Raw genomic sequence first — 110,402 nt, forward strand, 5'->3', positions numbered from 1 at the left:
AGAAATGATTTCTATCACTCCTGTCCCCATAGAGTCTGATCTGTGTACAACAACAAACACATTTAAGCAGCTTGACATTCAATTAGACTCGGCTCAGATGAGACAGACACTCTGTCAACGGTCTAGACATTTTGTCTATTCAACCCTGCATGACACTGATACTGAGGGCTGTCTGTCATGCATGCACATCAACAAATAAATATGGCTGAACGGGTGATTTACGATGCTAGAACATACTGTTGAGTTTTGCTGTTATGGGCCAAATTCAATGAAACCTTGATGGGTCAGGTTTGATGTCCCAGATCAGTCATTGTCATCCTTTTTTTTTTTTTTAGATTTTTTGGATCTTGCATCTTGCTGTTTACCTGAAATGGCTCCAAGGACACCACTGTGTCAGAAGAGAAGATTTAAAAAAGATTTTCTTAGGGCTATAGGATTAAAATTGAATAGGAAGTGTAGAGGCCCTTGCTTTGAATGACTTCAGCACATCTGCACCCACAGGATATCACTAGTTTCTCACACTGCTCTGGTTTGATCTTGGTCCATTCTTCTTCAGTCTCTTCCACAGTTCACTAACTGTAGTGGGTTTCTTAGACATTACTTCGTTGCCAAGGATTTCTAGAGATCTCTATGGGTTCAGATCTGGACTCTGGGCTGGCCAAGAAGCCCAACTCCTGCTGCATAAAACATCCCCCAAACCATGACATGACTTTGCTGAAGTTTAGATATATGGGTCTGATGGGAAACAATATGTTTGGCGTCGGACTGGGAACGACTGAACCCAAAGTGTCTAAAGAAGTCAGTTAAAGTTGGAGGACGAAGTAGCCAGATCTAAACCCCATAGAGAATCTATGGAAAATCAAAAGTACATTCTAAGAAACCCACTACAGTTACTGAACTGTGGAAGAGACTGCAAGAAGAATGGACCAAGACCAAACCAGAGCAGCGTGAGAAACTAGTGATGTCCTGTGGCGAAGATGTGCTGAAGTCATTCAAAGAAAGGACCTCTACACTTCCTATTCATTTTCAAATCCTATAGCCCTGAGAAAACACTGTTTAATTATTCTCTTCTGACACAATACTGTTCTCTAATTTTGCTCACTGCTTTTTATTCTCATAAAATAAAGGTTTTTGTTGAAGTGCCTTGGTTATTTAAAAAATAAAATTCAAATATTTATAATTTGTTCTCTAATTTTGATCTCCAGTGTATATATTAGAAATAGACAGAGATAAAATATCAGCCAATATTAGCTTTTTGCATTTTATCCTTGTAAAGTTGCCTTTGTCATAATTGAATAATCTAATGGAGAAATTTAAGGAATCCTTATCAAAAAAGTTTATGTGAAATTAAAATATCACTTGATGTATCAGATGATCATATTCTTAAACTCTTGTGAATCTAAAAAATCAACTACCAGTTGGTGTCTAGTATACTCAAACATATGAATATCTAAATATTTTTGAACTTAACAAAAACAAGCAAACAACAAAACAACTTCTTCTGTAGGTTAAATGTTGTATAGTGCACATGTGTTTCTCTGGCTTACCTGCTTTTTCCATCTCATCCTTCACCCAGTTATCTGTATCCAAGTTGAATGATTTCAAGGAAACAGACATTTTTTGTTCATCATAGGAAGTGTACCCATGCAGCTTTTCATCAATTAACTGCATTACTGAACATAACTATTTTTGGAATGACAACAAATTAACTAAGTAGCATTATACCTGTGCTTGTTTGCCTGTTTCATCAGTGTAGGACATTTTTAAAATACTAAAAAATGGGAATTAACGTTGCTGCTTTTAATGTAAAATGAGCAGATTAATATGCCAGCATGAGTGAAAAGTAAATAGCATAGCCTATTATTATCATCAGCATATGCAACAGTGCTGTTTGTGTGAGTTTATGTTAAAGCCAGAAATGTATATTAAATGAATCTAATTATATATTTTCTTCTTCCTAAATCTAAAGTTTTGATCCTCATGTTTTTTAGGTGCATTCTGACATTGCTTTTGCATGTTTGCCCTTTACCCCCCTAATTGTTGATACTGTTAAAGGTTGAATATTGAGAATGAGCAGAACACCGCCATCTAGTGTCTCAAGATCATAGTCGCAACAACAGAAAATAATTCCAGCACTCAGGTTGCCATGTCGGTCAGACCCGGCCCAGTAGCCTACAGGAGACCAGAGTCTGTTTGGGCCTGTTTGAACCCGTCCCCTCCAGCAAATCACACCATAAAAACAAGTATTACAGAGGAGTTTGACTGACAGTTACGCTAGCCATTACCATTAGCCGTTACAGCTAAGTAAACATGAAAGTTAGCTTACCGATCAAGGAGAAACGTAGCCATTTGGGCGTGCGTTTTAATGCTGTTGAACTCCTTTATCTCAGTCCATCGAGTGAATGCTTGGCCTATGTTGACTCTGGTTTTCGTCCATCTCTGGTCACTCAGCTGCTAGGACAAACAACGCAGCTGCAGGATTGACAAACTCCATTTCACCCATGGCCAACCTACAGTAGCTGCACCCAACAACAGACAACCCTGGCAACCCTGCAATGCCGGCAGCTATTGGCTGGTACAATGTAAACAGAACGTGAAGAAAAGTCATTGTCAAACCTGTCAATTAAAAAATATATATATATTAATTCAAACTAATCATATTTTTTATGGAAAAGCAATACTTTCATTCTGTACAGGTGTATTGTTTAATATATATATATATATATAATCTTTTAATGAAGATTCCCCATATTCAACCTTTAATATGCAAACATAAGAGAAAAGTAAATAGCATAGCCTATTATAATCAGCATTTGTATGCAACAGTGCTGTTTGTGTGAGTGTATGACAGACAGAGATACATTGTAGGTGCATTCTGACATTTCTTTTGCATTGTTGCCCTTTACCCCCCTATTTGCTGTCACTGTTAAGATATGTGTACTTTTCCACGCTGCTGACCATTTCCAAAAAATAGTGTTACTACACAACAGTGAGTGACAGGGGGTGTGCACACATTTCCTGTGTGAAAGCCATCCGCTGTCTCTACCTGAGCTGTCTGAGAGCCGCATCTATCCTCCCTCTTGCTGACGTCACAGCAGCCAGCAGTTTGTCCTGGCAGCGCGAGCTCGGAGCGACTGCTGGAGTTATCTGCGCGGAGGAGGAGCTGTCAAAGTTTTCTTCCCAGTCAAGGAAAAGTATTTCACTTCCAGAGAAAAATTAAACTAAAGATTTTTTTCTAGTTTTTCTTTGATAAAGCGGGATATCGCCTGCTGCTGCCATGGAATGACACCTTTCACACCGGGAGCTTCAAAAACACGATGGCGACCCGTTTAGTGAAGTGGATCAGTCTCACCTCTCTGCTCTGCCTCGGCTGCTGTGTTCTCGCGGAAAAGAAAGGTACGTACGAGGAGCTATTACAACATGTACGTGGCTGCCGGGGCTCTAAGGCTAAGCAGCGGGCTTTCGCTTTCTACCTCTAGCTTGTTGTCCGTCATATTCATAAATCTCGCAGAAAATCACAGAGCGCTTCAAAAAAAAAAAAAAATCCGCAGAGAAACTAGAGCCAGCGTGGGAGAAAAAAAAGTTTTCTCCCCGTGTCTGTGCTCAGTCTGTGACCTGGGGAAAAGTTACAGACAGGCTGTGGCAAAAGTTTAGCGTTCAGTGTTTAACGCTGGATACTTAGCTTATTGATGAGGAATACAGTTTGCGTAAAAAAGAGTAGTGATTTATTGGCCAATTAGAAAAGTGCGCACATCACTGACACATCCCCTGGGACATAAGTGCGCAAATTGGCACCACGTTGATAATGATGATGCAGGGAGATGATGTTTTGTGCAATTTACTGGCGTGCTTTACTCTTTGGTCTTTAAAAAAACATTATTTTCCCTTTTATTTGCAGTATGTTTGGATCTTTTGTGAGCAGTGAAGGCCTACTGTGAGCATTGTTCTCTTGATGCAGTCTTTGGCCTTTTTGTAGGTAAAAATAGAATAAAAATGGATGCTGTCACCTTAAAATACACACTTTAAGCTCTTTGATGCATCCAGATGAGACAGAAAACCTTGCCATATTTTCCCAGTTGCTTTTTCTCTCTGTTGCCCACTCACACGCATTATTGTTTAACTGTTTCCACGTTGCATCTGATCCTCAAAGAAAATTATGAACAAAATGTAAAGAGACCTTATAGTTGCACAGATGATATAAAACATAGAGAGTTTGAAAGTTCTGGTATATTGAGCGAGACTGATGAAAGATAACAAGTGCTGCTGATGTAGCAGGAACAGGTTTCTCTTGTTCTGCTTATATTATTAGTGCTTTCTTTTGACCCTGAAGTTAAGGTCACAGAAATCTTATTTTTGAAATGTCATGTCCGTGTTTTGACTGTTACTTCAACGTTTTTTGTTTTCTTACAATAACTGCAATTTCAATCTCTAAATGAACATCTCACTCATAGGCCGAGGATATCTTTGACACGGATTTGGCTGGAACATAAGCAAAGGAGATATCCATCATCTGAGTGGTTAAATTAAATGTTAACAAAAAATTTAAAACCTTAAAAAATATTTGAATATAATCCACATGTAGTCCGGATGAGTCAGACATCACGAAGCCCAGATGTCAGGGGAGAAAGTGAGCAGAAGTATCGCTTTACTGCCTAATGACTTTAAACTTCCTATTCTCATGAATCATCATTGTCCACTCTCATCGGACCGTTGTTCCTCCTTATAAGCAGATAAGCACACAGCGGGTTGGATGCCAGCAGCGCACGTGCAAGTTGCATCTTTCTCGTCTGCTCCAACAAGTAACAACCAGTGCCGGTTTTTCAGAGAACCATAACAAATCAAAGATGTTTGTGAGCCAAAAAGACAGAGTCCCTAAATATTTCTGGGCTTCTAAACAAATTAGACAGTGCACATTTCACGCTGCAGCAAGTCTTCCACAGTAAATAAGGATTTTAGAATTTTATTAAGAGCAGAGACGATCAGAAATGAGCAGCTGTAATGATAGTTATGATATGCACTGCTGTACAAAGTGGTGGGATGCAGCCTCGCCTTATGGTCTGACAGTTTTAGTTTTTATGTTTTTGGCCAGGGGCTTAGACAGATGTTTCTATGTGGCACACCGTGTTGTCTTAGCATGCAGTGTCCATAACAGTCAAAACTCGATTTGAACAAGATGTCAAACTCCAATTAAGTCCAAATGGCGTCAAAGCTCCAGACTGAAAACAAGCCAAATAACAAATGCTTGGATTGTTTTACATCTTGATAAGCACAAATAACACAAACAGTTACGTTTTGTGATTGATTACAGAAAGAGTAGCTAGAAGCTTCAACGGTTTGTTCATGGGATTGTCCCATCCATTTTTCAGTTGGCTTATCCATTAACTCAAAATACAAGCCAGTATGGAAGAGTTTATTCCTTAACAGCTACAAGCTGCATAACATACTGCTGAGAGAGTATCTCTTGCAAGGTTGATTTTTGTAATCGTTTATTAATATTGTTGTTATTATTATTGTATTATGATTATTATTATTATTATTATTATTATTATTATAATTATTGTTATTATTCTTACACATGTCAATGGGGTTTAAAATTAGGTATTCTTACTTCTGTAAGCCGGAAATTGCGTTTTCACTTTATTGGATGTTAATGTTACTGGTGGGCTGATGTCTTATAGAGATTTGGATCCATATCTGTATGTCTGTATGTCTAAGTAAATTAAGAATGGATGCGGAAAGTAGACAACTTTTATTATGAAAATCGGAGGTGATATTTTTCTATCTGGCCGGATAGTGTGTGTGTGTGTGTGCGCAAGTGTGCCTAAATTAAAAAAATATACATACAATTTCCTGACCTTTTTAAAGTAATTAATATGATGCAGTACTGTGCTATAAAATGTCAAATCAAAAAGTAAAAAAACAGTCTTGTTATGCTTAGTAACAATGCATTTCTGAGATAATCCAAAGGGGTTTGAAAGGGTTTTCTAAGCCTTAAGAAGAAGGATAATTTTCTCAGTCCACAAAGGAGCATGTAATCCTTACAACATTTTCTAATATCACCAAACTAGGAGGTACAAGGTTTTCAGGGATGGACGAATGTTTGATCTGAAAGTGTTTGTGTTGCTAAGAAGCAAGTGAGAACATCTGGTCAGCTGTTTACACTTAGAAGTCACAAAAGAGGCTCAAGTTGTGAAAAACGTGAAATTGATGGAGATCATGAGTTAAAAATAAACCACTGGCTCATATTGTTGTGTGTTCGGGGGTTCTCTTGGGAGTTTTGAGTAGTAAATCTGCCGGGGTTATCACTGTTAACTGCATGAGGGCTGTGTGAGGACAGGAAACTGGACAGGTGTAGCAACAGAGGGTTGTTTTTGCAGTAATTTTTAGCAGTTGACAAAGTGTCAAAAATAGTGATGATATCAAATTTGTTTTGTTTTTACAATCCAAGACGAATGTCCAATCATAAACAGATTCTTTACCACAAGGTCGTTTAGCCCACTCCTACTCTCAGTCCTGTTATGGGAATTACATTAAGGTCTTTTTTGAAATAAATTTGAGACTTGCTAATGCACATGACAGCGAGCTGCCTGTCCCACAGGAAGCCCACCTGTCAGTCCTCCGCTGAGCGACAGCCTGCCAGAGCGTGATGTCTTCTGTGGGAGTCAGACAGGACTTGCTGAATAACGGAAAAAGATCCTCGTCCTGCACGCTGGCATGCTCAGTTTATTAACTGTCATCATCTGTGGGGAGGTTATAAATAATGCCCACAGCTTCACCCAGCAGCCAACCATAAGTAATAACTGTGGTTATTTATTTCCCAGATGAAATGCTAAATGGTCTGGGAATCAATTGTACTCCTGTTTATGACTGGAGTTGTACTGAAGAGGTGATGATTCAATTTTTTAATACACGCTATTTTCTCTACCTTTCCATGTTTAATGTTGCTTTCCCGAGCTGCCAAAGTACAGATACAGATACGAGGTCAGCCTGCCTAAGAGCCACTCTTAACTGGGCTATGAGTTAACCTGTGAAAGATCAAACTAATCTCAGGGACATGTCTGCGGCTAAATCCTTAATCTTTAATGCGAGACGACCCTGCTCGCTTTGGGCACAGGATAACCCGCTTAATACCAATATGTTTTTTTCAGAGTTAATGGGTTATTCAAGGGTTCGTCAGAATGAGATTGAAGTTAATATATGTAGGTGAAGTCCAGCTCCATCCGTTTCTGCATTTAAATGTGCTTGCACGCCTGCAAAAGTTGAGCTGAATCATGACAAACAATTTCACTCCTGCAATGCATTTCAGCATCCAGAGTGAGTGCTTTTCCCTCTGTGTTGTGTTGGGATCTAACAGGCCAGCTCTTCTCATCAGTCACCTATTTTTTTTTTTTTTCATCACTTTCAGAAAACCATGCCTTTTCTTTTCATTAAAGCCCACTCACTCTCTTGGAGAAGATGGATGTCGGTAGTGAAATATAGGCTATGATCCTGTGTAATCCTAGAAGCTGTAGTCTGCGTTTTAGGGTCCAGAGTGGCCCTGGTCTTACTACTGCTGCTGCGTCTTTGCCGGTCCTCTGATGACCTTCCCAGACTTCCATCTGCTGCAGCCATTGTTGGTTTTGTTGGTTTGGGCCGTGGGAGCTAGAGGATGATTTCTTTCTGCTCTCCCTCCCAGATTTGATAAACTGCACCATGTCGGAGTGGTAGAGATTTTAGAGCTGCTAGTGAGGTGCAGGATCTTGGTTTCACTCTGGGACAATAGCGCCTTTGTCGTGGGCAGGTTATCTGGCAGCACTGATACTTTTGTAGAACGACCAAGATCTGTGCCGTGCAGCAGACGCACCCGAGGGCTAGACGTGTATGTCATCTACAGGGAGCACAGAAGTGAAGCATCTTTTGTTCTTCTTTTTTACTTTTAACTATAAAGACACATCTGAATACTGTACATCTATTGTGTGGCCCTGCAAATCAAGTAGTTACTGGAGTTCTGTTCTCGTTAATTACATGTCTGGTTCCTCAGCTTTTCAGTAGAAACAACCCTCAAACAATAACATTTTGTGTATTGTATCTCAGGTCTAAGAAATGCAACCTGGTCACTGATTTAAATTAATGAAAGCTATCTTTTGCCCTCACCACTGTTTATTGTGCTGTAACTGAAGACACTAAAATCCATTCTGTAGTTTGTATACATCCACTGAGAACCCAGCATGGAATAAGTGAGTGAATGTGGTTACTCATTGAACTGATTTGCGTCCTTTGTTTGTACATGGTAACAAAGTGATCCGCTGCATTTATGGCCTTTCCATGATCCACTTGCTGTGCATGGAGTCAGTGGAAAGAGACCCAGGAATTCAGGTTGGAAACAAAAAGGCCTTCTGCTATCTCCCCATCTCATCAGATGGAGTTTTGTGTCAAGGGAAAAGAGGCCACAGCTCCAAATGAGTTATTAAGCCAGTCTTTATCTGTCCATCGCCTACAGGTTATCTAAGTAAGATGGTGTTTAGGAGTGCTCATAATTCTGTATCTTTTCATCGTTTGCCTTTTGCGGTCATGTTTTAAGACCCTGATGGAAAAAAAGACTGTATCTTTGGAAAAACAAGACTCACTGATAATTCTCATTCTGTTTGATAACAACATAACAACAAATGCTTTTGGAAAAAGAACACAATCTAAAAGTGTGTCGACACAAAAATGAATTCAACTTTTCTTTGTCTTATGTGATACTAAATTTAGGTTTGCGACTGTTGGTTTGACAAAACAAGCTTCTTGAAGACATCCCTGTGGGCTTAAGAATGTATCCTTTTTAACACTGTATTGATCAAACAATTAATCAAGAAACAATCTGCGGATTAATCGATAAGTTAGTTTAGAACAAAACACATACAGCGTATTATGCATCCTCAAAGAAACATATTGATGCATCCCCTCAATTTATTATGTATATATGTCTACATCTGTATAGTAGTGTTAGTTCACAGTGAACTTGTAACCATAAAAAAATAGCTTGGAACAAATGCACAACTTACTTTTAGCTCAACGTAGGGATTAAATAAAGAAAAAAGATGTTCTATTTCAGTTGATTAATCGTCTATCATTAGACACCTTTTACATTTATTCAAGTTGCAGCAACTGAAACATTTCATACCAATACATTTGGTTTGTGAATGAATTTCTTGTTTTCATGTCTTTGACATAGCAGTTTTTGAAAGTGTCCTGGCAGACTGGAACTACTGAACTACTACTACAATAATTCAGCTCTACTATGGAAGGTAATGATGGAAAGTGGGCACCTAACAGGTTTCCATCCTGAAGGCTTGTAGGTCGGATGAAAACCATTGCTCTAACCCGCTGCAAGAGACATTTGTAGCTCAGCTCAGCTCAGGGAGGACAGCGAACAGGCGTATTTAGAGGCAGATAAATAAGGTTTTGTATTTGTATTCAGTACTGAGCTTTATGGATCTTCGCGTCACAATGCAAATGCAGGAGATGTCAATGAGATGGACAGGGGTGGTGCATGGATCAAAGGAAGAATCGCAGCAAGGGGAGAAAAACAGGAAAGTCGAGGATACACAAACAAACATCAATGACGGGGTGAGATCTTTGACTTTTGTATTCATGCCCTCACTTAATCACTAATCAAAACAGGCCTCAGTATGCTCTTTCTAGTTGCTATTGTTGCTTGACTCTGGCATTCAAATTGGAGCGTCTCACCATTATCCCAAAGGCGTCCTGTAGGTGTGGCCTCTTCTCTAATGACCTAAGGGTCATTCTGAGGAGCAACGTTTCAAACAGTGCTCACCCTGAAAGAGGAATCCCCTACAGGGAAGGGAACAATACCTTTACAAACAAATTCCCATCTAAGAATATTTCAGAAGAAAGCATTGATTGAAGGGGTGGTGGCTGATCTCTGAAACTTGCTTCCCTGATAGCATTTAGCCTCTTCCTGTGTGGTCCATTAGCCTACATTCTACACTGTGACTCACGGTTAGTGGTTTGGACCTTATGGCACATTATGATTAAGTATCCAATTTTTGTAAATTAATTCCTTAATTTGTCAAAAGCTTTTGGGATGGAGATCCAGGATGTTTGATATGTAAACCCTGTTGCATTGAAAAAGGGGCGGGGGGGCTTCCTCACATCCTGATTATTAAAAGGATGTGGGAGCTCTTTGGCAGCATTGACCTGAAGGATTAGGCTTTTTTCCAATAGTTCGTATTGGCTCTGGTCTTATTCTGTTGCTTAAAGGTTTAGTTTTTTCCAACGCCAAGTTCTGCTTGACTTGACTTGGATTTACTGCATTGAGAACTTCACTCAGGATTAGGTGAATATATTGACATCAAAACGTCCATTTATAGAATATAATTATTTATGCCTTACAAAGTATCCCTGATTAGGCTTGTCTGTTTTCATCGCTCGACTACTGATGAAAAAGCGTGTTTTCTTTGCCGCCGTTATTAAGGTATTTCATGCTTCATTGCAAGGGTGTGGTAGAGTGTCAATCATGACTTAGGCAACACTATGTGACTTTCCAGTATTGAAATGATAGTAGTGGCGAGTACTAACTAGTCAAGTAGAAACGGAAGCCTTTTTTTTAGTCTTTGTGGACACCGCCGCACACTGTCCTCTGCAAGGACAAAAAAAAACCCAACAACTTCAGTGATCTTTAACATTTTATCTCACATTTAGCAGCGCTTGGATGTCAGCATTAGGAAAAGATGGCTCATTAGCCTGCTGATTTGATATGTACTGTAAGCACATGTGAAAAAAAAAGCAACTTGCTTTCCTTTCCTTTCCCACAAGCAAAGTAAACATCTACAGACATGTACCATCACGTGTTAACTGATACCTGTATTGCCTCCAGGTTTCTTCTAGTCGAGACCCCCTGTCACATATCTGAATGGGCCTGGTATTGACAAGTTGCAGAGTGCAAAGCTAGAAATCTCAACTTACAGTGGACTTATTGTAGTTTAAGCTTCCCTGGGGCTTCCTAACAGGAGTGTCTCCTCCAGAAAATGTTAATAAGGCTGAAAATTAGCCAATATACATAGTGGGTGGGTGGCCAAATACCCCTCATAAACACTCATGACTGAGAAACATACACAAAGATAAAATAGGAAAGTGCATGAGACAAATCAGTTCTCATCCAACCCCTGTAGCCCATGTGTAGACCCAACTTGAATGAATGTCTCCTTCTCAGCATAAACCCCAAGTCTTGGGACAAAAGGTTCTTTATTCAGGACTTTGTTGTCTTCTTTGACACAGGCTTATCTGTCTTCCTTGACCTTAACTTCCCGTGTAGACATGACTTTACAGCCCTGTGTCAACAATGAGGAGAAAGGCATCCCTGTATGCTAAAAGCTATGAAGGCTACAAGGAGAAGAGGCTCCATTTAGCTGTTTTGGAGCTTTATATTTGATCATTGCATCTAATCCAACTCACAAATATCAGTCGCACTAGAGAAAAAACAAAGTGGTATCAAGACTAAGGAGAGTACAGCTATGGTAGCAGATCTGTGAGGCTGCACTTATTGGCACAGCAGTTCTTTGCATTAAATGCTAACATCATCATGCTAAAATGCTCTCAGTGACAATGCTAACATGCTTGCAGGTATAATGTTTACCAAGTTCGTGTTATTTTAGCGTCGTAGCATGTTGACATTTGCTAATTAGCACTAAACACAAAGGACAGCTGAGACCATTGGGGATGCTATACATTTTTTAGGTATTTGTCAATGAACTGAAGTATTTGACAAATGAAATTTTGACCTGATGAAGAACAAAAAATATTTATTCCTAAAGTTACAATTCATCTTGAGGGGAACATGGATGTTTTTACAAATTTTAATAGCAATCCATGCAATAGTTGTGGAGACAAACATAAGGACATCAACGGGTAATCGCCTCATAGACCTGTGAAGAATAATTCTGGCAAGCAAATAACAGACATACCTCCTCATGACATAGCTGAATTACAACATCAGTGATGATGGGGCTGCTGGCAGTGTATTGTGTTGGGATGTGTTAGAAAAGAAGATGTCAGCCCTTATCTCACCCTGGTTCCGGCGTTTTACAAGCCAACATCACCTCTCAGGGATTTCATCAGCGTCGTAAAATCTTTCATCCAAGCCATTTATAGATGAGGTGACAGCGTTGTTCATAATATTGTAGAGGCTACAGAGTTAATCTGTGATTTGTTTACCTCCCTGAGCACTAAAACATTGTGTGCTCTAAACACAAAACGCCTTCTGTAGTACTTTTTCTAATTGCCTAGTAAGTTTCAACAACACAAATGCTTCACTGAGCTCAGAATTAATTTCCTGGCGGGACTTTGAGCAGAACATCTTCATTACCACATGTTTTCATAATTGAAGCCAGAGGCCTGTAAAAAAGCAAGAATTCTGCTTGCTTCACTTGCAATGTATCCCTCCATTAAAAAAAAAAGTGGAACTGACCGTCTCATTGCAAAATTGCCCCAAAAAATCATTAGTGAAAGCCATATATTGCACTGCATCATATTACTGCCCCATGACACTTAAAGCATCGCTGACAGATGGTCAGTATCTGCTACTCTCCTTTCATTTTCATAACAAACCACTTCAGCTTGATAGTTAAAGTATGTAGCTAGGTAGAGAATGGGTTTCCTGGTAGAAATACCCTGGAGTGCATTGTTGGACTAGTGCCAAGCAATAAGGATTATCCCTCTGAACCTGCAGTATATCCACTACATCAATAACCTCCTCCTGAGCTGATTAAAAAGCAGTCTGGGATTTCTTAATATTAATGCACTTGTTTAGTTTTTATCCCAGTATTAATTCAATAATCAGAGACTGATAAGATTTCCAAGTGATTAAAAATACTCAAAATCTAATAAGGTTTTTGGGTCAAAGGACATGTACACTGTAAACAATCCACTGGACTTGATTTTGTTAAACAGTCAAGCAGAAGAAGGTATTTGAAATATGCATGTTAGACTGGCAGGGGAAATTGCCTCTTCCTTTTTCTTATTAGTTTTATTCTAGCCTGGTAAGTCAGCATTTTTGCATACTTTTTATGTGCTTATGTCTTATGCTTCCAGGAAATAAAGTCGTGCAAAATATCCAAGACTTATTTCTGGGTTATTAATGCTTGGCACCTGTTGGTCAATTGAAAAACATCCCAAGTAAAATCCAGGACTTGTAGCTGGAAACATCATCACACCCGTTGAGCTCTTTATAACTGATAAAAACAAAACAATCCCACCTTAAGGTCCATTTAAGAGCTGTTCTGATGCTTTTGATCATTTCACACAATCTTCTTCAGCAAATGGAGTTTGCCACCAATTGTCATGGTGGTTTACATTTCCCATTTCTCATGTTGGCTGAGTTGAGATTGATCGTTTATTTGTGACCATTAAGTAGCTGTTGTGGAGCCTTCAATTGTATCCCTTGCAAATGGAGTTTGCCCATTTGCAGTTTGAGCAATCCCGCACTTCTCTGTTAAAGTTGAGATTGAAACTCTATTCTCGACTTTGGAAACTTTAGTTAACAATCTCACCGCAAGGAGAGGATGATTATGTTCTATGATAAAAGCTCCAGAATGGTGTCATAATGGACCTTGTGATGGGAACTACTGTTTCCGGGGTCAAGTATAAACTTTCAGTCTCAATGTGTTTGTAATGGTTGCACAAGTGTGTTTTTTTTTAGGTTTTCTAAAGTGTGGATACGTCAATACTTTTCAATACCACGTGTCTCAAAAAGATACAATATTCACATTCAGTAGTATCGTGAGTGTGGAAGCTTTAAATAAGCAGATCTACAATCAGATTTTCAATCCCAAGCCTGTTCAAATGAGAAGCACAAAAATCAACTGTATTGGGACGTGTTCAGTGACTTCTTCTATACCAGCACAGTGTGCAGGATGTTAATATAAAAAAAGCCAACAATGATCCTATTTTGTTGACTTATTTTTCTTTTTGTTGTGTTATAGATATACTATAATATTGTATTGAAGTTTCAGATTTTAGTATCATGACAACCTTAAACCAAAATCTTTCACCCCAATATTAAAGTAATGAATTTTCTCCACTATTCAACTGACATCTGGCTGATTTTGCTCATTTTTCCCCTGGTTCGGATAACATTGGACAGTGTTGCAAATGTTTTGTATCCTGGCTCATAAGCTGATTATCCACTCTGGAGCAGTCATGAGAGTTTGTATTGTGTTTCATACGTAGTGATTCTGAGCCAGGGTCCTTGTGTTTAGCAGTGTAGCCGATGGCGAGAAAAGGGTCTAGCCTGCCAAGTCTGATGCCTTTTGATGACTGATGCAAAACAGCCAGGCCTTAGGTTATGCAAAAGCCCCTCTGTGTCTGTGTAGTGAGGGGGCGACACTGAAACAACCGCCCGCCTCAGTCATAATCATTTTAAACAAGCTAACGCATTGTTTCAGAGCTTTGTTAACCATGTGTGATGTCCTTTTATTGTCATGAACAGGATGACGCTCCACATGTTATCAATGGATGAAATCTGAGCTATGGGCTTGTGGGAGAGGTGTTTGATGAAAACCTAGCACCATTCTCTGTCAGTTGTTGCTGCTTGCACTATTTCAGTGGCAATAGAAGTGTTTTGAAAATATTCAGAAGATTACGGAGCACCCTAGAGCCCCAAGTACTTGGCAGCGGCACCCCGTTGCATTTCAAGCATTTCAGCTTGATGTGTCATCAGGAAGACGTACCCGAATTCTTACAAGCTTTCCGAGGCAAATTAAATTGGTCATGCTTTTGGCGAGTACAACGCAAGATGTAACAGAATACCCTTTCAGAGTGTTGAAAATTATGAGAGCTCCTCTGCTGTCCAAACTAATTCCCCGAGCTGCGTTTGTCAGTGACTCTTGCCCTCTGCCAGTGTGGATGAGGAAGAAACTACTCATCAGTGGATTTAAGGGGCTCCTGATGTGTAAACCAGAGGTTGAAATGGTGAGTAAGGGCTGAGCAACAGAGTGAAGTTTACTAATACAAACCTCAGAGTTTTTGTAGAATATTCCTTTTATGGGACCTGTGTGAAGACTCCTGCAGGGCAGAGTTGCTAGAGACATGACTAAGGCAGTAACAGAGTTGTTGGCAGGCAACGCTGTGAAACAGTGCTTAGACCTACAAAGAAAGGAACCTGTCAGCAATGGGGCTAAAAATAAGAAACCCTTAAGGAGAAAGGCTGCCTCAAGGAGTGTCTATCCCCTTTGTTTAGATGAAGTGAGGAGTCCAGTGAGTGAGAGTTATCTGTTCTTTCTGTTGAGAGGTGCTCCAGTATCAGTCTGCTGCTCTGCACTGGGAATGCTGAAACCATCAGGGGATTCCCAAATCACAGCTGCTTTCTCCTGCTGGAATGATGTGTGAAATGTGTGGGTTCCTTCGCTTGTGGTTGTTGTTTTTCTGTCTCTGCTCTTCTTTACCAGGCATGGCTTAGTAACGTTTGGAGGGGGCTGGGGGGGCATTGAGTAGTGAGTTAGCAGCAGTGTGCTTGCCGCCCACTCCCTCTCCAGTCTTCCTCCCTTGCTTCCTGTGGGATTGAAGAGGAGTATGGTTTTAACATGGAAGGAGAAAGAGGAAAAAAAGAGGGGGTGGGGGGGGGTTGGGGTTGTCTTGGCTAGAATGAGCTTCAATAAGGAGAATGTCTGGACGTTAAAGAGGAAGTGGGTTGAATGTTGGAACATTTCACAGGAGAATGGTGGGTGCATTATTGGAATTTAAATGGGGCCTGGCTTACAGAGGTTGTGTGAGTTTTGGGTAACAGGAGTGGGATTGTTTGGTGCCTTTACGGAGGACTAATGGACTTACCAACAGGGCATGGGAGAATTTCCTGACTAATGATATGTATTTCCTGAGTATTTGGGCCATCGTGTTGGGCCCTGGTCACAGGTGGAGAGAAACAGCAGGGCAGCTGTGTTTAAGTAACATCAATAAATCAAGTTGGTTCCCAGTAAGTTATGCCTTTTTCAATGCATCTTCTATCATTTACGATTTATTTATCTCTTCGGTCATTTATATCACTATTGTGTAATGAATGCATCATTGACTATCGAGATAAATGTGCAGCCTGTGGATTATTCACACAGCAGTAGTTCACCTTGTAAGTCAATAACTACAGACATTAAATACAGACAGTACGTAGCCATGAAAACAGTTGCTTTTATATGCCCTGATTTTGAGATATTCTTTATTTAAGATACCTGCTTCCACCCGAATACAATGAATGGAATTTAGTTTGTGGTGCCTACGACATTCTGCTGAGATGGATCAACATTAACAACTGTCTGGAAAAATATAACAGTAATATTTAATCTTTTTATAGCTTTATTGGTTTCCTTTAACATCTGAGAAAAAAGCTGGCTCTTTAGCTGCTAAATGCACCATGTTCACCAGCTTGCTGCTAACTTCTTCTACGTACATTTGTACACAGCACAGCAAGGCAGAATAACGACGCTACATTTCTTGAGCAGGCTGTGTGAAAGTGGCTTAAAAGGTATGAACAGGGAATGGGGGGGTTGCATTTTTCTGCCATTAAACCGACAGTGGAGGTGGAGGTCTGTGTAAAAGAGGCAGCTGGCATTGCAGGACTACTTGCACACACTCTACGCACCAACGCAAGGGAGTACTTTGTTGGTTTAGTATAAAAAAAGCAAAGCTGGCGTAATGGTGGATCTTCTTTCCAGCAGTATTGTGTAATCTGTGTGTAAAAGAGGCTATAGTTATCTGATCAAATGTTCATATAAAGAATAAGAATAAATTCACCTGTCCTTGTCACTACTGGCAGCATGAGGCGAGAACCTGTAGCCTAATCAGGTTGCATGTGTAGTTCAGCTCCTCTAGGATTGCACATCCATATGTTTGGTCGCAAGAAGGTTTGCTCACAGCACAGTTTCGAGAGCATGGAGGAGATACGAGAAGATCGGCAGTTACACGCGGAGAGCTCATGTGGCCAGAGTGTGTAGGCAGTTCCTGGATGACGAAGACACTGATGCCATTTTGACTAGCTCTCTCGTTTTGCTAACCTAAATCCAAATGAGCACCTATGATGTTATGTATTATACCGGCAAGAACAACCACAGGCTGTCCAGGAGCTCACTAATGCCCTGATCCAGGTCTGGGAGGAGATCCCCCAGGACACCATCATCCAACTCATCTAGAGCATGCCCACACATTGTCGGGATTGTAGGCAGGCAGGCGGGGGCCACGACTGAGTCAAATTAGGAATTCACGCGTATTGGATCAGGCTGTGATTTCAATTTTTCCCTTTGATTTTCAGTGTGATTTTGATCATTGAACGTTAGATGATATTTTGCTGTCAACAAATTATACAGTTTTATAGTTTTCAACTTAATAATTTGTTCATCAAGATCTGATTTGTGATTTTAGCGTTCCCTTAAATTCTTTTGAGCAGTTGTAGTATCTATATTCTGTGTATTAATTTAAACCCAAAAAGTCTTCAATTGCCCAAAGGTCTTAACTGGATCCAGCTCTTAAATTAGACATTATAGTGGACTCATGTATACACCTTAAGGTCTTAGAAGTGCTGATCACAGTATGCAGGAGTGTGAGTATACATTATGTATTCCTGTGTTTGTGCAGAACCTAAATCCACGGTTTCCTCACACTGAGGTGGAGAGTAAACATTATGATGAGCCCAGCCGCAGGTATCTGGAGTGTCTCACTGACTGGTAGAGAGTGCTCTTCAGGAGCGCAGAGTAAACATAAGCCTTTTTGGTCTTTATTTGGTCACTTTGCTGAGTGACTAAACTTCACTGACTGTGCTCAGGCAGGGCCAGTGAGCACAGTCACAGGGTCAAACTGTTCAGAGGACATGCAACGTATTTACTGGGATGCTTCATCTGCTTGTGTTCTACAGCTGGCCAGCCCAGTGTTTGTCCCCTTTGTTAGCCTTCATGGAAAGGTCAGCCACGTTCATACATTGAGCGCAAGGCTTTAACACCCCCTTTCCACAGTTTGACCCACAGACGCCTGCTATGTCCCACATCTATATCTAGTTTAGCTAAACCACAAACCACTCCTGACTCAACTTTTTTTTTTATGTTTCTTTTTTTTCCTCTTACTTCCTTTCCATCAGTTCCCTTTCTCCAATAGTACATGAAGTTAGATTTACACTGTCCTCCCCTGGAGACGACAATCAGCTACCATCTGGTTCAGCTTCGAAGGGTAGCCGTCTGGATCTGACCCCGTGTAAAGATCAACTTCCTGTGATGTCAAAGGGACTTGTGTTGCTGCACTCACTAGGGATAGGGAGGGAAAGTGGGGGGGGGGGGTATCCTCTAGTCTGTACTGGCCCTTTTTTTCTTTTTTCTGAGGCCCCAATATGTTTTCTCTAAGGGATTGATGCATCTCCCACGCAAAGGAAGATTGCGTTTCCCCTGTACAGAGAGCAGGATATTAGGAATTTTTATGTCAAACTACAAAGTATGTTTATAGGAATATAGTACACACCAAAGAAAGCACATGTGACTACTTGTGCTGCTGGTTTTGCCTTTTTATGACATTTGATCCCTCATCTCCTCCTGGATCTTAGGAAGTATACGTTGAATACACAGAAAGAAAGAAGGAAGTGGATATTTCCTCAACCTTAATTCACTGAGAGTGGGCTTTGAGAGATTTATGCTTCCCTGAAATCTGGAGGTCTGGAAACTTGAGTCAATGCATCCCCAAGTGAACCCCAACTTTAAACTGAGAAATTTGAGAGGATTGACCATAATTCACCTCTATAGAATAGGATAGGCATTCTATCATAGTCTGTATTATATTCTATGTTTTATTCCATTTTATTCGATAGGGAATGAATCTTGGTATCGATTTATCGCCAGCGGAGGAATACTGCGGATTAAGTTACACAAGCTACTTTGCAATAATGCTGTTCACTTGGAGGGAGAAATAAACAATTCATGTCAGTTAGCCTTGTTAGTTCCCTTTAATTATGTATAAGTTTTCAGATAATGTAATTACCAGACTCTGGACACAGTGTAATTGAATTGCAGGTAGTGAATGAGAGGAAGAGAATGCGTCAGGGCCATTTCTGTTGTCTGTAAAAAGGTCCAAAGTGTGATGATTTAAATGTATAGTCGAATGCTCAGTGTACCAAAGGAAACCATTAGATGGGTTCGAGAAGTTTTTTTCCTGTGTCCTGTGTGGAAAGTTTAGTTTGTATTTGTGAACATCCAGTATTTCCTCTCATGGTCATACAAAGTTTCACTGAAACATGTAAATGAGACCTCAAAATGTGAATTTATGGCAGACTTCTTTTCTTTGGTCAGTTTTGGTACTTAACGTTGTACATTTGATCTTACCATGTTTAGTTAATGTGTCAAATATTTACTGTAACTGTCTATCGTGACTTTGGTTTTTTACCCTGCGTAACTCCTTCCTCCTTTTTCTGTCAAAAGAAGTTTTTCATCTCCAAAGTTGAGAGAAAAGATTTATGTTATGTAAAGTTTTGTGCCAACACTGATTACATAATAAAAGAGATGAGCAGAATAATACAATCACCTAGCTATAGGCTATGTGCAATCCAATAGCCATTAAGTACATTCTACTTTTGGAAAGCTTTTAAAGGAAAAGTTGCACAAGTTTTGGAAAACATGTGTTTTCGCATTCTTACAAAGAGTTAGATAAAAAGATGGATGCCACTTTAATATCTGTCTGTGAATTGTAAGACTAAAGCCAGCAGCCTGTTAGCTTAGCATTAAGACTAGAAACAGAGGGAAACAGCTAGCCTGGTTCATTAATTAGCACATTATACCTGGTTTGTTTAATCTGTACAAAAATGTAGGTGTAAAAACTGCAATTCACCTGTTATACGGACAGAGGCAGACTGTTTCCCACTGGTACCTGTCTTTATGCTTAGGTAGCTAACCGCCTGCTTGCAGTTGCTTCACATTTACAGTAGGCCTACAGACATGAACTTTGCATCAATCGTCTCATTTGTTTGGCCATAGTAACCATTTACTTGCAATACTTGTAGAGATGGGGGCAAAAACAGTACGCTGCTTCACACACAAGTAAGTTGAATAGCGAGTCTGTTGTGTTATCTCTGCCTACCGTCTCTGATTGACCAACCACTGTTGTTTGATGGAAAACTGTCTCTAACTGTTGCGCTGCTTGTGATTTTTTTTTTCCTGGAAATATTACCAGACACCCAGTTTGTTATGCTGCAATTGCAAAGGTTTAATCATAATTGTGTTACTTCCTTGATAGATAGTGACTTACAGGTACTGGACATTCATTATAGTAATAGATAACACTAGGCCTATATTTTAAGGTGATTTCACACTTTACATGCACATTTTACTCTTTAAAAGTAAAGATTAAACACACTTTTAAGCATTATATGATTGAAATACAGATGCAACCTGCATTCTCTGTAACACTATTCTCAATTTCAGTGGTGTACTGTATATTGAGTGTGGACTTAAGCGTAAGTCTCTTTTTCTGTAGTTGCACAGATCCTATAGCCTCAAGAAACAAATATCTACCCACACACCCTTGACTTCCAACACTAGTCCCCAAGTAAACATAAAAAGAGTGATATGCAACCGCACATTTCAACAAGCTTAGATGACTAATGATCAGGTTTATCAAGTCTTTTGTCTAACTCTGACTGGGTGCTGATCAGCTCAGCACAATCCAAGGAATATTATGTACTCCTCACAGTGTTGCACACTTGGAACACATGCCTGTACACACACACCCACACACACATGCATGCAGTACTAAAGCAGAGATATACCAGACCTACCACTCCTTGCTCATAGAGTTAACCTCCTGGACATTTTGTGACGACAATACAGCTGCAGGAAGTGAAGCAATCTCTAATTAATCTTTGTCACAGTATCACTTACGTCAGGCCCCACCCTTGCAGTTAAGCAGACAGTGAGCTGCTTCTAGTAATTTCATGAGTCAAAACTGAATCAGGTGTTGTTGAAAAAGAGGCTTCCCAGTATTTTCTCATCTGCATATTCTTTTACAGTTTGCAAGTTGTGCAACTTTTTTACAACACATCTAATTCAGATACTGTATATGAGAGTCAGCATCAGAAATACTTTAATGATCCCAGGGGGAAATTGTTTAAAAGTCGATTGGTAGGTTGTTAGAAGAAAATCCAAGTCTAGGTAGAACTATGAAGCCATCTTTTAGTAATGACTTCTATGTGGCTTCAACCTGACCTTGTTTCTTTCTCATGGGTTGCAGCCTGATGAGGAAGTCAGTTTATGGTTGTGTAATATCAGGTCATTTACCACCTGCAACTGACTTATGAAACTCATAAGTGCACAGAGGCGAATGTTTACTGTGGCTATACTGCGGCTGGCTATACTGCTGCTTGCTTGAGCAATCAGCTGTTTGTTTTTTTTCTTCCTTTTGCGCCACCCAAGTCTGAACCTCTGTAGGAGGAAGTTTGTCGAACCTTTAGTCACCTGCCTCATGCATCTTTTACTGCTCATCATAAATATTAACTGAACAGAGAATTCAGACAGGAAGCAGGCTGGGAGATATCCAGATCTACTGTTAATAATACAACACGCTAATTAACCATAATCCGCATCCCTATTAGCAAACAGTCATTCACAATGTCCAAATCAGGTTGATTAATATTCACAGCTGCACACTCATGACAACCTTTTTGTTTATTACAGTGTGGTTTCTCATTCGGAGTAATAATTAGGGGGCTAATTACATCTCACATGGCTCCTCTAATTAAAACGGTCAGCTTGCCTTTGGTAGTCTGCCTCTGTTGCCTGGGCGTGAGGCTGTTGGACTGCAGGGTTCATGTCAGGGAGATCCCTCAGGGACAAACTAATGAGGGGGAAGAAGAGAGAGGGCGAGAGACAGATGTTTGTGGCTATTCTCACTGATTCTGTGTGCCATCCCTGTCGGTGTGTATGAATTCAAAACAACAACGTGAGACAAATGCGCAGTGGAGCTGAGAGATGATTTCTCTTTCTTGAATTTGGCGAATCAGAAATGCCGCTCTGCAATTACGTTAACTGTTATGTGCAGCCTCATGAGGTGTGTTTTCAACTTTTGGAGCGCATGTTTTGTCTTTCTTTGCAGTCAAGAGCAGACACGTTGTGGAATGTGACCCAAGAGACATTACACTTCAGCACCATCATTTCTAATAAACAGGAGGAGGAATATTTTTTTTCCCTCAACCTATTGCTCAAGTTAACCCATCAGACATGAAAGTAGAAAGTCAATTATATGTCTTTTAATGTGTGCATGCAAAGTGCTTCAGTGTGTGTCGCAGTGTGAAACACGGCGGACTCTGTCTTCAGTGCCAGTCAGAACCTGTCTGACGAGCTCAGGAGACGACCTGCTATCAAAGGGATAGTCTGGCTTTTTTGAAGTGGGGTTTTATGAGGTACTTATCTACAGTCAGTGTGTTACCTACAGTAGATGACGGTTAGCAACGCCACCAGTTTAGCAAGGCAGACGGGAGACACTGAAGCTGCTGTGGACAGGGCTGCAGTAAAATGTAATTTAGTCACCTTAAAAAAGGTTCACCTAAAAAAAATTCACTATCAGTTTAAGTGTATGCTATATTTAGAATATTTTCACCGCTTTACCTTTCCATAAGACAGCCCTTTCCTTTGGCACTACATTCCATTATCTGTAACCGCTTATCCCAGGTGGGGTTGTGGCAGGCTGGAGCCTATCTCAGCAGAGTGATTATAACAGCAATGGCAAAGTGACATTCACTGTGGAGACAAGAGGATCCCTTTATGAACCTGAGTATACAGAAGAAGAACTTTTGCAGAGGGAGACCGAAGGGCCGAAAGAGAAAGATGGGAAACTTCTGGGGAGGAGAGGGCTGTCTGAAAAAAAGCCAAACGTTATTTTTTAAGACGTGCTCATTCTCCCTTTTTAAAAACAGCATCTTTGATCTCCTGCATTTATCATTTACTGCCTTCCTTATCCAAACACTTTATTGCACATTGTCAGATAGGCTTCATTATCAGCCCACAAGTGTAGTCCTGTGAATCTCTCTATCAATGGCTTTGTTGTTTTTGCCACTGAAAAACTAAAAAAAGTGCATGGATCAGCATTTAATGTAAGCCCTAAGTTGTTTTATAATTGCCAAGAACTTACCCTAAAGTCAAATATGCTCAAACTCGGCTAAAGTTATTGAGAGCATTATCAATTATGAGATTTAGAGAGCTAAAGTTCCCCAAGGAACACACTGACAAATCTCATGGAATCTGTGACACACCAAATCTTTTCTCTGTAATGACACACAACGGGCCCGGAGATGCTGGTTGCGGTGGTTGTTTTAACTAGCCTGCATAGCAGTGGAAAGACTCAGGCCTTGGCCAGTATAAATACAGCTCACTTTGACTCATGAGCCAGAACTCGCTCGGTTATTGAGATTTGATTCCTATTGTAGAAGTAACACAGAATGGTTATTTTCACATGAAGGTTAGCCAAGTTATGACTCTGCATACCAAATTTGCAAACAGAGACACACAGACTGTCAGAAATGGAGCCAGTGTTACATAAGCAGTGGATTTTTCTGACACTGTTGGACTGTTTTTGTGACATTGTAGATGATTTACAATGAGTTTTGTATCTTTTTTTTCATGTAACATTCAAATATATCTAACAAATAGTTTTTTTTTTGTTGTCTTTGCCTGCAGTATGCCAAGGCATCACCAACCGTTTAAACCTTCTGGGTTCCAAAGATGACCACTACCTGAACATGGTGAAGACCTACAGCAACTGCACTGTGGTCCTGGAGAACCTGGAGGTCACCTACATGGAGGAGCACCGGGACCTGTCCTTCCTCGCGGTAAAGACACAAATAACAGATGGGAGAAGTTTCCTATCATCTCCTCTGAATCCAATTTGCCAGACAGTCTATCATGCATCTTCGCAGGCTCTTCACTGCTCTTATCTCTTCATGACAGATAATTAAAATCTGTGGAGAGGGAGTCTGCAGTGACAGATGATTCAATGTGTTTATGATGCGGTTGTGAACACTGGGCAGATGTGACAAGGGGCCACACACACTCACTCACTCACTCACTCACACACACGCATCTTGCCCACACAAACAGAAACACGTACAGTCAGCAGATAGCATTCCGTCAATCCAAGGCTAGTGAGGAGGGAGGCATGACTCCCTCACTTTCAAAATCCTGATACGTTAGGGTCATCTGCACATAATTCAATAAGCGTTACAAGTCATAGCTAGTTATTTTGGGAGTTTGCTTTGGGCTGAGCCCATACATACATTCTGCCCTAACCATCTGATTGGTGGAGGTTGTTTGGGGCTGTATGCAGGGGGAGAAAAAAGTATCAGTTCCATGTCTTTTTTTTTAATTATCAAGGTGCTATATAAATACTGTATAGAAATGCATGCATGTATTCATGAACTGTGCTTATAAACGAGCTGTTAGGACATCTGTACCGTTGTGGGATGTCACAACTATACTATATATAGGCTGCATTCCCCGGCTGAAATGACAGTGCAGAGACCCCAAGGGCGCAGATGAGGTAGAGCCGAAACACTGACCATATTCAGACAGACCGTACGAGAGAATTTCTTTTTTTTTACTTTGCAGTTATGAACCTAACAATGAGCATAATATATCCTCTTTAAGGCTAATGTCCCTCCCTCTTGTACATATTTTTACGTACTTTTGGGCAAAACAAATAGCAATGTATTGTTATACTATTCCTCCCAAAATATTATGAAGGATGGCGCTCTATTCAGTAAAGATGTAAAAACATTATCTGTCATTATCTATCAGCTGCAGTTGCACCAGCTGATACTTTAATAATACAGTATACATTTCAAATTATATTGTCATACCACCATTATTATGGACTACCGGTTATCCACATTGTGTTTGTAATGTTGATATACATTTATATAAATAAAAGAAATAGCATTCACATCACAAGTTTGACCCTATTTTGACTTCATACATTAGCTACCTCACTTTATGACTAGAATTACTCTTCTTTTTCTCCCACAGTCTATTGAAGAAGTGGGCGGTTATGTGCTGGTCGCCCTCAACACGGCATCCAGGATTCCTCTGCAGAACCTGCGCATCATTCGAGGTCATTCTCTCTATGAGGGAATGTTTGGCCTTGCTGTGCTGACCAATTATGACAAATATACAGGTCAGGGCACCAATGAGCTTCTTCTAACCAGCCTGACAGGTCAGTCCACCTCTCCATTTCTTCAATTCTCTGTGACAGAATTTCTCCAAATATCTTGGTATTGTTATACATATGTATGTATATATATATATATGTATATATATATATATATATATATATATATATATATATATATATATATATATATATATATATATATATATATATATATATTTATGTATATGTATATGTATATATATATATATGTATGTATGTATTAGTATATTGTTAAAATTAAATTATTTTAAAATGATGATAATTCCATCGAATTCACGTAACTGTTTTCTCGTGCAGAAATTCTTAAAGGAGGTGTAAAGTTTGGAACCAAGCAGCCGTGCAACGTGGAAACAATACAATGGTATGATATTGTCAACGCTGACACCAAACCCAAAATGGTGCTCCCACTGGCCATCAGCCATCCACGCTGTAAGTAAAACATTTCACAGCAGGAGGCAAAGACTGCACATACGTTCTTTATTTCAGTTGATTTGCACGTTATTTAGAAATTTTAAGGTGCTGAAGTAAACATTTGACCTTTTTTATTTCTCGTGGTCTGCTTCACAGGTAAAAAATGCCACTCAAGCTGCTTCAATGGCTCATGCTGGGCACCTGGTCCTGAAAACTGTCAGACCCGTGAGTTGTCATTGTGTGATAGTTAGTGAGTGAAAACAAACAAAAACTTAATGCTGTATTAAAGCTTCAATCTGTAATCTTTTTAAATGAATATATTATTGTTAGTGTACAGTGTATCCATATTTATAGTGTGGTGAAATACTAAAAACAGTTTGCCATGTTTTGAGATAGTTTGAGAAACAATAAGTCTCTTTTATGTTTTCCTATTACTTAACATTTCCATGGCATACAGACAGCAGCAAAACATTTGCAAACATGCTCCATTGTTTTTGCCATGATGTGAAGATGCAAAATGTTATGATGTACAGCTTTGATTTGGCCTCAAAATACAAGATAAATAGATAGATAGAAAAATACTAGGGTAAGATATTATATACCGTATTTATTTATTTCAACATTTTCTTTTATTTACCAGAAACCATACTATATCATGGCATACATCATTGTTATCAAAATATGAAAAGACCTATATCGGGATAGAAGATTGTGTCCATATTGCCCAGCCCTACTTGCTACAGATCAGTCCATTGACTTTGTCCTGTTTTTATTTCCAGTAACAAAGCTCAACTGTGCACAACAGTGCTCTAAGAGATGCAAAGGGCCTTCACCCAGCGACTGCTGTAATGAGCATTGTGCTGCAGGCTGCACAGGACCGCGGGCCATCGACTGTCTGGTGAGAGAGAGACACTTTCCACGGTGGACAAGAGTAACGATATGATAAAAGACCTGGGGAGGAGATAAGCTGAAACAAAGAAAAACACTTAATATTTCATACATCTGCATCACATCTGGATAAGAAGCCTCCAAACCAAGCAAAGCCCTCAATCAGCAGCATCTGTTTTTATGATCAGAAATATTATCATAGGTTTCAGTACCAATGAGACATAACTGCTGATTAAATCTTTCATGTGACAGCGCCTCAAGTAGCAGCGTCTGCTCTCCCTCTCTGTGCAGCTTTCAGGATTAAGCCGAGACTGCAGAGGAATGCAGTGTTATCATTAGTGTGGGGCTCTGTTATGGTCGCAGTGTACTGAATGACTGTTGTTTGTGCTGCAGGCCTGTCGGGACTTCCAGGACGATGGGGTGTGTAAGGACTCCTGCCCCGGCCTCATGCGCTACGACCCCAACCTGCACCAGCTGGTGCCCAACCCATATGGAAAGTACAACTTCGGGGCCACCTGTGTCAAGAGTTGCCCACGTAAGAACGGATCATTCTCATTCTATTCTAATTTTTTCTGTATTTTAGCCCAGATTGTTACTTAACTTTTCATCTTCCTCGACACAATATATATTTATGTTGTGCACTGTAGCTGTTGGCAGTCAAGATGAATAAAGCAAAACTAAAAGGTTTCACTGGCCAATATGAAACACAGCATGCATGATGAGTTGAGTTTTTTCACATTGTGGTATGCTGAACAAGTGCCCAGGTTGTCCTTCAGGGTTGTTACATATTCAGTAGTTACAGTTTGTCTAAGTTTAATTATAAACTTTAGAAACCCAGAAAGAAAATGATTGAGTTTCAGGGCGTGTTAATGCAACAACTGTTCTTTCTCACTTTAACTTACACAGGTCTGTCCCAGTGTTACTCAGTTTATATTATAAGGCCAGCCGCATTATTATGTACATGTAGTCATACTTTTGGTATAACTCATACAGGTTAATAATGCTTAAAAGCACATTTAGATTGTTTTGTTATCAAATCATATTACAGGATTATGAAGTAAACAGCTTGTGTTTTGGAATCATTCCAGACAACTATGTTGTAACCGATCACGGAGCGTGTGTACGGACATGCAGTGTTAACACATACGAGGTGGATGAGGGAGGAATAAGGAAGTGCGCCAAGTGTGATGGACTGTGCCCAAAAGGTAAGGGTTAAGTTATCACTGTGCAACCTGGGGACATATTTCTGACTCATATATACAGTGTAATTTGCAGTGGTGGAACAAAATTGTGATGTACGTCAATTTTATGCAATCTGAACTTCAGCTTGACAACATTTTTTTAAAAACTTTTTTAACATTTTGGGAAATACGCTTAGTCACTTTCTTGCCGAGAGAAAGAGATGAGAGGATCATTAGCTGAGCACCTATTCCACATAAAACCACAAGTTTTTAATTTTTACACATTGGTTATAGTACGGCTCAAACAAATGAAATATACCATGTTAACTAGTCAGCTTTAGAGAAGCTGGTAAGTGGATTTTTGTTCCCTTTGGACAGAGCCAGGCAGTCTGTTTTCCACTAAAGTCTTATTTTTTGTACATATAAATCCTATCACCAAATTAGATAATAATGCATTGTTATACAGTAAATTCATCTACTTAACAGTATGGGAAAACAGAAGTACTGACACAGAAGCTAAGAGATGTACCGCTGTGGACGGAGGCAGCTGCTAAATGTATTTGAGACACCAAAATAAACAGGCCCACCTAAAAAATGTTTTTATATCATCTTAAGTGTATGCTATATTTAGAATATTTTCACCACTTTACCTTGCCCTTAGGCAGCCATCTCTTACGGGGAACTGAAGCGGTTAAATCCATATATGCTCTCTTCAAAGCCACCAGACTTTTGAGCAGCCTTTTACCTCACAGAGTACAGGAGTTGCTTGTCTGTGTTACTGTGTGTCGTTTGTGTCCAAAGGGTTAGTCAGATACACCAAGAGGAAACATAGTGCTGGTTTAATGAATACTTTTGATACTTTACATTGTGCTGATGATGATAAGTTCTTTACATTAAGGTATTGCTCATTTTGCTGAAGTGTCTGAAAAACACTACTTTTAATTCTCTAATTCTCTAAAATGCCATGCTCAGTTTGGTTTAGCTAAGACCAAAATTAGAGTATTGTCAAGAGCTTCAAAGCATTCTCTGTACTGTTTGTTTTCTTAATTGTTCACAGTGTGTAATGGACTTGGAACTGGAAACCTAACTAACACCCTGTCCATCAATGCCACCAACATTGACTCTTTTAAAAACTGCACGAAAATCAACGGTAACATTGCTATCATCCACACATCGATTTATGGGTGAGTCAAGGATATTAACAGCATTGCAGCCTTCATGCCTATGGCTATCAACTATATCAACCGCAATAGATCATATGCTCTTTACCAGTGGCAGATGACATGTACATTCTTGTTATTTGTAGGGATCCGTATACCAAAACTCCAAAAATGGACCCTACCCAGCTTGATGTGTTTAAGACAGTTAAGGAAATTACTGGTAAGTGTGCATAAGACCTGAGTAATGCATGACACATTTAAATGCACACTACAGTTTCACAATTAACAATCCATGTGTTGCTTCAGGATACTTGTTAATTCAAACGTGGCCAGAGAGCATGAACTCACTCAGTCCTTTTGAGAACCTGGAGATCGTTCGAGGACGAACTAAACGGTATGTTCCTTGTAAAGATCCCCTGGAGATTCACAAGACATGAATTTGCTTTTTAAGAGCTGAGTATTATTCACAGCTGTCATAAAACCTTTGTTTTTTTCCTCTTCTCTACCTGCTCCGCCTTTTTCTCTTTGGTAGTGGTAGCCGCAGCGTGATCATGACTCAGCTTGGTATCAATTTCTTGGGACTACGATCCCTCAAAGAAATCAGCGATGGAGACGTGGTCCTCATTATGAACCGGAACCTGTGCTACACCAGCAAAAGTCACTGGAAGGGGCTCTTCAAATCAGAAAGCCAGAGTGTTACCATCGGGGAAAATGCTGATGCTGCCACATGTGGTAAATTGAATATGGTTTCCATAACCAGTTCAGCCAGATCCTTTTTGTTGTTTTGTAACTTCTGACTATGCAACACACAAGCCAGATTTAATTAATGAAGTCTGATTTTGAAATTGGATAATTACGCGGGAAAGATCTCTTCATGAGATTGTATGTTTATTTTCAGCCCTGTGGAACAACACATGTGACAGGAAGTGTAGCACGGACAGCTGCTGGGGCCCTGGCCCTAACATGTGCTTCGCCTGCCGTGACCACAGCCGTGATGGGAGCTGTGTTGATTCTTGCAACATCCTGGAGGGGTAAGGGAGGATTCTGGCTTTTAATGTCTTTTTGAGCTCTGAAATGCAGTATTCCTGATTTTAGACTTCACTGTTTGCTCTTTAGTTAACTCCTTCAAAGTCTGTTTTCATACCACGAGCATTTCCAGACTAGACATTAGACATTGGGGATTTGTTATTGAATCAATTCAGAGACCAAATATGATCCAAGGTATTTTGAAGTTAAACCTTCCAGTAGATATAAGACAAACATTGTAGCTGAAATGGCATATTGACTCACATCTGTTTATCTTTGCAGATCTCTGTCAAACATTGAATCTCAACATGCTTACAAATTAACTTTCACATGTAACAGTTTGAAATGTTGACGCGCCAGCTCAGTTTTGTTATTGTTTTTTTTTTTGCAGAGACCCGCGAGAGGCTGTCATGAATAAAACCTGCATGGCGTGTCACCCCGAGTGTCAACGCATGAATGGAACCGCAACCTGCAGCGCACCTGTATGTCACAACTAAACTTTTTTTTTTGTTTAAGATTATTTTTGGCAGTTTTCCAAGCCTTTATTATAAAGGACAGACAGGAATTGGGGTGAGAGAGAGGGGGAGACATGCAGGAAAGGGCCGCAGGTCGGAGTCGAACCCGCCGCCGCTGCCTCGACCTTCAGCCTCTTTACATGGGGCGACTGCTCTAACCACTCAGCCACCGGCCGCCCCACAGATTCAGATTACTTTATTGTCCATTAGATTTGCATAGAATGGAAATGTGTTTTTTGGCACAGGCATACAAGACAACACACACACCATACACAACAATAAACAAAATATACAATAGTTGAACAGCTTTGTGAACCTTATGTATGGATCTAAAATGTCAGCAATAAATGTTCTGTCATTTTTGTGTCAGTCACTCACAATCATTTCACACAAATGAGCAATTACGCAGCATGAAATCTGTTGCAGAAGTCTCAGTGCTCCCAATTTCTCCATCAGCAGCAGCCTTATTAGACGGTGATGCAGTGCAACCACAAAATATGTGGTGTTAAGGATGACGGGTGTGGCTGCGTGATCTAGTTGGCGTGCTCTCTACTGTTTTTTTTTTATAAACACTCATAATCTCATCTTGGACTGAAAAGAACCTCCCTTTTTTGGTGGGGGTTTGTTGAAAGTAACAAATATACGGTATCGTTATTGACAGGAGAGGTCGACAGTCTGAAAGAAACTTTTTACAGTCAGAGAACAGAGCTGTAATAACCTAAACTAAACCGCCTAAACATTTCTGGGTGGATTTTCATTGCCAAACATTGCATCTTCATGAGGAAGATGGACACAGCTTACTTTGAGAAATAATTACTATGAGACAGGGCAGTTTACATAGTATTTACTACTCTCCTCAAGAGAGCTGTAAACATCATGACTTTTTTTCTTTTCTTTCAGGGGTCTGGAAACTGTACTAAGTGTGCCAACTTCCAAGATGGCCTGTTCTGCGTGTCTCGATGCCCCCAAGGTGTGCCAGGGGAAGACGACACGCTGGTGTGGAAATACGCAGACGAGATGAAAGTGTGCAGACTGTGCCACAAAAACTGCACTCAAGGGTAAAAGCATTGTTTGGCCGACCTAAGAACCGGTGCTATGTTTTCTCTGTGTTGCAAACATTGGCCTGCCATGATGTTGTAACGGTAACTTAATCCAAGCCTGAAGAGTCAGTTGTGGCTGTGTGTTTCATAATTACATCATAGAGCAAATCAGACCCAAATGGACCCCAGTGATTGATAGAAGTATTTGGCAGAGAACTTGAATGCTTTTTTCGGCAGAAATGGACATCTCAGTGTTCACATAAGATGAGGGACTGAATCATGTCACATCAAATGGATGGATAAAACATGAACAAATACATACCAGGAATGAATGCCATCAAATGTATTCTATAATCTAGTTTGACAGTCAATCATAATGAAAGACTAACATTAAAAAACTACTTTAAAATAGATTTTTTGCGGGGGACCAAATCACGTGGTAGACTCGGATACTCGCTGATACAGATACCAGAATTTTAAGCAGCATTTTTATGATGGCCCCTTTCTGCAAACCTTTCCCTGACTGGATGTGTGAAAGCGATGGTACGTTTACATCGGATTCTTTGCATTTTGTTTGGCCACAGGTGCATGGGGCCAGGTCTTCAAGGCTGCCAGGGTAAAAGGTAAGAAAATACAGTCACACTCATCACTGATGCTGAAGTATACCCGGACAAGTTAGACATTCTAATCTCATCTCTCCTTGTTTATTGAATTCGTAAATGGGCTCTGTTTTCTATCAGAATTCTTAAATTAGCTCCCACCTGTCTTTCAGCCCCTCAGGCCTTTCCATGATTGCAGCCGGTGTAGTCGGTGGGCTGTTGGCGGTTCTAATTGCAGGCCTGTCTGTGTTTGTGTTGCTACGCCGACGCCACATCAAAAGGAAGAGAACCATGCGCAGACTTCTCCAGGAAAGAGAGGTAAGATGAGGGGACTGAGTCACTGTGCTTGTAGGGAGACATCAAGACATCAACATGTTTATAGGATTTATTGTTGAGATGTTGGGATTACAGATACACAAGCCTGCTATATGCAAAGATTCATTCTGCTGGTCTTGAAAGGGAAAGTATGGGCATCAGTTTCATATTATTTTTACATTTTTGATTTCTTTTGTATATTCGTTTTGAATATTGATCTACTGCAGTGCATTTAAAAGATTCACTAGTGCTGTTTATGCGTCAGTATGTAAGACATTCAATCCTTTTCCAGTTGGTTGAACCCCTGACTCCAAGTGGAGAGGCTCCAAACCAGGCTCTGCTGCGGATCCTGAAGGAACCCGAATTTAAGAAAATCAAAGTGCTGGGATCTGGAGCTTTTGGTACAGTTTACAAGGTAATAACATGCTATAGGTTTGTGTCTCAAAACACATTGTTGTCAAAGTTCTACTCCACCTCTAAGCTTTTTTGAAGATGGAGCTCAGGAGTTACTGCACAGGCCAAGTTTACATAACCAGCACCCGTCAGTGTTTCCGCTCATTTACATCTGTTGTCAATTTTTCAATTTAAAGACACATTTTTAACTTGCCAGATCATGCATGAGTGACTCCACTCTCACCCCTGGTAGTGTGTATGTGTGGGTGTGTGTATACTTGTATTAATCTCATTTAAGGAATAGGTGTTTACACAATGCCAATGTGGGGACTTTTTTTTACTTTATATATGGACAAAAGGCTCGTCTCCACAAACCTTTTATTTGAGATTTGCTTTTAGTTTAACTTCAGGGTAAATCTATAAATCTTTAATGAGAGTGAAATGTGATTCAGCACAATCTTCTTACTTGTGCACTTTTAGATGTATATCTTTGTGAGGACCAATTTCAGTTTTAGACCTTAAAAGTGAGAACAAATTGAGGAAGTAAGGACATTCCTTTAAAGGACTGTTTGAGGGTTAAGCCTTCATTATAGGGTTAAAGTTGGAATTAGATTTAAGTTATCGTTAGGGTAAGAGTCGGTGTTAGGCATTTAGTTTTAAAGGTAAATGTTAGGTTTAGTCAGTGGTGGAAGTATCAACATCTATAGATAAGTAGAAGTACAAAAGCTTGTTAATGTGTTAAAAGTAAAAGTATTTATTAGTCTGCTGTCACACTGTTAAAAATATATTTGAGTATGATTATTACTGATACATTAAGCAGAATGTTAGGCTGGATAAGATGGAGTTCATTTAACTACTTGATTTACTGAGTAGTTTAATCTGACAGTGCATCATATTTTTGAACTGCACATATGTTTTGTATGTGAAACACAGTGGTCGACTGGGGGGGGGGGGGTTGGCTAAGGGTCCTCACAAATACAGTAGAGTAGGAGGGGTTGCACTCATGCAGTATCTACCTACATGTCAGCATTTGTAATAACACTGTATTTGTTAACATTTGCATGTATGCACTTGTGTTCACTTGATGATTCAGGTGTAATTAAAGCATGTCAAATAACAAACTTGTGTCAATACAGGGCCTGTGGGTTCCAGAGGGGGAGGATGTGAAGATCCCGGTGGCCATCAAGGTTTTGAGAGAGGCCACATCACCAAAAGCAAACAAAGAGATCTTGGACGTAGGTTTACTGATTTATGTGGTACATTTTTTAACTCTAAAAGCTTACTGTAATACTGAGTCAGAACTAAAAAACAACAACATTCATTTGAAATGTCATTTCCCAAACTTGTAGTGTGTGCTGCTACTGGGAAATAAGTGTGACTAAATAACTCTATGCACATTGTTTTGTGATTATAATAACATTATTGTCTGGATTAGAGAGGGGAAGTCAGAAGTTCCTCAGTGTGTTGCACAAAGTGAGTGACAGTTGTTGATTCCCAGATGTCAATTTGACTGTAAAGTATTCTGTAATTTCTGGCACGTGCACATGCTGATTTTCCTTGTGATAGAGAACAGGCCGTGCTGCTGCACGGTGACCCTCTTACGGGGCTGTAGGATATGGGATAAATTCATTGGAGGGCTGTGTGTGGGCGTTGGTTTGTAATCCAAGGCTGAGGTGTTCTGAAAAGGAATGCAGTCCCGTAGCCGCACTGAGAAAGCAGCCTGTTCAAAAAGCATTATGCAAAAGGCTGAATGTGCAACTTACATCCTGTGATTTTGCGGCCTTGTTGCTCAGTCACTGTACATCTGGGAGTCGTGGTGGACACGCACGTCCTCTGAACTACATGACTTAAGGGCAGAGGCTTGTTGTTTAAATGTGCTTTGAAACCTCTTCTTCCTCATCAGTCTGTCAAAATTACAGAGCTCCCAACAATCAAGTGGTTATTTACTGAACATTGTTGATACTGTAATAGTCATGTAGAACATATTTGGGGTGAAATGAATGTACTCATGACAGGAAATCTACTATATAAAGCTCAGTTTGAAGTGCTGTTTGCACGGGTCTCATTGTCTGAAGTCGTTGTTGGTGGGCAATGCGGATTATCAGCATATTTTTTTCTTGTAAGTCGCTTTTCTGTTATGACAACTGAGAGTTTCCACTCTCAGCTGAGCCACATAAAGTATGCTTGGCTGGGTATGACTGCTGCTAAGAAACGTATCACCCAACAATGGATATTTCCACAAATGTCATGTTTCTTAAGCTATCAGTTTCCAGAATACATAAAGACACTTCTACCAATTCAGTTCAGTGAAAGATGGAATGGGCTCTGAGATGTTCTCCCTCAAACAGACCATTTCTTTTTTGTTTTTGAACCTTTAATCCGTCAATGTGAAAGGCAATTGTATCCTTTTGCCCACGCACTGGATAAGGGGTGTTGTTTTGTTGTCTGTCATCTGACTGCCCCCAAATAATATAAGACATTGAATGACAAAAACACTTTTTTGTATGTCTTCATGCACACTACAGGAGGCTTTTGTGATGGCCAGTGTGGAACACCCCCATGTGTGTCGTCTGCTTGGCATCTGCCTGACCTCCACGGTGCAGCTTGTCACCCAGCTGATGCCCTACGGCTGCCTGCTGGACTATGTCAAAGAAAACAAGGACAATATCGGCTCCCAGTACCTGCTCAACTGGTGTGTGCAGATAGCCAAGGTAAGCGGAAAATCCTTGCAAAGGCATCAAGTTACATAGGGTCTGGTCAATCGCTACTATGAGCTGTACATGCAATAACATTCCTGTTTATTTCATGTTTGTTTTTTGTTTTTTTGTTATTGTATGATAAAAACAAAAGTAACTGAACTTTTCTGCAGAGCAAGTCGAGTTGTTTTGATTTTGCAAATGCTGGAAAGAACACTACATGCTGCCTTTAACTGCTCAGAAATACTGTTGAATGATATTACTTTTTAGGTGATGATGAAAGTCTATCGTGAAAGCACTTTGATCATGTCTGATCAAACAATGTTTCCATGCCATATCAGACAGATTTTGAAAAAGAGCACTGTGCTTACATAATAACTTGTACTTCATCGTTTGTTTGACAAAAGGGTATGAACTATTTGGAGGAGCGCCACTTAGTACACCGTGACTTGGCAGCGAGAAATGTCCTGGTGAAGACTCCTCAACATGTCAAGATCACTGACTTTGGTTTGGCAAAACTCCTCAGCGCAGATGAGAAAGAGTACCACGCAGATGGCGGAAAGGTTGGTTGGAGATAAAAGTAGCATACAGTGTCAGTATAGGGTCAGTCTGCATGTCACAAGTATTTCAAAAAGATGAAATAATTCTAAATTCCAAATTATAAATACAAGTTTTACTGCTCTACAGCTTAAAATTGTATTTTAGTTTGATACTGTTTGATACTGTAGTCCTTGCAGTCCTGCTGCTGTTGCACACAAATATGTAGGCCTAAGAGCAACATTATTTTTGCGTTTACAGCCTGATAGAAATCTGGTGTTTGGTAGAAAAATGACTTCCTGTAGATGAGTGAATTCCCTCTATGTCGTAAAGATATTATTTTTGCATTTGTAGTTTTGCTCTTGTATCGTATGTGAGTATAAATAGTTCTGTCAGAGAGAAAAGAAATGGTAAATCAGATAAGTTCCTTCTCTTATCACTTTTTCTTTGTGCTACTGAAAGCAGTGTTTTCCTCTCAGAAAACTGTGTAGGCAACCTATACACTTATTGCTGTAGTACCCAATAATGTAATCATTTCCCGATTATATGATAATTCCCAAATATTTATATATAAATAAATAGTTATTTTGATTAACTTAGTATAGATCCATAATATGGTAGAATGCCCTTTATATTGTGGTATTGCCCTATTATGTTATCAGAACTTCATTACATACAGTATGTGATTTATTATATTTTTTTAAACTGATATATAAAAATGTAATACAATGTTCAGTTTCCGGGCCAGAGATTTTAATGCTTGTCGTCACCAGACGGGTGAAATTGATCTGGACAGAGCTGGACTGGATCTCAAACACAGACACTTGCTACTGTTGAGATTTTCTTCATTTGCTGTAGTTTATTACATTAAACAACATAGGAAAAATTTCCAGTCAGGGATTAAGGTTAGCGTGGCGTGATTACATACAAAGTCAAATCAAAGACGCGAACTTGGCGATTTTACATCTACATCATTCGTGTATCCACGTCAGGTGAAATATTGCAATGCAAAGATTTGTGGCAGACGGTGGTTCATTTTGTTTTGTTTAAACCCCCGACTGCTAGATCGTAATGTTGAAATGTATCATCAGCCATTAGACTCTTCCCCCTCAGTGTAGCAACATAAGCATACTGTATGGTGCTGTGTTCTTTATACTATGACAGTCTTCCTTTAATTAGATTTTTACATAATAGCAATATATCTCCTTGCTAATAGTATTGCAATATACTGAATTGTAACCCCTGTGTCATGGTATGTATTGTACTGCCAGATTCTTGCCAATACACAACCGTAGTGACTATGACTAGCACATTGTCGTACACTTACAAATTGTATGTGGTAAAGACAGTCATGGCTGTCAATCTAATAATGTGCTAAGAAGCTTAATTTGACTATATGATATCAAGGCACAAATTAAGTTATTACTCATTGTATGAGACATTACAGACATTGCTGTTGAGAGTCCATTGTCAAGTGTACAGTTTAGACTGCTGCTGCTCTAAATGAGCTAATTAAACTTCTTTTCATCCCTCTTTAAAAACACCACCAACATAGGCATGTAAAATGTTGCCAGGAAGAATTGGCAGATTGTGAAAAAAAAAATAAAAATCATCTGTATGTACTGAAAGGACCATTATGATGGTGCATTATTATCATGTTGAGTGCAAATCCATAGGTATACTGCATTTTTTCGGAAGTTACTGCAATAGGAGTAGTTGAAGATTATTACATTACTACTTTTTTATTCCGCAGGTACCAATAAAATGGATGGCTCTTGAATCTATCCTAAACAGAACGTACACACACCAAAGTGACGTATGGAGTTATGGTAAGTCCTGCACAATGTTGTTGTGAATACATGCTCTACCTCTAACCCAGCGAGGCAGGAACCCTGCTTGCGATGCAGTGTGAGCTTGGATCATTGTATGACTTGGGATGTTAAACAGCTGGTCTTATTATTTTCACAGTTTGGTTAGGTTATGTTTAGGTCACAAAACTATTTAATTAGGGTGAGGCAACAAAACTGTGTGCAAATAGCATCGCTGGCTACTGTCACCTGGGTGCAAATAGAATCTGCCAATATTTATTCATTGTCAAATAAAGTGTTTTCACAGCGAGTGAAGCACAGAGAGGACAGATGTTTTTAAGCTTCAGATAGAATGTTGTTTTTGGATCTGTCAACATTTTTAAAACACAAAATGAGAAGAGAGAACATCTTGCTAGCATCTGCGATTTTTAAGGACACAGGTAGCACACACCTACACACCAAAAGTCTCAGATGGACAATGTCATGCTAGAAGAGATCATTGCCACAACCCACATACACAGTTCTTCCAGCACCAGATGCACACACATATGCGCAGATGCCTACAAACAAACCCACAGCACAACTTCCTTGTGTGGGCCAACTTCCAAATCTTCTTTTCCTGAGGGTTTTGATCATGCCTCCCGCTCAATCTGGCAAAAGCATCAGCAGACCCTGGAAGAAGTGATGGACCCCCCCCCCCCCCCCCCCCCCCCTTCAGTTCCTCCAACACAGAGATGCATCCTGCTAACTCCCACTCCCGCAGGCAGAGCCAATTTGTCAACCTTGCTTTTTTGATACTGTGTGATACTTGGGAAGCTTGCATCCTGTCACTCTCATTTCCTCTCTTTTATTGTGAGAAAAACAAACTGAAGGTTGTGACTGATGTCCCAACTGTCCTCCTTCTTATAGGCGTAACAGTTTGGGAGCTGATGACATTTGGGACCAAACCATATGATGGGATTCCAGCCAGTGAAATAGCTGGGGTCCTGGAGAAAGGGGAGCGACTTCCTCAACCTCCAATCTGTACCATAGATGTCTACATGATCATGGTGAAATGTAAGCTTGACGGGCCACGGCTGAAACCTTCTGCTTTTACCAATTTCTTTCTAAAAATCGGCTGCTGCAGCTAATTTCTGGTCAGATAATCTAAAAGTTTCATGTTATATTCGTGTCCTACAATGATATGTCTGATACAGGTTGGATGATTGATGCAGATAGCCGACCTCGTTTCCGGGAACTGATAGCTGAGTTTACAAAAATGGCTCGGGATCCTTCTCGATATCTGGTTATTCAGGTATGATTTTTACCTCTAATCCAACAGTCTAAAATCTTCAGTTTATTGTTGATAAATTGTTGTAACCTATTGGACACACCAAGCTAACAAGGTGAATTTTATTTCTATTCCAGGGCGATGACCGCATGCACCTGCCGAGTCCCACAGACACTAAATTGTACCGCAGCCTGATCAGCGAAGAGGGCATGGAGGACACTGTGGATGCAGACGAGTACCTGGTGCCGCAGCACGGCTTCTTCAGCAGCCCGAGCACCTCCCGGACCCCGTTGCTTCACTCCACGGTAAGCTGCTTCATATATGAAAATACAATCAAAGGTTTTGCGTCAGGACTGTCTGTCCATTTGTGGTACAGCAGTTCGGATTTTGGCAAAAGCTGAGAAAATGATGCATCCTGGCACATAAAAATGAAAACTTTGTGGTGTATTTAAAATAGAAAACGAATGCTATAATTTAAAGAAAAAGGAGAAAGAAAAATCAAACTATAAAAAGCCAGTACTGCAAAACCACTGGTCCGCTTTTAAAAGATTAAGGCCAGAAGTACATTTCCTGGTCATATAATTTATCTAAGGCAGACAATCATGCACAGATTGGCAAAATAATTTATTAACTCATCTGACCTCCGAGTCACGCATGGTGAGGACTGACTACTGCCTACTGACTACTTCCACAAGATGTCATAGTTCTACTGAAAACTCCTTCTACAGTGCTGCACAATATATTATATTTTGCATTATTGTCCACCTACTGCAAGCCTTAACCTACAAAGATTAGTATTAAGAAAAGCAAAGATAAAGATAAAATGCTAGATAACAGTGTTGATAGAATGAGAACATAAACTCACTATACAGATTGGAAAATACTGGGCCATAGTTGGTTGCATTTAAACTATAGCAGCTGTTGAGCTGGTCCACCACATTTACTTCTAATGAAAGGTTTAACCCAAAACTGAGATCCAGAGCCAGAATATCATCACAATAGTTTATATAGTGAACTTACAGCCAATATAGAGTCAAATAAAAGTGAATCTGTACATGTAATAAGACACCAGACTCACTCGCACTGACCTTCTCTATCCTAACAGTGAAGCCGCGCACCACATGCACCAGCAGCGCACAGTTTACCAACATGCAGTCGACCGTTTGAATATTTAATTGAGCTATTTTAACTGTGTTTTTGGGAAATGGGACTTCTGCATAAATCATTACCCTGTGCATCAGAATGGAAATAAGTGCAGAGTCATTTTTCACCTTGTTGAAAGCAATAAGCTCTCACATGAAGCAGAACGCTGACGGTTAAACTAAATGCAGGTGAGTGAACGGCGAGGAGAGTTGAATTGATTGATCTTGACTCCACTCTGTGTGTCCAGTCGTAACCCGGCCTGAGCCCTGCTCACCCCTGCTGCCCTCTGCTTAACTGTCACCAGTGGGACTATTTCTTCACTTCCTGACCCCTACCCACTCGTCCTCATCATTCTCACCTTCTCCCACGTTTCCTCCCAGGTGCCCTTTGATTAATGAGAGCTGAAGGAGGAGAGCTCTTCTACCCCAGGTTCAGTGAGGTCTGGCTCTTGTACCTGGGAACACTGCCGGGCTGTTAGCCCATACGAGCTTTAAAGTGTGATTACTTTTGCAGGCCACAAGAACTTTGTGACTTTGTTCAATAAAAGCTCAGCCTAAGCCTGCTTTTGTAATATCACTGCTGGGGCATGACTCACTATGGGTCGATTTTTTTTTTTATTATTATTATTTTTTTTTTTTTACAGATGGCCACTCCTTCAGCATGTTTAATTTTCTTTTCTTGTTGAAAGTAATTGTGTTGCCACAGCTGTCACTCTGTTCTTTTTATTCCCTTGGTTTCCATGGTTTTAACACCGTTCACAGTCCTTTGACTGGAGAATATGACGGACATAACAAAGCTTGTCAGATTGCCTGAATGAGTATGAATCTGTTCGGTGGATGTTTATATCCGCTTGTACGGAGATGACAGCTTTGGTTCCTCTGGTACATTAAAAAAATTTATTGCTATTCAAAGGGAGCTTACTGTCCCCCGGGAGGCTTTAAAATAAACCACAGCGACCGAAAGAAACACACTCCTCAATGAGGAAAGAAAAACTACAAATGAATGTAGGAAGTCAGAGTAAATGATACTAAGTAAATGATACTAAATATAAAGGATTTACCTAAATAAACTGAGCACTGCAGGCCATCTTTGTGTAGCATCGCACTGAAAATGCCTGTTTTGTTACATTTACACCTTTCTTCACTTAATGTCTGCTTGATGGATAACAGGCTTATTCAAATGTGTTTTAGGTCTATAGAAGACAGCTTCTGGCTATGCATTCAATGTGGTGTCATCATGAGATCTTAACTCAACGTTATCTATTTTGCAGAGCCTCAACAGTAGCATTGGAACGTGTCACAGCAGAAATGGCTTATTGGTGAGAGAAAATCAATCCTTCAAGAAAATGACTTTCCTCTTATTACTACAATTATCTGTATTATGTGCCACAGCTCTAAAAGAAAAAAAAACCTGTCCGTTTTTTTTGCAGAATGGATTCCCGAGCAGAGATGGAAGCATGGTACTCCGATATATTCCCGACCCCACAGACAAACTTTTAGACGAGGCCTTCCTGCCATCTCCAGGCAAGTATCCTCCAGCGTCAGAACCTCTCTCCCTTTTTTATGTCATTCAAGTGAATCTCAAGCACTCCACTTGTCCTTCTGTTTGATGCAGTGAGGGAGAGAGGCATCTAGTGGACAAAAACCACATTGCTGTAATTATTGCACTGCTGCCACAGCCAAAGATCATTTACCATTCGGTGTAGTCTTTGTTTCTTTGTTCCAATGGTTTTATAGTACCATTAGTGCGTAAATCTTGAGTCTTGGTGGCTTCAGAGGAGGATTTAAACTGAGTAGAGGCCGAATTAGGGCTGTACTCAGGACCATAAGAACATCAAAAATGCATTACTGCCGTCTGTGGGTTAGTTATGATAACGATATTACTTGCAATAAATAAAACCGATGTTGTTACCGTTAATTTCAACAAATTGCATATTGAATTTGAAAAAACTGAAGGGACAACATTCTTTTATTGAACAAAACATTGAACTCAACACAAACTGAACACAAAAGAAACCGTAAAAAAAGAATGATAGTTGCATTTTAAAGTATAGTTTTCTACTGATACAAAAGAATGTCTTTTGCAGTGTTTTTCCTTTGTTTATTATATTAATTGTGAAGCTCTACAAGTGTTTTTCTTTTTGTCTCTGTGACACTTCTAAATTGTCATCGTCCCTTTACTTTTCACAGTATCAGGATTTACGTATTGTTTGATTTTAACCCTTTGAAAAACATAGTTCGGAAATCCAATGCTTTTTGATAGCAAATAACTTTTTTGAAAGCACCTTTGGGAACATTTTTTTTTTCAGAACAGCCGTTCCTCACAACTGTGTTGCCGCTCGATGATGATGATAATGAAACTTTGATTTAAAAGTAAATCAAATGAAATGCTCGCTTTGATGGGCCGGTTGTCTGGAAAACGTTTCTGTAAATTGATTTTCACCACCTGCTGCCATGAAATTGGTACTCTGTTGTTTGAATATTGCTCTTCCATAAAGTTGGGGAATTTGTGAGAGACAGAATTCGTAACTATTAGACAAAATCGATGCAGCCAAGAGGTCAACATATCCTGAAGTTTAGTCCCTACGAAGGATGAAGCTCCACAAACACTGGATTCTACATTTTCCATAATGCGTCTTAATAGCTCTTTGTAAACATCCACATTTTTCAACCCCGCTCTAAGCTTCCAGTTTGTAAAACTTTGAACAGAGGGTGTCTGGAAGGTTGAAAATCAATCAATTTAGTTGTTTGAAAATGATCAGCAGTGCAGTGATGTACACTAATGGTTTGCAGTTAATGGGTTGAAACGTACCACCATTATGTTTTGTTCAGTTTTATAAATGTTTAGGCTGTATACTCTTAACGAAAACCTATCTAGTGTCCTCGCTAATGTCAGTAGCTTTCTTACAGACTACATGAACCAGAACGGAGTCTCAGACGTAATGAATCCCATCTACCAGCACCCGGGTCCACCTCGCACCATCCTTCCAACCATCTCCTCAGACGAAACAGAGACAGAGTACCTGAACTGCTTTAAAAACGGGGCCGGCGGACCCGAGTACCTCAACGAGGTCCCCTCCCCCGCCATCCTCCCGCTCACCTCCAACGGCACTGTCCACAGCATTCAGAAATACCAGGCCCAGAATAGCATAGACAACCCTGACTACCAACAGGATTTCACCCCCACCTTCAAGACCCATGCCAACGGACACATCCCGGCTGCAGAGAACGCAGAGTACCTGGGCCCAGACTGACGACTTAGTGTCTTAGTGGACACAGACAATAATATGAGACTGTTTCCTGTTCCATTAAGAAAAGACATTGAGGTCTTGGCTGAGAATGCATCAGTAGCATGCAGGGGTACCATCAATTATCATATATGTCTGACGGAGTCAAGTGACACTGTGTGCAGCTTTCCGTGTTGTCCGCATGCAGTCATACTTGTTACGCAAAAACCCTCTCATTCCAAAGAGTTTTTTTTCTCACCACCAACCTACAAATGACCTTTTTCCTGATGGAAGCTGGATGGAAGCTGACTCCCGCATGACTCAGATGACCTGAGAATTGCTGGACCAGATGTGCTCCGTCCATACATTGTAACCCCTGTCAGAAAGTGAAAATCTCTCTAAAAGTCGTGCAAAAAAGGCTGTATGCGACCCAGATGCGTTAGTGGAGGGACTGCTATTAAAAAAAAAAAGATGTAAACACCTCAATTTTTTTTTAAGGAGGGTGAAGCTCTACTGCAAAGACCACAAAGTGGCAGCTCAACCCAAATAACACGACCTAAGGTACAGTACATGTGTTGCTGAATCCCAAGTTAAATACGTAACAGTAACAGCATTGACATGTTGGAATTTAAAAGGGTTGGCGACACACGGTGGTGCGCTCACTTGGCGCTGATGTGAACATTTCTCTGTGGTGAAGTCAAGACAAATAAAGGGAGTTTTTAAGAATAAAAATACTGGCTCGGCTGTTGGGCTCTGTCGGAGGCCTGACGACACTCATCTTGAAAGGTGAGTCAACGAGGAAACAATGTTGCAATGTAAAGAATGTATAGTCGGAATAAAGGAGAATACTGGTGAATTGTATTGTTTAAATATGTTACTTTTATGCTCTAAGACAGTTCTGTGCGTATTAAAAAACTGGTTGCTTTTCTCTCTTACATAGAAACAAGAGAGTTTTTCCCTAATGTGTGACATCACAGTAACTATGTAGAGAATGTAATGGTGAATATAGCCAATTGGATTGTGGTTGTCCTGTAGCATGAAGCATACTGTATTTGTGTGTGGACGAAGTTAGTAACACTCAGAGCTTAATATCAGTTTGATATTAGCACATTAGTTTGTGTACCTAGGAAGTATTCTCTGGGCCTTTCGCTGATTATTTCACACCATAAATATCCTCAGTTGCAGTTTTTACAGTTACAAAGATTCAATGAATACAGGGGTTCATATCAACACTTCCATTTTTTTTTTTTAATGTTTTTTTCCACTTGTTTGAAAATTGCTGGTAGAACTGCATTAGGTCATGTGAGTAACGTGTTTGAATTTTTAGATTAGAAGTAGTGTTTCCCTGTAAACGTGAGTTGTACACAGACTATTTGAATGGCTCAAGTCAGAAGTCTAATGTATTTATATTATTACCTGGAGACTTTTCCTTGTCAGGTTTTTTTTTTTTTTTTTTTTAAACAAAAGTCTAGACGTTTTTTTCACACAGAGTGTTGACGCCATATCTGTAGTATGAATCTTCTCCTAGCTTTAAGGTCTTGTAGTCTTGCAAGAGCATTAACTTTGCAAATATTGTTCCTAGTTTTAAAGGAATATACTATTGTAGCAGCCTAAAAGCCTACTTTTGCAGATTTTACACAGGTACATGTACAGAAAACAGTGATTATACTGTAATATACCCCAAAGTAGTCACATATAATTTATACTCAGTACACGGTTTTGTCACATCATTTGTGAATATGCACTTATTCCTGAATTGTGATTATTTCATTCTAAAGGGAACATGAATAAATCTTTTTCTATGTAAATGCAGTTCGTTTGTTTGTTTGTTTTCCCCCCCACAGCTTTAACAAGTAAAGGATGAGATACAGGAAAAAGGACTGGGAGCGTGATGATTCACTTATCTTCTCAGTGTTTTTATCTCAATGCCTGCAGAACTTCAAGAAATAATTTGATGAAATGCCTTTAGCGGATAATCAGCTGAACGAGAGCAGCATCTACCCTATTGTCAGTGTGAGCACCAGCCTTTAACCAGAGTGACTTGAAACCAGCTCTGATGAGATAAAAAAAGAGAGCTTGATTGAGTATTAGGGGACAAACTGAATAAAACGATGGCTTTTTATTTTTAATAGAGCAAAGCTGAGATATAGATGTTATTTATTCTCCTAAATGTGCCCTTTCATTGCTAATTATTCAATGTCTGTGTTCATATAGGAGGGAGTGAGTTATTAATTTATACAGGGTTCCTTAAACACCAGGGCAAGATGCTGTCTGCTGTGTTCGGGACATAAGTGTAATTAAGATGTTGACCTGAGGGGAAGTTATAAAATTAAAAACTCCAATTATAAAGAGCTTAATTAATTGCCAACTCTGCACCTTTTGACTTATTCTGAACTCTAGAGTCAAAGATGATTAATCCATAGTTTAAGCAGCCATAGTTACCATTATTGACAGTTTACCAACAAAGTATTTTCATCTTAACACTCACCTATAATCCTCTTAATCATGACTGTTTGGGTGTGCTTTAATCACATTTGATTGACAGTTTCCCTAAGGAACTAATCATTAATGACAGAGCAGGAGGAAGAAGAGCACACATCATCCGTTAACAGCAAAGGAGATTGTGTCAGTGCCCTCTTTGTTTGAGTTGATTGAGTAATCCAAAAAAGGGTTTTGAATTGGCATATATAGACTTGTGGATATGGTATTTTTTTAATTAAATGAATCAAATGAATGCTTTATCTTTCTTCAGTTAGTTATAAATCATATAATATCTCTCCATAAAGACTATGCCACAGTAACAAAACCAGAATTGTTCTAACTTTGGTGTTTCGTATTAGATCATATTGTTACATGGAAGTGCTCACAGCTAGTTTTCCAATTATTTCAAGAAGCCGGGGGAAGTTCATAGTCATAACAGCAGGGTCAGCAAACTTAAATCTTCAAAAGATGCAAGTTTAAATTGGGGAAAACATTACCCAATCTGATTTATAAAATAGGCTTCCAGGGCCTAGGGCAGAGATCCTCAGTTGGGGTTACTTCCTGTGTTACTGCAGGGGGTCTGCCAAATGTTTCCAATGCATGTTTTTCTTCAAAATATGTCTGAAAATATGCTATACATTAATACGTATGCTGTGTATTATTAGCAAAGACAAATCTGTGAAAAGTGTTGGTAGCCACTAAGGTAGCCATGTGCCTTCCAAATGTATGTTTAATATTAACAAATGATTAATAAATATATGAATATCTTCATAATGATCATTGTAATATCTTAGTATTGTATGCACCATATAAAGCTGTGTGTATAGGCTTTGGGCCACCTTAGTTGTTAGGCCCAATTCAATTTGCAACTCAATTTAATACAATGTTTGTAGTAGGGGGTTCCTGCTTTGTGTCTCTTTCAGCTAAGGGGTCCTTGGCCTAAAAAAAACCTGTTCTATTACCACCCTCAAGTATGCATTATGCACTTTGAATGTTTAGTTTTTAATCCTTTTTATAGCCTACTGTTTTTATTATTTTATTATTGTTTTTGTGCTTGTGTATCGCTCTTAAGTACAAGACAAATTCCCCTTGTGGCAATAAAAGTTTATCTTATCTTAACTAGGAATTACAGAGTAGTTACATGGCCTTTAGGTGTAGTGCCGCTCAGCGTCGTTTGGTGGCAGCACTGAGGCAACAGTCAGTCTCCGCCCCACGCAAATAATCCGACAAAGAAGAAACCATCAACAAGAAATGAGAAACTTGTGGACTGTCACTTCGACTCGATCGTTTCAGTAAGAGGAATGGGAGTCCTACCAGGGAGAAGCCTTTTATCTGTACTTTTCTTCATTATCCTGCTGTCAGAGGGACATTTGCGATGGGTGAGTGTTACCGAACCGTCCGTTGTTCTCGTGACTAAAAACATGACTCAGCTCGGTCAGCCGTCGCCAGTGGGATGTTTATTTGAGGCGGCTAGCGAAACTACAATTGAGGTTAGTTTAGCTGGTAAAACGTTAGGGCTTTCTACTCTTGTTTCATCCAAAGCAGAAATAGCCACTAATCGGTTTAACAGTGGCTTAAACAGCACAGCTAACATACATGCTTGTTTGAAAGTGCACCAGCGTCCTAACGTTAGTGAAAACCCGAAAATGGAGACGTTTAGCTCTGACATTCCACAGAAACCAGTACAGGTTGTATCCTGGCGACAGGAGTTTCATGCTGTCATCTCTTTGCAGACATAAACAACGCCAACCCATTTCAGCTTGTTAAAATAAAGGTTATGTAAATGTTGTCCCCCCCCCCCCCCCCTCCCAAGTCATAAATACTCTATAATGTTGACATGACATAACTGCAAATAAATGAAATAACAAAACTGCAATGAAACCCACTGAATGTGCAACGTTAGAGAGTTATCCAGCAAGCAGATAACGTGAGATTCAAGATTCAAGATTCAAGAAGCTTTATTTATCCCGAGGGAAATTATTTTGCAACAGTTTCAATACAAAGGTGGGAAAGGATCGGAGTAACAATAAGCATAAAACATAAATCAAATCAAAATAAAGCTAACGTCAGATAAATCAAGCAATGAACTAAGTGTGACAGAGTGCAACAGACGTCGTGGTTAAGCGTAGGTATATACAATATACAACAATACGCAGCGTGCAGTTTAGCAGCAGATTGAAATAAAATAAGCACAAACTAAATAAGTGAGAAGGAGCGATGAGTTATAACAGTGTTAAAAATGTAGCAGCATTTCCTACAGAACTATGATGGCTTGGAAGCTAGGTAGCTAACTAAAATAATATGACTATCACTATTTGAAGATGTAATGTCCTTTTTTCATGTGTTAAATACTCTTTTTTATGTGGATTCACAAAGTGCACAGTACGCGTAATGTAGTCATTGAAAGAATGATGTTTAACCAGCTGTATTAAATGATACGAAGAATAACTAAAATAGTAATAAATATTGCATGAACAAGTGAGTACATAGACATTACAAAAGAAAAGACAATGATCCTCGGGGTGTACCTTGATAATATGATGATAATTTCAAAAAAGATTTGCGTTAAAGATGTGACATACAAGGTTCCCTCATGAAATCACATGTACATCCAGTCAATTTATGAATGTATATTTCTGGTGATGAAGCAATTTCCAAAACAAACCAGATACAAACACATGTCACATATGTCATTGACCGATCCCTTTGATTAGATTTAATCAGATGAAGATAATCACTCACTCACTCGTCACCAGTAGCCCCTCTGCTCCTTTGACTGCATTGTTTGCACTCTTATTCATGAGGTTATTAGATCAGTCTCCTGCAAAGCATAGAACTACTTAAAACAACTTTGCTAAGACATTAAATCTGAATCTGATTAATCATTACTGGTTCAAGATAAGATATCAGCATCCTGGTAAAAAAGCGATGTGGTATGAGTATTGATTATTTAGAGACTGCGGTGGATAAGCAGAAAGGATTTCACAGAAATATGTGCGTGTCAGGTCCTTTGGGGTTGAACGATAGGCTTCTGTTATGTTCATGAACCGCTTTAAACAGACTTTGCAGGGTTGTGGTTCTTACTCAATATTAACAAGTATCTTATAACTAGTTTTCAGTCATGCAAGTTTACTTTGTTGGTACTGGCCTAGTCTGCAGCTGCATAAAACTCCCAACTGAAGCAATAATGACATGTGAAAGCTGCTCTTTTAACTCAATCCCACAATTCACAAGTACGACAGAGTGTAACATTGGGATAACTCACAAAACAGTTTGTAAATTAAATGAATGACTTCCTTTACTTCCCCTCTCAACAAAACTCACATGAGAGCTCTGATGCTGAATAGACAGATAACGTACAGCTCTGACTGCAGAAGCTATACGTGTATACAAATGTGTTAAACATTCAATTATAACTGTAATAGTATCTTCTTGTATTTTCTCTAACATGTCAGATTTAAAACAAATGTTTCAAGTGCTTACATTGATCTGTATTGTAGCCCTAACAACAGTGGCTGTTGTTATGTTGCCGTAGAATCTGACCACAGTTCTCCTTTCTCTGGCCTTCTTGACGTTAAATGTTGATTAGCCAAGATGACAAGAGTGCATGGTGTGACTAAAAAAAAAAGAAAGACTCTCAATCTGTACAAGGAAACATTTTAGCAGAAGTGAAATATTTATTTTCAGTGCTAGAAAGCACGAGGTATTATAAGCACAAGGAAATGAGACACGATCAAAGGTTTAACCTGGCACAATGCAATACCTAAAAGGTAAAGGTAAAGGGGAACAGCTTAAACCTCAGGTCAGAGTTGCCATGTCCCTTTGAGCAGTTCAGCCTAAATGTGTTCTTGTCCTCACTGGATACAAATAGAAGCAGGTTTCCATCAGTAAAAAGCTACATAAGATTCAACAGACTATGCGAAACAAAATATTCTGAAGGCAGTCCAACACACTGACACAGATTAATTTGCTCTGTGAACAACACTGCACAAATGATCACTGTGTTTTTGTTGTCTTTCTGTCAGGTTGAGGCCCAGCACTGTGTGTGGTACGGTGAGTGTGGGGAGTCTGAAAAGGTGCCTGGAAAAAAGTACAACTGCAACTACACCGGTCCTCCCATCCCGCTACAGTCCGAGGGTTATGACCTTCTCACGGTACATGCAGTATCTTGATGCTTTTGTCCTGTTTTTTGCTGACATTTGATGCTCAAAGCAATCATCTGTAACATGCTTCTGCTTTTCAGCGGTGCTTTATTTCTGCAAGAGTGTATCAAAGTAACGTCATCCGTTTTGTGTTCTCACGCAGGAGCTTTGCCCTGCATATGACTATGGAGACCGAAGCCTCTGCTGTGATGTTAACCAGCTGCACACTCTAAAAGAGAGTCTTCAGCTGCCCCTTCAGTTCCTGTCTCGGTACGCAACGCAGTTATGACATTAACTAATGAAGAACACATGACACGCTTTGAAGGGCATTATTGTTCCCTTTCTGAATTTCTGGAACACAAAGAGTAGGAGTATCTGCCCTGTTGAATCTGTCAGGATATGGGCTGCTTAAAAATGTTGTATGTCGTTGTTCGAACATGCAAACCTAGGTTTGACATGTTCAGAATAATAGGTTAGAGACAGACTTGCTCACATGCCAAATAACAGTTGTCATTCTTTTCTTTGTAAATTTGAATTACTTTCCTGCATTTGTTATTACGTTGTTTTTCTTGCCATGCAACACATAAATGTTATACGCTCTTAAAACTTTAACCTCCTTTATTATTCTGCAAGTTATGCAATGACCCCTTTCTTTTTTTTCTCCTCTCTTTGTCCCTTTGCAGGTGTCCCGCCTGTTTCTTCAACCTGATGAACCTCTTCTGTGTGCTGACATGCAGCCCCCACCAGAGTCTGTTCATGAATGCCACCCAGTTCATGAATACCACCCAGTTCAACGAGACCAATGTAGTGGAAGTGCAATACTATATTGGACAGACGTTTGCTAATGGTGAGTTCGTAGTAGGCTAGATAGTGTTACATCTGTTACACTGTGTTTGGGCATACGTTACCTGCCGACTGCCCTGTACTGTTGTTTAGTTTTTATTACAGAGATACAACCCATATATTTAATTTTGCAATTCAAAGTGGTTTAGATAAAACTATAAAAAGCAATTAAAAACATTTAAAAGATTCATTCATTCATCAAGTTATTAAGGAGAAAATAAATAAATAAAAACAAGCTAAAATACAAGATCCAAGTTACAGTGCATTTTAACTAATTACTTTGATTAACTTTTATTTAATAAAAGGCAAACTTCAAAGTTTTTAGCCTTCATTCAAAATCACTGAGAGTTGCGGCGGACCCGCAGTTTTCTGGGAGTTAGCTCCAGATATTTGGTGCAATAAACCTAAATGCTGCTTCTCCAATGTTTAGTTCTGACTAAAGAACTCTGAGACAGAAAGCAGACCTGTCTCAGATGACCAGAAAGGCTCTGGATAGAAGATCAGAAATGTATTTTGTCTCTAAATAATTTAGTGCTTTATAGACCAACAGTAGTATTTTGAAGGAAGCCAGTGTCTAATCGACATTTTAGTGAAGCCAATGTGATTTCTGGTCACATTCACTCACGGAGTAAATGGACCAACAACTAGATAGCGAGCCGGCTGTGGAGTTATGTGCAACTATGGTCTGAACAACCCTATTGGTTAACATCATATTTTTATACAGTCTGTGGTTATCATGAGTGCTGAATGGCACCTAAGCAAAGGGCGGGTAGTGCTTCGCGGGGCTTACGTTTCCTGGGTTAACCAGCGGCTGCAAAAAGGAGCCACGCAGCAAAAGCTCGACCGGAGAGGCCGTACCGAGCCGTAGCGTAATGGATAAAACGCCAGTGTTGTCACAAGTTTATTAATCAGTGGGAAAATGTCCTCACTGTGGCATCTCTAGTTCACACCCACATGTTGATTTGGGTATGGAAAACAGCTTCATCCTCATTATTTTTATATCTGCTGAATAAATTTCAGCAGTTCCCTATTTAAACATGAAGTCATGCTCTTGGTTGTGTAATTCTGTAGGTGACTATCAGTCGTAAAATGGGGGATGGGCAGTTATTTTTATTTATTTGTTTTTAAGATTTGTAACTAAAGCTTGAATTTTCTCCGAAAAAATTATCAAATTTGACTTCGTCAGCCATGTACAATGCCTGTAAGGACGTTCAGGCACCATCCAGCAACGTGAAGGCCTTATCACTGTTGTGTGGGAGGGATGCACAGGACTGCAATGCTACCAACTGGATCCAGTATATGTTCGATATCAACAATGGACAGACTCCCTTTCCTATCATCCCGACATTCACAGGTAAATCGTTTTCGCACTAATCTATATATTAGGTCACGATCACGCTGCCTGTCGTTCTTTATGTGACTGATTCACCGTGCTGTTTCTGTGCTCTAGACGTCCCACGGTCCGGTTACACTCCAATGAACAACGAGACCTTTGCCTGTACAGAGGGCCTGGAGGACGGGTCGGGTCCCTGCTCCTGTCAGGACTGCGCAAAGGCCTGTGGCCCCAAACCTGTGCCTCCCCCTCTCCCCCCTCCCTGGACGATCCTTGGCATTGACGCCATGACCGTCATCATGTGGATCTCTTACATGGCCTTCCTGCTTATCTTTATCGGAGCTGTACTGGGAACTTGGTGTTACAGGTAAAGACTGACCCATTTTTTTTTCTTTTCTCTTGTGGCATATTCTCCTGGGATTTATGTGTTAAACCTGCAAACTCACCCACTTAAAGTAAAAAAAAAAACATGTTGGTTCTGACACTTGCTTTAGAATTTCCCCTCTGGGATGAATAAAGTTTAATTGAACTGAATTTAATTGAATCAAATTGGCTTGTGTGGTTCTTTGTGCATGCAGAAAAAGGACCATCCTGTCTGAGTATGGCCCCATATTGGACAGCAACAACCCACTCTCTCTTAACAGTGATAATCCTGACCAAGGTATTGTTATACATGAAACAAGTGAAATAGTTTGTCATCTTTCTGCAATCTGTCTGCTATGCCACAAATTGCATTCCTCTTTAGGTCTAATGCACGTAATACCATTGTTGTTCATTGCTGTTTGACGTAAGCTAACTCCCAGTATTTGCCTCTTCTAAGTAAATGCATCATGCTGTGAAACATTGGGTGAACGCTTCGAGAATGCCCTGCGGACCTTCTTCAGCTCCTGGGGTTCCTTCTGTGTGCGGCATCCCTCCGTGGTCATTCTGGGCAGCCTGATACTTGTGGTGGCCGCCTCCGGGGGCCTGGTCTACATGCGCATTACCACAGACCCCGTCGAGCTGTGGTCAGCTCCCACTAGCCAGGCTCGTCAAGAGAAGGACTACTTTGACAGCCACTTTGGGCCCTTTTTTAGAACCGCGCAGCTCATCATAACCACACCACTCAATGACACTTTCCTCTACTCCCCATACTTTGGAGGATCAGATGTGCCATTTGGAGCCATTCTGGGCAAAGAGATCCTCCACCAGGTCGGGTCAATTTGTAATATGGACCATTAGCAATATTTAGTCATTAGATCCGCTGTGTGTTTTGTATATAGAAGTGCTGTTTCTGTCACCAGATTAGATAGAAACTTTACATGTGAGGAGCAGCTGCATCTCTGAAACAGTGGTTTATTGGTTCTCCTTTTTCCCCCCTCCTCATTTTTTTCTAACTTTAACCAACCAGGTGCTGGATCTGCAGCTCGACATCGAAGGCCTGGTAGCCACGTACGAGGGTCAAAATGTCACCTTGGAGGACATCTGCTTGGCTCCACTGGCCCCGTACAATAACAACTGTACCATTTTGAGTGTCCTCAACTACTTCCAGAACAGCCACGCCGTGCTGGACCACACCATAGGGGACGACTTCTATGTCTATGCTGACTTTCACAGCCATTTCCTCTACTGCGTCAGGTGATTTTTTTATTTTGTTGTAGTTGTTTCAACCAATTAGATGGCACTTACATGGTCTTAAACTTAAAAAAAGTTCAAAACCTTCTAGAAAGTACATTGGTGTTGAAATCCAACAACTGCAGCTTACAGGAATCTATTTTCTCCCGACACTGGCATCTGCATCTTCTAAAAGCTGTTGTGTGTGTGTGTGTCTTCTTGAAATGGCACAATCACTTCCTCACTGGTTGTCACACGGTGGTTCTTTAGCTGTTTATTCTTAAGTGCACCACAATGAGGTCAAGTAGTGGCAAAACCTGAACTGATGGCTGAGCTAATCTAATCTGATTTTCAGGCTATTCACTCTGTCTTTTGATCTTTTCTTTCAGTGCACCGGCATCCCTCAATGACACCACTCTCCTCCATGACCCCTGTTTAGGCACCTACGGTGGCCCCGTCTTCCCATGGCTGGCCCTTGGGGGTTATGATGGTGAGCTGAATTAACCGTTATATTCATAATTAAGCTTTTCACTGTTTGTACACAATGCGATCACAGTAGGGTTGCGCGTGCGTGCGTGCGTGCGTGCGTGCGTGCGTGCGTGCGTGCGTGCGTGCGTGCGTGCATGTGCGTGTGTGTGTGTTCTTGGAGACAACCACTGTAGCAGGAACTAGGCAGAGAGGCAGTTTTTGAGTGCTTTGCCAAGTCTATATATGACTTGCTGACTGACAGAGTTTGTTACTGTGATGACCAACCATTCAAGATACAGTAGTACAGTAAAGGCGTGATCTGCACAAAAAGTAGGGAATTAATGCGGTTGATACCTGAAGATTGTTAAAGTGACTTTGACAATAAATGTGTCTTCTTTTTTTCCTGCATTACAGAGACCAACTACAACAATGCCACTGCTCTAGTGATCACCTTCCCACTCAACAACTACCTGAACGACTCAGTCAGTCTGGGCAAAGCCTTGGCTTGGGAGAAAGAGTGAGACAAATATCTGTTTCTAAACCTCCATTAGAGAGAGAGCTCTTTTTCGCTAGCGAAAGTCACTGTTAATGGTTTCTTTGCATTTACTAAATGTAGGATTTTTATATGCATCTCAGATTCATCAAGTTCATGAAGGACTTCAAAAACCCCAACCTGACCATAGCCTTTAGTGCTGAGAGGAGTATTGAAGATGAAATAAACCGAGAGAGCGACAGTGACATCAGCACCATAGTAGTCAGCTATGCCATTATGTTCATCTACATCTCCCTGGCCCTGGGTCACATCCAAAGCTTCAGGAGAGTGTTGGTAAGAGCCGCATTTATTATCGTCATCGTTTTTGGTAAATGTGTCTCTTTTTTTTTTTTTTTTTTTCTTTTTTAAACAATATGTCTGTTACCATGATCCATATCTGAATTAGTTTTACGCAGTGTAATGTAAACTGTCATGTCTGTGACATCAGAGCCACTGTGATTCAACAGAACAAGTAAAACATGCTTGACAACTTCCTGCTACGCAAGCGTAAAAGGGAGCAGCTGAAGAACATGACCGATCCTCTATCTTTTTTTTGCACGTACAGGTGGACTCTAAGATTTCTCTGGGTATAGCGGGTATCCTGATTGTGCTCAGCTCTGTGTCCTCCTCACTGGGGATCTTCAGCTATTTTGGCGTCCCCCTCACCCTCATCGTGATCGAGGTCATTCCTTTCCTGGTGCTAGCTGTTGGAGTGGACAACATCTTTATTATAGTGCAGACATATCAGGTAACCTGTCCGACCCCAGTCCATCAAAACTTTTATGATTACAAATTGATTTGTCATATGGTTTAATGCTTATGTTCATCCTAATTACTAGTGCTTATAGTTTATTCATTTGGAATGCGATTAATTTTGTTATGTTTGTCTTGTCTTGTCTTGTATGCAGATCTCCATTTAAAGGGAGATTGTCCCTCCGTTTGCATGCTGCCAATTAAATCTGTTAAACCTGCTAAATGTGATTTCCATTTGCATTTCTGAACAGAGGGATGAGCGGATGCCCCAGGAGGAACTTCACCAGCAGATTGGTCGTATTCTTGGAGATGTAGCCCCTAGCATGTTCCTCTCTTCCTTCTCAGAGACAGTGGCCTTCTTCCTGGGTAAAATAGATCACCTATTTGAAACATCCTATATGTGCGCAGACAGTGTAAAAGAAACTGTATTCTAAATGATAATGTGGCGCCTTAAATTGGAAAGAAAGGAAATAGTTTTTGTCAGCAGGATCGACACAGTGTCATCGTTTCCTGGTTTAGTCACGTGCAGATAAAACTGTTGACTTTTTTTTTTTCTGTAGGAGCCCTGTCCAACATGCCCGCAGTGAGGACTTTCTCTATGTTTGCTGGCTTGGCTGTTTTTATTGATTTCCTGTTGCAGATCAGTTGCTTTGTCAGCTTGCTCGGCTTGGACGCCAGTCGGCAGGAGGTGAGAGGGAAATGGTTGTGACACAAATAAAAAATACTGGAGGAGAATGGGTGACTGATTGGGAACCTTATGTGAAAAGGATTTCCTACGGAATTAACAGGCCCAATTTAATGTTGTACAAATATGAAAGTGAGTTTCCTTCCTATCAATCTCTGAACTAGCTAATTTAACTGATCTCCTCCTATCTGTTTGACTGTTTGGAGCATTATTATTAGTGATAATATCGATAATTCATTATTAATATAATAAACATTAGAATCAGCCATTGCAGGGATTGTTTGCAGTGAAAATTTGCTCTCGGGCCTCAGTGACACATTCAATCTGATTAAATCTCAAAATTAGTTACAGACTTTATTTACACTCATCACATGCCGCTGTTGTATTTTAAAAAAGGGGAATCGACTCGACATCTGTTGCTGCGTCAAGCTGCCCGAAGGTCAGGAAGCGAATACGGACAGCTTCCTCTTCCGTTTTTTCAAGAAAGTCTTTGCCCCATTCATCCTCAAAGAGTGGGTGCGAGCGATCATAGTAAGTGCCACAGTGACGTTTTTGTCTCTAGACTTTTCACTGGGACAACTCCTGAAAACTGATTATGTTGCTCTTTTATAACGTCCTCTCATCTCACTTTACTTAGGTGGCAGTGTTTGTGGGAATGCTGTCCTTCAGTATCGCTGTGGTGAATAAAGTAGAGATTGGACTGGACCAGAAACTCTCCATGCCTGATGTACGTTTTTGGGGGGATTTTCTATCACAACTCTCCTCATGGATATCTAGTGCTTAAATCTTTCTAATAGATGTGGGCAAAGTAGACCAGTTATACTGTGAATATTTGTAGTAGTAACACTTTTCAGTAATGCTGTTTATTTCACCACTCCTATCATTCAAACATGAAGCTAAATCAATCATTTACATTTCTGTAACATTCTTTTTGCAACAGTCCTATATCCTTGGTTTGCGTTCCTGTACTCATGGAGGTCTATTCTGATGTACTGTCTCTCCGTCTAGGACTCTTACGTGCTCGACTACTTTAAGGACCTGAGCACGTATCTTCACACTGGAGCGCCGGTATATTTTGTGGTAGAGGACGGTCTCAACTACAGTAGTCCAGACGGCCAGAATGCTGTGTGTGGAGGAGTGGGCTGCAACAACAATTCTCTAGTTCAGCAGATCTACTCTGCCTCACTCATAAGCAACTAGTAAGTCTGATTATACCAGTAAGATTATATCACTTTTGGTTTAGTTGCACAAGCCACAGTTGATACTGGAGATAAAAAAAGACTGAAAATTGTTTTATTTTAATTACATTAAAGTCTGGCACCACAACCTAAAAAACCTGGGAGTTCAGTCCAAAATCTGTCTGATCTAACCTATGACTATATGATTTGTTCACTTTCACTTTTGTTTTCACTCCTAGCACAACTATTGCCTATACACCGTCCTCTTGGCTTGACGACTACTTTGACTGGGTAAAGCCGCAGTCCACCTGCTGTCGATACTACAACGCCAGTGGGACTTTCTGCAATGCCTCGGGTACATATTTATCCAGTGTCAACACGCTTTGAACCTTAGTCTCATTGTCCTGGTGTCACAAGCTGCTCTTTGACACAAGTTTAGCCTTTTTACATGCTTTTCATTCACAAAATGCAGTGAAACAAACAGTATTTAAGGACATAATCCATTGCAAAGCAAAACAAAACAAAATTAATGTAATTATTGTTATAGTGATATGTAGCTAGAACTAATGATTATTTACACAGAAAATGGTAAAAAAAAATTCAATCAGTGTTTCCCTAAGCCAAAGATTGATCTCCTCAAAGGTTCTGCTTTTTCCCCAACTCCAGCATATTTAGTTCAGTTTACTATCATAGAGGAGTAAAGATAGCAGAAAATAGTCACATTTAAAAAGCTGGAATCAGAGAATTTAGACTTTTTTTCTTGAATAATGACTAACTCCTTAATCAGTTATCAGAATAGTTGCAGATTAATTTAATAGTTGACCACTAATCAATCAATCTTTGCAGCCCTAGTGATATGTAATGTGTTTTTGCAGAACTAAAACTCCGGTATTGCATTATTCAGGGTTCGGTACAGGTGCTTGAAATCCTTAAAAAAAAAAGCTTGAATTATAATGTTGTGTTTTCAAGGTTTGAAAATGCTTACATTTTCCAGAAAGTGCTTGAAAATGCTTGAAATTATATCCGCATTTCTTTCACAGCACATAACTATAGAATAGACTACTTAACATCCTTCTGGTATTACGGGACACAATTGTAGTTGTTCATAGTGTAATGCAACTCTTTTAACCTGACTTAAAAAAGTGAAATAATATTTTTTAATATGTACGTATTCGTAGAAATATGTATTTTACCACAGCTGTAAGGTGCTGGAAAACCTTGGACCTGGAAAGTGCTTAAAAAGTGCTTAAATTTGACCCTGGAAAAGGGGTACAAACTGGTTATTGAAATTGTATGAGTGACTTATGAAAACTAATTCTATTGAGGTATTCCGTTATTACTAGATGCCTGTTTAATAAACTGACTTGTTACAGTTAAAAATCACATAAATGTCAGCAAGAGCCAGTTTATTTGAGGAAGTGGGAAGCAAATAAAAGAGAAAGGAGGAAATAATCGTTAGACTCCTTTCCCGCATGCAAAAGTGAGTAATTTGCACAATTCTGTGCATGGCTTTTGTCTTAAACATGCAGGCAGTTTCAGGAAAGATATGATATAGATGCCAATCACCAAAATGTTAAGCATTTAATAAAGATATCTACTATACAATTACGGTTGATTTTTAGGCACACATTGAATATCCTTCATTCTATTATTTAAAAGTAATTTTTTTAAAACCTGATTGTGCAACTTTGAGGTCATTTGTTTCTTTTCTGTCCATGGCTTTGTCTCAGAACAAGTTTAAATATTTCCAGTCCTGTTGGTTTGATGGATGAATATATTCCTGTTGTTTTCCAGTGGTAAACCCCACCTGTGTACACTGTCGGCCCATGACTCCCAGTGGGAAGCAGAGGCCAGAAGGAGAGGACTTCATGCGGTTTCTACCCATGTTTCTGTCAGACAATCCAAACATCAAGTGTGGAAAAGGGTAATTTTATAGCTTTGCTGAAATTTGCTGGGTATTTTTATTGAAAACACATGACCTGTCAGTGAATGCTTTCTTTTTAACTTCTGTTTCTTATGTTTTCACCAGTTTCATTGTGAATGTTAATTTTCCCCTCTTCCCTCTCTCTCTCTCTCTCTCTCTCTCTCTCTCTCTCTCACATTAATGCTCCTGCAGCGGCCATGCAGCGTATGCCACAGCAGTTGACCTGTATCCCAACAACATGGGTGTCGGAGCCACTTACTTCATGACTTACCACACTATCCTGAAAGAATCCCCAGACTACATAGACGCTTTAAAGATGGCCCGAATCCTGGCTAACAATATCAGTCAGTCCATGGACCACAAAGTTTTTGCCTACAGGTAAGCCCTGTTTTACTGCATCTTGTGCTCTCACCTTTGCTTTCTATATAGTACTATAATTATGGTTACAATCGTAGCTGTTGTTTTTGTGACAGCAATGAGGCGTTTGAAGTCTCACCCACTGCTTTCATGTTTTCCTGTTTGTCTCCTCTGGAGAGTTTTTCTTTATGATAATTGAAGTTTTGCTTGTTTTTAACTTGTCAAGGTTCAAGGGTACTGAAGGGGGGGCGGGGGGGGGGGTTGTTAAGTAGGTCATAGATAAGCACACGACAAAGAAAACATTATAAACGGCAATAAAGCTGATGTTTGACCTCGAGTCCTGAATTTATCTTCACAACAGAGATAATTTCCACAACAGAGCAAAAATTCCAATAAAAAATGCAGACACAAAATCAGAATTTCCATGTCTATTTAATGTTTGAATAAATTTATTTTCGGGTCTCTATTGAAATGTGCGACAGGATAATAGATTGAAAGAACAGAAAATGAGTCATGGTAAATGGTAGCCACGTCCTGTTCTTAAAGGGTGTCCACTAAAATATATTTTCCCTGTGCAGCGTCTTCTACGTGTTTTACGAGCAGTATCTCACCATTGCGTATGACACGGCTCTGAACTTGAGCGTGTCACTGGCGTCAATATTTGTCGTGTCGACGGTGCTGCTGGGCTTCGAGCTGTGGTCGGCTGTGCTCGTCAGCATCACCATCGCCATGATCCTGGTCAACATGTTCGGCGTCATGTGGCTGTGGGACATCAGCCTCAACGCAGTATCCCTTGTGAACCTGGTCATGGTGAGACGCAACACGAAAACGCATGTACACTTATAGCGGGTGGAATACCTGAATAATATCTTGACAACACATGTTTAAAGTAGATCAAAAATTACTCTAGAGAACATCTTTTTAAAATTTAAATAGAAATAATGGCTCAAACTACCAAAGAATATGCTGTAAAACTCTTATATTGTCTATCAGGTATGACATTATACTTAACAATTGAATTGCTTTGGTCTTAAAACATGGCCACGTCATTAAAACATTTTAGCATGGTACCAAAGCCAGCCAAGTGAAACTAAAGGTGAACGTTACCATTACTGACCACATTGTCTGTTGTAATTCTAATTGTTAGATTTTACAAAGGTACTTTGACTTTCTTTACTTACTATAGTTGTGTATACAGTTCTGTGCAAAGGACAATTGTAATAAAATAATTTGGAAGAAATTAAAAGAAAGAAAATTCCTGAAGTTAAAATTCAAACAGGATTAGCCATTTTGATCATATAACCTAATGGTATATTAAGAACTGTATTAAAGAGTTTTAGCTTTAAATGCTTGTTTACAATCATTACTGATACAAAATGTACCAATCACTACATTTAGTTGTTGCATAATATCATATCTGTGTTTTAAAAGACTCGTCAATCAGTGAAAGAGTGATTGCTGGTCCAGTCCTGTGTTTTGAATAGTGATGGTTTACATCACAGATTGTGCCTTTTAAACTTGGTACTTGTTTACAATCTGTCTGGTCATTTGACCCCTCGTGTCGCTTACCCAACGGGACCCGTGTCCTTAGATGTCACTACTTAACAACGGTGAACGAAATTATGTCATAACCAGCAGGAGATTTTCCTTTTAAAACTGTCAACAACTAGCCCTTGATCTCACCTGCCAAAAAAGAGAAATTCTGTGTTTTGGTGCTGAATTGTTTTCTACCGTCCTCTGTCGCAGTGCTGTGGTATCTCGGTGGAGTTCTGCAGTCATATTGTGCGAGCTTTTTCCATCAGTGTGAAGAAGGACAGAGTGGAGCGTGCTGAGGAGGCTCTGGCTCACATGGGCAGCTCCGTAAGTCTCACTTTACCTCTGAACAAATTCAAGACTTTTCAGTATTAGTAAATAAGCACATTTTTGGGGTTGAAAATGTATTTTTTGCATGCTGATAATGTGGACATTGGTGTGAACAAGCTTGTAGGGCACAACGCTTTCTGAGAAAACCTAATTTACAAACAGTATCTGCATTGGGTAGAAAACTAGTTTACATCAATACTAATTTCAGTCAACATCACATGTAATGACACTTTTTCCCTTTCGCAGGTATTCAGCGGGATCACATTAACAAAGTTTGGAGGAATCCTAATCCTGGCTCTTTCCAAGTCGCAGATCTTCCAGGTCTTTTACTTTAGGATGTACTTGGCCATAGTGTTGCTGGGGGCCGCGCATGGCCTCATCTTCCTCCCAGTGCTGCTCAGTTATATCGGTCAGTAATGTCACACGTTTAAAAGACAACCCATGAAGTATTCAAGATTTAAGCACAGCTTTCATTTTAAATGTAAATATAATCTGTTGTGACTTCTTTTTTTTCCCCGCAGGTCCTTCAGCAAACAAAGCAAAGGTGTTTGCTGCCAACAAGCGCTATGCTGGTACAGAAAGGGAGCGCCTCCTCAACTACTAGCAGGCTGTTTGGGACAGCGAACAATGAACTATTTGTCTGAGAGGGGACCGTGTGGGTGTGAGCACAAGCCGCTTCTGTGATTACTGACACACTCATCATTGCCACTACTATGCACAGATTTAACTCAGGAATATGCTCGGGGAGGGAAGTGCCAGAGGCCTGGTCCAACTGCAAACTTCCTCAGAAGACTTTGGACCATCAGAGTTCCTCCTCATCCTCACACTACAGGACAAGCCTGACTTCAGCTGTTGAAGCACGGGCGACATACCACGGAACAAAAAAACAAAAGTAGGAGAGACACCACCCCTAACATCAGTTACAGACAAACTATCCAGTTCCATATGCTGTAAGCTATTTTGATTTGGGGAAGACTCAGAAGGGTAAAACCGGTCAGTTTTCTTTTCAATTTTAAAGATATATAGAAAACAATGTGGGAAAAGAAATTATTTTGAAATTTTTACTTATATAGGACTTTTTTAAAACTATTTGATATTATAAATCCTTTCTTGACTGGAGCACGGCACATGGTGGAGCTAACAGATAACAGTAATAATACCACAGGCCCTCATAAAACCTGGCATTAACATGTATCACATCCAGAGCAGTGTCTGTAACATAAAGCAGGCCAGTGAGTTGTAGCATATTCACCTTCGCAATAATGCATTCCCCCGCGCAGCGTGTAAGTATTCAGTCAGTCATATCTTGACTCCAGCACACTGGATTTGAAAGTTTGTAAGTTTTCAGCTTAAAGGGTTTTTGGGTGTGTTTACATCCAGAGAAGTGGAGGAAGTGTAGCCCCTTTTTTTTAACCTTTGGGAGGATACAACAATTTATATGTGATGTAAACATCCTCAAAGCTGAAACCTCAGTCATTGTGTCATTTGAAAATCAGAGCCAAAACAAAACAGTCGCAGTCCTTAGGTGTTATGTGTTACTCTCCGAACTGCGTCCTGCCTTGTCTTTTATTTCCACATTGGAAGCTATTTACATGATCCTGTGCAACATTTCATTTTTAGAGCAAGTTGATGTATTTTAAGTGTCCTTTTTGAACTTTTCGCTTGAATAGATTTTTAGTCCCTCTCGGGTGCTTTTACAAAAAACCCTTGTGTGACATCAGCTAAGATACATGTCAATGCCAGTTGAGAAAGGGGGCAAATAAACGGTTTTAGATAGAAATGCAGTTACTGAACAGAACATATGTTGCATTAAAAGGTGAAGAGAAAAAAGCTTTACATTTAACTGTAAATAGCTTACACAGGACTAATTTAGTATTTAGAGTCATTCATTTGTCAGTGTCGATACGAGAGCTGTGGAATGTCTGGATAATGATACAGTCCAGAGTTTTTCATTCTGACACATTTAAGTTATTATTTTTTAAATTGTGTTAATTTTTAACATTTTTATTTTTTACCACTAATAGCTGTCTTAAAAAAACAACTTCTGGTGACGTTGCAAGTGATGGAATCACTTTGTTTTCAAGGAAATTTGCATCACTGACACCTCATTGTAGCTCGTTGAGATGAGGATGTTAACATTTTACCCACAGTGTGAACAGTCTGCTGTAATTTTAAAGAAACAGTACCATTCCTTGTTTTTAATTTTCCATTTTTGTTTCCCATGTTGCAGTAATGTTTTTTGAGCATTGCGTCGACGAAAAAAGTTAAAACCCAGATGTGAAAAATGTTTATGAGCAACCGAGTGAAAAAGAATTGTAACACGAAAGAGTTGTGCTTGTAAACAGTGCTGTGCATTGACATGGACAAATCATCTCTGACATTGATGAACACTGTGTAAGAAGAGACTAAACCAAGCGTAGGAATACTTTTGGTTTTTAACCATTTTAACGCATATTAAATCATTCTCAGAAAAGTATGTGGTGGAGCCTGCCTCTCGTTATTTCCCTCGATGTTTTCTGCGGATCTACATTTGATTCAATTTGATGTAACACCCTAGTTTCAATTGAGTAGCAGTTAAACAAAAAGTCACCAAAAAAAAAGTTCCTCTTAAGTCATGTGTTTTTCAGCTCCTGCCTGGAGAAGACTTCTGGGAACAAAACCTACAGTACTTTTCTTTTTTTTTTAATCTTTTAAGATTAATATAACTGTAGCGGATGCTTTCTGTAGAATAAACCATAGAGTTGAAATTGTTCAGACCGACCACTGTGTGGCGCCTGAATCCATTCACAGAGCTCTGCCTGCATCTTTCTCAGTAATGTAGTGGGAATGACCTAATTGTTATGTCTTGCAGAGAAGCGGTCTTGTCATGCTTTAACATCGTTAGTGAATTACATCTCTGCAGTGTGCAAGCATTTCCAGTGCCAAGTCTACAGAGCACATGATCTGAAGCGTCTGAATGGAGCTGGTTGTTCAGGGCTTAAAAACCTGCAGCTTTTGGATATTTACACGAAAACTTCACAACCCATCAGTCACTCACATCCCATTTGAGAGTGTCTGCCAACACCCCCCACCTCCCGGGCTGTGTATTTCCTCACATCGTGTTGTTGTGTCTGTCTGCCCGGCCCTGTTGTCACACAAACCTCCACCTCATGACTTATTTATCCGCTGCCCTGTGAGAGGGGGGGACTGTTCTTTGACTCTGGCTGAGAGATTAAAATATTAATTTCCTCTGCAGGGTCTCTGCTGTGTGCCGTCTGCAGGGGAGACTGTACCGGTTGTGAGAGCAGAGCACTATTATGTAAGATGTGCAAGGCCCACCTCTCACCAGGCTCTGACCTGTCCCCATCTTTCATCAAGGGTGTTCTAGTTAATATAATAAGGTGTGAAAAACATTTAAGGAACAGATAACATGGAAACGGAAACCAAGTTGAAATTGCAGTCTTTGTTGACATTAATCTTTTTTTTTTGTTGTCTAAAAAGTACTGAGGTATTTAATGCCTTTGTGTTCTATTTTAAATATCCGAGGGACGCGTTTTGCTCCGCATTGATTCCTAAAATATAAAATGATCTATGAAAGCATAGAAAAAATAACATTTTAAAATATTCTGGAAAGTAAAACGTGAGTGAAATGATCAAAATCCAGGCGGATGAGTGAAACTTAAGACATTCATAGTCACAGACAGAAAGACAAAGTAAAAGCAAGTGATTCACAAAAGTGATATTGTACAGTAATTCTAAAACAGAGGACTAGCAGTTTAGTGACATTTTCGTTATCATCACATTGTGGCTGTACAGTTAATTGTTGATGCTCAGGTTACTATAGCAATCAGACTTGTGCATCGTGCAACATAAGTTCTTCTTTTACAGTGTATAATGTAACCTCCTGCATACAAAGTCACACAGGAGGATTTATTGTGAAAGAACTCCCATCAAATGACTGTGACCCTTTTTCTTAGATAACAGGATTTATCTAGGACAAAACAAAACACCAATAATCTGGTAACTAATACAGCTCTGGAGCTCTGACTACAACAATCACTTTGTTGAATTGAAATGGTTATGTGTGGAATAAAAGGATATTGTATATATTTGCAGTAGTTGTCAAACTATTAACAACTATCTAATATAGGAACAGGAATCAGAAAGTGGGACAACTTTATTTTCCAAATTCACAAAATCCATCTTGATTAATTAACAAAGTTGCATTTTTGGTCAGACATTTTTTTTGGGGGGGGGATAAAAAGCATATCAACAACTCCACAAGTTACTTTCAGCGACAGACTAGTATCTGTCTAGTAAGGTAACTGGTATATCATCAAACGTCTCGTCCATCATCACGTCTGCTTCTGAAACAGATTTGAAGTCTTATCCTAGCTATGTCCACTGGCCCTTTGCTTCCTCCTGTCCCGCAGATGTCCTTGAACTCACATTGGGGGCCTCCGGCACACCTACTTAAAAAGTTGATCTGCATGTTGTTGTTTTTTTAAGAACCATCAATAAATGAGTGTAAGAAGCGTTAAACGTCCTGCTCTGCGTCACTGGTTTTCTGTTACAGTGGGTTCAGTTGTCTCTGAAATAGACTCTCGGGGGGTGGAACAAAAGGGATAAGGTAGCCTTGTCAAACACGAAGATGGGATCAGATTTTCAGGTCCACCTGCAGTGCTTTCCCCCTTCTGACTGTAGCCCTGCTGACACAAAACACTGAGGAGTTTGTGGATTTTAACGGCCTGTTAAAATTAGAAACACGCCTGTACGTGTACATGTAATAAAGATATGCACAGTCAAACCTGTAATATTGCTACAGACAAGGGTAACAAAAAAGGTTTGCATCCACTTCATTTAGTATTTAATCCTCAGTGTTGACTACTTCCTTGTTTACAAACTAGTGTAAATGGTAGAAAAGCCCTGAGTCACAGTATGATGACAGGAAAAGGGGCAAAATGCAGTTTCAGCCAAATGTTATTTTAAAGGGTAGGGCAATAGACTGCAGCTAGCCCCAAACGATGGTACACATATTTTCACAATGAGGGTCACTTGTGTGTGAGCAGGGCTCAGGAAGGGCTGTCAATAGACCCCTTTATGAGGTGTTGCGGGGGAATTAGGCCGTCAATGGAGGGGACTAAGCCACGTATGCCATGTGTCCACACTCGGGCCTGGCCTGTTTGTTTTGATGGCAGCACGAGACTGCAGGCCCTGTTTACGTTGGATGTGTGGCGGGCAGGAGAGTTCCCACTCGATGAAAATCTGACCTCTCAGATTGCATCAGAGCCACAGGTGCAGTCCATTTCCAGTTAAAACTTCTGGAGTCACTCCTGATTTACTGTATTGAAATAATGAGTCATGACAGTTTGAACAATCTCAGTTTAGCATTTGCAAGACAGCGGGGAGTTTCATAAACAGTAAAGACCGTCTTAACAATTAGTCACTTTAAGAACTGCTGGCTCTGTCAGTGTCATTTCAAGAGAGAACAAATGTTGAAATTAGCTCCTTACAGGAGTACAGACATGATTGCAGTGCATTTGAAGAGCCTGGGGAATATTGTGCGGATACTTTAGACTGAAAAAAAGCTACAAGCTCATATTTTAAGTATGCAATAAATGAAGCCCATGTCAAAATGTCAAACCTTTGGGAGAGACTTTGGAGAAAATACTGTTTCAGTCTGGCAGATTTATTTCAACACTGGTTCAGCTGCAAGTGAAGCTACAGTAAGCCTGAAAAGTAGCCTGACCAGGATGAGGCAGCGGGGGGATACCTTTCCATAGTAACTGACTTACACTACTGGTCAAAAGTTTTGAAAAAACTCCATTTTTCTTGTTGTTACTGAAATTTACATAGTTTAATGTCTGAGTGTACTCTAAAATTAAAGCATATAACAAATACATAATAAAAGGCTTGTTTTCATGTTTTAAAACAAAAAAAATGTATATAGATTGTTTGCAAAGTTGGTCCAATCACTTTTGCAAGTCCCCACGTGTTGCACTTGGTAAAGGCACTTTGCTTTCACCCTTGTGTCCAGTTCATCCCAAACCAGCTCGATGGGATTTATAAGTCTGTAGCACTTGTTTGCAAGACATAATTTACTTCCATTGCTGCAGGAAAGCTGTAAAATTAACCAGTATCTGAAATCCCTAAAAAAAAAAACTTTTCAGTTTTTGGTGACCTAAACTTAACCCTGACCCATTTAAGGTTATTCCCTGGACCATGAACTGCTCAAATTTCAATAATAACTGGGTTCATACAGTAAATGAACGCACAATGCATTTTCTAGCAAAACTAGAACTGTTTTGGTTATTGCTCATGAGCGATTGCTGCTGTTCTGATTTTGCAGTGGGCATGGCCTCACCTGGCAAAGTGTGATGTCACATATTTCCATGCACCAATCAGAGTTTAGGATTATTTGATTTAAAGTCTGATGACAGTTGCTAGGTTGTGTGTGTGTTTATGTTACCAGTGCCTCAAACAAACCACACCCACACAGTTCAGATGAAGCAGTTTGACTGGGTTTTTGAGTCGAACTTTTGAATAAATAAAGACGTTACTATAATTGGCCTGGGGTGGCGTGAACTCATGCAGAAAAAGGAGTATTTCAGTTCTCTCCGTACACGTGGATTCAGATGAGGTAAAAACATTTCTGGAGTCTCTTTTTGATTGAACAAGCAAAGCAATTTATTTACAAACATACACATGTAATAAGTGTCGCCCATGTGTCTTGTAGTGTGCATCTTATAGCAAAATCTTTGGGCTTGCAAATAGAAATAAGCTCAGCATTTTTTTTTCACCCTATGTCAGCATAATCCATGCTTTTCTCATTACAATTTGGTTTTCGTGTTGTGATCGTTTCAACTCAAATACCATAGAACTGGGAGCAGCATTAAATACCATTTTCTCTCTCAATACTCTGTGGTATTGTGCAGATTTCAAGGTAATTCAAAAATAAAGAAAATCAAGTTGAGATACATGCCAAATTAATGATACATTACTTAATTGATCCCATTATTGTTCATTTTCAGTTTTTTTTTTTTTGTTGTTTTTTTAAAACAACTTCGATTTCACATCAACAAATGCATATTCAAGTTTTATGCAATTTTTTTTGATCCGTCATCGATCCTGGTTGGGATCTCGTTTTGATTTTCCTCCTCCTTACAGAGGTCAGGTGAGCTCAAATGTCCCGTAAGCCTTGAAGGGACTCGGTGTCTTGCTCAAGAACACTTCAGCAGGAAGTCTAATTACTGGCCCAGGGTCTTAGCCCGCGTCCTCCAGAGCGAAGGACATGTTCCCTCGACATTAGAGCACCCCACCACCCCACCGCCCCTCTGCTGCTAATCCTGATCACTGTTTAATGGCATTTTTGCACTCATGAACACCTCTTCAAAACTACCTTCCTGACCCCGTCTACAGCACCGTAAATGTGCTAGCAATACACTCTAACATAGAGCACAGGAAAATTCGACACTGATAAAAGTCCATGGCAAGCATTCGACTGGTAGAAAATGAATGGTATACTTCAGTTAAAATAGGAAGTCCAATCTTGTTTGCAAGTACCTGTATGCAAACAATCATTGCTTTTCATGCGGATAGTAGTGGCTAGAAATCCATGAATAAAAGAGAAAAGAGAGAGAGAAAAAAATGTTAAAAGGTCCATTTGAATGACTTATGTGTGGTGCTTATGAACACAGCTTATTTTTCAGGATTAGTTCCCAAGCTCAATAAAAGTTCCCCCCCTGTGCTTTGCAATATCCAAAAAGTGCACTTTTAAGACGATGACTTGCAAAAAAGATGCGTCCCTCTGAGGAAGTCCAGCCAAAACCAACCTCTTAAAAAGGCTTTTGCAGGTCGGGAGGCGACCGATCATACGAAAGTGAGTTCATCCAAAGTTAAAGATCAATGAAAAGAGATGATCAAAAAGTTACAATCATTGGTTGCTTTAACTGAGAAAAAACAGTTCACCATCAGATTCAAACAAAAGAGAAAAAAGAAAGAAAAAGATCTCTTAATCAACAAGAGAGCTCTCAAATGTACAAAGTGAAGACGACGTCATGAAAACATGCAAACTGGAAAAACAACTTGTTAGCCGACGGTTGAACTCTTTCTTTCAGAAGTCTGTGCAGTGGAGGGTGAATGTAGAAGTTAAATGATGGAGGAAAGTTTTAGAAGTGTGTCCCTTTGGCAGATTTCAGGATCTCTCAAATGAAGGAGGGCGTTGTCGGCTGCAGCTGAGCGACAGCCGGTGGTACCTTAGAGCTGAAGGGGACGAGGAGAGAGGTGGGAGGATGGATACCGTGGGAAGGAAAAGGGGATCAGAAGGAGAACCCTGCGGTCGTTCCTCCTGACGGGTCACTAATGCTAGGAGGTCTGCAGCAGGCGTCTGTAGTGGGGCATGATCTCGTGTTCTGGCAGGTGCAGGTTGAACTCTAACGCCACCAGGACCGGGAACTCGAAGGCTATCAGCTCTCTGCGGTTCACTCTGAACCTCTCTTCCAGTTTCTTCCAGAAAAAAAAAAAAAGAGAGAGAGAGAGAGTTAATATTAACTAAATAATAGATAGCTGCGATGCTGCATTCCTAACTGCTTCTAGCTACACTGGCTTATTTTCCAGCACCGCTGCAGAAGACGCTCATTTGGATGGTTGACAAACCTGATGTAAATCACAGAATCCACAGACTAACTAGAAAATGGTAGAGGTGAAAAGTAAGGATTTTAAAAAGACAAAACTGAATTTGTTGTTATTGCCACTTCTGCAGAAATGTAACTGTATCATTATATTAAAGGGGGGTGAATTAGTCACTCTTAAAGCTAATATATATGTATATTACATTTTTAGATGTCTGTGTGCTCAGCTCTCAGTACTTTTGTCGCTTCTAACTAAATGTCGCTGCGGAGTGAAGTTTAGTTTCTCTCCTGTGTCCCGGTTTGAACTTTCACACATCTGCATTATTTTACTGTTCATGTTTGCATTCAAGTTACTGCTGATGGAAACTCGACATTTCCTGATGTTGCTGTTGCACTATAAAGCTATTAAATAACAAAATAATCGGGAACTTTTATTGGTGAGAATTTATAGTAAATGTCATTTTTATCCACCGTTGCAGCAGCTCTTTTACCACTCAGGTGCGTGAGTTTATTTATTTATTTATACTTCAATAAAAAAGGGGCACTCCACTCACTTTACTCATAAAAATCTATTTACTCTTCATAACAAGTGATACTCAAAAAAATGATATCTTTCCAACACAAACTGGGGGCTTGGAGGTGGAAAGATGGGCATTTACCCGGGAGGAAGGGTGTAAGGAAAGACATTACTGAGCTGCATTATGGGAATTTTAGGAGCTCGCGGTTTTTGAGCTTGCACCCTATTGGAAACTGAAAATAAGTATATCACAGCATCTGGTGCATAATGTTTGCCGATATCTAGTTTTAAAGAGCAAGGCCCACTTAAAATCTGATGGTTTTTTCTGCCCTCCAGTGGCTCTCACCCTGCTGCAGTCTTTGTGACACCGTTGTTGGGTGTGGCTACAGGTGCAACAGATGCAACATATTTTTGACCACAAGTACAATTAAAAACAGGCTTCAAAGGAGCTTTTCATCGGAGATCATGGTACGACATAATAGAGCTTATAAATTCCAGACCTGCAGTCTGGACTGACACGCAGCCTGCCCTTTATGTGATTTGAAAACAGTCGACTAGCAAGATCAGTTTGAAAAACAGGACATGACTCTTTAAGATCAGCTTTCATGATTATCAAAAACAAGCTTGAATAATCAAACAAGAGGGAGTATAATACAAAGAATATTCCACAGACTTCACTGTGGATGGTTTTCTGTGTTTGATTTGTTGACTTTAATTGGAGTGAACTGGCCCACAGGGGTCTACATAATGATCAGGGCACACCGCTTTTTTTCGGAGGTGTGAGCGAGGAAACTTACATCTATCAGGAGCTTGACCTCGTGTTTCTTGAGATCTCCGCCAATCTTGGCCGCCAGAAGGACGCAAGCTCCGGCACAGAGTTTACGATTCTGCTTGTTTAGTTTGCCCTGAAGCACGAGTTTTTCAAAGTAGACGAAAGCCATGGCCACTGTCGGTTCCTCATAACCACATTCATCCTGGGCCAACTTCTTTATCTCCCTTTTCAAGCTGCAGAAGGGTGAAAAAAGCAGAGAATGAGGAGTGGAAAGGGAGAAAATAGGTCATGGTAAAAAAGTTACATCATCTTTAAACACCAAACTTTAAAAAGTAACCCATTCTATACATTACTGTCTGTTACCTCCTAATCTTGCTGAGCGTAAGCCTTATGTGGGGGAATTTCTCCTTGAAGGTTTCGTTCATGTCCTTCTTGAGGTCAGAAGGTTTGACGTATTCAATGACCGTAGTCTGAAAAGGAAAACCAGAGGTGGTGTCAAAATGACCACACTCTCAGCGCTGGGCAGGGTGAGCCGATCCTCACACACTAGTGTTGGATTCCACAGTCACACAATGAGGCTTTACCGAGAGCTGGTGTTACTCATGTCACTTTAAAAGGATAAGTCTGGTGATATTCTTTCTCATTGTCAACAAATTCCATGAAAAGACCAGAACCAACAATGAACTGATCCAACTAACACGCACATTCTACCGTGTATCCAAAGCCTGATATAGCTTATTCTTCTGTGTCATAGAGCACCATTGTTGTCCAAAAACTATTAAAAATACCAAATGAGCCACACTGTTGCGCTGCGTGACATGTTCCTTGATTACAATGAACATGGGTGGTTTATTTTGAGTGAATACCAAGTATACCTCCCTGGCTGGTGTAAATAGTCATTAGCACAGTAAGTGTGTGTATCAGTCCTCTGCTGAAAATAGTACTCAGGAAAATAACACTTCTATTTAAGTGCGCTGGGAAATATTGTGAGATGGACTAACACATTGTTGGTTTTGGTCTTTTCAGAGGATTTGTTGAGGATAACAAACAGATCATTATCGCCTGCTTTTTCCAACAAAACACTACAGGACACAAAACACACTTGATTGCTGACTGTTGTTTCCATGTCTTCATCGGGCTTCTATTAAACAACCTGCAGTGCTTGTTATAACATGCTTTGGGTACCAGGTGGGTGAGTCACAGTAAGACAGTGAGTGGCTGAGAGTTTGGGTTTAGAATAAGGCTCCTGTAGAGTAAAGTACATTCCTAGCATTTTGCTGAAGCCACAACTTACATTTACATTATGTTTTACAGACATTTGTAGTTAACTAATAAAGGTAAAACATTTTGCTAAACTTTCACTTCCCTTTTTATTGTGCGGCAGGCACTTCATTCAGCGTGGCTTTCTCACCCTCAAACAAGCCTAATTAAGCTTAGTTAAACTCGTACCTATAAGGTACTAAATCATACGTATGAGATAAACTTCGGTTTTGGCCAACAATGTCCGAAAAACATTTTTTTACCTTGCCTTTCAGAGCTTCCATACTTAACTCATATGAGTGTTACTGTGATTTAACTATGTAATGTATTACATTCTTATTTTGTTTGTGTCCTTTGTCCAAATTTCACTGAAAAGACACCACAAAAAAAATAATATAATCTTTAAAAAAAAAACTGTGAAGGTGAAGGATTATTTACAAACTATCTCATCATAGAGTGTTGGTGTTTCTTTACCAGTCAGACTTTGTTGTCGCTTTGTTCCTAGATTGTAGCAATTAGTTTGGTGTAGAACTGAAATGATGAGAAGAAAGTTAACTAGTAACTCAGTTTACATTTAGGTCATTTTTCAAAAAAAATATTGTCTGGTTCCAGCGACAAAAATGAGGATACGCTGCTTTGCTTTTTCACATGTGATAGTTAATAAAATGTTTTGGACTGGTGTTCAAAGCTTTTTTGAAGACGTCACTTTGGGTTCTACAAAATTCTGATAGTGATTTTTCACAATTTTTGGCTTTTTTGTAGGCAAAACAATTACTCGAGAAAATGATCTGAATAATACTGATAATCAATGATAAGATAAATTGTTAGCTGCTCCTCTACTATGGTGAATACAGTATTATACTTGCTGATGACAATGATGCCAAATGTACAAAAACAAGAGCAAAGTTGTAAAAAAAAAAAAAAAGGCTCATCCTATAATAAAGTGTCCACTGATTTTAAGTGTCACCCTATGCAGTGTTGCTAAAAATATAAGGATGACTCTCAATATGCTTGTATGGTATTACAGGCACTGCATGGAGTGTAAATAATGCCATCCACCCTGAACGCCACGCTACTGATTATGAACCATGAAGGAGAACAAATGCTTATTATCAATGGTCTTAGCCCCGAGAAATTAACATAAAGCAGAACGGCACAGACTTTGCATGAAAAAAATAGTAGAATGTAACCATGCCTTACACTAACTTACAGTGTGTCATCACATAAAAACATTTTATTGTTCCATGTTTTCACTGTGACGAAACGCTCACACAAATCAACGAGCCACTAAACATGTTTTTTTTCTAACCGCATTTAAAATGACTGTTATTGAAAGTTCAGTCAGAGAGTTGTGTCTCCTAAGCCGCCTGTGAAATGCTGAGAATTTGCTGTAGTAAACACAATAGCCATTGTTGTGAGACACTGGCTTTTGTAATAAGAGGAAGAGAAGGAAAAAAAAAACACAACAAAACACATAGCCTGGCCTTGACTCAACATTTCAACTATGTCAGTCCTTGTTGTGTATTCTGCAAGTCTCCATAACAAGAACAGAGCGCAGGAAAGAATGAGGGGGGAGTCTAGTCAGGTTTTCTTTTCCCGACCACAATAAAGCATCCGTTCTTTCCGGAAAAGTAGATACAAACACTTAACTAGCTATTGCTCTGGCTCTACTTTTTATTGCCGTGGCTGCTTATAAGCTATTTTAGCTATACTGGGATAAAGATTTTGTATTCATTCAGATTGCAGAAGGTGAGAGAGAGTCTGGGTCAGAAACCGCCTCCTTTTTTAGGAAACAGCTGATAAAAGGGGAGGAAGATTCATATGAAAGAGACTGCCGAGGCTTGTTCTTGGTTGTGGTGGGAAAACTGAGCACAAAAGGTCCATAATGATAAAAAAAAAATGACCTATTGGAAAAAAAAGCTTTTCAATTTTTTTTTCATTTCATTTCAATAAACCATGTCAAATTAGAGCTGGGTCTGTTTCAGTTGCTGTCGTTTAGTTGTTGCTGCTGGCGATGGTGCTGATGTGGTAGACACAGCTAGAGGACTTTCTCACCATGTAGGAGGGAAAGATGAGGACTCTCTTGTGTTTTCCACAAGGCCACTGTGGGTCGTCCAGCAGATTGGGGTCGTACTCGCGGAAGTCTCCCAAATCATTGCCTGCCACGAGCACAAACACAGCAGAGGTTTAGCCAGAAGTTAACATTTGCATCTTTTTCATTTAAATAACGTGAGTAATGGAGGGGAAAAAAACAGTGAAGGGTGAGGAATAGATAGCATTCATAATGACTAAGGTAAAGGACCAAAAATAATGTATCCGTCTATCTAAATTGAGGACTTGTTGACAGTTGACTGACCCGTGTCTAAGCTGCTCTGGTTGCTGTTGGCTCGGCCCAAACTGAGGCTTCTATGGCTGGCGTTACGAGACTGAGAGAAGGACGAGGTGGAGTCGATTGTGTTTCTTCGACCGCCCAGCACGTTAGTGGGATACAGGAACTGGGTGTAGGACACAGTCTGCAGACACAGGTGTAGTTATTATAAAAGGTTGAACAATATAATCAATCTTTTTTCCACAGCAGCATGTTGTCAAAACAATAAAACTGGTATTGGTACCACCTTTGGTTTTCCCCAACTTTCCCCAATATATCCCACCAGTGAGCTAGCGTACACAATAACAGGAGCCTGGAACTGACTTGACTAAATGCAGTTGAATAATTTGATTAAATACCCCTGCGGTTTCTTTGATATGCCAAAATGTTGATTAGAAAAAAGCCTATTTCCTGGTTCAAACATGATAAAAGTTGGTTTACTACATATGAAACAGGTCTTCTTACTTTATCAAAAACCCAGAGTAAATAAAAGATAAACAGTAAAATATTTTAAAAGGCAAATATTTTTCTGACTCGCTAGCTTAGTACCATTCTTGCCTATGTAGCAGCTAGCTACAAACAAGCTAGTAAGATAGCTAATGTACCTACTAAATTCAAGCATTGTTAGCTGCGACTGAGCATATTTCTTTAGTGCTCGCACAATTACCACACTTTGAACGAGAGTTTATTGTGGAAAATATTTTTTCAGCATTACTTAGAATTATTTTATAGAAATGATATGTTTGGGGTGTAGCTACTGTTAGCTACCACATTTGGAAGTTTTATGAAACAACCGCATAAATGTTGTTGTCTAGCACTTTAAAAGCTAAAGGGGTGAATAACTAAGCCAGTCTGGGAGAAAAAACATTTAATATATTAATCATTTTAACGAAAATGAGCACTGATGGTCAAAAACTTTATCTTGGCCATTTTGGCATTTCTGCAAAAATATTCTTCTTGCAATAACTAAAGGAACATTTAGTGTAAAAATGGATGTTTTTTTTCACTAAGCAGATAAAAGGCAGTTTTGTTTTCCTCTTTCCTCTCAGTGGTAGCTCAGAGTGACTGGTATCCTTGTTAATTTAAAACATTAATGTTTTGAATTAACATGTTTCTGCTGTCATCTCACCTTTCCATCAGCTCCTAACTCCACTCCCTCCAGCCCGATCACCATCTCCTTGGCACTGATGCCTCCTGACGGGTGTCGCTGACGCCCTCCTCCTTCTAGCTTGATATCCCTAATGAGCACAAGACCATTAAAGCTTTTACTGTATATACAAACCTTCCAACAGTTTCTTTTAACTCCCATCCCTTTCCTTAACCTTCTCACTGAGGCCATTTCTAACCCCCACATCTCTACCACACAGACAGGCCCTGGCCTGCTGGAGACTAAAGTGTTTCAGTGAAGCAAACAGTGAACAGTCCTTGACTTCACACATTTTCTATTGGAGAAAAATCTCTGTTTTAATGTCTGCTGCTGAGAGCATACAGTAAACTACGGCAATCACATGCAAAAAAACAAAACAAAAAAAAACATGCTCATTAAATGCGGATACAAGGAAAAAACACACTATCAATCATGGCAGCAAGCTATATGGCAAAATATGTTAATTAAGGTAAGCATATGATTTAATCAAAATCATCAGTAGCTAATGAGTGTGTGCACTGACAAAGAAGATTACATGCCTTAAATGCCTTCCATCCACGTTATTCACGCTCTTCCATAGAACTGGCCGATTAAGCAAACTTTATTTTCAATCACAATTTTGGCTTCCATTGCTTATGAAAACAAGATAATCAAGATAAAACAATTATTGTGCCGCATTTCATTTCATTTCTTGTCTTATAAATCGAGCTCACCCTTTACAGTGGTGCACTTTTGCCCATTTCCTATAAGTTACTAACTGGAAAACATTGAATAGTTTTTTTATTCAAAATGTTGAATATATGTTGAGCAGCTTTCACTCAGCTGTGGCAGTGCACAACATATTTGATTCAATTATATATATATTTTTTTTTTATACATTGAATATATGTTTCGTAGTTTTCAGTAGGTTGTGGAAGTACACTGACTATTTTAATAGGTTTTATTTATTTTTAATGTACGGTATATATATATGTTTAAATATTTTATTCATCACATTTTTACATTTATTTTTCAGCCTTTAAAGTTGTACTCCTTAAGAATTAAGCTGCGTTGACTAGCAGCCTCTTTGTCAGTAAGATGTAATGTAATTGCAGGCGAGCCTGTTCTTTGATAGATAGTAACTTAAAAGACAATGAAATAGATGGAAATCTTACAGAGTACAACTTTAAAGCTGAAGAAAAGGTTTTGCCTTTTTTTTTCAATAAATGCATGTTTCCCAAGTCAATGAGTAATTGTGTTAAATAATCGTGGTCTCTTTATTGACCAACAAAATCCGGATTAGAGTTTTTTCTACAAAATCAAGCAACCCTGCCCTGCCATACGGAAGAACTGATACCACAGAGGTAATGGAAATATATGAAGCCTAAAATTCTTTTCAGCAATTGTTGGAAAGAAAATGCTCAAGACAAAAGGCAGAATTGGCATTTATATTTCCAAACTAGACACAGAGTATTTTATGTGCTGAAATGTCACTTGGCCTTGTTTTTATGTCAAAACAAGTGGACGAAGCCAAATATCCAGCCGTGTTCATGTAATATTACCTTCACATTGTAGTGACATTTCTGAATGTCAGCAGACAGCAGACATTGAATCGTAACACCGCCTTGTTTTTCTACTCCCCACTTATCTTAGCCTAACTCGGTCATGCTTTCTGTTTTGAAGGGGCACGCAGATGATTCGAAGAAATGACACAGTAGGCCCCACATGACTCTCCGAGTGTTTTCATGACATGTGGAGCCAATCTGTTACAATGAAAACAGTGTTATCTGGCAGACGGCCACCTCAGGACACACAATGTTGACAGATGCATCATAGACAAGATCCCCAGCCAGCGGACGTCTCACAGAACAGTGGAGATCAAAAAGAAATAAAGGGGGGAAACATAAGAGGCAGAAAGCTTTCTTGGGAGAGAGCTTTTCTAAGAAGCAATCCAGAAAATGAATTCTTTCACTTTAGTGAGAAAAGAGAAATAAAAGGAAATGATAAGAAAAGCTCACGTTGCTTAGTAACATGCATGGATAGGAATCACAGGCTTCGAACATCGGTATGTTAGTTGTGTTATAATGTATGCAAAATGCTCATCATGCCCTGCTAAATGTTTCTAAATCTAGCATCAAGCGAACATAGCATAAATATCAATATGACTAAAAGAATCAGGACCGCTGCCGGCTACTTTACTACCATAAACTTTACAGCTCACATAAACAGTTTAAAGTTGGCTTGTAATAATATCCCCCCACAGTCTTGCCCAAGTTTCACCCATAACACTCCATTTATGAGCATCAGTAAGTTTTACTTTATTAATCCCTGTTTGGAAATTAGTCCTTTGCATTTGACCCATTTAACTTTTTACCCCAGAGGCCAACTGTGACTACACTTTGCCAGAAGCATTTCCTAACATGCATGTCGTTTAAAGTCAGAAAAAATGCTCTGAGGAGATCCATGCCAACATAGGGAGAACATGCAAAGTCCACAGAGAAAAGCCATAGTAGACCCCAGCAGGGTTTGAACCCACCACCATCTAGCTGTCACAAGACAGTGACACCCCATAAACAGATCCTGTTCAATTCAACTGTTTTTTTCATCAACATAGCTTAATGTTTTCTTTAATGGTTTGACCTTTTGAGGAAACATGACTATTTGCTTTCTTGCCAAAAAGATTAATATCATTTTTGTTTCAGTTTAGTTAAGCATGAAGACTCGAAGCTCAGGGAAACAGCAAGCATCGCTTGGTCCAAACTAAGATTAAATAATATATCAAAGTTATATTATTCGATTCAATTCCATTTCATTTATAGTGCCAAATCATAACAAAAGTTATCTCAGGACACTTTACAGACTAGGTATAGACCATATTATAGAGGGTAATGTGCAAGACTATTTTGATTTAGTTGGGAGCAGTTACCTTATTGTCAAGTGAGAAGTCACTGCGCACTGGACAAGAAATAGTCCCTAACATACGTCCCATAAAAATAAAAAGTTTCATTTTAATTTGAGCTTTAGAGGTGCTGGTAGACATATGGTAGGCTAGCTGTTTCTCCCTGCTTCCAGTCTTTATGCTAAGCTATGCTAGGCATCTCCTGGCTGTACTTTCATATATAATAGACAATGGGTGTCAATCTTTTTATCTAACTCTTGACAGGAAAGTGAATAAGTGCATTTCCCAAAATGTCAAACGTTTCCTTTAAATTTAATTATTTACAGCTATAACAGTATGAATATGGTCCCAAAATATGTCTGCATGTATTTTTGGGACCATATTGAGTTGCTTTGCAAAATTTGGCAGTTTTTGTTCACGGGGCTGTAATTATGGTACAAATATGGACAGCGAGACAGAAGAAAGAAACAACATGCAATCAGCTGTTTGGGGCCAAGTCGTCTAATAAATGTTTTTAAAGTTACAACGCTTGACTGAGCCAGCCAAAGTGTATCAGTAAAGAACCAATTAGCAGCAATGAGCAGTCAAACGTGTATATGGACAGCCCTGTGGGGTTATTAACCCTTGACCTTGCACTGATTGGCTGGCTTTGAAACTTCCACAAACGGATTGAGCCTTTTATGCTCTTCGCTAAGCTCCGGTGTGAAGCTTTTCTGTCTGTGCATTGCATCCTCTGATGTTTATCTATCTCCTTTCTCTTTTACTTCCTCCAAAACACACTTTCATGTGTTCAGGGCTAGACCTACAGTATCTCCATGCAAGCCAGGTGGGTTCCCATTACAAAGACCCTTGCGTTGCTTTAAAAAAGGAAACAGGTGTCATATACAGATAAAGAAATGTTTCCTGTTCTAGCACCAAGACATGAAAACCCTAAAACAAGGCACTCACGTCTGCTAGCATTGTGGATTATTAGACCAATGGACAACACATGAAAAAAAGTTAAGAGCCCAAGTTCCTAAATCTAAGAAGAGCAGGAACCCTGGGAAAGGTGAGTCTTGAATGCTAAAACAGCAAAGCCAGCGACAGTTGCGACAGACAAATGGGTCGATTTAAACAAAAGAGAAGAGTGGCCAAAAACCACCAGAGCCATTACGGAAAAAAGCAATACAAGCAACAAGCACTGGGCAACAAGACAGTCTAGAAGACATATACAAAGTTAAGCTTTTGAAGCCCATTTCAGACCGCTGTTTATTTATTTATCAAACCTTAATGGTACAAATGCATCCACCAAAACCAACCCTTAGGAATGTATGCACCAAAGAGGAGAGTACATCCACAGAAAAAGAGTCATGAGAAAACAAAGGGGAAAGAGGGAGCACAGGCTGGAGGAGGTTATAAAGTTCAACATGCTGTAGGATACATACCCTGCTTGGCTACAATCTCGATAGGGCAGGACAGAAAATACACTATAGAAGGATCTTCTGCCACTGATAAGGACTATCCTATAAAAACAAAAATGGCAAACAAGCTAATCAATATCTATCCGAAAAGATCCACAGGTTACAGTTGGAGAGAGTGTGCAGTAAAAATAAGAATGAAGAAAATGAGCTGAAATGTGTTGTTTTGTAGTATTGTAGAAAATGTAGTATGTAGTCAGTGGTTTGGGGGCAACAATGATGCATTTTTTTTTCGGTTAACATTTATTTTTTATACTAAACCGCCTTGTACTTGTGTGAACATACATACATTAACCAATCAGAGATGTTTCCCAGTGAGCAGATGTCAGCAGCACAGAGGGCATACTATGAGTAACACTACAACCACCTCAAAATTACTGATAAATCTTACTACGCGTACCAAACGCAACATCAAGATATAAACAACACGTTGCAGGATGTTTCTGCATTGGTTAATCAACAAGGAGTTTTTTAATCAGTTTTTAAAAGTGCAAAATCCAGCTCACAGTTCACATATGGATCTGAATATGAGGAAAAACCACTAACTACTTATCCGGAAACCTAATTTAACTGGAGGAACTTCAAGTTACGCGAGATACTGTACTAACCATCTACACTTAAAAAAAAAATAAAAATCAAAACTTGTTTTTTTCAGAAAGCACCAGGATCAGACTCTGCATCATAGAACTAAAAAAAAAAAAAAAAAAAAAAAACCCAGCTAACAGCTAACTGAATTAGATTTAATCCGAGGAATGTGACATTGATAATGATGAAAACCAGCAGAGCAGTAAACACTTGCTGGCTCTTCCTAGTCTAGATTACACAACCATCTTTCCTTTTGGTTACAGTGTGCGCACCCGGTAAGACACCAACATTAACACCACTGTGCTTTCTTTATATTTATGGATTTGTGTTCTGCTTACATGCTTTTGTAAACTGTGACACGGTGAATGTGATTTAACATTCAGTAGTGAATTTGTGGTGTTATTCCAAAATTTTTAAAATATTGATCAAATAAAAAATAAAGTTAAATTATATCAGATTATACTACTGTGTAGATGGAGATGATTTTCAATTGATTATATTTTATTTAGAACTCAAAGTGACATGCTGTGAATGGACCGGGCCTGCTTGCTTATGATGTAGCTTGTAATGTGAGAAACATCCAAACTGCAGTTCATTGACTGGGGCAGCCTGCCATTATCCAGTGAGGAATTGTATTGACTAAGGGATGGCGTTGTTTGCCTTCATACCTTCCATTGCGCATATCATGTTGCCTCATGTTCTTTATGAAGTGGATCTTCTTGAAGCTCTTTGGTCGGGGTGAACCCGATAGGGTTCGGCATCTAAAATGTAAAACAAACACAAAACATCAGTACCTCAAAAAACGAAGAACCCGTCCCAGTGGGATACATAACAGTGAACTGCGTGTCTCATTTTAGACCCATAAAATACAGAAACAGACAATGTGAGTGGTATTTCTGTGCAGTTTACTACCTGCGTAAAGGAGCATTCTCCTCAATGTCCTCTAGCGTTTCAAGCGAAGAGCGCTGAGAGATGAGTCTTCGTCTAGGAAGACAGACAGAGGGGAAGTTTGAAGTTAGGGGATATGAAGAGACATCACACCAAACACAGGACCAACTGTACTTTGGAAAATAACTAACTTTGGGAAAAATAATGATAACAATCCTCATTGGGATATTTCTTTTTTTTTGACACATGGTCCTGCAAAGCAATTTGAATAAAAGGGCACAACACAGCAGGGCAATATCTAAAGTGGCAAGAGTGGGCTCTGAAAATCAATTCTCTATTTCCCTCATCAGCATTTACAGACAGTGAAGGGAATTCAACCCAAATCTTCATTTATCTACTTTGTGTAAAGCAATGGATCAATGGTAAATGGACTTGTATAGCGCCTTTCTAGTCTTCTGACTACTCAAGACGCTCTCACAATACTTGTCACATTCACCCATTCACACAGACATTCACACAGATGGCGGTGGACATCTACATACCATCTAATCTAACCATTCACACCACATTTACACAATGGGGATCAATAAGTGAGTTCAGCCGCTATCCACCTCACTAACATGTTTTGTTAAATAACCAAGGCACTTCAACAAAAACCTTGATTTTGTGAAGAAAAAAAAACAGTGCTGGGGATATAGATCTGCAAGATGAACGGACCAAGATCAAACCAGAGCAGTGATGTCCTGTGGGCGCAGATGTGCTGAAGTCATTCAAAGCAAGGGTCTCTACACTTCCTTTTCATTTTTGAACCCTATAGCCCTAAGAAAACATTGTTAAATTGTCAATACTTACTGTTCTCAAATTGTGCTCACTGGTCGTATAAAAAACATGCAAGTACAGCAGTGATATAGCTACAATGGACATTTAATCAATTCTGCACGCTTAACAATAACAATATTTCAGAATGACTCAAGTATTAATGATTTGTTCACTAATTTGATCTACAGTGTATATGCTACAGACACATTTTAGTCAGTACTAGAAAAAGTGATGCAAAGCCCGGGAGCAAAGTATGTGTTTGGTCACTGAAAGCCTTGGAACAAAAAGTCAAACAATGATGTAAATTATCACCCAACTCTGTCTGTTCTGTGTTTAATTCACAAAAACAAGTCTTAGACGGTGGCGATATGACCACCCATTAACACCACTGTGCGCCTGTGTTTCCAGTGATCACTCCTCAATCTTGCGTAGATCACAGAGATTTTTTCCAGGATCAGAGCTGCTTAGAGGATAACACGCTGGCTCGGCAAGCACTTTGTGCAACACATTTTGTCCCAGATGGCCTTTATTTCACACTTTAGTTACACGACTCAACAGGCTAATTCTGCTGGACCGCTTTTATATGATCGGCTGCCAGTTTAACAAACAAACCCACATGTGATGGATAAGTATGCCTGAGCTGTTCCAAAATTAGATTGTGATTGCTGGTAAAGCACCACAATAAACACATAATTCAATTCATTAGACAGCTTAAGAGTCCACATTTAAAAGTGGTAGAAATGTGACACATTCTCGTCTATCTGTCATCAAGTATTTGTTTCTTGGAGTATCCGATGCTTTTCGCAATGTCTTGTAATGCTGTAGGTCTTGTAACATACAGACAAGCTGATGACACTTGCCCTGACCTTCACTGAACATTTTAACCAGAGGTGGAGAGAGAAGAGCGTAAAGCTGAGTGGCTGGTTAATAAACGACAGAGCATGAGGACAGATTAACAAAAGATGACTTTGTCCTTGAGGATCTCCCAGGGTTTAAACCAACACAAGCTGAGTGAACAGTGTATGGCGGAGGAGACGGGGAGAGATAAGTGTTTACATGAGGAGCCAGGCTGTTGGAGCAGATGAGAAACCGAGAGCCATTATAGTGGCTGACCTTCTGCACTGTACATTATGACCCTAATCATCATAAACTGGAAGGGCCAACATTAAGCTCCGATAAAGGGCGTGAGCAGTACATTTTTTTCCGTCAAAATGATTTGAACCTGGGCAGCTGACATGGTTGTAATGAAGGGGTGTGACCCCTTTGCCTAAAAGTCAGACGAATGGGATCCTGTGGTTTATGATTATGGTCTTACATCATCTATCTGATGGAGACAGACACAGATAGATCTGAGTCTACAGAGAGTATAAGAGGCATGGCTTGTTTATGTCTCGTGATGATGCATCACTTAATTCCTAAAAATACTTCATGTTAAATGAAGCTTTCACAACAATTTAGGTCATAAGAAAACATCACACTGGGGTGTCATGCTGAAATAAGATGTCGGCTTGGAACACTGAAAAATCAATGGATTAAATGACTGATGTGTATCGTAAGAGGTGTCACTCGTAGTATGGAACCCACAGACAATTATCCCCCACAGGGATACACAATAAATCAAATGTTGACCACGATGTTGGCTTTCCCATAATTAAATAATCATGATCAACTGAGATATTGACATTTAAAATGCTTCACTCATAGGAAACACCTCTGCATATCAAACTAAACGCTTCTTAGACAGCAAACCACTAGGGGGCGATCGAGATGTTGTGGGTTAACTTTTTGGGGAGCTGTCATGCTGCTGCACAGAGGCAGTCCGTGAAAAACTTCCCTTATTGTTGCAGCTGCGGTCCACAGCAGGAAGTGCACCGGGCTTTAAAGCTAATTATCATAGTGGCCAAACTGCGGAATCGCAACTACCGGGTCCGTCATATGATGCTATGCGGCTCAAAATATTTTTTTCCCACACCAGGCAAGAAATGACTCTTTTCCAGATCAGAATTTGATCCATTGGGTCCGATAACATTTGAAAAGTCTGGATAAGTCACACGATTGAACCATTTAATCCCTATTCGTGTTAGCGCTAAACCAGAAGTAGCCAGCCCGGCCAGTGGAAGTCTCTAGTGCACCCACACTATAGGCCACACAATGTGGAAATAGTGCCAATCATCAGGAAATCAAACTTTTTTGGCTTCATGCGCCACTTTCATAGGGATGTACAGGGCTCTGCCTCAAACACTGTGTCCAGTTCTCTTTATACATCCATGGTCCAGAGTAGAAGAGTAATATACTACAGAGAGCAGATGGGCAAAATGAAAATCAAATGTCTGGAGCAGAAGGTGAAAAGCTAGTCCCTTTTAGGTACCATTTTATTTCGATTTTGCTTCTAGGAGATGCACGAATTCACGTGAAATTTTTGATGCATTATCAGGAATTAAACAAAACATGGAAAGGGAGTCAGTTCTCTGTTGATTTAAATGTGAAAGTGCGATAAAATATTGTTGTCCCTACAATCAATTAATAATCATCATAAATAATGACAATCTCAATATTGATCAGAATATTTGTGATTAGCATTTTGGTCATAATCATGCAGCTCTAAGTTCTCCTTAGATCTACAAACCACTTCTTCTGCTGAACTCTGCAAAGAGTGTTCGACTGTATCCACTTACTGTAGCCATGGGTTTCTTTTTCAAATCTCAGTGAATTGTTACTGATCTTCAAAAAAAAAAATCACTCACCAGTTGTTGGAAGGGAATGTTTCCAGTTCATGAGGACACAGCTGAACTGTGTGAACATTAGCAGCAGGACGTGTTTTTAATGCAAAAGATGTTTTCCAGGCCACTAAAAATCCTGGAAACAATAACAGTGTCCAGGCCACTCATTCACGTCAGATACGACTCCTACTGCTAGAACAGCCTGTTTCTACCCAGTTTGACCTTAACAAGGCCTGGTGAGAGGCTTCTAAGAAACCTCAGTATAAATCAGTGGCAAAGGAGAAATAACAAGCATCCCTCTGACATAACCCCTGCTATTGTCGCTCTCATTTCCTTCAAGCAAGTTTTACAAATGCAACCTATGTATCATAAAGCAAATTCTACTGCAAACACAAAGCCATCCTCTGGCCATGAAAATGTTTCAAAACACTATTGATAATCCTGCTCAGCAGTGCCATGCAATTACACTGTAAAACTCAAGTGGACTATGTAGATGTAGAGATTAAACCTTTTTCACACGCTCACCCTTGTTTGCAGCTTTCCAAAGGACATAGCCTTCCACTTTGCAGTGGGAGAGTCGTGGAGTGGAAACATTTGTAATGTTTTGGGCTTCTTCGCACAAATACAGCCCAGGAAAACGGAAATGTGATTATTGTGATTTTAAACAAATTCTTGTCTGTTCAGCCAAAAATAAATGGGAAAAAAAGGAAGTTACAGAAACAGAAATAAAGTAGTTCTGTTCCCACTACAAGACATTCAAAGTTGTCAGAGAGCTCTACCATTCACACTACTCAACTCAACTTGCTGTGTTGCAATTAGGAGTCTTAAAAGGTTTTCACTGACTGACCAGTGAAAGGGGGTCACACACCACTCTACAGTACAAGATGTATTACCAGGAGGAATCTCCAATGTGTATGTGTGGTCTCTCCAGGCCATTTTGTCATGAAAACATACACAAGAAGTGACCCAGGAAATGTCTGCCAGAAAAACACACTTTAGCACGTGTATTCGCAAAAAAGTGGATTTCCATGTCTTAAGTATTTCTAAACTGTTTTGTCTGGTTCAAATACAACTTTGGTCTGTGTTGCATATTGTATTCATATTGTTACAGGGATGTGTCTGTGAGGCACCAGAGAGCATCTTGGCCTGCATTTTTTTTAAACAGTTCATAAATTTAGCAGCAATTTGTGAGCGCCCGAGCCAACACCGATTTGCCTGTGATCTGGAGTGTCTGTCAAAAAACTTTCAGCCAGTGTAGTGGTGAAGCTGTGGTGTAGCTGTCAGAGGTGAGAAACAATGTCTTAATGTAGAAATGTTTTCAGCTTGAGTTCAGCTTGAGTTCAGCTTGAAACGGCATGAAGAAAAACTTATTCTGAGCCCTGTTTCTCTGCCTCATACTTGAAGTGGGTTTCTCAGTTAAATCGTACAGGCTTTTATGAGTGTTTTGTTGACATCTCAGACACTGAGAAAAGGAAAAATAAAGTATTCTTATATAATCGTGTGATTATGCCAACAATGACCTCAGCGAACAACAATCAACCTCATAACCAAAAGTATGTGAACCAATCGCACAGAACTCCCCAGGACCATTATAATGGCTTGTGCTGCTTGTTTTCCAGCCACAGCCTCTGCTGCCTCGGGCTAAAAAAAAAAAAATATCTTGTTAAAATACGGTTAAGTGCATGACTCTGCACTACATAATGGTGATGGAAATGCAACTAAAATAGGACATGAGAAAAGCTGGATATCTTTTGGGGAAGAAAAGATAGCTCTACACCTTAGGCAGACCAGATGATAATAGGCATGCTATCTTTGGCGTGCTGATTCGGGATGGATGTCTGAGGAGTTGAAGAAGAGCTGAATATGAAATCACCCATCATTTTCATGCATTAGGTTCTGATGAGGATATGTTCTAAAGCAGCTTTGGCCTCAGAAAGTCTACTTTGGCAGCATATCAGAGGCTCTGCGACTTCCTGAATGGGAGCAGGACTGAAGGCCAAAAGTCTGAGGGGAGAGTGTGTCTCTGATGCCCCCTGGGAGAGGAAGTGGAGGACAGAAAATACAGAGCAGGGAGCCAGGCTGTTTCTCAGAAAGCCTGGGCATTCTGCCTCTTCCAGCCAGGGACCTCTGGACACGTTTCCACCAGCTGCCCTCAGAAAACAAACCAGGCACTGTGCATAGCCCTCATCCATCTGTGCGCCGGTGGAATATGGCCACGCTCCATCAACAGGTTGCTTACTTCGCAACATTAGAATTCCTTTTGTGTGGACATCCTCCAAGCAGCACATTCCAAAAGCATGTTACAGTCAGAGTTTGACGTCTGCATACTGTATTTACTGACTGAGCAATAGAATGACTGTGTAGAAATGAATTGCAAAAACAAAGCTAAAGGGCTAGGTGTCGAACCTCAACGCTTTTTCAGGTACCAACTGGCAATGCTCTGTCATGGCTGTTAGCATTCAATAACGACGCACAAGGAGGCCTTGTGTATCAAACGCAACAGGCTTTCAACTGTAACCATCCTGTAAGCCATCCGCTGCCAGTTCCCCGGGTCCTATGTTCCGCTATCACATAAACCTATGCCCCCTTTTTTTTTTTTTTTTTTTTTTTAAACGGGGAACATAGGTACGCTCCCTCCAAGATGAAGCCCACCCGTGGTGAATAAGTCAAAACAAGCACAAGACTCACCCAGGGGGATGTGGTTCGTGTCACATTCATTTCGTGTTTGCTAGGGATGGGCGTGAGTGATCAATTTCTCAAGTTGTCTTCGTTTCAAATAAACTTGATTAGTAAACAACGGCACTCAAGTTATTTTGTGTGCACACACAGCACCTCTTGCTTCTGCGCTTGACCCGGGACACAAACACCTTACATTTTTTTGGAACCCTCAAGACTACATAAGCTAGCTACCAATTCGTCATGTTACATGTTTTTATTTATTTATTTTTGAAAGATTATTTTTTGGGCAGTTTTCCAAGCCTTTATTATACAGAACGGACAGGAAATGGGGAGAGAGAGTGAGAGGGGGAGAAATACAGCAAAGGGCCGCAGGTCGGAGTTGAACCCCATATGATATTGAAAACTCCAGAACAGCAAATTAAGCTAATTAATATCTAATTAATGAACTGCGTGAGTTTTGTCTACTAATGTTAAATACTTAAACTCTGTTTAATTTGGAAGCTGGGGTTAATGATTGATGTTTTGTTCTTTATTGTAGGGTGTTTCTGGTGTTTTGTTTATTCCCTTTACTTTTTGAGTGTTATCTGAGACAATACAGAGCTCATTTTCAAATGATTAATGGTGTCTTGAGTGTTATATAACGTCTTTAATGCGCTTCAGAATGAGACTTTCGGAAGCTGTTAGTTTTTCAGTGCAATTTCCATGAGGACAGGAAGAGGAACTAATGCTCATTGAGTAATTCACCACGAAGTGGAGCTTCCTGAGAAATCTGGCAGAAACACCAGAAGGAGAAGAGGGTTTAGGTTAAGAGAGCAGCTCTGAATGGAAAGGGTTTGACAGCAGATTCTGACAGTGAGAGATCCATGAGACGACTGTTACTGACAGCTGTACTACTGCGGGGTCAGACCCTCCAAACTTTCCGTGCACCTCCGGTGTGAAGACAAAGTAGACCGAGGTCAAATTAAAAAAAGACGTGCACATGGAGCAGCAAGCCCCTGTTTTTATGTAGTTGAACAGGAGTGTAGAGTTACAGGATGTTTACATTACGCTTAGGAGAAGGTGACAGCAGTGTGTGATGGGGTTTTGGAATGACAGTGACTAAAAATAATTTGACAATGAGCAAAAGAGCATGTGCACAAGTAAGAAAGAAATAAAGTGCTGAGGTGTGCTGCTGAGGTCCCTCTCTGGGGAAACTAGGTTACAGCTGCACAGCTGTCGGCCCTGTGATCATACTGTATCTGTCCCTGTGCAGACCAGTGAGTCATTAGGCAACAGCCACCTGCATGCAGAAGATAAACTAACGGTTGAATGTAATCCTTCTACAGGAGGATGCACAGCAAATGTCGTTGTACAATGTGCAATTATAATAAAGGCATTATTTTCTACTGTAGTGGTGTGTCCAGGCAGAGAACCAAAAGTACCTTTCCAAAACAACTGGCTGTGAAACAAAAACCTCCAAGGAATCTGCTCCCTGAGTTTATTCATTCGGGGCCTGGTGTGTTAAAGTGGTTGTGAGGAAGCAAAACAAACCCTTAATGCTGTTGGAAGGACAACACAAACGGTGTCCATTATGCTGTACGCCTTTTCTTAATGACTGATGTGTCAGATTATACTAATACTACTAAAATGAACAAATGCCACAGTGATCTGTCTGCCACTGTAGGCTGGGGGTAAACCATCAAAACACTGCAATAGACGCTTTTGTCAGTGGCATCTTGTTGTAGCGAATAAAGGATGTGCAGCATGATTTGAAAAACAACAGCTTGTCTGCAGGACTGAGACGTGAGTTGACCTGGACATGGGTGACTTTTTGTTTGCTTGCTATGATGACATCCATGTACAGTTTAACGGCCTGACTGAGCAGATCCTGCAGACAAGCGTCCCACCGCCAGTCACACTCACTGCACTACATGTTCCTGGAAAAAAGAAAAAAAAAGCACCCAGACATCGTTACCTCGATCTCTGCAGCTCTATCGCAGAGTTGGCTATCTGTCCGCCCTCCAGGCTGTAGTTCTGGGAGGTTTGCCTGGAGAAGGAGGCAGGTAGGATTCCCTGAGTGTACGTCTGCAGCCTCCCTCTGGTTGACGCTGGGACCGCGGAGAACGGCGAGCTGAACGTCGAGGGCATGAAAGCGTCCCCCTCCGCGTCTGCACCCACCGGAGTAGCCGCGGGACCCGTCCCGAAACCGGCCCCGTTGCTGGCGAGGAGAGCCTGGTTTGCAAAAGCGAGAGCCTGGGCTGCCGTGGTCGCCGCTGCCGCCGCAGCAGCCGCAGCGGCAGCGGCGGCTCCAGCGGCGCCAGCAGCCTCAGAAGCCAGGCTCCGTCTAGTCCTAGCTTCGAGCGGGTCATCCTCTTCGTTTCGGTTGTCCGCGTCGTCTTGCACGGGTCGTCCATCCAGAGAAATGTTGCTGAGAAAAGACAACGCCGCTTGCCTCCTCCTCGGGTCTATCCGTTTCCGCGTATGCTCGAGACTGGAGTGCTTGATCTGGAGTGTGGCTGTGGATGTGTTGCTGCTCGTGGCAGCCGCCATGGTCCGGCTTCCAGTGATCCGAGTCCCCCGCAGCAGCAGCAGCAGCAGCAGCAGCGATCTTACCTTGCTGACATTAATATTGTGTTAATCGTGCTTGTGTTGGTGAATGGTAGTGGCCTGTCTTTTAAGTACATGCGTTCAACTGGGTGAAAACAGGGAGGTCACGTGTGTGCAGTGTGGCAGCACAGGGAACATTTGGACCAATCGGCTGTTAGGAATACATGTGTTGTTTTTTTTCCACCTTTTCCTGAGCGCTGAACCCTCCGCTCGCTTCCCTGTCACGGTGATGGTAAAATAAATAAGCACAGTGACTTTAAAGCGACATTAGGCTGTAAGGCACGTTTCGTATTTCCCCATCAATTTGGAAAACATTCCTACGTTATTTTTTTTGACATAATGACAGGACAACTTTGCATCGTTCTGCATAATACATTCCCCTAAAGCGAAGGGACTGCTTGCTGCTTCCAAGTCCGCACAAAGAGCGGCTGTGTGGCCGATTATCAACGGTGGCTGACAGAATGGTGACTGGCTCTGTTTGTTTTGAGAAAATAGATCATTTTTTATCTGTACACATCAGCATCTCTGCAGCAATTGCGCCATCTATCTGCTTGTCATGTATTGAGTGTGCTGTTTTCCTTCTCTTTCTTTTTTTGCCATAACCCCATTAAACATGCCATCTAGTGGTTTTGGCTGACAACCACAGTATTTCAAATACAAATATTTTTTTAGAGAACCTTTAAAGGTTTATTTACTTTTTAATAACCTTCAAATAATCTGCTGGTGACGTCCCCTGAAGGTTCTCTAAAGGAAGAATAACCTCCAGGGAATTTTACTTCAAGGTTTATTAAAAGGGGAGTCTACATATGTTCCCTGGGTCCTATGTTGCCCATTTTCCCAAAAAAGGGTCCTATGTTCCCCACTTTGTATGTGTAACAAACATAACCCTAACCCTAACCTATTAAGGAACCCTTTTTCTTAAAGTGCCCTATGTTCCCTGCAGTATGTATTGTATTACGACCGGGGAACATAGGATCCTTTTGGGGGAAAACAGGGAACATTGGACCTGGGAAACATAGGGATGACCCCCTTTAAAAGCCTTAATAAAACTAGCAATGTGGGATTTAACCCCATTTCACAAAGATGCTCTTAATTCTCCCTGCCTCAAAGACAATGATTGTGCGATAAACAGACGTGTTCATAAGAAGAAGAAGAAGAATTACTTTATTTATCCCGCACGGGGAAATTGAATTTTTTCACTCTTATTATTAATCATGTTACACACACAGGCAAAGGCAGGATCTATACATGCAATTAAGGACAGATGTTAGAGCGAGGGGGCTGCCAGTGACCGGCACCCCGAGCAGTTAGGGGTTCGGTGTCTTGCTCAACAGCACCTCGACAGTGCCCAGGAGATGAACTGGAACCTCTCCAGCCACCAGTCCACGCTCCATACATGGTCCACACAGGGACTTGAACCAGCGACCCTACGGTTCCCAGCCAAGTCACCTATGGGCTGAGCTACTGGCGCCGTTCATGATCACAATCACACTTCTGACTTTGCAAGGGCAATAATAACGGTAGATACAGTATACCGTGAAATTTGTATTGCTGTTTTTTTAAAGGTCAACTAAATGTACAATATAATTTATTTATTTCTGAGATCATGTTTTATGTTCTTATTTTAAACATGCCTGGGACAGGCATTGGTAATTAGCAGGAGCTGTCAATGCTGTGATACATTGCGATTCATTGAATACTGTTCAATATTGGTACAGTTCTCTTTTGTATCCGTCCCTATCAAATAAACATGAAACAAAATAATACAAATTTGAGGACAATAAGACACCAGTGCTACAATAATCACGATATCGGAGTCTATCAATAAGGCCAGGTCTTCTTATTTATAGACCTGATGAGTGGAAACTTTCAACAGCTGTGTCCGTTCAGATGTTACAGACCCATCTGAGAATATCAGCAATTATTAGCGAGCTTATCAATATCAAGTATAGCTGTTACAAATAAAGTTAATCATCACTCATTCATAATCCCATGTTGACCCATGTTTGATTATATACAGTGTGTGTATAGAAAAAAAGATTACATTCCCATATAATGGTGCAACTAAACCTAAATGTTGCAGATGTGATACAGAAATAATAAAGACAGCATGTAATAGAGGCTATCCTCAAAGCCACAATTTTCCCTCCTCATCTTCAGAATAAGTCTTAAATAATAGACAGAATGTGTTGAATTAGTCTAAATTAAATTAAATATTTAGAAAGAAGACATTGTTGGCATTTGATCATGCTTTACAGGGCTGCCCAATCCTGCTCCTGGAGGGCCACTGCCCTGTATGGTTTAGGTTTCTCCCTGCTCTAACACGCTTGAGTCTAAAGATTTTCAAACCTGTGACAAGCTTCAGCTGCTTGATAACGAGCACATCATTAGATGCTGGTGTGTTGGAGCAGAGAGAAATCTAAAACATGCAGGACAGTGGCCCTCCAGGAGCAGGGTTTGGCAGCCCTGTCTAATAGGGACTGCCAACAACATAGCACTTCTTTACCACTAGAGGTCTCTGTTGGACCTCAGATCTACTGGATGCTGCATGTTTTCCCACATTCTACTTTACACAAAGGAGCACGTAGTAAATTATGTTTATAAAGCCCCTGGATCATAATATCAGTGCACACTGCTGAAACACTGTAACTGATACAGGTTAGTTACAGGTTAGCACTGGTGATATTGACTCTTTATTTGATTGCTGTCACTCAATCACTGGGTTATGGTAATTGTATAGGCGTATACAGTCACGTTTTGTTTTATATATTGGTTTTCCTTCATGTGAGCTCCCAAAAAAGCACCCATTGATGTTTTCATTGTTGACTGCTTTTTGTACAGGGAAAGTGTTAAACATTAAAAAAACAGAATACTACATACAATATATCTACATTTACCCTGGGATAAATGCACCATACACTGCATATCTATGCTCTCAAGTCTTTCTGTGGACGGCCTGGGCAACAAAAATGTGTAGGAACTGCAGGTTCTTTGGCCCCAGTTAATCTGAGCGGCCCATCAGTCCCTGCAGCGCCGCAGAAAAGACTCCTGCCCTCGGTGAGAAACTCTGAGCTTCCTGTGTTTGTGTGAAGTTTCCTACTCATGAAGTACTTCAGCACCTCATTGTGAGGCTTCATGCACATGACTCTACTATTACTTTAACAATGATTAAAGACAAACATGCCAACGTGCATCATAAATTTCCCCGCACTGCACTAAGAGGTAGAAACACAATACCATAGTCTCTTAATGGATCCTACAGTAATAATCACAGCTCTTATAATGTAGAAGTAGAAGGTTTGAAAGACAAATGGGATGAAGGTGAGAGGACAAAATGTGGAGGAAGAGACAACAATAGGGAAATAAATTCTAGTCCTCCAGGTATTAAAATCATGGAATTTAGCTCTCACTGGGAGAAACTCCTTGTCATTGACGTACGATTAGTGTTTCTGGTAATCCTATGCCTGGGAAAGGCTTCACCCTTCTGTTTTTACACCAATAACATTTTGAGCCATTGCAGGGTAAAGCAATTAAAATGCCTGTCAAGCTATTTCAGGGGTGCTAATGTCACTGCTTGCCTTAGTTGGTCTTGCTGGGACACGCTCTTTACATGCATATGTCACACACACACACACAGAGACACACACACACACACACACAAACACACACACACTCATACAGGGCCAGGAAAGCATGACAGCATCACCTAGAGGTACCTTGGCTCCTGCTGCGCCAAGCAAGAATACTACACCATACTAACATACTGTAGAGTAGGAAATGCTTCTAATTTAACAAATAACAATACCTGATTCTCTCCACAATGTTATAATGAAATGGTTTGTTATTGTTTGATTTTTGAATCCTCCCTTATTCCCCAGTGGAGAATCCAACCTCACAACATTAGCAGCCGTTGTCAGATTAGGTGTGTGTAGATGAAGGGCTTAGATAAGAGCGAGTGTGTGAGGCCAGCGCGGAGCTCTCACACAGGGACTGCTAGTCTTAATGGGCCTAGAGTCTTATCAGAGGACTCAAACAAGCTCCCTGAAGTTCACCTCAAGTTTAATCGCAGGCTTTTGGATGACCCATATAACCCAGTGATGTGCTCCGTGTACACTTTCATTAGGGTAATATGGGTAATACGTTCAGTGACAAACAGATGAAGAAAAATGTGTTTTTATAAGTCTGTCCTGTCCAGGGAGTGTTTATGATGAGTCGACAATTTATCGAGTCTCTGAGAAAGATCAAGAGCACAAGGTTAGCTTAGCACAAAGAATGGAAACAGGGGGAAACAGCTAGCCTGGCAGCTAGCCTGGCTCTATCCAGTGTAATGAAATCTGTGAAAATCTCTGTCTGTGCATGTGTGTGTATTTCGGGCCTGTGTGTGTAACATGATTAATAATAAGAGTGAAAAAATGTAATTTCCCCGTTGCGGGATAAATAAAGTAATTCTTCTTCTTCTTCTACCAGCACCTCCAAAGCTCACAAATGACAAAGCCTTATTCAAAAACAACATGTTGTGGTTTTACAGGGGTTTTTTGGTCAGACTATTTCTTGGCTGGGAGCAGTGAATTTTTTTTTTTTTTAGTGATTCTTGTCATCAGTGATGATGCCATGCACTTACTCTCTAACTCTCTGCAAGAAAATGAATAAGTGGTCTATATTTTCTAAAAATGTTAATGTGGGTGGCTCAGGAAGTAGAGCAAGTCGTTCTTTAATCACAAGTTCAAACCCTGCCTCCTTTCCGCATGATGAAGTGTCCTTGAGCGGGACACTGAACCCCAAGTTGGGCAGGCCAGTGACATCAGTGTATGAATCTGTGCGTTGTCCAGAAAGGTAGAACGGCACTATATAAATTAAATCCATTTGTACCGAACAAGGAATGTGCCTGTGTGTGACACGCTTGCCATCTCAGAGTCTGCCAGTTTGTGCCTGACACACACACACACACACACACACAGATATGCTTATCCCAGTCGAGTGTGCTCTGTGGTCAAGAGGGCAGGGCTGGTTGTGGTCAGGTCCACAGTTAGAAGAGGGGGGGTCTAGAGGTGCTGGTGTCTGTGGTTGTGGCCTGGGATTGATGACTCTGTTATAGGTCGTGGGGGATAGAGCCCACCCGCGTGCCACAGCCCCCTCAACATCAAACATGCCGTATTAGGTTTGATCTATGGAGATGGCTGGGCAGCACTTTCAACTGAGTCAGGCCAGGTCCATCAAAGGATTTATCTCTTCACAAGATTAAAGGGGGCAAAGGCGTCCACCAAACAAAGGCTAACTCTGAGGGTCAGCACAGGTCTTGAACTGGGAGATTTATACTGAGACAACCTTTGGATGGTAGTGAGACCCAGAAGAAGACGTTTCAGGCTCTGTGCACGTCTGCATTAAATCTGACGGCTTGTAAATTCCATCAGCAGTTAGCTAGTTGATACTAATATCATGATTGTCCACGGTGATTGATAAGTTATCCACGGATGTGATTTTGTCGTTGACATATTTCCATATGTATGAATTGTAAATGTTCGGCGGTACCATCAGATGCTTTTAAACACATTAGCACATACTTTCTGTCTGACTGTGGGGCAGGCAGAGTTAAAGTTATTCAAAACCTCATTTATATTTCTGACATGTTCCTGGCATCTTTCAGGATTCCACAGTAATGACGAAATCACTTTTTCAGAACATTAGGGTCAGTTATTTTTTTCGTGGATCCCTTTTAATAGTAAAACGGAATATATAGTTAGTCTTTTATGTGAAAATCTGAACTGCTTTTGTACAAATTCATGTCCCATCCAGTGACTTGTTCCTGTTGCTTCGACCTTTGCACTCCTTCCTATTAGTCACTTTGTAATGTTTTTGGTCCAGGAATGTAGGTCTGTTTCACTGTTGCAATTGAACAGCTGAACGGCAAAACTACAAACATAAATTCATAAAATTTCCTGTGGAGTACAATGTGAACATTAATTATTAACCGTGTGTCCCGTTTTACTCGTAATGCCCTTCCTCATCTTTCTTTGTTCTTCTGCAGTTTGCACACAAAACGCAGACATGAAAAACAATTTGGCCACAACTTTGTTTTTGTTGCGTTGGGTTTTTTTTGCAAGAATTTCCTACTTTTGTTTTTCTTTTAGACGAGTTTGCTCCTTTTAAGAGTATTAGCCAGTGTTTTTGGTAACATACTTTGCTGTTTTCGTTCTGTCTCACAATGAAAACACTCATTTATATTCATTTGGAATTGAGTGGGTGAGAGACATGAAGTGGACTGGTGGCAAGATACGATCGGACGATGTGGGCTCGCACACATGAGCACGGAGGTTTTAAACGAGACTTGAACTTGGGCAAGAAAGCCTTAAATCAGGGTAAAAACATTTGCAGGAATGCACCTTCACATATCTCGCAGATCATTTCACATGGGAATATTTGTCTCACTAAAGCTTGTGGTTGCGAGTGTTGCTTGATGTTAATGGAGATGAACTCAAGAAAAGACTTTTATTTGAATTCTTCTCTTTTTTCTTAAGCAGTCAATCCATAATAACTCTAAAACAGAAGAGGAATGTGACCTGTGCTGACTTTTTTACACCTCATCATTAATAAAGCTGCTATAATGTTCTAATTGGCAGCTTGCTAGCCATTGTCTAGTTCATGGATAACAGTGAGACTGCTGAAAGACTGTCACTGAGCTTTTAGGTACACACAAAAAAACTGAAATATTGTATGTATATATATATATATATATATATATATATATATATATATATATATATACCTTAAAAAAGCAGAATTCATTGATGCACTTTACGTCTCTCTAGCCAATGAGTAAATATCACACTCTTTATTTGTTTAGTGCGTGTGAGTTTGCCTGAGAGTGTGTGTGTCTTTCTGTCTGTTGGCCTGTCTGTGTATGCACATATCAGTATTAGCACAGTGTTGCTACGTGCTTCACCACCAAGCCTCGCCCATAGTAGGAGGAGAGTACAGGGCAGGGTCAACACTGTGTGAGCCAGAAGAAACGCTGTGCCTGGCACCACCACACACTCACACACAACACACACACACACACACACACACACACACACACACACACACACACACGTACACACACACACACACACACACACTTGACAGGCAACCTTGGGAAGCCAAAGCCAAAGCAGAACAGAATGTACATTATAAGGAGGTCGTCTCTCCTCCGCTCTTCTCCTTATTTCTCTCCCTGCACCCTCCATCCTAACTACATGGTGAGGCTTAAAAAAGTCCCCTAATCGCTGAACTGAGGCGCAAATTTGGAGGGCGAACTCTGCTCTTCCTCATTTATGTTACTTCCTATTTGCGAATGAGAGAATATGCCAAATAAAAGTTCAAATAGTTCAAATAGCACGTGCTCCATTTTACTGTGATGTTTGTGTCTTAACATCAAGAGCGTTTAAAGGTTGAAGAAGAGTACGGTGTAATCAGGCCTTCGCCCTGCCGCTCCCTTCCTCCTCCAGTCACTCTCGAACCGCTTTAGCGTTGGAGGTCACATGGCTAAACTTTGCCTTGTAAACACCCATCACATGGTTTTGCGTTTGTGTTAAACGTCGTCGACAAGGGTAGTTGTGGGAGTAAGTTTTATAGGTGTGCATGTGTCAGTGTCAGGTGTGTTGTCATATAGGATATAGTGCAGGTCCTGGGACTTTAGGATTAATAAGGGGGGGGGGGGGGGGGGGGCGTAGTGGTCTGTTTTACAGGCAAAATGGGAAGCGTTAAAGGTAGCTGACCCAAAGACTACAAAAGAATCAAAGCCAAGAAAAACTTCAAATGATTTGAACTGTAAAATACACACTCCAAAACAATCCTGAGAGGTTACTCAAGTAATTTATTCAGCTCTGTTTTGCTTCATTAAATTATAATTTTGGTTTTATTATAACTTGGGCAATTTTTCCTATTACCTACATTCCTTTTGGTAATAATAACGTTAAACTTAACAAAATAATTTTAACATCGGGGAACACAGTGGCATTGTTAAAAAATTCTGACAAGAAAAAAAGGATCTTGATCATCATCATTTTAACAGTATCAATTACGTACATATTGGACTGGGCTCGCAATTTAGTGCATGTCTAACTTTCATGTAAGGGATCCGAGTTTTGACCGTGACCACAATCTTTCTTTAACTTAACTTTACAGTAATTTCCATACAAAGATATTTGACACAGCAAGAAGTTTTGAAATATTTTCATGGGCCAAAATCCCAGGTTAGCCAAGCCTATTTGAAGGAGAAAATGAAGGATAAATTATTATGCAAACTGTTCAATGTAAACATCCATCAAAGTTTATAGACTGACTCCCTGGTTCATCTTTGACTTACCATATTTGCCATAGTTTTGAAAGCAGATAACTTTCCTGTGCAATGCCAAATAATTACCGACATTTTGAGTGTGCCCACTTTCAGTTTTACCTCTTAATAAAGCAGCTTGGACAATCTCAATAAACTGTTGGTTTGTGTAATGCCTATCTGCATAATCTGTTGTTTCTTTTCACAACATACTTTGTCGTTGCACTTTGTCGTCACCATGTTCCCACAGCAATTATTTTGGTAAGTCCAATGTTATAAATTCAAATTCAAATTCAAATTCAAAAAACTTTATTTGTCCCCGGCGGGCAATTCAGGGCACACAGAGCAGCAAATAACGACAGTGCAACTATACAAAAACATTTTAACCTATCCTAATACCAATGGATATGAAGGCCCAAATTACGAAATGGTGTTATAAACTTATTTTTATCCTTTTTTTAAAAAAGTAAATGATGATGTTATGGCCTATACCATATAACTGCAACATCCCCTGTTTGAAAATGTGGTCCTGGAGAAACCTTCTGTAGTTGGAACTACCACAGAGGTGGTTGCTAGGTGTTTATTGCTTCTGTCTATCTGTCTGCCAGATTTTGTCAGTGTGATAGCGTCTTAACTGTGCAATATAAAGTCACAGAACAGTACAGATGTGTAGTTGATAGCAACATGGGTGTGATCTGAGCAAGGGCCCTGGAGTTAGACGGGTAGAAAGTTGGGAAGGAGCCTTGGCTCCCCAACACACAAACACACACACACACACACCCACAAACACACACACACACACACAGACTTTACCCTGGCCAGATAGCTGTGCAACATACAGTCACACAACTTTGTTTGTAGTTGAGACCAAATTAAGGCCGAGTTCAAAGATGGGTGTAGTCCAAGCAAGAGTGCTGCAATTAGGGGGGTAGAAAGTAGGGAAGGGGCCATCGCCCCAACACTTTACACCCTAGCCCAAATTGACATCACCTATCACAATATTTCTCTAGTTTGATTCTGCCCAGGGGTTCTGTTCATAGCCCTGTTTTTCCTGCCCATAGCTTCACTGTAAAATATAAAAAAAGACAAAAGTGCTAAAAAAAAAATTATTCAGAAAAATGTTACTGACATAATAACTGTTTCCAACTATACATATTTCAGTCCTGTATCCACTGCAAGCTCACCACCTTGTCCCAACAGCTTCCTGTTATGGATCCTTGCGGCTGTTGCTGCTGTGATGAGAAAGGGTTGAGGGAGAGAAGAGAAAACACAAGCAACAGACTTCAGGCATTCTACAATGCATTAGGTCATGAGAATTGGATCTTGTGCTGTTTAAATGATGAAATGGCTCACCAAAGGGACTTCGATTGAGGTCCACACAATTGGTCACCAAGAGGTCATCTCCATCCGAGTCAAGAGAAGGAATGATAAATACGCTTGACTCCACACAATTATTACAGTTCTGTGTTCTTATTTTTTCCCTCTCAACAGTAAATGAAGCTGTTCACGAGGGTTGTTTTAGGTTGGACCATGAGCTTTGTCTTTGTGTGGGAATCTGAGTGTGACAGACACGCAAAGAGAGCGACGGGGGCCAGAGAACAGAGAGGTCGTAGCCAGACATCGGAGCTATTTTTGGTTGTAGAAATTCAGAAGTGGTCCCGTTACCCTGGAGGCAGCTTGTGTTTTCCATATAGCTCAGCGACTTGGCAGGCCTCTACAGGGGCAGTTTCACATTGAGCCCCCTCCCGTCCCTCCCTGCTCCTCTCTCCCCCCTGAGTCTCCCCACCCTTCTCCCTTCCTCCTGCTATCCTCCCACCATCCTCCACTCACCCCCAGCAGGAAAGCGCTCGTGGCCCGCACTGGAGACAGCCTGACTGCGCAGGCGGTCCGGCAGATGCACTGGAGATAAGTTTGTGTGCGTAAGCTGGGCCGCGACCCTTGGCGGCAGGACATTGACCAGATCCTGTCAGTGAGAGGGCAAGAGCCGGCCCAGCACCTCTTCTGCTCATTTGCTTCTTTGCTGCCCCCCTCCCCATCCTACTGTCTCCATGACTGGCTTCCCCAGCAACCCAACAAGGGCCAGAGGGGAGGACAGGCCCCCTGGAGCCAAGACTTTCCTCCGGGTTTCAAGACTCCAAGCCTAGTCTCCCGACACCCCCTGTATGCACAGTAGAGGTGCCACAAACACAGTCAAAACTCCACCAAGCATACAATAGGTCCCCAAGATAACTTCCCCTGTCCCACGTTTAGATAATGGATAGTGGTGTGTGGCAGGCTTTGTGACAGAGACGCCGAGCCACTTATAAAAACACCATCCTTCATGCTACATCAGCACTTTTTGGTTTCTTTTGTCCATGAAATGGTTTTGAAGGAAACACCTAGGCTGGAAATGTGAATGATTTGTCATGTCAAAGTCTTGCCAGTGGCAGTAACTGGTGACTATAAGAGAAAGCTGCTTAGGGTTTTGTATAGTCAGGGGTTTTCTCCAGCAGGGGTAGTATACAATAGGGTTTTTTTCTCGCCTTGAGTCATTAATTCTGAGTCAGTGAAGCTAAGAGAAAAGTTACCTCTGACAAAAAAAACCTATTAGATCATAAAGCACAGAAACAAGGTCTGGCTGAATAACTGCTCCAACAAGGATGATTGACTCTATATACTATACAGTGCCTTGCCTCAAACATCCCAGTATATGACAAGCAGTGCCAATGACTTCCTGACTCCATCTAAGTGCCTGGCCCTAAAGGACCATGGGCCCAGATGAAAGAACTGGCACAACTTGAAATGTCATGGGGAAGTATTGACAATTTGGCTGCTTTGAAGTTGAGATAATTGAGCTTGAGTTTTTATCTCCTCCTAAGACTATATTTAAACCTGTGTGCACTGGCCAGCGTCATGTAGGTCTTGCCAGCAAGCCAGAGGCCACATCTCTGTAAACAGTCATGTATAGTGTGCTTTAAAGGGCCATGCCACTGGTTCTGCATGTTTCAGATCAATATAAATCCTTTGTACTTGACCCAACTAATTATTTTGCGGACAATCCTAATCTTAGAAATTTTAATCTACTTTTTCTACAGTTACAGATATCCATCGGTTTGTGTTCATTTCTGATGCAAAAAAATAATGCAGACATGATGTTCACTGTGATGGGGTTACACAACATAACCAAGCTTCAAGTTCGAGTTTAACTTATTTTAATATAGTACATGATAATTTAATTGAAAAAAATGGCTGCCTTGAACTACCTATAATGAAAACACACAAAAAAACAAAAACTGTACATCGTGCTTTGGGAACAGTAAACAAAACTACAACTCAAACTTGCTGTGGTTAGTGTTTAGTGCTAATTAGCAAATGTTAGCATGCCAACATGCTACACTAAAGCCCTTTTCACACATGCACTGCAAACCTGAAATTATCTAAACATTATGCTGCAGAGCTGTATGTGAGAACGCAAATGTCCAAGTCAGTCGGACCGGGCATCAAACAGCGCTTGACCTGCCAGCCCCCTAATACAAAGACTGGGTAAGCTCTGAGTGCCCGTCCACACGAAGACACATTTTCTTTCTTTTTGTAACCAGGTCCCAGAGTGTGAATATTTGAGAATGCACCCCGCAGCGTTGTCATCTGGACGGCGAAGCAGCAAACTTTGTTAGCGATGTCGTCATCTCCCCACCTTCGGCCTCTGTGCCCCGCTAGTAGCTTTTTATAAATAAAGTTTCCAAGAAGGTTGCAAAAAGTAATGAGACAGTGATGGCCTGTGAGTGCTTTGGGAAGGGGAAGAAGCTCACAGCAGCCCGCTGCTCCATGATGAGTGACTTCAGAGTGATTTGTGCAGTCCAGAACTCCATAAAAGTCTCCAATAACACCAGAAACAGTCCCAAGATTTCTCTATAGGATGGATGAGGATTTGGGAAGTCTCCAGTGTGTAATGGGAGTCCCTCATAGTTACAAACAGCTGATCATCACTTCACTGCAGTTTTTTTTTAACTCTGTGGAGTGTTTGAGCATTTATCAGATCATAGTTTTTAATTATGGACTCAAAATAAACATTAATGTTGCTCTTAATGTGCTGGATGTGTTACTTTATAAGGTGAGTTATGTCAATGTTGTGTTTTCAACTTGATGCGCTGCCCCCAAGTGGCCAATAGATCAGCTAATGCAGGTTTATCTTTATTTTTTTTAATATTAGGGCTCCAAATGTTTTCCCTTGAACTCAGTTAAACATCTTCAAGTGAGGCTTTATGTTTAAGGTTTGCAACTTTTGGATTCAACTCCTAATAATGCAGAAAACAAGAGAAAGCAGTTTTTGTTTCCCAGTCCCTATTGACATTTTAAAGGGTGCTTGTGACTCAAATCACAGTATGCTGCAAGAAACCTAAATCCATACCTACTTCTGCCCTGAATCATAACCCAACACTAGAATTCATCTCTCACAAGACAAGCATGACTCCTCCACACAGAGCAATAAGAAGCTGAACCGTGCTACTCATAGCTGGGAGGTTAAACCTAGTTTGTCATCAGATTCCAGTGGGAGGGAGGGATGAAGACATTGTGCAAAGAGCAACCAGGCCGTTTCACAGGCTGAATCTGACTCTCATCGACACCTCTTCTAGGAAATCTCATCAGAAATTCCCTTTGAAACCAGCGGCGTCTTTCGAAACTCATACTCTTCTTCTTGGTTGGTTTTCCAGAGAATATCGTGTGGCCCCTTCAAAGCATCATCTGTCTTCATCCACAAATAAATATATTGAAAACATACCCCACTTGCTGATACATGACATAATACAAAAACGGCATAATTTCCAAACATAATAATCGTCTTTGAAACAAAACAGATGGTCTACACAAGTGGAGATTCATTTAATGTCTGTAAACTTCACTTCACACTGAAATCACGAACAGCTTCCAGGCAGCTAAAGGTAAAGGGGTGTGTGGGTTTTTATGACTCAGAGAAACACCTGTCCACCACCAGCTGATAAATGACACCAGACAAGCAAGTGTATCAAAAATGTAGCTCTCCTAAAAAAAAAAAAGTTAACTGCCTGGTGTCAGTCAAAACCACATTAGACACAAAGAGAAAAGACATGTCTCCACTTAGTCCCACCAACTGTATACAGCCGCCCGACCAATAGTGAATCACAGTTGTCAAACAGGACTTTTCACCCATTTATAGCATTAAAGAGCTAATTAAAACCAAACGTATCTGTAAAATTAACACAACATACATCAGCGTGATCAGAACTATCGAAAATGAAAGAAATACTCCTCATCACCTACAAAGCCCTCAACAGCCTTGCAACCTCATACCTGACTGAGCTCCTCCATCGCCACTCCCCCACTCACCGCCTCTGCTGTGCTGACGCCAACCTTCTCACCCCCATCACCAAAACCAAATATCGCACCCTGGCGTAACGCTGCCCCTCGCCATCAGGAACTCAGAAACATTCCCATCATTCAAGACTCAGCTTAAATCCCATCTCTTCAGGATCACCTAAAACAACTAAAATCCACCATCTTCCACCCTCTGTTTTTCTATTAATGTGATGTTCTTTTTTACTAGTGTTGTTTAACATGCTTCCTGTTTGATTGTCTATTTTAATTTTTTTTATGTGTAAAGCATCTTTGAGTACTGAGAAAAGCACTATAAAAAATGTATCTATTAGTATTATTATCAAATAATGGTTGGGAAAAACATGGTGTGGGTGGGATTGATGACCTATACTGCAGCCAGCCACCAGGGGGCCATCAAGTATTTTTGGCTTCACTTTTGGGGAGCTGTCATGTCCTCCATCTTTAGAGACATAAAACTATATGGTCCAAACACACAATGAAGTTTGTCAAAATGATCTGCATGTTATGCCAAGATCATCATTGTTGCTTGTTTTATGTCATTGTGTTCAACAGCCAACACAGAATCTGTAATTTCTCACAACCTCCTGACAAGAAGACTAAATAAAACTATTGTTTTTTAAAGTGACTACAGATGTGAATCAAATTTGCAAAGGCTGCATTTTTGGTGAGTCATCTCTTTTACAAACATCACCAACACACCCACTGCATGTCAACGGGAAAGAGTTATTGTAAGTCTTGGAGGCACATTAAGAGGACCGTGTGGGACTAAGGAAGTCAGTGACGGTGCTCATCAGCTGTTGCGGTCTAAAGGAATAATGTAATGACAGACATAATGTTGTGTTCAGACACACTCCCTGCTGTCCCCCTATGAATTTCCTGTTGCATTGCACAACATGTGAGAGGTTGCGATCCAAGGTAAACATTGTCATAACATGATTCACCCTCTAAATAAGTGCACTGGTGGTATTTTGACTAAAAAGTATAGCTTCATCATCAGCGTGTGAAGATTGCGGTGGTTTTTCTTTCCGTAATGTCATTATGGGAATGTGGAAAATGCTTTTTACAGTATGATGTCAGGGTCAGGACATGTATTGTACTTAAAGTGCAATTTTCTCTGGTTTGTGTTTATCACTACTTTGACTTACATTTAAGAGGAATATATTCTTTCTTTTTTACCCAAAATTTATATGGCTGCTATAGTTACTTTGCAGATAAAGAGTCTACCTCAAAAACATATGATAATCATGTGCATTGTTATTACAATGACTATACGTGTGGGTTTAGGTGTTTTAGCTATGTTTACCTTATCAAATATACCTCACATCATAGCTAGGTAAACAATGTTGTGTTTTGGGAATGTTTTTCAAACCAGTCTTTGATTCAGGACAAAAATCCATTAGCAACTTTGGAAACTTGCTTAACTTGTATAATCTATCACAACATACACCGTGACTGTACATCTGTGAGTTACATTAATCTTGAATGGTAATAAAGTTTAAGTGGAGGAAAATGAGTACAGACTGGATGTTCTCTTTGATGCCTTACATAACTCAGGTGGTAAATGTCAAGAGTCTAAGAGGTAATACATTTTGCACAGATTTTTTTAGGAACTAGTTGCTGTAACAGTAGCAAAATTGCATAATGTGGCAGAAATGAGCTAATGAAAAAACATGAGTGTGGTGCTTTAATATAAATCTGAACTAGCTCCACTTCAACCTGACGACATAAAATGTAGGTTATTTAAGTACACTTCTGAATGCAGGACTTTTACTTGTGGGCTAAGGGAGTAATTTCACATTTTGGTGTTGCTCATACTAAAAGCAACATTGCTTAACTATTTTCATTCAAATAACAGCTTCACAGACATTTCAATGCTACTGAATACTTGTAATAGGGAGAATGGTGCCTCTGTCTTTCCCACACTATGCCCCAAATGCCTGTTCTTGCCCTAAGTTGCTCACTTTGATGAAAAGGTCAGCAAGATAATTGTTTTGTTTTCTGGTTGTCTCTCTGATGATGATTGACAGAGTTTCCTGATGGACAGAAGGCTTTACTTGTTACTAAAGTAACGCTAACTGCAATGTTAGCTGCCGTCAGCTAGTGAGCTCAGTGAGCTGTGTGCGTTGTGCCAGAACTGCGGGCGAGCGGGTGACGGAGCTGGGTTCAGAAGTTGTCGACTCACTAGTTTTTGATAATTGGTAAATCATTAATGCAAATGTAGCTGTCCATATTTTGAACAGCAGTGTATGAGTGTATTGCACTCTGAAACTGTAGGTGCGCAAAATGACAAAAAATACCAATGTTGCTCAAATGTTGCTTTAAGGATCTATGTTCTTTCCACTGCCGGTGGTCTGCATCGAGAAGAGCTATGATTAGCTCTGACTCTTCTTTAATCAGTCTCTTTTCGAGATATGCATTCGCTGTCCACTCATTGTGCGTTGTAGATATCTTCCCATGAGATGATGTCTACTGTTTTAGTTTGGTTTGTTTTCCAGTGTCACAAAAATTAATGGAGCTTTTTATGAGCAATTGTTATGCCATAACTCATGTACTTCAGATTCAATTAGCCTGTAAATGACCATGCTCTAAGGGAGTGTCTTGTTACAATTAGCGTTTAAACAGCACCATTCCTGAGCACAGCGCTCAGCAATCCAGGGAACATGTTTTCTGTTCTTAGGCGCTCATCTTTCAGCACAAGCACGTTTTAGCAACAAAGCTAAAAAAATGAATGAATATCACAAACATGTTGAATTACTTCCCAGATTAGAAGATTATTGATGTTGAAGTTGTTTTCCCCCCAAAACTCTCAGAGAATGAGAAAGGACCATTAGTGTGCCAGATGTGGCATATTTGTGGTAGTTATGGCTGAGAAATCCTAGGTTTTTATTGAAATGTATCTTTGTCTCATTTGAATAAAAGGTACCATGAGTAATTGATAACCTTGAAATATCAGATACAATATTACGTTTATTGAGGCTGTGAGTTTGTGCTAACTAAGGTGTTAGGTGAGGTGTGGTCTTTAGAATCCATGTTTCACAGGTTTTTGAAAAGAGAAAAAGGAAGGAAGAAACAAGGAGTGAGGGAAATAAACCACCCACAAACCAGAAAGACATACATAGCAAATAATCAGAGTCAAATACAACCCAAAATAAATCACCTTGAATGCACCATATTAATATTATTAAATAAATGGACAGTTATAGCACATAGGCTACATATATTCCTATAGGCTACTTTAAAATATTGCAGGTGAAAAGTGAAAAGAATGAGATAGTACATAGTCCTGGCAGCCACCAGCCTTTCAGTCACAGCTATCAAGTAGAAAGAAAGTCAACTGACATCAACATCCGCTGACCTAACGGGGAGTAGGTAAAATATTGTTCTCTGCTGTTTACCTCACACACTGGCTGCCTTTAATCTTTAATCCCTCTCTTAGCCCTCAGACAACACAGGCCAACGGACCCATTGTATGGAATTCTACGTTGCTCTCTCAAGGTGTGTGATTAACCCCTACTGTACATAAGAGCAAACACCGCATCAAAGGAAGCCACAGAGGGTGTCTGCAGGTGACGAGTCAGTGGGAGGTGAGGGGTCAGTCACAGGCTGGCAGGGCAGCGAGTCTGAGCAGAGAAGGAGAAAACAATCAAAGGAGAAATCTGGTTGGCTGAGTGGGGGACCAAGGTGAGAAATTTTACTGTTGACCCCCCCCCCCCACACACACACACACACACACACACACATACACGCACACACACACATACACGCACACACACACACACACACACACACACACACACACACACACACACACACACACACACACACACACACAGACTCCTCCACCTCAGCTGAAATCAAACCATTTCCCTTTAAAAACCAAATAGTCCCAATGTGCCTGATGAAAAATGGGCCGAGAAACACTGCCGCTGCTCGTAATGCGATAAAGTAGACAAGACATATTCATCAAAGGATTGGCTGGGTAATCTGAGTCAGTTTAAAATAGGCAGTGATGTTGATGCTGTTCTTGTAACTTATTTGTCTAACTTTCAGTGAAAAAAAATCAGTACAGTATAAAATATATGTACTTCACATTATATGTAAAGCATACAAACCGTATCCAATATCAATATATATTGCCTGTGATGTTGAAATAACAAGAATGCACAGATTAACATGACATATAACATGTGTTTTTGTTCCCATAACTCTCCTGCATGTTTCACACAATTAAATAAGTGGTTTCACTTCTTAGTCTTTGCTTAGTTCTGCCATTTTCTTTTAATTTCTGTGTCTAATTTCACATTTACATGTACAGTATCTGGTGAAAATCTCAAAACCCTGTTTATAAAATATAGATCGTAAAGGATCATTTTAGTTTATTACAACTAGGGTCTTATTTTTATGGTGGAGAGATAGATAGATAGATAGATAGATAGATAGATAGATAGATAGATAGATAGATAGATAGATAGCTGAAACCCCAATTGTAATAAAAATAGAATTTGCCTTGAATCCTTGAAACTCTGAAATGATTTGGCTTTGGATGCCCTGTCATGACAACACAATATTAAAATAATATGTCACCCTCGAAATGACGATTTGTATATGAATTACTTGTACGTAAGTACGTAAGTATAATTGCTTAAATTCTTCACCGTAGAGACATGTGAGAATAACTAATCTTACGTCATTACAAATGATCATTTGAAAGTGAAGTATTCCTTTAAGGCACTCACTGTACTCCCTAGCAAACCCCATTTACTGATGAAGACTGTCAGATGAGGTTGAAAACTCCGGTAAAAGCTAGTTAAATGCATGAGTAAGTTAAAAATGTTTTCAAACATATTGTTGACTTTAAAGCATTTTTGTATACTTTGCCAAACATGCACTATTTCATAGATCATTATTACAGCTTATGTGCAGAATGGTATGAAAATTCCATTACATCTCTTTAGAAAATCACTTTAATATAATAAATAATACCTTAACCTGAAGATAGAATGAAGTGCATATTTTCCTAAATGTATCCCTAACAAACACATTCAGATGCAGGTATCTTTGAATTCATATTAGGGTGATAAATCTATTTAGCAGGTGTTGGCACCCATGCGGAGTCAGGTTGTGAAGTGATGTTGCTCTCTTATAAACACAGTCAGCAAAAACACACTCACACCTCTTCCCACCAACAGAGAATTCACCACAGGACCACACAAACTATATTTACACCTTGTATTTCTTTGTACAAACACGGCTGTTATTAATTGAACTCATGCTGTTTGTGTACTACTCTGTGTTTCTAGTGTGGGTATTGGAAAACCCAAAAGATATTTCAGACGCCTCCTCCTCCTCCTCCTCCTCCTCCTCCTGCTGCACTAATTGAGTGATTCAGAACAGGGCTCAGACACGCCGCCCCTGCGACTCTATCTGACTAGGATATTATCGGAGTGGCTGTCAGACGAGGGTCCAGAGCGGCTTGAGAGGAATGTAGCCTACAACTGTGGGCCAGCAACAGACCTCTACTGCACACTGCAGACCCTCAATTCTCCCCCTCCTCATTCCCCCTAACCACCTCAGGCCAATCAGTCAAAAGGGCCCCAGGGGCCATTTTCAAAAACAATCACTCTCTCTAAGTAGTCAAGAGGTGCCAGGGCTAATTATAAACAAACTATTGATGTTCTAGCAAAGGATTGTGCTAGACCGTGCCAGTGCAGTAAATGTTTGTGTGTGTGTGTGTGTGTGTGTGTGTGTGTGTGTGTGTGTGTGTGTGTGTGTGTGTGTGTGTGTGTGTGTGTGTGTGTGTGTGTGTGTGTGTGTGTGTGTGTGTGTGTGTGTGTGTGTGTGTGTGCGTGTGCACGTGTGAGCGTGTGTGTTAGGGTCATAAGAAGGTTCTGCTTGACAGA

The 110,402-nt window shown here is 40.2% G+C and overlaps 3 protein-coding genes across 3 annotated transcripts; 2 read left to right on the forward strand and 1 right to left on the reverse strand.

Annotated features, from left to right (window-relative positions):
* The first annotated feature begins 3,152 nt into the window (after positions 1-3,152).
* On the forward strand, positions 3,153-44,854 carry egfra (epidermal growth factor receptor a (erythroblastic leukemia viral (v-erb-b) oncogene homolog, avian)). Its single transcript, XM_083929170.1, has 28 exons — positions 3,153-3,396; positions 23,667-23,818; positions 25,011-25,197; positions 25,492-25,623; positions 25,762-25,830; positions 26,385-26,503; positions 26,887-27,028; positions 27,582-27,698; positions 28,732-28,858; positions 28,981-29,054; positions 29,141-29,228; positions 29,367-29,566; positions 29,733-29,865; positions 30,252-30,342; positions 31,276-31,433; positions 32,000-32,038; positions 32,188-32,332; positions 32,622-32,744; positions 33,859-33,957; positions 35,248-35,433; positions 35,826-35,981; positions 37,709-37,784; positions 38,673-38,819; positions 38,960-39,057; positions 39,171-39,338; positions 41,447-41,494; positions 41,606-41,699; positions 43,086-44,854. Exons 1-28 carry the CDS (start codon positions 3,318-3,320, stop codon positions 43,427-43,429), a joined length of 3,591 nt encoding a protein of 1,196 aa, XP_083785296.1. The 5' UTR covers positions 3,153-3,317; the 3' UTR covers positions 43,430-44,854.
* Positions 44,855-47,131: 2,277 nt separating this feature from the next.
* On the forward strand, positions 47,132-63,997 carry npc1 (Niemann-Pick disease, type C1). Its single transcript, XM_083928947.1, has 25 exons — positions 47,132-47,262; positions 49,909-50,037; positions 50,189-50,295; positions 50,709-50,872; positions 52,055-52,222; positions 52,319-52,568; positions 52,780-52,862; positions 53,022-53,392; positions 53,592-53,818; positions 54,184-54,284; positions 54,677-54,779; positions 54,899-55,088; positions 55,360-55,542; positions 55,799-55,913; positions 56,108-56,235; positions 56,629-56,763; positions 56,870-56,959; positions 57,241-57,431; positions 57,650-57,765; positions 59,205-59,334; positions 59,527-59,712; positions 60,270-60,501; positions 61,438-61,551; positions 61,801-61,963; positions 62,076-63,997. Exons 1-25 carry the CDS (start codon positions 47,185-47,187, stop codon positions 62,156-62,158), a joined length of 3,837 nt encoding a protein of 1,278 aa, XP_083785073.1. The 5' UTR covers positions 47,132-47,184; the 3' UTR covers positions 62,159-63,997.
* A 4,258-nt stretch (positions 63,998-68,255) lies between these two features.
* On the reverse strand, positions 68,256-90,910 carry cables1 (Cdk5 and Abl enzyme substrate 1). Its single transcript, XM_083928785.1, has 10 exons — positions 90,208-90,910; positions 82,060-82,131; positions 81,816-81,908; positions 80,530-80,607; positions 76,210-76,318; positions 75,069-75,225; positions 74,768-74,871; positions 71,816-71,922; positions 71,478-71,685; positions 68,256-70,038 (listed from the first exon to the last, which is right to left on the reverse strand). The coding sequence occupies exons 1-10, from the start codon at positions 90,780-90,782 to the stop codon at positions 69,898-69,900; spliced, it is 1,644 nt and encodes a 547-aa protein (XP_083784911.1). The 5' UTR covers positions 90,783-90,910; the 3' UTR covers positions 68,256-69,897.
* Between the last annotated feature and the right edge of the window lie 19,492 nt (positions 90,911-110,402).

The sequence above is a fragment of the Echiichthys vipera genome, assembly GCF_963691815.1.
Source record: "Echiichthys vipera genome assembly, chromosome: 15".
NCBI lineage: Eukaryota > Metazoa > Chordata > Actinopteri > Perciformes > Trachinidae > Echiichthys > Echiichthys vipera.

Bases quoted from the DNA above. Each gene is read 5' to 3' on its own strand.
- egfra (XM_083929170.1), top strand. From the start codon at position 3,318: ATGGCGACCCGTTTAGTGAAGTGGATCAGTCTCACCTCTCTGCTCTGC. The intron at 27,699-28,731 runs GTAAGGGTTAAG...AATTGTTCACAG, and splicing joins TGATGGACTGTGCCCAAAAG to TGTGTAATGGACTTGGAACT. The intron at 39,058-39,170 runs GTATGATTTTTA...TTTCTATTCCAG, and splicing joins CTCGATATCTGGTTATTCAG to GGCGATGACCGCATGCACCT.
- npc1 (XM_083928947.1), top strand. From the start codon at position 47,185: ATGGGAGTCCTACCAGGGAGAAGCCTTTTATCTGTACTTTTCTTCATT. The intron at 55,914-56,107 runs GTAAAATAGATC...TTTTTTCTGTAG, and splicing joins GACAGTGGCCTTCTTCCTGG to GAGCCCTGTCCAACATGCCC. The intron at 56,236-56,628 runs GTGAGAGGGAAA...ATTTTAAAAAAG, and splicing joins TGGACGCCAGTCGGCAGGAG to GGGAATCGACTCGACATCTG.
- cables1 (XM_083928785.1), bottom strand. From the start codon at position 90,782: ATGGCGGCTGCCACGAGCAGCAACACATCCACAGCCACACTCCAGATC. The intron at 71,686-71,815 runs GTAACAGACAGT...ACCCTTCTGCAG, and splicing joins ACGCTCAGCAAGATTAGGAG to CTTGAAAAGGGAGATAAAGA. The intron at 70,039-71,477 runs GTAAGTTTCCTC...TTTTTCTGGAAG, and splicing joins AGGTCAAGCTCCTGATAGAT to AAACTGGAAGAGAGGTTCAG.